The sequence below is a fragment of the Lathamus discolor genome, chromosome 1 (assembly GCF_037157495.1).
Source record: "Lathamus discolor isolate bLatDis1 chromosome 1, bLatDis1.hap1, whole genome shotgun sequence".
In the NCBI taxonomy this organism is placed as follows: Eukaryota; Metazoa; Chordata; class Aves; order Psittaciformes; family Psittacidae; genus Lathamus; species Lathamus discolor.
The window spans coordinates 139,228,626-139,372,804 of NC_088884.1; the positions used below are offsets into that span (position 1 = coordinate 139,228,626).

Below are 144,179 nucleotides of genomic sequence, written 5' to 3' on the forward strand. Positions count from 1 at the left end.
TTTCCTTGCTAAAGTTCTGACAGGTCCCTTGGAGGTGTCTACTCTGTAACAAGTCCATATATATCTTTAAGGGAATCACAAAGTATGCCCCTATTTACTTTTAAAGCTATTTTTGTAAACTGTCAATGCAATGCAAAGACTGACAAGCATAGCAGGTAAACTCTACTTACTGATCCCATAAATCATGCCTGTAAAATCACTTCCCCAAGCAATGTTTAATGTACAAGCGACATACATTTAGACCAAGAAAAAATAATTCTTTCACCTGATGATTTCTGCTGTCTTGGTGAATGCCAGCCTCAGTTTCTTCCTGCAGGTTTTATTTTCTTATTCACTTGAATCTTAAAAATAACGCACCGTATGCACACCTTCTCTGTACATCACACAGGGCAGCAAACACACACTGCTCCCAGCAGTATGGGCTCAGAGACTGGCCATTATGTGCTGGGCTACCCCTGGCTGCGTAGTCACAGGTAGCTACTTTATGCTAGCCATAAAATATTACATTATATGGTTAGAAAAAGTGGATGAGAGAAAGGAGGGAGACTGAGAACACATTTTCATTGCAGTATTCTGTCTGTCTGCTGCAGGAGTTTGTATTAGGTGTGAAAGTGAATGAAAGGATTTCACTGAATGCTCCTTTACTAGTGTTGTCTCCTTCCACCCTTTAATAGAGGGCATAAAGATGTCATTTATAGTTAAGAAAGGAATTATGATCCTTGGCTAATAGGTCAGTCATGCTTCTTGAATAATGGGAAGGTAGAGGCAGAAGAGGATTTTGGGTAAAGAATAAAACATCCCTCATAAATGTCCAAGACTCTTAAGGTTTCAGTCTGTATTCCCTTTAGGACCTAGGGCTCCATGTAGGTAATTCACAGTCTTTGCCTTTCCATTATCACCATGGTGAGAATAGTAGTCCAGTTTTAGAAAAAGAAATGGTTTTCCACATGGATTTCCACTGACTTGGGAAGGCAGAATGACAGAATCACATCACAGAGTCATAGAAATTCTGTTTGGAAGGGACATCAGAGGAGCACATTGTCCAGTCTTTCCCTCAGAGCGTTACTACCCCCGACACTGAGTTATGCCAGCCATGGGTTTGTCTACCCAAGTCTTGAAAACTTCCAAGTGTGTCCGAATCATCCATGGGCAACCTGTGCCAGTGCTGCACCACGTTTCTGGTGAAGTTTCTTTTGATATCCAACCTGAACCTCCCAACCCACAATTCGTGGCTGTTACATTTTGTTGTACCATCTGCCACAGCTAAGGAGAGTCTGGCTCTACAGTTTTGTATCTGTCCTTCAAGAAGCTATAGGCTGCTATTAGGCTGCTCCTTAACCTTCTTTTTGTCAGACTATGCTGCCGCCACCTCTCTTCATGCGAGCTGTGTTGTAGGCCTGTAAATACATGTTCTGTCTTCTAATATCAAGATAATTCTTAACATTTCATTGAGAACATTTTGTTATTGGCAAATCTGTCAATAATGTGACTAATGTAAGCAGCTATGATAAGACATCAGGGCATTTCCAGTATACTGAAATAGCAGAAGAGGTCTAATTTAATGAGTTTAGCCTTACCACATTTTAGTGAACACTTAAAATTTGATTGCCTGCTTTTCTCATGGGACGTGGTCATACAGTACAAAAGATGGCTGTTTGGACAAGAAAAAAAAAGAAAAAAAAAGAAAATAACTATGGCAGATATAGCAAATGTTCAGATAAACTCAAAAGCAAGCCTCTGTCCCAGGAGGACATTACAAGAAGACTTCAGTTTTATCACTTGTAGAGAGCAACATGGAAGCCACTGGGAACATTATAGCTGCTCTACAACTGTTTAATTTAGCAGACAATAAATGAAGTGTTATTTGGTTCCCTTTACAAGTAGAAGGGGGAAAACTTAAAATGAAGCTTGCTACAAAGTATGCTGTTTCTGTAATTTCACAGCAGGACAAACAGAGACCACTTAAACCCACAAAGTTGTGGAAAACCTCAGTGCTACTAAAACACGTATCACTCACTGGGGCCTTATTGTATGGAAGGTAACATAAAAATTTTAATCAGCATATGCTAAGCTTATGCATTGTACCACAAATTCTGTGTTGTGTATTGTCTTCTCTTTCAGAAAACAGCTGTAAGAAGTTCAGCTGTAATCAGCAAAGTATAAAATTCATGCAGATTCCAAAAAATAATGAACCCAATCCAAAATTTACCTGTACTCAAGACAAGGCATCAGCGATCTTTAACATTACAACTGGAACTTTAAGATATAAAACAGACAAATGCTTGATTTTCAACAATGAGAAGTTTGTACATTCAAAACTTATATACTCCAAATTTCCTTGTAATTCTGGTGAGGCTATCTAAGCAACTCTAGTCATAAACAGAAAACTGTTAAAACTTCAATTCTGATTCAGTAACTGTACAAGTATTTTGCACAAAATATACTGGGAGATATCAAGAGACTTCCATGTGATATAATTTCTTATTTTTGCTATGGGAGATGTTGGTCTAATTCAGGTAAGGAAAAGAACTGCTCCTGAGTCTCCCCTCCCATACATCCATTACAGGATTGAGTAAGTATGTGGCATTACTACTTTCATGTTAATACTCTGAGCATGGGTAAGTGACAGGCAGTTTTGGCAGCTAACAACCATCCTGAGTGCTGAATTTGGCTTAGCATAAGTGACTGTATGCTTCTCAGCATTTTGCAATAGATTGTTTAGCTTGTTACCCTTCATGAGCTAATTTATTGTGAGATTAGATGCCTGCCTCTGAATATGGATTCTGCTAAGAACTAAGTACCACACCTATTAAGATTAGTCCACACCTTTCATGTACTCCCTGTCCAGTTTTACGGAAAACATCTCAAGTACCCCCACTTACCATAGAAAAATGTCAGACACACATACGATCAGAGCAATAATGGTTTTGTTTTCCTTCTTCAAGTGGGATCAACAGAAAGCTGCCCAACAAATACCCCTAAACAGCTAGTTAAATGGTGCACTTCTGCTTATATTCCCCTTTTCTTCCTCTTTTGCTTCTCAAGTTTTCCCCTTTACCACCTTAATCCACTCCCAAATAAACATTCTGTCCCTATTTACTCTTCCCTGTTGTCCCTAATTTTGGTAGTTTATACCTCTTCAGTATTTGTGATATGGTTGCACTGGTAATTTCTACCTCCATCAGCAATTCCTTTAAGTTAGTAACCCCCTTTTGTTATCAATTATATTTCTCATTTTTACTACTTCTTATTAATGTAGCTATGCCAGAATTAGATGTCTACAAATGTTACCCCCTGTTTGCTCTCCATAGTGTCTTGTAATTTCTTGTGGTTTTGTTAAAGTAGCAGTGTGTATGCCCTAACAAGAGCTAGGCTTGTCTGAGTAGTGAATCTAGCAGATTTTAGATACAGTCCTTATTGCAGTGGAAGATTAATTCCTATTACACGAACAGAGTTACTATCTCTCGCTGTTGGTTAGCACACCAGGAATATTGCTTCCTTCATTCTTTTAGACATGAGATGATGGCACGCACACCATCAGGAGGTTTCTGATGGAGACAAGAAGGTTATATTATCCCAAGCTGCCATGATACATTGAAATTAAGTTAAAGTTACTTCAAGCTGACATTCCATATTGAGGCAGAGTACTAATTCATATATAGCAGAAGATCATATTCAAAGGCCCATTGACTTTGCCTCTAAATTTCTTCCAGATTTGCCTAAAAAAGCTCTTACATTAGTTTGGGGAGTTAAAAATAATTAGCTGAAAGCTGCGCTTGGCTGTAAGTAATCACTTTCTTGTTTCTTTTGTTTTAAATTTTAATAATAATAGGAAAAGTTTAGTGGCTGTCTCTGTCCTCATTGAACTTTCTCTGTTTGGAAAATTCCTGCAGCTGTCTTTGGCTCATCATAGTTGATGGTATGCTTGCATTCATTCAAATCTTGGGGCTCTGTCACCCTAAAACATGTTCGCTGAATGCTGGATTGCCCTTCAGAAGTCAGTCCTGATACCTAACTTTGTGATGAGGACTGCAACTAAATTGCATGGATCACTGGTAGAATATATATATATATATCTATCATACATATACATATATTTTTCTGTATCAGATAACTAATGTAAATGGCTTGAATTACTCCGTATGAATTCAGCTAATTCAGCACAGATGGTGAATTCTTAAGACTCCTGTCTTCAAGGACAAAGAGCTTCTGAATAGATTGTACATGACAAGGGAAATCAGTTCATGTTCAAAGAATTTCTACTGTTTGTAAAAGAAAAAAATATAAATCATGTCACTTCAGCTTTTTACTGTCCTGCTACAAGCGGGTTGACTGAAAGATCTACCCAGACATTTCAAGCAAGCTCTACAAGGGGCAAAGCTCTCCCGGAGACAGCTTGTACTACCTTGTGTTTTGATCTGTCCCTCTTCCCCCATGGAAAAAAAGTAGATAATTAGACAAATTATGCCTTAGAAGTGTTTTTACAGAATATAAATTAAGGGGCTTAACATCTGATTTGCCGAGTGAGAAGTGGTGTGTTCAACTGGCTGAACAACAGCAGGAAGGTGAGTATTGTCATTTACTGGTCCACTCTCCTGTATAATTTTGTCATGGAGAAAGTGCATAAAATATGTGGTTATGGTATTTGAATACATTGCTTTTTGTAACACAACAAATTCTGTGTTTCCATTCTTTGTATATCGAGTATGCTAAGATACATGTTGCTATTCTAAGGTTGATGAATCTGCTGTGAAAATGTTATGTGAAAAATTTATTAGGGTTTATTAGGCTCATGACTGAGATTCCAAACTGTTCACTCTGACCACTAATATATGTGACTTCAAAGCAACATCTCATACGGACAGCATTCTGCTGAAGTGAAGTTTTCTGTGTCTACATTTTTCATGATGAGTATAAAAATTGTAAGAATAATACCATGAGTAAGTGAATGAGCAGATGAATGAATGGTACTGCTCCAATAAATTGAAAACCTATAGTACCTCTCATTATGTCTACATGCCAGTTTCATGTGTTCTTGAATGACAGCTACTTTTATGGATAAAAATTTAAGCACAGACTTTATCAAAGTGAATAAACCTTGGGGGGGGGGGTGGAGGAAGGGGGAAAGTGAATGCTCTTTTGCTGTATTTGATTGCCTCCAATAGAAATTGATTTTGTTACATCTGACATGATCTGTCTCTTTACTTAAATGTACAATGAGCTTTCCTCTGAAGATGAACTTTTCTCTGGAGAGGAACTTATGACCAAAGATCTTGATTCTGGAATCAGAGCCTAAATACCCTGATTATCTAGGTCTGCTTGTTTTGAGGTGAAGTTTAGCAGATTTATGTTTATTCCGCAGGATCTGCATCATCTTGAGAAACTGGAGCCACTAAAACCAGCATACTTGCCTGAGACCTGTTGAACTATCAATAAACAATAGTAAAAAAAACACCCTCTTTAGATCTTGAAGGGAAGGGAAGGATTCCATTGAGTGACTAGAAAGAGAATGGATGTAACACATACTGTTCTAAGAACTTACCTGAAATAGTCATGCAGTGCATTTAAAAATTAATAGTATAAGTACAGTTCCGTAAACGGTGTATGCATAAAAGTAGAGTTTGACTGATTGTAAATTATGTAGTGCCTGCATTAATGAACGTTCCAATATTATATACTGCATCACTTATAGTAAATAGGAAAAAAAAATCTGACCCTGAGACATCAAGCTACTTTAATTAGAAGTAAATAGAATCACAATTATATATGATATATGATTTCAGTCACTCGAAAGCTCTATCCAACCCTAGCACTACACCATCACTAAGACAAGATATCGAGAGGCATAATCATGACATGCTCTTCTGCAAAGATCTCTTTTACATGCTGGCGCTTCCTGCAGTGTGAGAGCACAGGACAATGAACTTGTGCCCTCTCACTGTAGTACTCTAAATATCAGACTAATTTCCACAGGAATAATTTTACTTCTTAATGCTTTTTATTAAGGGATATATACTTTTATGGTATAACAAGATCCAGCTCTTGGTTATCAAAGAGAAGTAAGTTCAGACAAAGGAAGAATGAAGTGGGTATCACAGTCTATATCTACACTGTGGGATATGGGAACCCTGCCTGGCCTTTGTGCTGTGAGAGATGAGGTCCCAGCTTTCTGACTTCATGCCAGGATGAGACCTGAGCATGTATCTGCTGTATGTGCTCACCTGATTTTTTGCAAGGACTGAACAGGAGGGAGCTGCCAAGTGCCCTGCTGCGTACCTGATCCAAACCATCACGGATCTCAGTGGCACATCAGGGTCATTTGACCTGAAGGCTGAATAGACGTTTCCCTCCCATTGTTGTATTCCCTTCCAGCAAGGAATTTAAGTATACGAATGCCTCCTCCCTATTCTGAAAAGCCTATAAATGTCAAATATCTGTGAACTGATGAACTGGTTTTATGTATAAACATCCCCTAACCCTTCATCAGCTGGGACAATGTAGCATTCCCTCAAAGGGAAGGAAGATATTGACCCATACAGGGGGGAGGAACTAAGGAATGTTACTTGGTTCATCGTGGAAAAATTATAACATGATTTTGATTGGTTTAATTATAAATTGTAAAAATATTTGATTAAATGGCTTGGGTTTCTTGGGTTTTTTATTTAAACAATGTTTGCTTGGTTTTTAGGGGAAATACATGATAAATAATCACCTATTTCTGTAGACAAAAAACTTACCAACACTTCATTATTTTAGGGAAAAGCTGAGAAAAAATCAAGCATAGTATTTACTAAAAATACAATATTTAATAATAATCTTTTAGAGAAAAACAAAACCAAACAATACTGATCACCTCTGCTGAGATGTGAATCCTGGTAAGAAGATGAAGTTCTTTTTTTATAAGCATAATATTGATAATATTTGAACACGGCTCATTTCATAAAAGCAAACATTGAATTCAATCATTAAAACTCAGTCTCTCTTACCAAAACCCATGTCTGGAAAATTATATTGTACTGTAGGATAATTTTGTAGGCAGTATATAATATAAGGAATGTCATTATTGTTACAGTAACTATACAAATATTTTAAAGACAGTTACTTCTGTTGGCAGTTAGTGTTGTCCCCTTTCACTACCTGGTAAAAAGTCAGGTTCAGAAATATAAAAAATGGCATATATATGTAATTTTTCATCTTGAAGTTGCAATAGAAGTTTATACACTTTTGTAGTGGAAATTGATGTAAAGTACATTTAATGTGGATAATTAGATTGATTTGCCATTTTAAAGACTTTGATTTTTTTGATCTTTGCAGTAATCCTATGAAAGACATGACAAGCTGATATAAAAATTAATGCTTAAGGCAGGAACAAGTAAACAATTAAAAGTCAGTTCAAGGACAGAAAATTTGTTTATAAAACATTATGGTTTTTAAATTCAGAATTATTTTGCTATCTATTCTTTCCTCCAGTATAATCTGGGTATTGAATTCCACTCTGCTTCTGTTGCTTTCACAGTTGCTTTTTAATGCAAATACCTATGAAGGCACACGCTTATCTTGCAGGGGATTAACAAAGAATGCAACAAAAGGCAAAAAGCAGCAATTTGTGTAGTCATTTTATTTTGATCAATAGAGCAAAATGGAGTTACTCAAAAATCCCACATAATTTGTGTCATGTATCGCAAGAGTAGTATGTGTCACCATAACTACATAATAGGCAATGCTCTGTTTTTGTGATGTTGTAACTATCAGCTTTTACATAACCCGCGGTTTGTTCAGTGTGTTGCTCCAAGTTGCGATGTCTTGGTGCTAAAAAAATGAACAATTTTTTTTTTTTTTTTATATTAGCAAACCAGAACACAACCCAAAATTGTTTTTTCTTTTCTCTTTTTTTTTTTTTTTTCCTACTGAAGAAATGGGATAGCAGGAACCAATCTAATACTCATGCAGAACAGCATCTATTTTTAGTAAAGCAGTTTTCACTAGATATAATTTGGGAATTCTGAATAGAATATGTGAACCATTGCAATTTTAACTCCTCTGTTTTAGGACATAAAGCTCATACTCAATATGACTAAGGTGATTTTCTAATTTTAGGATATGACCTTGGTTTTGATCTGTTTTTTCAAATTCACAAATTATGAGAGATTCCTGTAAAAGCAAACAAACATGATATTCAGGTATGTATGCTATACAGCAAGAGTGGATATAGATAAATCAAGTGACCCAAGTTAAAGCAAATTAACCCAACTTGTTTTTGTTAGGATAGTCTGGCCCCAAATATCCATGCGTGAAGGAGGCATCCCAGCAAAAGTAAAGATACTTTCATTTTGTATTGTGTGAGTGTTCTATGTGTTTCACATTTGTTTCTTCCAACCCCAAGTATAGTGCAAAAGAAGTGATTTGTATTTGTCCATTGTGAGTTCAGCCTATTAACTTATCTATTTATTTGCCTGTATACACAGATTTTTTCATACGAAGCCTGTGAAAGTAGTATCTAAGCAACAGCCTGAACATTTCTGCTTTGTCCTGAGGATTCTATTCAATATTTAGAATGGAGTATAAATGTAGGCAAGTTGTAATTGCAATGGGGAGTTTATCCACTATATTATCTTACCTTGGTTTGTGCTAAGCAACTGTAAGCAGTGTGTTATTTAACTGGTTACCATCTCCTGCTTGAAACAACACTCTCACTACTGTTACCACTAACGAAACTACCTTAGAGGTGCTAACTTAGAGAAATGTTAGGAGAAAAATGATACTAGAAGCAAAATCACCCAGGGGAAAAAAAAAAAGTAAGAAAAAAAATCAATGCTATACCCTATTATAGTCTCTGCATCTGGTTGCAGGCATAGGTGGGATTTAGCAGGATTTACTTTTCAGATATTCAAAGCAGGCTAATAAGTTTGGAGAACTTATGATGTTACTTGAATCATTATTATTATTATTATTTTTTTCAAAGACCAGCTGTACTTTTTCACTTCTAGGCCAGTGTGTTTCTTGAAAGGCTTCTGTAAGAATTCCTGTTCATTCTTGGCCCTTCCCAACCAAAACCTGAGACAGTGTGGTCCTCAATACCATGGCAGACTTGGTTCTCTCAGCTAGAAGGGTTATGTATGAAGCATGCACTCTTTTGGCTGGCCATACATTGTGAGAAAGTTACATGGAAGACCCATCTTGAATTTTTACCAGTTGTGATAAAAAAATACAGGGATAAGTTTTTGAAGGATAGTGTGAAGAAGAACTACTAATGCTGATGTGTGAAATTGAGATTCCTGTTCTTGGATTCAGTTGTCACTGTTTTTTAAGGGAAGAAAAACTCCACAGCCTCAACTGGGCAAGGAGCAAAATAATTCCCTAGATGTAGATCTCATCTGTTCTTGAAAAGCCATACTGACTATTGCAACTTTGATAGTGCTTCCACAGTTTTTGCTGCAAAATGGGGGGACATCAGATGTGAAATATTTTCAGTTTAGAAGACTGGAATATAATATTAAAAACCTGGCCTTAGGCTAAAGCAAAGATGATGTTTGACAATATTAGAAGTGAGGCCATGAACTTTGGGGCTTAAAGCAAGAATTTCTTCTACAAACAGTGGGCTCTTCCGCTGGAAACAACAGAGCAGTAGAAATACTTGCTTTTCTATTAAATAACTCGTTGCATGCCACCAGATAAGATGCCAATGTATTGCTGCAATGAAAAAGAAATGGAGGACTTATCTATGAGAGGAATCTAAAAAGACTTGGTTTGATGTATTTGCCTGTAATAATGAGCAAATACAATTGTTGTCCTGGGAATTTTCACCTGATGAGTTCCCCATCACTATATGCCTTTGGGACATCAGTGATTCCTTGGATTTTCTGTTTCAGCCCTTGCAATACAAATTTACATATACTGTGAAGTATTTTGTAGTTTTGTGGTGACAGAGCAGCACAGATGTACACATACACTTCAGAACTGAATGTTTATAACACAGTTTTTTGCAAAATTTTCTGAGAGAAAAAGGAAGCTGTTTATGAATGACCAAAATTTTCATGGCCACAATGTCACCCCTGTGTGTGACTACAAAAAATATATTTCAGCAAAGCAAAGAGAACTTAAGGATAGTTAAGAGAAACGAGGCTTGGAGAACTAATCTTGAATATTTTGGCAAAGGCCCATATTTTTACTGTTCCTAATAATGTCTTTGCATACAGTGACAAACCTGGATTAGAGCTATACTCTCCTGTAATAATTAATACTTTTACAGAAGAGATTTGATTCAGAATTATTACCCATCACTGACTGTTCTGTACTTATATTCACAGATTAATAATGAAAACTTTGTTATCATTTCAGATATCCAAAGGTAAGCAAGTTTCTAGTAATTCTCATTTCATTTGAAATACAGATTGTTATCAGTTTTATCCTTGTTCACTCTTTGAGTCCCTCTTATTATTTTTCATCAGTTTGGACAGGAAAATAAATCACATAAAAGACATGGGCTAAAATTGATAATCATACTAGATAGCCAAAGACTGAATGCTATTGAGTTATGAATAAATCACACATGCATAATGAAAGTTGATGCACCATATTAATTAAGTAGTAGTGAGGAGATGCCTCAATAATATAGAAAAATACTGCTTTAGATACCTGGCTAAAAACAACAAAAACAAATTTCTTAGGAAAATACAACGGAATGGAAGAAAAAAAAAAAAGAATGACAAGCTTTTCTTATATTCTTGCCTTTCTGGCAGTTGTGTGCCAACACAGTCATAATGCTATTCAGGATTTAAAAGATAAACATTTCCCCATTTTTTTCACCAATAATTTCCATTTGAAGATTTTTTCTTTTTAGATTTTTGCTAATTTTGCTGCTAATTTTCTGTTCACTTCTTAGTGTCTTATTTATTCTCCTGTACTGTTGCCATATTTCTTTCCTGTCTATTTCATTATTTCCCCTTTTGTCTCTCAGTCTCTTTCCCTCACTCTAATTTTCTTTCTTTTTTTTTTTTTTTCTTTTTTTTGGCTGGTCTCCATAGAAAATACTGCAGTTGTTGTTGGTTTTTTGTTTGTTTGTTTGTTTGTTTTTTAATTTTCCCTACACTATTCTTGCCAGTAAAACACTACCCTTGACAAAGAGAAAAAATAAGCTCCTGCTCTGGAGGTGGCTAGAAAACTGGCATAATACCAGTGAACATAATCCAAACCTGGCATAGGACAGACTAGATGACCTAAAAACTTTTCCTACATTGAACTTCAAGGTTTTTGTAGAAGTAGTAAGGGAAAGGGACAGATTCCAAAAGACTTAAATCTATCATGATGTTTTAATTGTGAAGGGCTTAAGGGACTCTGGAGATACTCTGTCCTAAAACACACATTTCACTCTCAGTGTTCATTTTGCATTTCATCTTGTCTTAAATTAAATAATAATTAGATGCCTACTTTAACTGCTTCAGCTCAACCCTTTACTTTTGCTTAAACAGATGAGAATGGTTCTGTGCCAGTGGCAAAGGCAGACACTCTGAAGCAGTCTTTCCTCTGGAAAAGAGCAGTGTAAAATCTGGATCGGCACTGTAGTGCTGTGCACATGGGTGAGCTTTCTGGCAGTACATGTGAGGTGAAGGAAGGCCAGAATCAAAGATTAAGGCAGAGCTCAGAGAAGTTAAAACCTTGGAGACTGTAGCACATCCATGTATTTCCTTTCCTTCCTTGCTTGCCTGTTGTCAAGCTTAGCTGCATATGCCAAGCACTAACTTCAAGACTCTAGACCTCTGTAGAGGAGTCTGAGGGGTTTCTTCTTGTCTTTGTTTTGTGGATCCATCATTTGTCTAGTCTTCAAGAAAAAAGTACCTATGTATGTTTGGGTGCATGTATCAAATTATTTCAGTTCTTGTTTCCAATATATCGAAACACACACTTCTGAAAGACTGCAGAGATACAGTGTATTTAATAGAAAATTAAATACCTTCTCTCATCCAAGGTCATGCTGTGTCAGTCCCTTAGGAGACATCAAACTCATTTATTTAGCACAAGAGCCAGATAAATACATGATAGAAGCTACCACTGACTCTGGCACATTAAACAGCTTTATGAATGTTCAACAAACCTTGACACAGTAATTTGACATCTTATTTTTTCTTTCTCCTTGATCAGCTATCCATCTCTATGTAACTGAAGTATAAGACAACCATTTGATTAAGAACTCTTATTAATAGAAATTCAAATCTAGAAACTGTACAAAAAATAAAACTAACAGTACTTGAAAAAGTGGAAGATTTATTCCAGATTTGGAGCTAGTTTGTGTTGCCATTTCTAACGCATAGGACTAAGCCTTTTATTTTTGTATCTATCTTGCTGTAAGTCTTCGCCAGCCTGCTTATATTCCCCAAATAGCTTTTGCCTTACTATATTTTCATCTGCACAGAAAAAGCATGGGCATAAACACTGATAAACAGTGAATGAAGCCTTCTCTACCTCCCAGCTAAGGCAGGATACTGGCAGGCCATATTTTTCTTTTCAGAAGTATTATGCCAGGGATTGAGTCTTTTATTGTGATTTAAGAGGGATTTTTACCACGAAGCTGGCAGCATCAAGCATTTTTGCTAGATGTTGAGCTGCTCTATAATATATAGGTGTGTGTCTTTTGGCTGCTGTAACAACCTTCCTCAAAACTAACAAGTACTATTAACTATATCTTCACCATTTAATCTCTGCAGTAAATTAAAGTAGGTTTTCATCTTGCCTTTTTTTTTAGTCTGAATTATCCTCTGCTTAAGAGCAAGATGGAAGATCATCATATATGTGCCCACATAAAGGAGGCAATGTAAGAGCTATACTCCATGCACCAGGAAGATATCATCCAGCTGAAAGTACAAAACAGATTTCATGAGGATGTTATTTCCCATGTTAAATAAGCAACAAACACTTGGAAAGTTAAGGTTTGGGGGAATCCTGGATTCTTTTTGCCTATACCACTACTATACTGGTAACAACTAGTAAAAATTTATCTGAGCCCATTGAACAATTAACGCAGTTATCCACCCATCTACAGCAGAAATCAGTCTCCTAAATTAGCAGAAATTTAGAACAACACAGCTATAAAGTGTGGTTAGGGAATTACAACTCCAAGTAGTAACAATTTGGTACAGAGATTTAAAAATCAGTAGAAAAAGATAAGTCACTGGAAAAAAATACTGCATCTGTACATCTGTTTTCTACGGAGGAAATGTTCAATATGAGATCATTCCAATGAGATACAGGTGTATCACACATTCAGAATCAAGCTGTTCAAAGTGATAAGAATAATAAAGAAATAAGGATTTTCCATATTCTCCATATTGAAATAAATAACATATTGCATTTAGCAAGCGTTAGTGCAAACCATGGGCACATTTATTAATGAAAAAAGGGTACATGTATGTCCTAGAAAATTACAGTTAGATCACTTAGAACAGAAAAATGTTTTCCCATAACTAAATTAATATCATTATAACTAAGCTTGCATAATTCTCATTAATATCAATAGGAAGCTGATGCCTACAAAGAAGATAATAGAACCCCTTATAAGAAGCAGATTTGAAGCTGATTAATAAAAATGATTAAACTTGCTTTTATCCTCTGATCCTACACAACACACTTGCAAATGCATATGCAGTCTGTGCCTTGCATTCTCATAAGTCAGCATCTGCTCTTGAGTCCTGACCCTCTTGTAATGTTGTCTAATAGTTGAAAACTAAGCAGAACAAATAATGTCCTCCATTTAACTGTTTCCCTTTCACTTCCAGGCTGTTCATCAGACCTGCTTGAGTCTGTAGGTGCTCACTCATGGACTGGTGTCCAGACCAGTCCACAAAGAGCCCCCCACAACAAGCAGACAAGGCAACTGCAGGAATGCACTACCAAATGCTATGGGGTTTTCTGCAAGAATGAGAAGATCAGGCATAACTGCAGTTAATGCCATGTTTGAGGAAATTATTTTCTTGGTAACTCTAATGAAGGAACAACACACTGGGAAGTAGACTACAAGAAGGAATTTTATCCTTTAATCATAAATGCATGAATCAGAAAAATACCTAGACTTCAACTCTGATTCTGGATGAAAGGGAAATTGTGGGTGATTGGAGAGGCTAAGAGTGGAGGTTTTAAATTGTCTGAAAGACAGATGCCTAACCTGTTGCTATTGTTTTCCATGAACTTACGATGGAACATGAAGGAGAAGACCATAAGCACTTTAGCCATATTAAGACATATTATTTTAGTTCTGTCCATTTTTCAAAACCATAGTGACTATAAATTCCCTTACCAAAAATCAGTGTGGATCAACCTATCTTTTGAACATGACTTGTAGTTATTAGGGGTATCCAAATCTCATTTAAACAGAGCTCTAGCATCCAAACCTTGCCTTAGCTCGTCTGAACGTGATGTATTTCTGTAGCTGCAAGAAAAAAGTGCATGAAAAGCACATTACAACATGTCACGCAGAGGTTTGGTGGTGTGGACAATGGCACTTTGTGAAGTCCTACAAGACTTCTGTCACATACACACGAATCTTCAGACTGCTGAAGCCAAAGAACTCAGGAGTGATTAAAATGCTTCAAGGGATAAAGGAAGTAGAAATCTCCCCACTCCCTCTGTAAAATTTTGCATGCCTCACTGTTTGGTGAAATGCCAAATTAATCCTAAGTAAGAGCATTAAGAGGTTTCTGTGAAGGTTTTTGACTTCTCAGACTTCCTGCTCAGATATCATAAAGCAGCATTTCACGCGAAGATTTCTTCTCTGAGGCAACTGTCTGTCCTTTCTTGCTTTCTTCTGTGATGCAGGTCCAAAAGAAGGCAGAAAGGCAGATAAAGGATTTACTCTCCTTAAAGATATTTCCTCCAATTCTTGAAGCAAATAAGCAAGGAAAATAGCATTTTCACCTGTTGCTCCTATAGAAGGTCTCCTGACACTTCTGTAGAAAAGTGGGTGATACCTGATACTTGAAGAAGAGGGGCAGATAATAAGCGGAGAGTAACAGGTGCAGAATGGTGCAGAATGGTAGAAAAGTAAGGCAGGAACCAGGGAAAATGCAGAAAGGATCTTCTTGTGCATCTTCCTGTTGGTTACCATCTTTCACCATTCATTCATCACCTGCTAATTGAAAATTCACAGATATACTGAGCATGCATGCAGAATCTGCTCCTTGGACAAAATGCATTCAGTTATTATTATCTTTAAATGCCACATTTGGACTTTAATTGTTTGTCTATTCTCTTTTGTACAGTCCAACATATGTACAATAATTAAACCTATTAAGTGTTTATGGCAACCCTACACTATGAAAATGCTAAAAAACAAACAAAAAATGATGGAAGAAATGGACAGAAAGGGGAAAGATAAAATGGAGTGATCTAATCAGCAAACCTGAAAGACTAAGACCATCCAAAATACTGATTTAACTGTCAGATATTAAGCCCCATGGCAAAATCCTATAATAAAATGTACCTGATTGATATAATTTTCATGATTCTCTGGAAGAAAGGGGCTTGACAGAGTCTGGCCATTTCTGGTAGATAAATAAACATAGTTATTGATGCACACAAAACAACGGAAACCTTTTGCATACTTTTGGAATAGGAGTCCTCCTATTGGAACAACTGATCCATGTTTGTTGGCATCTCACTTGACACTAATTAAATTAACTTTTTATTTTTTTATAATTTTTTTCCTGTACTATCTTTAAATCTCTCAAAATGCAGGAAATTGCACTACAATTGCAAGAATATCTAAATATAGAGAAGACAATTTTTCTTCCTAGTTTATCATAACATTTGTTTTTATAACAAGAATAAGGAAGATGGGCACATATATAGAACTTGACTATCTGATTTTCTAAATGTCCATTTAATGAGATCTGCTAGATAAGTTGGACTGAAAAGGGCTGTTTTTCTGTTTAAGTGTTAAACTTTCAGTTTTGAAGGAAGTCTGTGGATTGGCTTGGTGTTGGTTTTGTTTTTTTTTTTTTTTTTTTGCTTGTTTGGTTTGGTTGGGTTTTTCTTTGTTTTTTGTTTGTTTGTTTGTTTATTTGTTTGTTTCACAAATGGCTCTGTAAGAGGAAATCAGCCAAACTGGGTCAGTTAGAATATTGAAGCCAAATACCCCTGGAAGTGCATCACTTCAGTTTAATTTAGTTGCTCTTTGGATTTATATTACTGCATAGAATATCGACACTGCTTAGTGATAAGATGATTCTGCCGACAGAATTCAGGCCCATGCCTAAATTAATCCTAACCCTACATTTGTAGTTTTGTGTCAGTCTAGGTGGGTTTTGTAATTAGACCCTCCCAGGTAGAACGAATCTAGAGCTTTGGCTCCTTAGTTAGCAGCTGTGCTCCCAGCTGGGTGTGTTTATTATAAATGAAAAAGGCTCTTCAAATTTCCATTCTCGGCATGACCATGTTTGGCTTCAGTCTTCATTTCTGGATGTCACTGAGGATAAACATTAAAGGCAGTCTGAATGCTACCTCATAAAGATTTGGTTTACATAATGTACCATAATGATATATTTCTAATCAGGCTATTTAGCATTATCAAAGAATCTTTCAAAAAATGAATTATGACTTGTCATTTTAATATAAATGTAACCTAACTCAGACAAGTCTTTGTACAATGAGCCTATGCAGTATTAACAGCTGAATATGAAATATTTGCCTAAAGCATGCAGGTGATAAAAAAACAATGCAGCATTGTTGACCCATAGTGAGAGTCTTTCACTGCTCATTTGAAGAAAAAATTACTTGTATTTCAATCTCATTATAAAAACTGGAAAGTGTGCTCTATGGCATTATTCACAGCAGTGCACAGCATTTTATTGTCTCACACCCAATTTAGAAGGTTTAGGTAAGATTTAAGGAGTACACAGGTCCAGTAGTGGTTCTTAAAATGGGAGGATTTCATCATTAATAGCTATAGATCAGATATAAACCTCTATAAAAACAAGACATGGAAAAATGGCATTTAAAATTAGTTTCCCCTACAGTCTCTAGAGTATAATTTTGTAGAGCTGGAGGTTTTTGTTTCAGGTGATATTTTTACTTGTTCAAAAAATTATTCCTTACAACTCTCCCTTCTATTTAATTCTCTAACAGGCAGTCTTGCGCTCTGTACCTCCTAGCACTTTCACTGCTTTTTTGCATGATTCATTGAGCTTTTTGTTTCACATATTTCATCCAAGTGTAACAAATCCCCTCAAGCCAGCATTGGTCTAGAAAAGGCTGAGGATGGGGAAGCAAGCTATTTCATATCAGGGTTAAAGTCTTTAAATTATTGTTCCACATTATATTAACTATGAGTTTGTCTACTTAAGGGTTTGTTTTTTATTTTTTCTTTTTAAATCAGAGTTCTAGTTGAGATACACTCTAGATTCCCCAGGCAAAATCATATCAGGTTAAATGAGTTTTACAGCTGATTTCAGGGAAGCTAGGTTTTCACTCAATTACTTTGCTTTTTAAGTCTCTAAGAGAAAATTTCTCTTCTGCTGTCCTATTCTACTGCATTCTCCTTTTCTGTCTCCACATGGTTATTCTTACAGGTCAGTGGAACACAGAGGTGCCTTCTTCGAAGGTGACTTCCATGCTATCAAAAGCATGAAGGAAAACAGATCTTATATTTATCTAAGGTGGTGGTTCCAACCTTTTTTCATTAGCATCCCCTGCAAGGTTTACATAGTAAACTTCAACCGCACGGTATTAATTCTGCTTTCCTTAGTCACCTTTTGGTGACCAAGAGCTGTCGCAGCACAAGCTGCCAACCACAGGTCTAAAAAGTATTTGCAACACATACAATGAATAAATAAATGAAGTACAAAAAAAAGTCAGTTTGAAGATTTGAATATTTTGTAGGTTTTAGGAATATGATCCTTCAATTTCCAGCAGATGGAAAAATGAGAAACACCTGTCATGTTTCATGATTAATATGAAGCACATTTCATAAAGCTGAAACCAATGTTAAGACAAGGTTTATTAGTCAAATGCAAAATTCATTTGCCATGTTCTTAATTCTGTGTTAATACTTTATGTATATATGTATATGTTAATAACTTTATGTATAGGTGTTTATATAACATTTATTACCTGCTTGAAGCACTAAATACCTTTAGTATGTTCAATAATTGTATTGAAATCTCTTTGTATTTCATAGTACCTCAACCCATTGGATTTTAGTTATCAGTTCCTGAAACACTTTGGTCTGATGTTTAATAGCAGAAGCCTGTTTCACCTCTATTTTTAACTTTTAATCTCAGGTTTATGCTTGATATCCTCTGTACTTACTTCTCTTATTTGTGGGGTTTGACACTCTCAGCACTATTTGTGCTAAAAGTGTTTTGAAACTTACTATGTAGAAAATAGTGACTGAGTTTTATCTCCACATATATACTATCTGCTTCATTTCTTCCACTTGATTCTCTCAAATCTATGTCGAGGTTAAGAAAATCTTCCATTACTCCTACAGCTCTCTTGACCTTTCAATATGCCTTTTCATTTGCTCAGTCATTTCACACTTGAGATGATTTTGAAGAAGGCAAAATATAGCATATTCCTGTAACTAGTTTATTCTCCAAGACCAATTAAAATTCAACCCCGAGTGACACTGCAGCCTTAGGAATGACCAGGTTGCCACTGTTCTTCACTCAAGGAGCAAGGAAATTGATGCCCATACAAACACCTGCAGTGGGAAAGCGTGAAGAAAAAACCCCTTTGACTCCCATCTGTCTTTTCTCATAGCACGGAGTGGACCAGCTGGAAGGAAAACCCAAACATCTCCTCTCCATGTTGAATTTGCTGGTGAATTTAAGCTGGTATTACACTTTGTCTCTTCACCAAGTACTTTGCCCCAGAGCAAAAGGGGATGAAGTAGTCTCACTCCTAAGGGCTGTGTTTGTTAGGAAAGTGCAGGCTTCCCATTCCACAGACTTCCTATTTCACATTTCTGCTGGCTTCATCTAATCTATATCTTTTATTGTTAATAGCCCAGTTAATGTAGTCTTCGAGCCAGATTTAAGTTATGCCCATAATATCCTACTTCAAAGGACTAGGTCTCTCATTCTCCTTCCTACTTTGCTAGACTTCTTTACATTTTTACATAGGCATTTTAATAGCCTTTTATTATGTAACTTTCATTACTGTATATTAATGTCTATAAATTCCCCATTCATCTTTTATATAGCACATTCCAGTCACAAAACCAAAACCAAACATTTTCCTGTTAGCATTTACTCTATCTTTTTGTTTACATCTTCTCCATTTAGAGAGGCTGCATTCGGAAAGATTTGGGCATGCTTGCATAGGTTCAGCTGACTACAAGATACTAACTTATTGATCATAATATGTTCTTCTAACAGAAAAATACCAAAAACCTACTGCATTACTGATGCACCCAGCTAATTTCCAAAAGTCTTTCCTCCCCAGTTCAATATATTAAATCAGAGACGGTCAGCAGGAATCAAAGGAGTAATTCACAGTAGGCAGGACAGTTGGGTGTCTTGATATCTTAAGTATGTGTATATATATATATATATATAAAATACAATTGCCTATTTTGATAGAAAAACCTTGTAACAGTGAAGTGGCTATGCACAAGTCAAGTCATGAATTTTACATTTTACATCACATACTTTAATGTAAAGAATATATATATAAATATACATGCCTGTTACTATGTTCCTTACAAAAAAAGAATTCTGTCAATCACAACACAGAACAGTTATAAGCTATCAATATGACAGTAAGAGAAAATAGCCTCGTAGAGCGTTTAATCCAAAATATGCCTTTTACTGTGTTACATGTTCATTTGTCTGTTATTTTCCATTTTCCCTCACAGCTGTAAAAATCCTGACTTTTTTTTTTTGCTGTTGTTATCTTCTCAGACATGGGAGGCAGCTGTCTCTAAATCCTTTTGGGCAGCCACCACAAAAAATTTTACTTGATTCTTTTTCCTTTATGGCTTTTATTAATACTATTTTGATAGTGACAACAATTTGGCTGGCTGTAAAATCAAATGCACATTGTTATTAGTACTTACTACTGACTTTCACATTCACGTGTTAATTTACTATGCTATTCTTCGTAATCTTGTCACTTTCATAATTTTGCTTTTAAAGCTATCATTAATTTATCATTACAATACTTTTTGCAGCTTTCTTTTGTGAATGCAGCCTCCTGCATGACAAAGAAATTCTATCTTTATAGTCTGATTTGGTTCTTCAATGCAACATCAGGAAGAAAATGCCACATACTCAAAGAAAGAAGAAAAAATATATGGAAGTTACAAACAAATATTCATATTTCACTATGATATTTTTTCTCTTGCTGAATGAACTGAGTAGACATTGAGCTCTAAAGCATTATGAATTATTACTTTATGCTCTATAAAAATATTGTTTCATAGTAAGGAAATATCAGTATAACTGACACAGAAGCAAAGACTATAATCTCTGATCCTGCATTGCATGTGAATATTTTTACATTGATCAGTACTCTCATCATAGCCAATGGGGCTCTTCAAAAGCTGCAAAAGTGTTCATATGTCCAATGCCAATATGGTATCGAAGCACTTACTTCCTGTTTAGGCATTTCACTCATATTAATTTAAGTGAATCAGGACAAGTTCTTGCATAGTCTGTTATGGATCTGACCATGTTTTGCAGAATCAGAGCCATACCCAACATTTTCTTTTTCACAGAGTCAACAGAAATGTTGGCTTACAATATAGCAAGTTAGGACATTACCAGAAACATCACATTTCTTGGTTTTGCACACGTAAAAAATCAAGCATAATCTTCTACTGAGAAATTATTGTGTATTATACTTTCTCTTATATTTTCTCCCTTAATGAAGAAGGAAAAGATCGTTATGATCATCCATTCCAATATTAGATAACCTACAACAAACAGGAAAAATCTATACTGAGTTTAGTGGAGCCATAATTTGTACTACTGTAGGGAGTTCCTGAAATAAACACTGCTGCATTAATTTCTGTGAGCTAGACTGTAGATATATACGCACTCAGACATTAAGTGCCTACTTATCAGAACTCCGAATACCACAAACACAAGCTGAAGCTAAAGGGAGCTGTGATTATGTAGACTCTGTCAGAATACAAGAAAAGCAAAATCTTTATTGACAGAACACTTACAGTCATACTGTAGCTGCTCCAGCAGAAGTATGCACTAATACACCTATGTTCTATCAGTACCTGAGGTTTCTGGATTTGATTCAATTTAGGTTCATAAAGAAGTAGCAGTGAGAGACTGTGAGATTCCCTGCTCTGGTGACAGCAAAAAGGTGCATAATTACATAAAATCTGCTGGCATCACAAGTGTCTATACTATATGCTTTAATATTCAGGAGCCAGGTGTTAGAGAAATATAAGCTAGCCACTATAATGAAACAATATGGTGCCAGATATATATGTTTGTTTTGTTGAGCTGTTCATTTTAGCAGAATATGGAAAACTGCTGCTTGAGAATAAAAAGAAATGCGCAGCTGAGCAGAACATCAGTACGCAGTACTTCTATGCAGATCACATTGATCAACATTTAAAAGATTTTTTTTTTTTGAAGGATAAATGAATGAAGACGATAAAAAATAGTACATTCAAATGCTAAATACAGCCTACACTGAGAAAAAGTGAGAAAAATGTCATTGCCATACTGGAGACACACTTGCATAACTGTTCAGTCTATTAGGCCTAATTAACAGAATGCTAACAGATTCTTACTATGGGGGTGTTTATATGCAGAACATGCTAAATGTAGAGTTTGATACACTGAAGTTAGAACTTAGATTTAGGTTAGTGCAAATTCACATAGAAGACACATCAGCCCTGAAAAGGACCTATGAGCCTCAGTATTTTGGAAATGCTAATTCTAAGCACCAATTTTAATGACGAAAAAGAAATTGTGCATTCTTAATGGAACAAATTCAATAACATAGAATATCATATTATTCTCCTGTATGTTTGGATAAAACAATATAATTGGAATATTTTAATGAAGATAGACTGGCTTGTAATTCCTGGTGTTCTTTGTTTTGGTTTTGCTCTTGTATTATAGCATAATGTAGGAAATACTCCAAACAGCTATAGTACGAAAGAACAGGCTTTATTTTAACTTTCATAAATGACTCTGGACCCAAAGAACTCATCGGATAAAGCTAATGCAGCTGTTGCCATAAATAACTCAAACAAAACATTTCAGCTAGAGTATGATGGAGCTGACTTCACGTGGCAACCTCTGTAAATACTGTCAGAAAATGTATTCATTAGCTATTAGCAGCAGAAACTTCCAGTCTTTGGGAAACAAAACTTGCTAAATTCTTTTTTGATTAACCTGACAAAACTTCTTACCAAACCTTTTTTTTCCTGAGAATACATAATCTTTGAAACCTTAATAACTACTTGCTATGTTTCAAATGCAACTTAGAGCTGTGTATTTCTATGGACTGTGAAAAGAAAGCTCCTACATTCTCAGAATCAAGTGTGCAGACTAATTTCTTCTGCTCTTAGTCCCAGCAGTGCAACTAAATAATCTATAATATTAATCTAAATGTATGCAATGGTGTTAAGGTCCTGAATGTACAAATTTCCACAGCACTAACTTTACACATACGAGTGATTCTGTTTAACTCTGAGAATTAATTACATAAATAAATACATTTCTAAATCCTTGTAGGACAGAGTTCCAATCATTCTGGAACAAAACAATGTTACATAAAAATACCTTTAAAGTTTAAAAAATATGAATGTTGGGACTAGAAGGAAAGTGTGGGATGGAGAACAGCTAATAAGGAACAAATGTAACATATATACTGAGGTGATGACTGTTAGGTAGATGGAAAATTGACAAGCTCAGAGTCTTTAGAGAAGACATTTCTTTGGAAAGATGCTTTGTTGTCATCAGAGAGTAAGATGTAAGGGAACTAGTATGATCTAAGAATTCTTAATAGGAAAATATTAATAACTGGGAAAGTGACAGAAATGACAACCAAAAGGAGTGAATCAAGAAAGTGGCCAAGACTTCTAGGGCTTACTGAGCCAGAGTACAGCAGTGTTAGAAATATGATTCTGCTGGCAGTTTGTCACATTCTTGTCTAGAATTTTAATGTCATTTCTTGGGCTGATGACTTTTTGAAAGACAACATAATCATCTTAAATGCTTATTAGGTGATTTCTGTAATTATTGCAGACCCGCTCATAGTAATCAACTGGAACTTTTTCTGCATGATGAGCTACTCTTCCTGCCCGATCCTGCAATTCAGGACAAAGGAACAATTCCCTTTGACTTCACTGGGATTCTGCCAGAAAAATCTTCACCCTACTAGTTCACCTAATTTATTAACTTGCTAGGATTACGGAATTTTCATAGTTCTCTAAGAACTTCCAATTAAGTGTCTGATTTCAGTGTTTGCTCTTCTCCTACACATTATCCCCTACCTTTTTGTTAATCTTCAATAGACAAATAAGATGTATTTTACAATTCAGTTGGAAAAGTGGTTTTGTATCCTTCCTTTTGTGCTATCCAATGATATTAAAAAATAAGACTGTAACTGCAGGAATCCTCTTGGATTGTATTAGCAAACACTTTTTCTTAATATTGCTGAAGAACACTTCTTTAAAACAAGTCTCTTGTGAAGAAAACTTTCACTTCCACCTCTCTCCTTGTCAGAAACTCCAAATGTTTTATTTAACAGTTTTTACCAAATACAATATCTCAAGACATTACTGAAACTTTTTTAAAATGTAAGAAAGTAACCTTTTGCTGGTGTATCAGTTCAAAACCTGACGGAGCAATAAGCCAAGTAAATGTATTAATTCCTGATATCCTAATTTCCATTCCAGAACTGGACAGTCTCAGTAGCAGTAAATGTGTTTTATCTACACGATTTTTTCATAAGGATGCCCTGGTTGATCTACATGATGTAGTCTGGATGATCTTCCTGACCCTCCTTTCTGTTGTTTCTCCCTCTCTCACCACGATCCTCTCCAATGAGTCTAGAATAATAGAATCATCAAATAGTTTGGGTTGGAAGGGACTATCAAAGGCCATCTGGTCTAACCCACTCCCCCTGCAGTGAGCAGGGACATTTCCATCTAGATCAGGCTGCCCAGAACCATATCCAACCAGGCCTTGAATGTCTCCAGGGATGGCACGTCTACACTTCCCTGGGCAACATGTTCCAGTATTTTACCACCCTCATCATAAAGAAATTTTTCCTCATGTCCAGCCTGAATCTCCCCTCATCCTATCACAACAGGCCCTGCTAAAATGTCTCTCCCCGTGTAGCCTGGTCAAGCCAGCACACTGACTAACTCCAAAGCAGAAAAAACTGCAGTGAAAAGATTTTTGCTGAGAAACACGTCCTGCCTTGTGCCCCTCCAGGCTGCTTTCAAGGGGGTGGTGTTGTTGCCTGCTTTCACCACTCTGCCTACCTAAGGGAATCTCCAAAAGAAATTCTCCCTTACATGAAGTCTTCAGCCCTATCTCAAAACACTCCCACAGATAAGGAGACAAATCATGGCAGATTTTCACCTGCATTTTTTTACTCTGCTTTAAGCATCAGAAACCCTCACATACCTAAACCTTAAGGATATTTACTTATGTACTTGCAGCTTTACTTATTTCCATTGTACTGGCCTTAGACTTCACTCAAATGGCACTGCAGGATGCTGTCACACTATGCGTAATGTAAGTGTGTAGGAAGACATTTCTTACCCCACAGAGCACAAATATGTTCTCTCTGCCCATTCTCATGAAAAAATATTTTTGGAATTTATATGAGCTTTTTTCATCAACTCAAAGACATTGCTGGACCTAGCATATACTTATTTACAGAGGAAACCATGAGCTGACCAAATAATAGGCAGCATACAGAAGCTTAATACAGAAGCGACTGCAAGTGTTTGGTATAAGGATTTTTCCAGTGCTTCAGGCAATGGCTGTTGAACCTAGAAAGAATGAAGCACTGATTCTGCCTTCTTTCCCTGATAATACTGGGAAGAAATTTCTTCATTCCCTGAGTAATATATTAACATTTATTTTATGCATGACTTCTACGCAACCTGCCAAACTTGGGCAATCCTGTGTGGTAAATGATCTTGCTCTAACATTTGTCAATCCTTACATTACATATCCTTACAAACACAAGTCTCTAGAGAGAAGGTTTAAGACATAGTTCTGTTGCGGTCACAGGCTTCTGCACATGAGAAAGAAAGGGAATTGTCCCCTCTCTAGTGGCACTGCACTGGGTATGGCAGTAGCCCACGATGATAATGCGGTGTTACGAGCCATGTAGTGCTCTGGTATGAGTTGCCTTAGATATGGTTAAATTACTATTCCATATTGCACAGAAGAGGGTGGACATGAAATTAGCAAAAAAAAAATATAATCTCAAATGAGCCCTCAGTAAAAACAATATCCCCTACAGGCAAGAACAAAACAATGAAAACTGTCCCCTTGTGTTTTAAGGATTTGAACCTAAAGAAATGCATGACAAAACGGTCAACAAAAAATGATGTCCTTTGTTGTTGCCTAGCAGACTGAGTGGTTTTTCTGACCTTAAGAGCATTTCAGATGAAATAACCAAGGAAAGAGAAAGAATGTTACTTAGTTACTTACAGTCATCCCCCTTTTCAAAACTAATAATCAGTTTCAGTAAATAGGCAAGAAGGGGCACTGCAGAAATCTTTCCTGCACATTTGTTCTCTGCTACAAGCCCTTTCACTCCCACATAATTCTTATGTTTGAACAAAACATATCTAGTTTCTAGGAGTCTTTGCTCAGTCTTTCCAGCACTCCCCGCCCGACGGGTGGGTGGTAGATGTGCTTCCCTTAGCACTAGCCATGTAAAAGCTAGGAGTTCTCTCTCAAAGTAGATTTAGGGGTTGTTTATGGCGAATGGAGGGAGGAAGGTAGCATCAGAGGCTAATTCATCCCACCTTGAAAAAGGTATGTCAGGTGGGATGAGGTGCTGTCAAGACGTCTGTGTTACTGCTTTAAAAGTGGTAAGTCTACACAAGTATTTTAAAGAATGTGACTAAGCTTTGGATGACTGGTTTTCTTGATCACCAAGCACTAGTGAGAAGGAAAAAGCTGCAGCTCTATCTGCCTGCAAACTGATGGCTTTTACCCGAGGCCTGAAGTGACCCTTGTTCAAATGAAACAAAACTAAAACATTCCCATGCATGAACCACCCAGCAAACAGAGTCACACTTAGACCTGGCACTGGTAGTCAGAGAAACACACTCAGATTTAGGCCTCACTTTTTGTTGGCATGAGCAATTGCACACCTCTCATCTGACACGTGAACAAGTCCATGCTCTGAACATTCCAGCAGCGCAGCCTGAAATTACAAGCATCAGAAATCTGGATGTAGGTTAGTTGTGGCTCTGCCTAAAAACAATACAAATTTTAAAAAATTACTGCTTAAACAGAGTATGAATTTAGTTGCTTTATGGCCAAGAATCCATATGCTAATGTGTTCCAAATCACAATCTATGTCTGGCATCTGGATCCTAATGGTAGCTGACTTTTTCTGCTCTGAATCACCCCAATTCCGTCGTCAAACTAGAGTGCATATTAAGCTTCTCTCAAAATCAAGATCCCAGTGTGCTCTGTCCCAGCAAAGCAGTAGGACATCAAATGCAGCATTTGTGTCCCACCAGGGCAAGAGGGTACATTTGTACCATCAGCACAGCACACACGGTTTTCTTTTGTGTCCTCAATTAAATTCCCACCCCTCTCCTTCCCTCATGGTAAAGGTATGCTAATATAAGGAAGATGGTGAAAAATGCTATCATGTGCGTCTAGCAGAACGCTACTTTTGGAAGGACGACCATCGTTCTTCATTCTAGCACCCTGCAAGTGCCAACCGGAGTGACAGTGTAAGGGAGGCAGACGGATCTGGGGGAGGCTGGGAGGTTTTCAGGGGGAAAACAAATAAAAAGCCCAAAGCGAACCAAAAAAGCCACACAGCCGAGGCGGGGGGAGGAGCCGGGCTAGGGGCTTGGCTCTTCCCTGGGCCGGGCCTGTCAGAGCTCCTCCAAACAGCAGCCGGCTCTGGCGGCCGCTCGGCCGGGAGCCCAGCGCGGTTGCGGGTCCCCGCGGCCCCACCGCCAGGCGGAGCGCGGATAGGGGCAGGGGCAGGGGCAGGGGCGAGGCAGGTCGGGTCGGGCCGGGCCGGGCCAGCCCACAGCGCAGCCCAGCCCAGCCCGTCCCGCCGCCGGGGCAGCGAGGGGGCGCAGGGGGGCAGGTGAAGGCTGGCGCCGCGCCGCGGGGCCGTAACGGAGGGCGGCGGGAGCAGCGGCTCCGTCCAGGCGCTTCCGGGCTCAGCGGTGGAAGGAGGAGAAGGAGGAGGGGAAGGAGGGGAGGGAGGAGAGGGGTGGGGTGGGTAGAGGGGAGGGAGGGAGGCCGGCTTTTTTAGGAGGGAGACCCTCCTTCGCGGCCGCCCGCTCGCAGCCATGGCTTTGAAGGAGGCGGGCGGCAGCATCCTGCCCATCAGCGACATGGTGTCGGGGCCGTCGGGCTCGCCGTTCCCCGAGGTGGTGGAGCTGAACGTGGGGGGCCAGGTGTACGTGACGAGGCACTCCACGCTGCTCAGCGTCCCGGACAGCACGCTCGCCACCATGTTCTCCCCGTGCCGGGGCGGCCCGGCGGCAGCCCGCCAGCTGCCCAGGGACAGCCGGGCGCGCTTCTTCATCGACCGCGACGGCTTCCTCTTCAGGTACGTGCTGGATTACCTGCGGGACAAGCAGCTGGCGCTGCCCGAGCACTTCCCCGAGAAGGAGCGGCTCCTGCGGGAGGCCGAGTACTTCCAGCTGGGCGACCTGGTGAAGCTGCTGTCGCCCAAGGTCACCAAGCAGAGCTCGCTCAACGACGAGGGCTGCCAGAGCGACCTGGAGGACAGCAACTCACAGGGCAGCAGCGACCGGCTGCAGCGGGCGGCGCTGGACAAGCGCTCAGGCTTCCTCACCGTGGGCTACCGCGGCTCCTACACCACGGTGCGGGACAACCAGGCGGACGCCAAGTTCCGCCGCGTCGCCCGCATCATGGTGTGCGGCAGGATCGCCCTGGCCAAGGAGGTCTTCGGGGAGACCCTTAACGAGAGCCGCGACCCCGACCGCCCCCCCGAGAAGTACACCTCCCGCTTCTACCTCAAATTCACCTACCTAGAGCAAGCCTTCGACCGGCTCTCCGAGGCGGGCTTCCACATGGTGGCTTGCAACTCCACCGGCACCGCCGCATTCATCAACCAGTACAGGGACGACAAGATCTGGAGCAGCTACACCGAGTACATCTTCTTTAGTAAGTGCCGCCCGCGCCCCGGCCCCGGGGGGGTGCACAGTGCTGTGCAGTTAAAAGTGCATCCGCACCCCTACACTCCGACCCTTGCTGTCCTAAAGCAACATGTAGCCCAAGAGGAACTGGGGCTGCCCCCTCTCCACCCTCATTCGGTGCTGCCACCGCCACAGTTCACGTTTTATTCCATGCGTTGGGGGGCGGGAGGGATAGGGCTGCCTAGTGCCCCATCCGGAGCGCGGCGGGGGGCCAGCTTCTCCCGCACATTGAAGCAGCGGGAGCTGCGCCCACCTTTTGGTGCCGAGTGTGCCAAGGGAAGAACCTTCCCCCTTCACCACCTGGCCGTTCTCGGGGTCTCCGGGGGGTTGTCGCGCCTGTGCCGGGTCGGGGGGCTGCGGCAGCGGCGGGTCCCATTCCTGTGGCCGGGCGCAGTGCTGGCCCCGCGGCGGAGGGTTGCGGCGCTCCCACCCAGCGAGGCGGTGCGGAGATTGGAACTGCGGAGCCCCGAGCATGGAAGGGTTTTAATATTTTATGTCTGCTTTTCCTTTCCGTGTGAGCGCACTGCGCCTGGGCACGGTCTCCGTGAGTGAAGGGGCAGCCAGGGCACGGCCAACTTCACGAGGAGCAAGAAACAGCGGGGGGAGGCGGGGGGGGGACGACGACGACGATGGAAAACAGAAAATAAACCGCTCTGTGGCCGGTACACAGCTCCTAAGCAACTTCGCTAGTTGGCTGTGGGTTAGGCTTTAAGGTTTCAGATCACTTGCAAATAGGAAAATCAAGCAATAACGAATGAGTTTAAATCTGGCAAAGTATGTAGTGCTATGTAGGACACTCGCTGGGCAGTGACTTCGAGTAACGAAACCGCAGCTGGATGGAGAACACCAGCCCCTATCTGAGATTTGTCTTTGAAAGGCACAGGCAGCCTTAAACGTAACAGATGTTTTTGAGAGCCAGCTGAGCCTATGGAAGAGTGAGGTGTTCTCCATTCGCTTCTTTCTTCTGCCTCTGTGTGGTCTCACGCTCCCTGAGCGCAGGACGGATGCTCTGGTAGAGCATCCGCCTGCCGCTGTGGTGAGGTGGGAGATGCAGCCTCTAACTAATTTCATCAGCAGGGCAGCTAAACAGAAGCAACCTGTTTAGTGTCTAAAACTGAACCTAAGCATGGTATTTATTAAAGGATGGAAATGTGAAAGGGTTTCTAGTTGAGGGAGAAATTAATTAAATAATTTACGCTACTGTATATGGTATGGGTGGTGACCACCCTTTGCTGAGCAGACTTAAATACTTAAAAATCGATCTTCACACTATATTAAATGGGTTTTTGAAGATTAATTGCATAACTTATTGTCAATCATATTACATTAGGATATGTAGAAATTGAGTTGTAGAGGAGCTTTACAGTCTACAGGGTGGACTTTTATAAAGTATTTTACATGATTATTAAAATCTCCTTCCTGAGAAAAATAGTCATAATGATTTTCTAAATAGCAGAAGTTCCTTACTGTTCTTATCAAGACTGTGAACACTTGGTTCTGTTTGCTCAGAAATAGATACGTAGGTGCATAATTATTTGTGTGCATTTGTGATGCTCATAATGTTTTAGGTTATATTTTGCATGTGGTTGCTTTATAGAACAGTGCTGTAATTCATATCAGTCTTCCAAATTAATCCCTGGTGTAATACCACTGATTTGTGTGGAATAATGCCAGGGATGAGTTTGATGCTCTACATCATGATTTTTGTTTTGATTTTTCAGTCGTCCAAGTTACAATGTTATGATAAGTAAAACAGTTATTACTTAAATTGATACACTTAATCTTTTTTTTTTTAATTTAATGGTTTTTGGGTGTGTATTTTTTTTTTTTTTACTTCTGAATGCAAAAATGGCTGAGATAAAAGTAGGCTGAAAAGATGGGGAGCATATTTTAATTTTGGCTGCTTGTTATGTGTTTAGCAGTCTTTTTTGTTTAACAATTTTATACATGTTCATATGATTAGATATGTTTTTATGAAATATAGCAATATGGAGACAAATCACCAAAATGGGAAGAGAAACAAGCAAAACACAATGCCTGAAGTAATGCTTTAGTTTTGTTTGCTTGTTTGTTTTTAAACTAAGTGTCCGATTGATGATGACTATTGATAAAACAGAACATTATTATTAAATGCACTGGATGCATTGGGTGCTTGCTGTTGCTTTGCCTGACTGCTGCACAAGAATTCATCAAAGGGAGAGCAAACCTTGGAAGCCTGCACCAGGGGTGAGAAGAGTAGTCAGGGTTACTGGCTGCAGGCTCTCCAACAGTATTAGCCTGCATCGTATTCTTTCCTTGCTCATAAACAGACCTTAATATACAGAGAAAAGCAGTCACTTTTCAATTTGTTCCTTGCCACATGTCCACATGAACCTCAGTTTTGTTTGGGAGGTTGCTGATTTCAAGAGCTGTCATGGGGAATGTCCAACTCTGGACTGTACCTTACAGAGAAAAGTATCAAGACAAAAATCCTTCAGGGAGCTTATTCTAGTTTTGGCCAGCACCTGAGACTTAATTTGGTGCTAGCAGAGAAGAAACCTAGTGTTATGTTCTACTGGAAAAGCTCTAGCTGTGTTTGCATTTGTTATTCACAGCATGAGCATCTGTAACCAGCAACTGTATTAGTTGTTGGTCTGTACCTCTATGGCAATTACGCAAACTTCTCTTTCACCCTTTCTTCTCAGGTTTGTGTTCAACTCTGTAGCAAAGTGTTTGGAAAAATACATTAGGGTATGTATGTTCCACCCATTTCCTTAGGTCCTGAGTAGCTGAGTATGTTTCTCAGAGCTACTAAGGCATATTTGCTGGCCAAAGGTTTAATCTATGGTTTGTGGAACAGATTTCAGGTTGAGGTCTGTTGCTAGCTCTCAAACTTCAGTAGGTATTTTGAGTTGAAATAGTGATATATCACTTAAAAAAAAAATTATTAAACCTTCAGGCAGATTAAAATCATCTTGAGTACTACATATATATTTAATTACTCTATGAGTTCGTTAGTATCGTTAGTAGGGATGGATTAGTTGTTGCAGACTAATTCTGATTGAAGAACCAGAGGTCGTTTGAAACTGCTTACCAGGAAATAATGCTTCAGCCTTTGGCAGCATGTCCTGACAAGTACAGAAACAGACTTTCCTCTTACTATGCATAATTCCTACAAAAAACATTAGGTTCTTTGCCCCCAGTGGTGTGCAGGCTATCATGTATACAGTGACAGCTTCATTTGTCTACACAATTACTACACAGCCAGAATTCAGCCTGCACATAGTATTGGTGGATTAGTTCTGAAAAGTGCTCACAGATCTGTTCCATGTCTCGATTATAAGTCCTGTCTTTTAATAGTTAATAAAAGGAGTAAATTCTTATGTGATAGTGAAAAGGGTCTACTGAGTATACCATAAGCTTTTCCTTATACCCCCCTCACCCTCCCCCCTTGATAGCTTGGCTCCATGATATTGAAGCTGTCACCTTAGTATACATGAGGATGATTTGGGTCAGTTAACAATGACATGTAATGCATATGCAGTTTGGGAAAGAGGCTTAAACTGTTTTGCTGCTTAGTTTCAAGCTGCCATAGAGGACCACTGATTAATTACCTGTTGGTGCGCTGTAGGTGATGGCCTTCACGAAAGTTGCTTCTAGGTAGAGACAGGAGACCGGGAGTCAGGAGACCTTGCTTCACAAGGCTGCAGGCAGTGTAACATACCTTCTGTTAGCTGGTCCCCTTTGTGAGGAAAAAGCGTAATTTACATTTTTAAGCTTGTTTGTTTGTGTTTGTGGTTTTTTTTTTTTGAGGTTCACTGTACCTCTCAGTACTGTTGTGTAATGTAGCGTTGCCTGTGCATGCTATTACTGTTTTTTTCTTCTGTAGAATCTAATTGGTCTTAATGGATTTTACATTTAACATCTGCTATGCGATCTGACTTATGGGTGTTGAGAGCATCGTGCTCAGCTGGAAGCTCTCTGTGCTGAGCTGACATGTTTATTGTAAGAAAAATGCAGTAATATTTCATGCAAAAAATTTTGACATGCGTTCTGTTTTGACATTCCTGTATCACATGTGACAATATCTTTTTCCTTGTCTCTTGCTTCAGTTTTTAACAGGTGACATTTGCATGAATTTATGGTGCTTATTTTCCACTTGAAGTCACAGCAGTCTGAGATTATATGGGTTGCTGTGGAAATTGTCATAAGCAAGTGATAATAACTCTGTAATCAGTGGGGAATAAGCAGTTGGAAGCAATTAACTTTTAGGAAACAATATGGAATTTTGACAAAAAACCCAAACCCACAAAACCACAGCACCAACCCCCCTAAAAAACTCACCCACAACAAAACCTGGGTGACAGTTGAAACATGGGGAACAAATATGTTCGCAAAATACTTTGAAGTGTTAGTTACTCTGTGAATGCTAAATTCAGCTCATCATTCCTGAGGAAAGTGAGGGGTTGGTGGGTCAGCAGATAAACTGCTCTTCTGAAGGCAGAGTGGTATGAAAGCCACCCTGCGTGTGGTTTCTATGACCATGCCAAGTTGCTCTCCATCCATCATGTTGTAGTGCAAGCTGACATAAAGGGTTAAATCAGTATCACAAGCATGACATAGGAAAGTTTCAGATTTCTGACAGTCTCAAGATCTAGGAGTGTTATTTCTTGTAGGACTATGGAGCAAAGCCCTTTAAAGAGAGACTCTGTAGGCAGTTTTGGTCCTGTGACTTTGGAAAACTGACGTAAAAGTTAAGGATTTTCTGCTTTGTGATTCCAGATGAACTTTAATAAAATTTAAAAATAAATAAATAATAGACTACCCTTTATCTTGTATTTTTTTCCAAAGTATATGTCCCTGAATGTAAAGGGATGAATCAAAGTGTACAGTCATAAATTGCTAATAGGAGAATATCTCTCTTATGCCACCACTTGACATCAACATATGCTAATCTAGACTACTGAAACTGGTGTTCTTATTTTAGTCATAATTTCAACCAAGAAACCTCATTTGAGAATGATTTTAATATGTGAGATTAAAAAGAAGTTTCAACAAATTCATCCTTTTAATAAAAAATAAGGAAACCAACCTGCATTCCTCTACAGTGAAAAACTGTGCCAGGAACCTTTGGATTTCTGTTATGCTTCAGTAGAAATACACAAGACTCAATGCAAAGATTTGTGAGCACATTTTAATCACTATATCCAATTCCTGGTCTTATTACAATAAAATAGGTTTTTTCAGTACTTTAGAGCCACTTTGATATTTGGATCTGAGGATTGGAACTGTTGTGCAGTATTTTAAAAGTAAAATTAGAGATTAACTGAGAAAATCAACTATCCCGGATGTTGCCAGGATCAATACTAGATAAGCAATAAGCACCTTGATACAAGCAGCTGATATTTATGATGCTGAGAAATGGAAACATGCTGGGTTTTGATATTATCCTGGACTTGCACTTCTTGTGGATTACATGGGAACAGTGATGGTGTTGAAGAAGCTGACTTTGCTGGATCTGTAATATTTTGCAGGAAAACTGCTTCTTGGTGTCAGATCACTTCATACATTTTCGAGGATTTATGACAGTAGTTGCAAGGAAATGTTTACTTTTCCACAGTAGTATGAACAAATCATATTTTATTTTGTTCTTTATTGTCAACATGAACTTCTAGTTATCTGCTGTTCAAGTGCAGAATTTATGTGTACAAAAGTTTTCTGTATAATATTGTGCCAGGCAGATGATTTAAAATTAAAACATTACTGCTAATAAAATACATTTTTCAATATACTTGATTTTTCAACATGACATGGCTGGTATTTCACTGCTTTTTTGTTTTTTTCCTTTGCAGCAAATACCCCATTTGTTACATTGTGATGAGAATTTGTGTGGTGAACAAAAATTCACTAAGCATTACACCAAGAGGGAGTTCATAGATTCTCACATTATCCTCTTTCTGCCACAGTTCCACATTTAAACATAGGTTTCCAGAAAGGAAAACCTGCTCAGGCAGCTCTTGCAGATGTCAGAAGTAGTATGCTATGAGAAGTGGCCGAAAGAAACGCTCTCTTCTTGGTCCAGATGAGCACCAGTATGGCCTGAATAAAGTGACCGGAAATAACTGGTCATGCTCGAGTGTGTTACCAGTTTAAGGGTGAAATCTTTGGTGAGCCAGATACCTAGATGGGCACAGAAGGTAAGTGTGTAAGGTGGTGTGCAGCCATCTCATGCTTCTGGGATCCTGGGCTACTTGAGACTTGTGTGGTACCCAGTGTAGCTCAGAAACAGCTTAGCATTGCCCTCTATTGTCTCAGCAACTAGGCAAATCCTGGGTGTCACTGCAGGAGAAAGCAATAGCACAGCACAGCTTTACCCTCTGATTTTCCATCTCCAGTTTTAGATTACTTTATTGCCAGAGTCATGCAGGAAGTTTGCACAGAGTTAAGTTGACCAAAGTTATGTCTGCAGGGCTTTTCCATGCCACGGACTGGTTATTTGGGTGGTGCTCGTTTCATAGAATCACAGAATGGTTTGGGTTGGAAGGGACCTTAAGTATCACCTACTTCCAACCGCCCTCCCCCTGCCAAGGGCCAGGACACCTTCCATTAGACCATATTGCTCAGAGCCCTGTTGATTTGGTGTAACTGTTGAAAAAAGCAGGATGCACTATACCAGCTAACATCCTAAAGTGGGATGTTACTTTTATATCCAAGGATGATTTTATTTCATTTTTGCCTACAAGATCCTTATTTCTTAAGGCAGGTAGAATACTAACAACACTCAAATTGTGGCTCTTTTACAAACTGAGCCACTGGTAGTCCAGTGGAAAATCCTTAAAAAAAATACCAGGCAAATTTCACTTTGCTTTAGCAAATTAAATGCTTCATGATGGATTTCCCAGGGAGTCTGCTTACTCCAGCTTGATAAAACTGCATGTTCTTTTTGAGAAAAGGTAATTTATACTCTAGTTAAAACTGTTAGGAGAAAAAAGTACTATGTCTAAAATTAAATTAGCATTCTCAACAGAGTTTAAGTATTATATGATTTTTATTTTTATTCAGGATTATTCAGTTTATTTATTTATTTAGGACCTGAATGGAATTAATTGTATAAACAGTGACAGTGTGTGAAGCTTGCACTCATGTCCCATTCACATCTGTAAGACAGACCTTCACCGAGACTGAAGCAGCAAATGTCTTGGTGTAGTCTTTTATGCAGAAGTGAAATTGAAACTACATAAGTGATTATTTGCTTTCATAACTGTTTCTAGTACAAATAATCTTGGCAGTGGTAAGCAATGATGTTTTTAAATTTTCATGGCACTTTTAGAAACGAAAGACTTTCCATTTTGGTTGCATTTTAGCAAATTGTGGTAACAAAACTTGTCATATTTCTTACATTTTGACAATTTAGCTTCAGAAGACATTTAAATTAAAGAATGCATCTTACTGCAAGGTGTCACCCTATTTATATCATCGCATCTAAATATTTTGAGGACTTCACCACACTTGTAAAAATCAGAGTGGTGGTAATGAGTTTTATGTTTCTAGCAACAAGATGAATACAGTGCTTTAAAAATGTTTATGCAAATATTACTTTCTCTATGGAATGGCTTCTGTTTTGATACTGTCTTCCCCAAAGTTGCTCAAAAAAGGATTGAAAGGTAGGGAACAGTATGTTTACCCATTCTTAGCCCTGTGGGGTCTGCATGGCTGTAAGCTGTGTCAGTACTGCTTTCAGTTACAGGTGGTGCACCAATTCCTTCATCAATGTTTTGGAGATGCGAGTAGTAGGGTCAGAATTCAGTTGTTCCCTTTCTCATTGCACCCCATATGCCTGACCGCTTTGAGCAAAGCTCCAAGCAAAGGAGGTGCTACTGCCTCTGGGGGCTGCCACCGCCTCTGGGCTGTGTGTGCCTCAGGTGCGCTTTGTACTGCTTGTGTCACGAACCCTTGCCTAACTTGTTTTCTGTTCCAGTGACATGCACTTAGCAAATAAAGAAAACTAGAGTGTCTTCTAGAATAATAATTTAAAAAATACTTCTTTTGAAGGGAGTACTACAACATTTTATTTTTTTTTAAATACAGTGACTCAATCCAGATACAGCAACGCAATTACAAGTGCAAGTACACATGGAGATGATAGCTAATACGTTGAAGTAGATACACTGCACATCTCTGTGGGGAGAAGGAGTGGGCTGAGAAACTGAAGAGAGAAATCAACACCATCATTAACTTTTATTAATAAAATCAAATATTCCAGGTATTCACTTAGCATACATTCAGTTGTATTACACTTAATACATACAGGGATGTTCTCTTTGCATTAGCAGAAAGATATGATTCAGAAATTAAATCTGTCAGTATATTTTATTTTTTCTATGAACAAACAACAATAACCTTCAGATGCATTTTTATATTTTCTCTTTCATCCTCACTGGGATTTACCATTTAGTACTATTAACAAATATTCCCAGAGAGAGATGAGTTGGTGTTCAGGGACTTCTGTCACATTTTGTTGTAAACAGCCTCCTGCAACTTAATAGTAAAGGTGTTTTATATTTTATTGAATGTAAATGTTTAGAAGTTCTTGTAAGGATTACAACAATTTCTGTGTATGCTATAGAAGTCATTGAAAGTGTGCTATGATTCCACATGCATTTTATCAGTGAATATTTTATATATGTCTCAGGGACCTATCTATGAAGTTGCTTATATTTGTTTAATAGGAGGGAGAAAGGCCCAGGATTGCATTTATACGTGATTATATATACTTTCATATGTTTCATAACAGTTTAATTGCACCAGATTTTTTTTTATGTCTGTTACTCAAATCCCCATTGAAACCACCATTCCTACAAAGCTGTGAGAATAATGACAAATGTTTATTTTGTGTGTTCAGAAGTATTCTCTAACACTTCTGGTTGTTTATCCAAGGTTCTTTAATTCTTATTGGAACTCACAAATACAAAATAATATGAAAATCAACTACGAAAGTGTTAGAAGACATAAAATAAGTCAGTAAAAGAGTGTGCCAACAATTTAATCAGCGCAATGTGTAGATAATATAGTGGAGAAAGACTAAAACTAAACAGTGTTTTACTAGTTCTTCCTAATAAACACATTTTCTTTCCCTTTCTTCCCACAGTCACTCATTTATGTCCAGTTGCTTCTTGGTATTGTTCTTTCCAGAGAGCTGTTAACTGTTTCTGTTGCTAATGCCTGTTGTGGCTTCTGAGCTGATCTGAAACAAGCAGAGGCATGGCTACTCTTGCCACATAGTTTTGTCGCTTTCCAGTGTTTGGGAATATAAGTATCACTCGTATCATCCTTCTAAAATACCAATATACAGCCTTATAAAAATGTGATCAACATTGCTGAAGCTATGTGAACTTCAGGAAAAGAAACCAAAACCAAAATAATTCAGCTGTTTATGGTACAAGATAGGATGGGACTAATATTCAAGTTGGGTTGTGCCTGGCCTCTCTTACTTCCAAAATTTTGGCATCAAAACCCACATCTGCTTTTCTGAGTGGCATACCCATTCAAAGTACCACTTCTTCAGAGCAGAAACTGTTGGCATCTGTATGGGTAGATAAGCTAAATCAGAGTTACATAAAGAATATAACTAAGACCATTGTAATTTTCAATCCTTCATGGAATTTTTACTTTCCCAGCAGCCATAGACTTTAATTTTATCTGTTAGCAGTCCCTAAGAAAGATGTGCATATTTACCTGTTTTTTGTGTGTCATAGTTTGCAAACATAAATTTCTGATCTTCATGCCATTGGTTTGTCTTTGGGGATGCAAATGAATGTAATGTTAATATAATGCACATAGAAATAAATATAGTGTTTCTAAATGTTGTAGACAGAGATAAACTAAGTCTATGTGTTTTTGCTTCCCAAAAAAACATCTGGAGTAACGGATAGGATATCCTTTGGCTTCAAAATAATCCTGTAATTCTTTAGGACAGAAGGGACAAACTTTTCAGAAATACTTCAGTTAGTGTGTGATAATTTTGAGCACTACTTAAGTTTTTGATGTTCTACCTCATAACCTGCTAACTTTTTCCTATGACTTTTAGTTGCCTAGTAGTCCAGCCTCCAGTCATAACAACACCCACATTTTCATACTTGTCCTTTATTTACTTTTTCCACCTGCAGCTGAAGTATTTTGATGTCTAAACTGGTGGAATTATGCCCCTAAATAATTGCATCTGTGATGACATTTAATTACAGGAAGAAGAATGCGCTCACAGTAGAGATTATGTTAAATGCTCTCTGTCTAATCAGATCCCTGGTGACTGACTTCTGGCAGTGTTTTCTTCCTAAATCCTGTTGCTGTCGATGTGATGCATAAAAGCTGTGCAGCTTATGCAAGTCCATGTCTTCAGAAGATGGGTTTTCCTTTTCTGATTTGTGGGTCTGATATGGACTTAAGAGCAAGGCTGAACACCGTTCACCCCTGCCAAAAACACGTGTGGACCTCATGGTGCTCTTTGTTGGCTTGTGGCTGGTCAGGACAGGGATGTGGGGATCTGGAGGCTGGCTCTGCTGTGGCCTTGGGGCCCTGGGAGGGGAGTAGTGGGGCATGATGCGGCCCTGGGTGGGGTTGAGAGAGACACTGCTACAGCTTGGTAGTGTCCCCTTGGGGCCTGGTGCTGTGGTGGCCATGTCTGTTTTCTGTGAATGCATTTTCTCAAGAGCATGTAGTGATAGGGCAAGGGGGAATGGCTTTTAAGTGAAAGAGGGTAGATTTAGATCAGATATAAGGAAGAAGTTCTTTACTGTGAGGATGCTGAGGCACTGAAGTAGGTTGCCCAAAGAAGTGATAAGTGCTCTATCCCTGGCAGTGTTCAAGGTCAGGTTGGATGGGGCTTTGAACAACCTGGTCTAGTGGAAGGGGATTGGAACTGGATGAGCTTTGAGGTCCCTTCCAACCCAAACCATTCTGTGATTCTGTGAAATAAGTCAAGTGCTACATCATCCAAGGGCCTGTGACCAGTCGCCATCGTCACAGGTCTGCTTCAGGGCCTCAAAACACCAGAGCAATGATTCAGGGTGGGGTTTACTACAATTTCACCAACATTTTATATCATAAAATGCATAAGAAATAACTCCTTTAATTATGTCTATGCAGGAAAAGAAGGCGGTTCTTGGTCAAAGACACCACTAAAGCAAGAGTAGTATCTTAACTATACTCAGTGGCATTACACACTGTTTTTCTGCAACCATACTGCTGAAGCAGCAGAAATTTAATAGTAAACTTCCATACAATTAATCTAAATATTCTTTACATTTGTCTGCAAACTGTGGAATGAAAAAAAGCACCTGTTGTAAGTAATTGCTAAACTGAAGAAAAACATATTGGAAAAAAATTAATTGCTTTTTAGAGTATGCAGAAATATTTTATTTAGATTTAATATTAATAATTTGACCATATGCAAGCCCTTCTGTATTGTCACACTTATGCATAAAATGCACAAAGGAGTTTGGGGGGTTGCTTGGCTGCACTTTTTGAAACAGTAAAAATGCTCTGAAGTTTAAGAAGATGCACTGGGTTTTTAAAAAATATTTTAATACATGTTTCTGGAATCAGGCTTATCCTCTGGCAGTGAGCATACTAGAGTAGTGAGGCTACTAGAAAAAAATAGTTATCCTTTTTAATGAACCATGCAACAAATCATATTTGAGAATAATATGAGTCTAAAATTGACCTGCAAATCAGCGCTAGCAATCTTGAATATATTTGTAGGAAATCCAGCCAAGTTCAGTGAAAATTTCCATCTGCACTTGTGAGTTCTGCGCAAGCAGCAGGGATGGACAAATTTAAATTTAGGCTGCTCATTTGGAAAATTTAGTTCTTACCACCTCTGTAACTGGCAATAAACTGTACTTGTTTCTTCTCTTCCTAATCCTGTGGTTATGTTAGAGGTTTAACAATACAGAAATTGACATTGCACCAAAGTTCACCTTCATTTCTAGCAGTGGTTATCTCTCAGGCATTAATTTGCTCAGTTTATAACAGTGAAAGCAATAGTGGTAAAAGCTATTTACTGTATTATCAAGCGGTCATATAGCAAGAGTATTGCAAGTTACTATATAATTACTGCTGCTTTGGAGTGGGTTGAAATAATTTCTATTCAAGAAGGTATGTGTGTTAGACTGTGGATCAGTAAATTAGGGCTATTAAACATTACATGTGCTAGCTATATAAAACTCTCAGATTTCAAGCTTCTTAATAGATTTATAAGTTCCTTGATAAAAGGAAAAACATTTTCCCCATTAAGGAAGTCAGGTGTTGGGACAGGCTGTGCAGTGATGCTATGCATGTGCATCCTTGGGGGTTTTCAGGGCTCATCTGAATCAAGCCCCGATAGCCTGGTCTGACCTTAAAACTGACCACACTGTTGAGCAGGAGGCTGGACCAGAGACCTAAGTTATCCTATGATTCTCTTCTCTGATGTGATTTAAGTTGGCATTGGCTATTTGAAATCACGTCTCAGGAAAGGAAGAGTAAACTGCTTCCAGTAAATGAAGTAGGTGCTATAGAGCTGTAAATTGTGATTATTCTAAAAATCACAAGCTTTAAAGCCTTAACTTTATGTTACTTTGTTACTTACTTCTCTGTGTCCTACTTGTAGTCAGAATTGGAAGAAATGTTTCAGGAGGAGGTTTCTTAGAGGACTTCCTGGCCCAAATTCAAAATCATAGGATGTTAAATAGTCCCCAGTTAAGAAAGTATCCGAAACAAATGTTCAGAATGAATGTTGGATAGCACTATGATTATTGATCATATGTTGCTTGAAGAAAGAAATCTCAAGAATTTAGCAAATCACCATTGTTTTAGTATCTAACCATTTTTACTTCATTCTTTAGATGGATTCTGGTGCGATCTATCACAAAGGTGACAGACCACCTTGGATTTCGTTGGGGTTTTCTCCATTTTGATATTGTTGAGTTCCTTTTCTGTGACTTTTTTTTTTTTTTTTTGAGTTTTCAGCCTCCATGTTTTCCCTTACCATGGCTTGAATCAATTTACGTAGCAACTGCAAAAATGCCAAATAAGAATTTTTAGGTAGCCTGGAAATATAAAGAAATAAATCATAAAGCAAACATGAACAATGCTGAATTACTTTTCAGCAATACATTGCTGAATGAATGCATAGCGTAATAGCAGGATTGTTAATTATTAGGATACTTAAACAATTTGGTTGGTTTTTTTCTTTCCTGAAATTTTAATGTAAGAATGGAACATGGGGCACTAATAACTAGGATTATACAAAAAACGTTGAATGTTCCTCTTGCCTTTCCCACATTACTGAAAAGATTGCTGAAGTGATGTGTCTGGAAAATTTTTTGCTGTTAAAAATTGCTTATGACAACAAACTAAACCAGAAATATTGCTGGCATTGATTGACACCTCATAGATAAGTATACATATATAGTCATAGAGAAGAAGCACAATAAAAAGATCTTCAGACAGGTCTTATGTCAGTTGTAGGTTGTCAAAACACTTGATGTCAATGCAATCATGTGTTTTCTTCTCTAAAGTCACCCTCCTGGGCAGGGAATGTGTTGTTAAGGTACAAAATATTTTCACTGCATTCGTGGCGATAGAGGGGATTGGGCAGATTGGTGCTGATACCCTTGTTATGAGCTCACCTACATCCACTTAGAGAAGGTTTGGATGTCTTCTTGATGGTGTTAGCTAGTTTGTGTCCACATTAAGTATACAAAACTTATGTGACACTGTATTCAAAACCCTGTGGCTTGGTTGTATTTTGCTTCTGAGAGAGTGGTGGAGAGGGGTTCCTTAGAGAGGGGAGGAAGGGATTCTGAGGAACAGCAGCCATAGGGTTTCAGCACATCCCTTCCCCACCTCCTAAGCGTGTGTGGTGACCTAGAAGCAGTGGCTCATGGAGCGTAGCTGCCCGGGGATTTGCATGAGTGGCTTCAGTACTACTTTCAGGTTCTTCTTTACTGTTTTTTTTTTACTTTAACTGGTTTCTTAAGTGCTTATGTCTTATGTCATGAGCTATAAATTTTCTTCTCAACTTTAAGGACCAGATAATTGTTTTATAAAGTTAAAGCCTGAAATTCACATCTAATCGTGTGTATCAGGAGCGTAGTATTTACTGTGCTATGTTTTCATTATCTTTTCAGTGCCCTCTGTACACCCTCATTTGTAGACTACCATTGGGACTACATTAGTAATTTAGCAACCCAGTATTCCCAGATATTTCTGAAATTTAATGTATCATAATCTTTATGCATCATATGTATCTCGGTATGTGTTAACATTTATCTATGTTTAGTAATCTGTTTAAAGAAAAGGCATTAGCTAGATTGTGACATGCTGGCTCAGTGTTGTAACTGAGTCACATTATGGTGGCTTGAGAGGAACTTAAATACAGTTCTTTATCAAAAGTGTTATTGACAGGCTTTAAATACTTGGCAAGATGCTTTATTTCCTTTCTTTTTTTATAACATACAGGAAATAAATGGTTGTACCAGTACAATTCAGAATATTGACATATCTTATATAATTGTCATTATTCTGTACATTGAAAAAAAAATCTAAAGGAATACTTCAGTGATCCATGGCATTATTAGCATGTTTAGGATGTTGAAATTGTTTGCAGTATGACTTGCAATACAAAATAATTCCTAACTTATTTTAGACAAACTAAGAACTGTTTGTTTCATCTTGGTTCAAAGCTTCTTGAAATATTTGCATTCAGTTTAGTGATTTAATATGTGTATGTAAAGAGCCAGAGTATATACAGTTACCAAAATATAAATATTGATTTAGTAATCATTTTATGCTGTGCCAAATCCTATATCAAATACATAAGAATTGTGTTATCAAGTATAAAATATTGTACTAAAGTAACTCTGCTTTTTTGGTATTCTTCTTTCTGACTTCTGCTTTTTAAATAGGATTTTCCCTCCACATTTTTCTTTTTGAAGACTGTGATGTTCCAGGCCTTAGTGGGTAGGAAAGTAGTCTCACTGCCACATAAAGCTATTTTCTCTTTACTGTCTTGCTCTCCAGATTAGCAGTGTTTCTCCTGCATTGTTAGCAAGACACCCATATTTTTATCAGGATGCAGAATCTTGCTATATGCACTTTGAGAGTCATTGATGCAGTTTGTGTATGATGATGAAGGTGATGTGGAATATCTGCACCAGCCAAATAGTATATAACATTGTCTTCTTATGGTTCTGGAAAGATGTAAACTCTGTTGCTCCTTGAGAACTTAAAAGCCTCAATTAGCTCAGTAGTGATACAGAGATTACAAGAAACTGTAGAAATACTAAATAATATAAAGGTATTTATAATAACTGATTGTTGTGACAGCTGTGCAAGTTTTGTAAAATTACCATGTCTATGCTCTGTTGGCTCATGTCATGTGTACTTAACTTCATCTGTACAAAGCTGGTCCAAGCAAAACAGGTCAGATCCTTTGCATGTTCATTGAACAGTTGTAAGTAATTGCACAGGACACAACCAGAGGAAACTTGGGCTATATGGACAGGAATGTTCTTGGAAGACAAGCGAAAATCTTCAGCTAGTGTAGATGCCGAGGCAAAACTCAGAAGTTCCTCATTTTCTGGTCATGCAGACTATTATGTTGCAATGCTTTCCAGATCATGTGTATTAGAGAGTAAAATCTTGAAATTGTAAATTTGCAACAAAGTATGTGGTAATTCAGAAAAATCTCTTTTCTACCAAATGATTCCTGCCATTATATACTGTAGAATTGTATTTTTAGTTTCACAAAGTTACTCCAAATGAGGCTGCAGGGACTAAGTGCTCTGCTGAGCCTGTCTGACATGACACAGTACAATCAGTACATTGCAGTCCATCACGTCAGGGAGTTTCCTATAAAGGGGGAGCTTATGTGTGCTTTCATAAAGTAGAGTGACTAGTGTTATGAATATGATGTGTAGGCATGTAGAATGTTTGATGGAAGCCGATAGAATTTAATCTGCCATGTTGCAAATAATTTTCTCCTCTGTTATATTGATTTTCTACGCTAGATGGCAGTGCCTTAGCACTAGTGCATGTTAGGGGAATTGATTTAATTTGTCCGGGGGTGGTGGGGGGAAGAAATCCTTCTGTTTCATGTTTTCTTTCACATACATGGCTCAAAGAATTGCAGATGGGAGACTGAATTATCATTAGCCACATATGGATAGGCAAAGGAAGATGCAAATTATTTCCCCTCTTCCTTTGTACAAATGAACCAGGCTTGAATTTGCCCTGGGTGAGATCAAATGGGGCTATCGCTCTGTGCTGTCCCCAAAGAGCTGTGTTCATAGAAACTTCACATGAAATGCTGTACTGAGTTAGAGCTGAGAGTGCATCCAGACTCTGAGCAGATTGCCTCACAGTTTTGAGCCATATGTTGTCTATACTGAGAAGTCAGTGAGAGAAAACACAGCTTCCTTCTCTTTCCAAGAAAACCAGGTGCTGGAGAGGTGGGGATGGAGAGCTGAGAACTGATGGGGTGCATCTGGGTATTGCTGTGTTAAAGCTAGAAGACAGCCAGGGCAGGTACATGCTGGGATGCACTCCTGGGTGGTATGTTATATGAAAGACGGGGAGTTTACTAGGTTGAAGTATTTGAGCTAACTGAAAAGTCTGTGGAACTCTGATGGTGACCACTGAGGGGAGATCAGGATTAGAAACAAGTGGGCTCTGGAAGTGTAAATGTGGCAGTTCGAGGTGAAAGCTGGAAGTTTGGAGCTGAAATTCAACCCAATTTTGAAATTAAGATACAGTGTTCAAAATTTATGGATGAGTTCCTTAAAACTGCAGGCTATTAAAGCAAACAAACAGAAAAACCCTTTGTCTTTTGTTTTGTGTATCTGGTGTTCATATGTTCAATTTTGTGTTCACAGGCTTCGAAGAAATCCTGCACCTGATCCTGTTAAAGAAGGAATTTAAAATTGAAAAGTTCCTGTGAAAACAGGAATTTAAAAACCAGAAAATACCAATAGGCTCTGCAGTTACAGTTGCATAACATGATCAGGAGAAATTAAATAGCGTAAAAGACAAGTAACAGTAAAAAAAAAAAAAAAAAAGGCTTCCCTGACATAGGAATGACTGATTGTATGAGAAACAGCTGAAAGGTACAAAAGAGCCCTAAGAAAAAGATGTCAGGACGTGCAGAACCACAAAAGAAACAACTTTATGTAAAATTCCTGAACAGTCTCTTCATCATGGATTTTGCTCAAAAAATGTTGGAATTGTTTCAAGTTCTAGTCCAGTTTATACTTAACAGGAGGTAAATTTGATGCAGTACCTTTATCTTGCTCACTGGAGTTAAACATTTTAAAATCAGGAAAGCTCTTGCCTGAGGCTGCAAAGAATACTTCCATGAATACATTTACTTAAAGAAAATTTAACTAAACTTAGTATCTCCTGGGACATGGCTGCATGCAGCTTCTGCCTTATTTATTCAGTTTTATTTTATTTTTTGCTGCATCCCTACTGATTGAGCTGGATAAAACCAAATTGAAATACAGGAAAACAAATTTTCTCTCACTGTTTTTTACTGAATCTGCAGCAGTAGCTGAAATTTCATTAATGATGCTGGAAGGCAGGCAGGCCAAAGGAATGTTTGCTTATCTCCTACCACAGCATTCACAGAAACTGAATCTTTTTGCAAAATATGCCACTATTATTTGCTGTCATTTTTTGCATGTCACAGAAAGTGATAGTCCTGCCTATAATTTATTACATAATTCTGCCAGAGCAGAAGACGCAGATGGCTTGCTATAAAAATGCAATGCAAATTATATTTGATAGTACCACTTAGACGATTCCTTATTAGTTAGGGGAAGCAGCAAATGGTGCTGAATTTGTCAGGAATTTGGTGCTAGAGAGTGAGCCTCATTCTTGGGGCAGTTATGTGGGAGGTGGAAGTTTCCAGTTCTTTAAATCAGAGAGAAAAGTGATTGAATATAGACCTCCCACCTCTGAGATGAATTTTCTAATCACCAGGTTAGGTTGTCAAGAGAAATACCTGTTCATTTTAAAACAGTGGTTTTTTCTTTCTGGATTTTAATATAAATATCTTGAATTTGAATATAAATATCTTGCCTTGAAGGCTTTCATAAAACAGAAACTTGTTTTCCAATTAGACTTCTTCACATCAGTAGGAAGTGTGATGCATAGTTGTTTGAGAAAAAAATGAGCATTTACATGAACAGTATTATGCAGAAATTTGAACTTGGTGAGGTTTGTTGTTGAGTTTGGAGGACTTGTGTTAATGTTCTGTCTTGGTTGGGTTCTCTTTCACCTTGTGGTTAGATGACAAACCAGGATTTTCCCTTTGTATAGATCTTTGAGAAGTCTGAGTAAAGAAAGTCATATGGAGAGTAAGTGAATTTCTACCAGAGTTTCAGTATTCCTGAGCACAGTTTCACAGACTGCATGGTGTACAGTATTTGGAGATATAGATATACCTTTAGGTATCCCAGTGCTAGAGTTTTGTTATCACTAACAAAATACCACTTTCAGAGACTCCTCTAACCAATCTGTGTAGTATGCAGATCAAATTCCAGTTAAAAAAGAAGACAGGTAAACTTATAATGTAAGTACCAAAGAAATGTGACATCTATATCTCAACAATAATTCAAATGTCTCATTAAAATCTGATTATCTCATCAGTAATTCTGTAGCCATTTTCACTTTTTTAACAGCCATGACCAGCACTTCACAAAGCAACGGTAACCCTCATCTTTTTGTTCATGCAAGCCAGGAGCAGCTCGCTTTAATAGAAGATGTTTATCTTGCTTGCATGGCAGTTCTGATTAGATCTGAAGAACAAATGAATGACAGGATCCTTCAAACCACCCAACTGACTTGTCTTTACTCATATCCATGATTTAATTGTAAGCATTAGGTTTGCCTTCAAGAGTCAGGCATTGTAAGCATAAGGACTGCCCTTGTTTGTTAAATGTTAACACCCATAATTAAAACTTTATTTCCTTAAAAAGGCAGTGTGCTCTTCCAGACTATTTACTTGAGTTTAATGTGGCTGTGCTTTTGAAAAATAAAAGCAAACAAAATGCCAAGGCTGTCCAGTTTGATAATCTGTCATTCATGAGGAAAACATTCAAGGTGTTGCTTATGGGGTTTGTATTACTGCTTCCCCTCCCCAGTATTTTGCTTGCCTCATTCTGATTCTGAAATGTCAACTCCACCATAGTAACGCAAGAGTTTCTACTCCTGCTAAATTAATGTTAGCATTCCTCATTGCAGCTTTCCTACTGTCCAATCGCTTGTTAGTCAAGTTTTGCACATTGCGCTTGAAGATATCCCTTCTGACTCATTTGACCCGGGAAATGCTTCCTAACATAAATTTCATAAATTCAGTTTTGAACGGGTTTTCTTGTCATAGTTACTCTTGCAAAATATTAATTAAGCACTCCTGTTGTCCTCCTAATTTTTGCATTCCTTACTTGGACCCATACAACTTTATTTCTCCTTTTGCTATCATAGAATGGTTTGGGTTGGAAGGGATCTTAAAGATCATCCAGTTCCAATCACCCTGCCACATGCAGGGACGCCTTCCACTAGATCAGGTTGCTCAAAGCCCCATCCAGCCTGGCCTTGAACACTGCCAGGGATGGGGCATCAGCTTCTCTGGGGAGCCTGTTCCACTGCCTCAGCACCCTCACAGTAAAAAATTTCTTCCTTATAGCTAATCTAAATCTACCCTCTTTCAGTTTAAAGCGATTTTCTCTTGTCCTGTCCCCATATACCCTTGTTAAAAGTCCCTCTCTAGCTTTCTTGTAGGCCCCCTTTAAGTACTGGAATGCTGCTGTAAGGTCTCCCTTTGAGTCTTCTCTTCTCCAGGCTGAACAAACCCACCTCTCTCAGCCTGTCTTCATAGGATAGGTGCTCCAGCCCTGTGGTCATCTTTGTAGACCTCCTCTGGACTTGATTGAGCAGGTCCACATCCCGCTTATGTTGGGGGCCCCAGAGCTAAACACATTGCTCCAGGTAGGGTCTGATAAGAGCAGAGTAGAGAGGGAGCATCACCTTGCTTGACCTGCTGGCCCCACTCTGATATAGACCAGGTTGGCTTCCTGGTCTGCAAACACACATTGACAGGTGATGTTGTTTGGTTTCTTCTTCAGAGGTTTATAAATGAGTTCATTAGCTTTTCCAGTGTGATACGGGTTTTCTTATACCTTTCTTTTCTCTATTTTTGTGTATGTTTGGATTTTTGCTGTTACTGTTAGCGTCCACCAGTGTTTTGTCCTTGGTTTGTTTTTGTTTGTTGGTTTGTTGGTTTTTTTCTCTTTAATAACCTGGAAGGTGTTTGGGTTTTTTTTTTTTCTTTTTTTTTAAGTCTGAAAATTCCTGCTTCTTTGTACAGTTGCTTGAAAATTGAATACATTGTTCTACCGGCACTTGAAGACTATGTACTTATAGTTTTCATAACATGGAGTCTGTACTATCACACTTTATTTCATTTCTAGCAAAGTTAAAACCTTTCAAAGACAGCAGCTTTGGTTGTTTCTTAATTGTCTTTGTTTTCTCATCTCCATCCTGCTAGACATATGGAAAATAGCTGGTTCTCTCCTTTCCATTCCTTAACTATTACTTGCTATGGTCACATGCTGTTCCAAATCAATGCAGGTTCTTTGGGTGGCATAATAGAGATAAGGAATTGTTTTTTCCTTTATAAAATGCAATACTTTTTTTTTCCTTTCAATTCATGTGTTTTAAAATAGGGGCTGAAATACATATTTTCATGTTAATGCTTTCATAATTTACTGCATTCACCAGTAAAATTTTGCAACATACTCAAAATCCTTCACTTCCATTTACTGCTTTTGGTTGCTGCCATAGCTTCAAATCTTCAGTCCAGCTGAAAAGCCAAGCTGGCTGCTAGAGAAAAGGTTCAGATGCAAGTGAAGAAGTGAGAAACTTCTGCTATAGTCTGCAGAACTGCTGTGAATATGTTTGGCCAGTGGATCTACAACAACAACCAAATTAGGATTTTTCTTGCTATCATTTTAACTGCCCTGGATTAATCACAGAGCCAGTACGCTTAGTTGGCAACACGTGCAGATCTCTCTCTTTGTATGTGAGGACAATTCACATGGGATGCAGACTCTTTCCTAAAAAAAATTGAAGAAAGGAGCCCATGGGCAGCAGGACTCCTCAGGATGTTTGAGTTCCCACCAACCCACCTCTCCGTTGAACATTTTCCCAATGTACTGATTGAATCTCGCAGCAGGTCCAGCAAGGCCCTCTGATTTCCAATGCTTCCTGTGGCTATTCCTGTTATCCATATTTAGGTGTCATTTTTTTATCTAGCAAATGCCTATTTCCTTCAGATGGAAAGCAGTTATGTCTCCTTCCTATGCGAGGATCAGGACATAATCTTCAAAGGCTGGTACATATGGTAAATTGTGGCTGCCCTTACAGCAAACAAGTAGTAGAGCTTTAAACGTTTTCATTTCTTAAGACGGGTACAAAAATAAAAAGGCAAAAAGATTAAATAACAGCTAATAAGATTTTAGAGTCTTACGGTTTTGTCTATTTCATTGTTTGTTGCAGCTTTTAAACTTTCTGCCTCGTTTCTGATTCACCATAATGCGTGTGAATGTACTATCTAATAATAGGAACAAAGGTAGTGAGGTAGATTTATGCCGCTGCTAGAGGCAATACCTTGTAAAACTGAAATGCAGTAATTTCTGTGCGAATATTGCTGCATAATTATGTAATGAATTTTCTTATTTTTAAAGAAGTTCCTAAGAAATTTTTGCCCAACTTATAAATTATTTTATTAAAAAAAATCACAAAAAAGGGTATCATAAAAACTACTATCAGCTATTTTTATTCCCCCTCCTGTATTCCGTAGACTTGATTTTCAGTTTTAGGTGTGTAATTATAGCATTGCCTCACTGTCTTTTTAACTTTGTGAAATTTAATATTAAAGTGAGTGTTTATGGAAAATACTGTTCTCTACAAAGATGGCAAGGGAATCATGAAGCATTAAAAATTCAAGAGGAATTGTTTGAAGGGGAAGGGAACATCATATTCAGTCATGCTATTTCTTAAGAAGTCAACAACAAAAGGCACGGGATGTTTCTCTGGAATGATTACAGCATTGTATACAGAGAGGAGGCAAAACCAGAACTGGCATTATATTTAAATATCCAAAATTGCTGGTCCCGAGGAACCCAGTTACCACTGTTATAGTTTTTCTTACTTTGGAAGCTTGTTACTGACAATCTTCGGTTTAGGTTGCTGAGTGTGGTCATCACATACTGTCCATCACATGGATGCTGTGTGTTGCTCATGCCTTGCCACTGCTCGTCCTTTTCTGGTGTTTAGATACAGTGGGTAGATTGCACCAGCACTTTCTCCTGGTTCTGGCATGGGCAAAACCTTTTTAGACACAGAAAGAGCAGATGTAGGAGGCTGAAACAAGAGCAAGGTAAGATGAGAGAAAGCTTTTCCATTTTCTAAGTGTCTAAGGATGACTTAAGTGATCAGCTGGTGGTACAAACCCTAGAACACAATGTATTCACATGTACATTCCTATTGGACTTGGTGGTCATGCCTAGTATCTTATCATTTTGGATCTTAGTGTACTTAGTTTCCTATTTGACATTTAAAGTATCAGTTGAATTAAATCTTGCAAAACAGAACATCCACCCTATAACATTCCATTCCATTATTTTCTCTCCATACCTTTTAGTACTAATCACTATTTATTTTATCAGAGAGACCAACTGAAAATCACTCAAAGCAGCTAGAGATTTTTGTTTGACACAATGAAGAGCCAGAATCCCAATTTCTGCATGTTCTTCCCAAATCACATCACAGTTTTCCCTCCATTTGCAAACCATGTGCCATATATTGTTCCTCCTTTCTGTTTATATTTTTTAAATCATTTGGGTTGGGCATGATGTAAATCTTTATTTGAAGTATTTGCCAAAAATCTGTAGGCAAAGTTTGCTGAATTTGTACTCTTGAGTTTTTAATTCTCCTTTACCCAGCTGCAGGGTGGAACTTGTTTCCAACTGTGATGTTTTTTGGAAAAGGAAATCAGAAATGTTACTTCACTCCTTCCAGCTTACAAAAGATTGTGGATCTTCCTGAAGGACTTGGTTTAATGGTGGACTTGACAGTGGTAGGTTAATGGTTGGACTTGATGATCTTAAAGGTCTCATCTTTTCCAGCCTAAATGATTCTGTGCTTCTATGACTTTAAAATATGATTTTGTAACAGATGAATATGGACTGTCTGAAAAGAAAAAGAGAATTGCGTCTTAGGTTTCCATAGTAACATGAGTAGAATATTTGCAAAAGTTTGATTTTATTACATGGTTCTGTTGTCTTGTTATGAATAGATCAGTTTGGCATCATGAGTTTTGCTTCACGTTTTACTGGGCTCTGACTCCTCATGGCAATAAAAACAGCAATCCGTGTGATGTGCAGATGAAGGCGGTAGTGTTCAGTGGCAGTCTGTGTAGACAGTTTAACTTCTCAGTGTCATTAAACTTTTATTCACCTACTATATTTAGTGAAAGGAGGAGCTTAGTGAAGAAAGCTGCAACCTTTAGCATCGTTACAGACCTGTTATGAAAAACATAGCAGAATATATAAGATTTGAAATCCTGTTTCTTTTTCTTAACTATTGGTATTGCATGTATCAGTGTTTCAAAATTGCCAATATATGTTGCCTCTTTGGTGACATAAGCATACACCTTATTGGCGTTGTGTTCTCTGGGAGTGAAATCTCTGAAAACTAATACCGGTGGGGCTGGTGTAGTTGCTGGAAATACAGCAGTGTGCCCCAAACTTGCACGTTCATAATTGTTTAAGTAGTTATGCCTAGGACAAGTAAGAAGGAATGGATCCATCTGAAGTCTGACAAGGATTCAGTTGCAGTCTGATGCATTTTTTGCATACTTCAAAGCATATGTAAATTAATGGGATACAATAATAATTTTATTTCTGTGAGCTAAAATGCAGTTGGTCACACTCATTATGGTGTGGTCTGCAAAGATTAGAGATTCTCAGCTCTTTCTAGTGCAGCTGTGTGGGAGTGGAATGACAGTGCTTTTATTCTTATCACAAGATCAGTCTTTCTTCCCACAGGGTAGTAGTGAACCTAATTTTTTGTATATAATCCTGCATCTCCTTTTGTAGGAAAGGTAAGATAACCCAGATATTATCCAAATGTTTAATTAAAGAACAAATTATAATTAGTAATCAAACATCACAAAGAATTGGATGACGTGGATTATTTGCTCTCTCAGTCTTCATTTAGGAATACATTCTATATTTTGAGACAAGGGTAAAGATAAAATAATAGGTTTTGTTTAGTGAAGAACTGAGACATTTGTAGCTTTCTGTTCTATTGCTCTCCTTGTGCAACTTCCAGCTGTACTGGTTGGCTTGTAGAAAGTAGGACATAAACATGGGAGTGACATTTCAGATACTAATGATCTATGCCTTTGCCTTAATAAGTAAATGTATATCATCCTGTTACTACAGCTGTATCAATTTAAAAACTATCACTTTGTTCACTGTCACTACTTTTGTTGGTTAGAAACCACTTAAAAATGTCCAGCTTTAGCTATAATCAGAGTCAGTTTATTCTTTTTATTGTGTGCTGATGCTGATACTGCTTCAGTTTAAATAGGTCTTCTTGTTCCATTATAAAGAATGGTCATATTTTTTTCTGTGTATTGGTTTGCTAGGATGAACAAGATATGATTTTGTCATGTACTATTATTTGACAGTGTTGCCATGCTTCTTATCTTTCTAGTAGCTTTATTTTTTGCATCTGATCCTGTTTAACTGTACATTATCTGAAGAAAGATAGAATTGTATAGGGTACATTTGATGAGATTTTATCATTGCTGAGGCATTTACACATTTTAAGATAACATTCATAATTTTTACAAAGCCATATTGTGCAGACATTAGTTTACCCAATTAAGATAGTAATATCGTTGTCTTCTCCAGCTGAGAAATTTCTTGTCATTATCCTAGCGGTGATTTCACTTGGTAGCATTATATTTCACCCCATTAGGTTTCACGCTACTTCTTCTATGATATTCTGATCTTAGCTTATTGACTTGCCTGAGCCCTCTGTTGTCAGGAAGATTTCTTTAGAAAAGAACTTGATTTCTTCTGTTTCTGTTTGTTTTTATGTGGTTTGTTTTTTTTTTTTTCCTTCCTTTTTCTTTTTTGTCTATAAGCTGTTGTGTTTTTTTGCAGCCATGGTACAACCATACTGCATTTCTTACAGCCTAGAAATCCAGGACAGTATGGCCAGAGTAACGCAAAGCTGCTTTTTAAAGAAAAACAGCTTTCTTTCTGTAAAGTATTTCTTCGACACATGGTTCCACTGGTTACTCGAGTGGGGTAGTCCAGATACTTTTTCATATTGCTTTAGATCCAGACTTGTTTGTCATACTGTGCAGATGCTTCAACAGTCAGTCTCCATTGGTTTCTTGGCATTATTTTTATAATATAAACCATATAAACCTACATGGGGATTTTTTGTTTTTGTTTTTTTTTTTTAATATAGGAAATTTATCAGGGAATAGAGGCCTTTAACAATAACTTTTGTACATCACAATAACTTTTGTACATCTTTTATATATATGTATCTATCTGAACTCAACACCTGCTAAAATTACAAAGGGAATTTTTGGAGGAAGATTTCTATAAAAGGCAACAGAAAGTCACTGACAGTGGGGTTTTTTGGTTGTGCAGCAAAACATCAATATGCTACAATACACAGGCTCTTCTACTTTCTGTGGTGTGTTTATTCCAGCAGCAAATAATACTGACAGGCAGGACAGCTGACATTCTGATTAATCTCACTTTATTTTATGTAGAACTAAAAGCAACTGTAGATAAGAGCAGCTGACTGTGGGATTTCTGAAGTTTCTTTTTGACTGTTCTGGTGCATAAATTGCTGTGCACTCTGTAGCTATAAAACCTCCTTGCTCTTTGAAATTGCCGAAGCTACTTTAGAAAAAATGTGAAGGGCACTTTTAAAAAGAATCTAAATACTGTATGCTAAAATTCCGTACAACATGACTATCATAAACACAAGAGAAAAAAAATAGCATTTTTCAAATTTTGAGTGCAATTTTGTTTTTCCTCAGGAAATGTCATTTTCCATTTTTGAGTTTTTCAGTACACTAAACCCCCAACCTTGTATCTCAGGTGTTAACAGAAGGGGAAGAGGAGCCATGGCGAATGCCAAAGTGAATTGTGGGTAAAATTCACCTGAGAATAAAGAACAGCAGAACATTTGGCAGCGTTTATCACAACTTGCTAATTGAAAATTATATTAGATGTGGAAATCTTATGATAAGTAACAGTTTAGTGTTTTTTCAAGAGAATTCATTGGTAATACAATTAGGAAAAACCTGGAAATTGAGCAGAGTTGTTGAGCAGGCCTACTGTGAGTCTGTGTTACAGTTGATTTTCGGTTACCAAATAATGTGCTTTGTCACAAAGAAAACCTCTCATCTTGTGTACTAAAAGGTGCAGAAGGTTATGTTAGGATCAGTAATGTCAGGTATGTTTTTTTTCAATTTTTATATGCTTTCTTGGGAACTGATAATTAAGAATCTTGTGCCATACCATTACCTGTGGCTTGAATACTTTGTAACATTTATGCTTTTCCTGATTTAATATTTGCTGCTCTGTATTGTTTTGTCCTTTAGCTTAATATAAAATTACTTTAGTTATATCTTAAACTCCAGTTGTTCCTCTTGCTTGAAGCTAAAGACACCCATTAGAAAGGAATGCTATGTTTCCAATAAAAATTGAACAACAAATTTGATACCTACTGTGAGTGTTCAGAGAACTGCTCCCAACTGTGACATTAATATTGCATTGTTTATCAGGAAGGTAACTTGCTGAGTTATTTCAAGTTAAAGGCCAGGGTTATTTCCCACTGTGATAATAACAGTATACATCTTTGCACAAAAGTATTGGTCTAATTATGTTTTTAACTGGGCTGCTAACTATGGTAGCCGTACAGCTACATACATTAGGATTAAAATGACATTTTCCATATAGCCCTAAATTTTCCTGTTTTAAAATTATAGTTTTAGATTTTTACACAGTGGCTTGTTGCCTTGTTTTTGAATTTATTGTTGCTGAACTTTAATGTACTGATTTGAGAAAATCAGCTGCATAGAATCCTTAAACATTATTAATGATTTAAGAACAATGATTTAAAAGCAAAGAATATTTCTTTTGTGTGCCAAACAATGGTACCAATATTAGTAACTTTAAGGGGAAGTATTTAGCATATGTTAGCGTGAAAAGCACATTCTGTGTTGTAGTTTGTCAGAACACTACATTTTGCAGGAGTAAATAAAAAGTAACATTAAAACAATATTTAGGCAACTGGGCAATATATTCAGCAGCACTTTTCAGTCATATTTTATGTTTGATAGCTGTTCCCAAAGTTTGTAGTAAAAATGTTTCTAAATTCTTTAACTGAAGCTAAACAGATAGATTGACATCAGAGATTGTTCTCCACCAGAGACAGTGGCAGTATAATATTATGAAGAGGTATAGCAGCAATTAGTCTTCTTTCTCTTGGTAAGTATTAGTAATAATATTTTAAACTTCTGAGGCCCCTCGTACTTGAAGATTTTAGTGTACTTTAAATATATGATTTAGTGCTCACATCATCTCTAGGATATGTGAGAATTACCATTTCCTTTAAATACAGCATAATGCAGTCAGAGAAGAAAATACAAATCTGCAAGGCATTTATAAAGGGTACACTGAGCATGGGAGTAACTGGAAATCATAGTGCTTTGCAAAATTAAAACTAAGGTGAGGAATTACATTAATAAATATAAATGCTTGAAATAGGAAGAAAAGGAGAGTAGAAAGAAAATGCTTTTAGTCAATTCAGTGCAAACTAGGTCTCCGTGCTGAAGTTGCATAAAAAATTGATAACTAACAGTAGCAAAATGGCAGGCTGAAGCAACATTTGTAATATTGGGTGAAAGTTCATTATAAGAAACGTTATCTTAGCCTTTAAATTGAATAAGCAGCTAATGTACTGAAGATCTGAATATTTGAACCCCACTCAGTAAAGAGCATATGGCAAGGGAAAACTTCCTTTGCATATAGCCACAGTTACAGGTGACATGTTTAATAAATGGACTCAGCTCATTCAGATACAGTCAACCCTTGATTATCTGAGTCTCAGGGTTAAGTGTGCACTGGTGCAGAGCCACCAGAGCTGGCTCTGCGTGAGCTGGTTTCATTTCAGGAGGAGATCAGGCATGCTGAGGCAGAGCACACAATATGTTCTTGACTGCTTTCCAGGTGCCAGCTGGGGAATCTCCCTGCTCTACACTCAGCAGCAGCCCTGCCCTTTTCCCACTGAACCCTTGCTGTGTGTTCTTATGGCCAAATGTTATGTGTATCTTGTATTATATGTGGTTTTGGGTTACCCAGGTTATACAACCCCTTTAGAGTCTGAGAGCATATAATCAAGAGTTGATTGTTGCCTGCTGTTTCCTCTTCACATTTTTTATGTACCAATTTGCTAGGAAACTATATTAAAAGCAGGAATAAAATTAAAAATGCTAATTTTAAAGTTATAACTTATATGTGGCTTCAAAATTAGGCTTACTCCTGTGTTTTAGTAATAGGGTTCATTATCTCTTCTAGTGGCAGAAGGACTTTCCTGCTACTAACTTAAACATTTTGCTTGCCTTGGGCTTTTGATGCACAGTGAATGTAAACCATTCCCGCAGTGTAATTCTTCTGCAAAAATTGATAAGATCATCCACTTCAGAACTTTGTGTGGAGTAGATGAACTCTGCAATAAATATGAAGTTGCATAATATTTAAATTTCCCATAGTTTTATTTCAGATCCTCTTCACAATAAATACTAGTTAAGTCCCACATTATGATATTTGTACATCTACATTGAGAATTTTGAAATTCTCATTGATTGTTTTTAATGCTTTGCCATAACATGGCATGTGTTTTGGAGTGGCAATTATGCACATATATTTTATATATTTTATTCTAACAGAAAGCGTCATTGGCACTGCCAGACCAATTGATTGTCAACCACAAAGCCCTATCTGTGTTGTGTGAGTTGGCTTTCTATTTATAGACTAACTTACAGAATCATAGAATCATAGAATAGAATCATAGAATAGTTAGGATTGGAAAGGACCTCAAGATCATCTAGTTCCAACTCCCCTGCCATGGGCAGGGACACCTCACACTAAACCATCCCACCCAAGGCTTCATCCAACCTGGCTTTGAACACTGCCAGGGATGGAGCACTCACAGCCTCCCTGGGCAATGGATTCCAGTGCGTCACCACCCTAACAGGAAAGAATTTCCTCCTTATATCCAATTTAAACTTCCCCTGTTTAAGTTTTAACCCGTTACCCCTTGTCCTGTCACTACAGTCCCTGAGACGCAATCATTTGGGAACAGCGTAATAGAAATCCACTTTTGAGATGTGCTCATGTTGCTTTTAAATGACATTAAATTGTAAATTGTACGACTAATATGTAGTTTCTTAACTACTTTTTTTTACCACATCATTTCAAATGCTTAGCATAACCATTTAGATTTGAGTTATATTCCAGGATGTAAGATCTAATCAAGCTTTCACATAATGTAAAAAGCTTTATGTTTTTTGATTACTTCCATGATAGAAATAAGTGTATCGAAACAGTCTACCCAAGATGACTTCACCTACCAGGGTAAAGCTTTGAAATCTTTTGGATTCTGTCCATGAAAAGTCTATAATTGAATTCTTGGTCAGTCCACAGCATTACCTCTGTAATCATAAGATGTCATTTGTTTCATCAACATTAACTGCCTCACAGAGAAATATGACAGTGTAATATTACAGTCTGTGAAATTACGTGAAGTAGATACCTGAAAGGTTAAAATCTACATTTTCACCATTTCTGCCAGGGACTATCTGAGTAAAGAGAAAAAAAAAAAAGGCATTTTAAGTAGTAATCTTTTCCTCTGGCCTTTAGTTCTACATAACATGCTAAAATGATAGTTGCTTTTTAAATACCCAGCAAATTTTTCTTTGAATGATTTCCAGCTTTTTCATCTAATATATAGTAGGCTCCTGTTGAAATGGAAATAAGCTGGTATCAGTATTTTTTCCCATTAGTCCACCTGTAATTCAACCCACCTGCATATGTCTCTTTGGACTTGGCTATAATGTGCAAGCTGGTCTTTTTGTTACAAGGCCAGGACATTTTCTTATTAATATATGTAACTGTGCTTGTGATATATTTCCAAAGGCTTTGAAGAGCCTTCCTCTGTGTCTTTGAGCCAAATGGTAAATTTAAGACTTCCACAAAAATTTCAAAAGCTTTGATGTTGCTAATAAGACCATAGGTAACATTTGTTTTTGGAACATGTGGCAGTAAAGATAAGAAGGTATTTCACATTTAAATCTTTAGTTTTCAGGATTACTCATTACCAGCCCACAATCACCAGTAAAGTCAGAAAAGTTTCTGCCCTTGCAATTAACTATTTGTCTTCAGTTTCCTATAACTTTCGTTGTCATCCTTAGTAAATTATGGTACGTAAAAGAAGAATGGAGGGAGGATATATATATATATATATACTTATTTCTGTTATGAGAGCACTTCACAAGTAATTCACACTCCTACATCTGTTCAGATTTTATATTTCTGACTCTTCCTCACAGCAGAACGTGCTCTGCTTATTTATTCATGCTACTTTGGGCTGTTGCAGTTGTGACCTATTTTCACACTTGTTTCAAGCAGCTTTTCTGCAAATTATAAGTTCATTTGAGCTGTGTGTTCACAAAGATTGCCTCTTGCTGAGCAGCTCTCAATCATTTAATCACTGTCCTTCTCAACCATAACTAGCTACATTTCATCTATGCCTATTTGTTTAATCTGCCTTTTCTCTTTCATCCCTACTTGTAGCCTGTCAGCATTAGTGACTACTCTTCCAACCTCAGCCTTCCCATGACACTGTTGGTAAAAATAACTATTTTACTACCTTTTGCATCATCCTGTGTCCTTCCCTCCCAGTAAGGTCAATCTACTATCACTGTCCTCAGCAGTACCCATCCAGAGTGTGTATCTCCAACTTCTTTTTTACTGTGTATTGTAGGACTTCCTCTATGATGATTTTAAGAGGGTTTAAGTTGCTTCAGTCTGAAGACAGGAAGATGGGAAATTATCTGTCCATGCAACCCAAGTGCCTACATTTGATCATTATGCAGCTGCTTCAGACCAGGCTGTATGCAGTATGTACTTCAGAGAGTTAGGCATCCATCTCGGGTAGTACCACATCTTTTAGGCTCACCAAAATGTGTTACAGCTAGAAGCCTGTAAAGTGTACACAGAACACACAGAAAAGAGATGCAGCTTTCTCTCTCAGCACTTACGTGGTGAGGGTTGGACTGTGTTCTTACTGATCAGTTTCATCTTGTGGATGTTGCCCCAGTGGATTAGTGAGCTTCACATCATGAAGGTGTCTCCAGAAGCATACAAAGGCATGTCCAAGCTGACAAGAATAGGAGAAGCAGAGTGGAGAAAGAGGAAGGAAAAAGCAGGGGTGGAATAAGAGCCCTGAAGGCCCCAGGACCATGATCCTTACTTTTCTTTTCTCAGGCTTTAGAACCAGTCCAAATAAAATTATTAGGTATGAATCTTATCAAAAGTTTTCATCAGTAACAGGTCTTCCAAACAATATTTTCCATTCCTTCTTTCTTTCACTCACTTTCAATACTTGTATCTTTACCTTTAGCTTCAACTTCTAACTATGAAGATAGGCTGAGGAAGTTGGGGCTGTTCAGCCTGGAGAAGAGAAGGCTGCGTGGAGACCTCATAGCAGCCTTCCAGTACCTGAAGGGGGCCTATAGGGATTCTGGGGAGGGACTCTTCATCAGGGACTATAGTGACAGGACAAGGGGTAATGGGTTAAAACTTAAACAAGGGAAATTTAGATTGGATATAAGGAGGAAATTCTTTCCTGTTAGGGTGGTGAGGCACTGGAATGGGTTGCCCAGGGAGGTTGTGAGTGCTCCATCCCTGGCAGTGTTCAAGGCCAGGTTGGATGAAGCCTTGGGTGGGATGGTTTAGTGTAAGGTGTCCCTGCCCATGACAGGGGAGTTGGAAGTAGATGATCTGGAGGTCCTTTCCAACCCTAGTTATTCTATGATTCTCAAGCCTGCTACAGGGTTCTGCAAAGGTATCTTGATTTTCTGTTAGGTCCGTTGTTTCTGTGTAGTTATTCCTGCAATGATCCTCTGCCTGCCAAAAGCTATTAAAGAGGCTGATACTCAACTCTACTCATCCCTCCTGGCTCTGAAGCTATGTAGGTCTGAAAGGTATGTATCGCTCATCAGTGCCTGTTTGGCAGAGGCCCCTTACTGAGAGAAAAAGTGGGTGGGAGTTGGGAGAGATTGCATTCTCTTTTCACTTGACTCAAGTATTCCTATGCTTAACACCATAAGCACAGAAGAATACAAATCATCCGGGCAGTCTTTGTTTCCTGTACACCAGGTAATTTGAAAGAACTACATGTTTTGGAAACCTGTAGTGTGCATGGTGACGGATTTCCTGCAGTAGTGTGACTAAAACCTCCCCAACACTAGTCTTTCATATCTTAGCCAGGACTTTGGCCATTGATAACAGGAGTGGCTCCACAGCAGATTCACAGAGCTGCTTTATCAGAGCAACATGGTAATTAACCCACATGCAATGAAGCTCAAATATCTGCACAGGTTAATTCCATGCATAGCTAACTCTACACCACCACCGAGAGAGTCAGCAGTTGTACAATTGCTCACAGCATGCAAAACTAAGCATACTTCCCATTTCCTGCCTCTACTGCCTTGTCTATCTAGGAGGTTTCTGGGGCAGTCTGTAAATCCAGTTCTACCTCTTCCATCTGTGCTTTTAATATCTCCCTACATGTTAGGTAAACTTTCATCCTATCCACCGAAATTTTAGTCTCCCTTCTACATAAATATTCCTTCTCCTTATATGAAATGCCCATCTCCAACATGAACATTTCTGCAATGTCTGCCTCCCTGAGATGGGCAAGTTTCTTGGGAGACTGCAGCTCCCCATGTAGCCCAAGCACGGCAGCAATGTGTCTTTCTTGAGTAACAAGAATAAGGGAGTCAGGTTGTGAATCAGTGGAATAAACCCCTGTACATTCAACAGAGGCATAGGTGGTGTTCATGTTATAGCACTGCTGCTCAGGCTGTCCTTGCCCAGCTGTGGACATGACCTGTTATGGGTGAGGGATCTGATGAGCCTGGTTGGCCAGTATGCCTTTGCAAGGCGCTTTATCTCTGCATCATTTATTCAGCCTGATCATTTGATGGTGATAGCTTAAATCAGCAAGGTTTTTGGCAAAGTCCTCAAATTCATTAGAAATGCAGGTCTGTGTTGCTGGATATGACAGAAGCTGGTAACTCATTAGTCACACCTGACAAAGAGCACTACTGCTACAGTAGGTGTTTGTGATCTTGACTCAAAAGTCTTCCGCAGTCTGGGAATCCTTTTTTGAAAAACACAGGGGCATCGACACAGATTTGAAACAACAGCTTCTTTAATGGCATCTTGCATATCATACAGAATAATCTGTCTAGTGATACACTCATTTATCACTTTTTTCAGGATATTCTTGAAACTCAGAAATTTTTGCAACCTGCTGCAATGTGGCTAAGATTGCTCAACAATCTTCTGCAAGAATAGGGATTTGATTTTCCCTTCTGAATATTTTTTCAAGCAGTTTTTCCTCTTAATGTTAAGGGAGAGCATGTTCTAGTAGTGGATATGTGGCAGTCATTTTAGGAACTTGGATGGCGAAGGAGGGAAGTGAATATCCAGACTTGCTACAGGTAGATCTGGCAGACTGTTGCAGTAGTAGCTCACAAGGATGTCAGTGAAGTACTGCACAGGTAAATCACGGACCTTATAACATGTAGTTGAAGGAATGGGCAATATAGAATTCAGTAATTCATTAGAGCTTGGTGGTGGGGCAGCGGTACCGATGACAGTTTACTGAATTTAGGGAACTGAAATATCCAGTCAATGACAGATAACGTAGGCAGAAATGTAACTGATACGATACCATCTTATGCCTTGTTCTTCAGCGCAGCTGGCACAATAAACGCCTATAGTGGCAAAGATGGGGAGTTGAAGAACAGCATGTTTTGGTTTGGGAATAATCTCTTTTGTTTCAAAATTATTATTGAATTCAGAGAATTCTGAGACAAAATCGCATGATGCAGAAGCACTGATATTGAGTCACTTAAAGCATCCCAGATATGCTGATCTAATTTCCAGGCAAGCACACTGTTTCAGAGACTGTGTCAGCCCTTTACATTGTGAGTGCTTGCTGCTTGTCATCAGAAGCACTGCTTCTGGGGAGCAATGCACACTCCTGCTGGTTCTGCCCATTCTTCTGCAGTATTGCACCCTTTCTGGCAAAGCCTCAAATTTGTATTTGTAGAATGTGACGCATCTTGCGGAAGAAGCCAGCAGCAAACACGTGTGACTTTTTCTGGTTAGCAGCATGAACCACGCCAGCTGCACTTTCACACGCAGGAGCTATGTGATATTGTTTCCTCATAGGCCAAACAATATTCTGCATGCACCGCAGTGATATCTCGTCTGGATATTCATACCTCAAGTAATTTAAGTGGCCTTTTATGCATATATAACATTTTCTGCCTCCTGCTTTTATTTCCCTGTCTGTGTAGGAGTCTGCTGTCGTCTTCAGACAGAAAACCACCAAGTCCAACATTACCACTATTGCTATTGCCTCTTTCTTTGCATTTATCAATAACAAGATTTCTCTTCACCTCTCTTTCTTTAGTCCTTGCATCTTTTCAGAAACCCATCAACAGCCTGACGTGGCAAACACATACTTTAATTGTTAAAACATTGTCTCTTTATTGTTCATTTACCTGGTTGCCAGCTAGCAGCCTGTCTGGTTTTGTCCATGTGTCATTTCCTGACTGGCACTGAAAAAGCATAATGTTGGCAATAGATATATTTGCTGCTTACTAACTGCCTTTTGTAATTCTTCGAAATTTGACTTTTTTCTTTTATAAATTAATAACAAAAATATAGTAGTTCTGTGAATATTACTGAAGCAGCTTTTTTTAAATGCTTAGCCAAAGCCACCAGTAAATCATTACTGTAGCTGGGCACATGCTCTGCATTGAAAGTAACACTATCAAATGAAAGAATATGCAAAATATCACCATAGGTATATCACCAACAGTGATCTGTATTGAAGTATGTAGATGTCAAATCTTGCCGCTGGTGTTTGAAAACTACTCGCTGTTCCTAAATAATCAGAAGATATTACACGTTTTGTTGAATTGTTGCTACAGGAAGCAGATTATTCCACCTGGGTATCATGTGGGCATGGTTGTTTGGAAATGCTCTGAACTAAACTCAGTGGATTTTTCCTTTTAGAAGACTAAAGATAACATGGGTGATTTTACTTGTTGACAGTCCTAGTTGGGAATAGCTAATGGTTTCTGTTTCCAAGAAGTATATAATGAATAAAAGGAAAGGTTCTTGTATGAAAATTATGAGATTCTTGGGGAAAGTTGCAAAACATAAAGGCTTAGTAATTTAAGTCCACTTGAGAATTAATTTAATCTGTTGTTTAGAAAGCTGGAATGCCAAGGACATTCAGTTTAGTAGCTTCAGAGACGAGATGTAAGCTTTAGTGACACAATGTCACTAAAGAGCAGTTTACGAAATCATTTCAACAACAGTTTCTGTTTCCTTCATGAGCTACTTTTAGAAAGATTTAGTTTTCATTCTGTTTACTTGAATACTGTATTATTTTTAGCACTGCTAGAGCTGTCTTTTTTACTTGTGACCTTTTTCTTATATCTTTCAATATGTAAGTGTGAATGAGAAGAATAGGGAGAGAAATGGAAAGTACAAAGGAAATAGAAAGTTCAAAGCTTTCACAGAATGTCTCTAGGTTCTTGAAGTCTTTCAAGTAGTAAAGTATCATGAAAATTAATTACTTGCTGATGCTAAAACATTATTAAGAAATAATAATGGATAGCACAATATACAAAATTTAAACAACAGTGATAATATATTAGTAATATCTAAAATATTTATTTAGAAGCAATTTTTCAAACACATCCCAATATTTTGTTCTTTATGTACACAGGTATAATTTTAGTGCTCTGAAATACAGACTTGTAAGTGAGAATTGATGGCTTTGGTGCTTTGATATTGAAGTTGGTGCTATGAACATGTGATTTTTGTTGTGTATGAGATTGTCCATTCCTCACTTTTTGCTACATACTAGCAACTGTATATCTAGCAATGTTCAAAGACATGCTTATGGTTTGAATGTGTTCATGGTGAATCTTCACACTGCAAACTTTAGGATACCTTCAAGTATGTTACCTGAGTAAGGTTCCAAGCATCTGTGTTTAATTCTATATAGTCTATGGAGAGAGGTACCTGTAGACGAACCTGGAAGGATAGAAGTTGCATACCTATTTTAAGATCATGACATTACCTCCTTTAGTGTTAACTTGATTTCAACTGGAAATACCTTTATTTGAGAAATAATTTTGCAAATTGTGTATTTTCCCTAGAATTCACTAACTCTTGTCCAGAAGAAAATGTCTCACCAAGGAAAGGTAGACAATTTTGTTGGCAAATTATAAACTATTTATTTTAAAGCCAACATTAAACTTTACCTACCTAAAATACTTTTGAAGTAACTGTTATTCACAGATCCTTTGTAATATCCTTTTGACTTGTTCATTAAATTTTAAAATATGATAATGTTTTATGTTTAAAGAAGAGAAAACTTTGAGACACCAAAACACATCAATGGTGTCCTGAAAAGAGCTGAGAAAATAATTCATAATTTATTTGCTGGATTTTATTTTTTCCCCCTCTTCTTCCTGAATACTTCACATAGAACACTTTCCTAGTATAAAATTTTCAGGTGTTGAGAAGTGGGTTAAAGTTCAAAGTTTTTAGACTTTTTGTTTTTTTTTTTTTCTAATAGTTACTGAATTTACAAACGCTTGACATGTTTGGATTGATGAGATGTTGTTGTCCGTTGTTGTAACTCTGTACACCACTCTTCTAGTAGAAATGCAAATAAAAAGGATTTATTCTTAGACATTAGCATCTCAGACTTCAGATGTCTCCATGATTTCCTGTCTGGATTTCTGAGGTCCATGACCAATGGTATTGAAATTCTTTCACTGGAGAATGTTCAATAAAAATAGAATATAATATCTTTTCCCCTAAAAATGAGTAGGTGCTATGATGTTTGCAATAGTGAAAAAGATTGTGAAGTGTAGGTGTTTGTAAACTTAGAACAAGTTTGTCGTTGGATAAATGACAACACTAAAAGTAGAAGAAAACAAAAAGAAAACAAAAAACTATAATCAAAGTCTAGAGGCCAGTAATGGGGAACTGCAAATGCTTTTATGGAGTTCAGGAGAAATAGAATTTTTCATCCTCATGTTTTCATCATAGTATGAAAGAGAACCCTTGGTCTGAGATGTTTATTCTCACAGAGCAGTGGTGCTGATTAAAGTCTAGTTGGTTGTAGATAAGCATCTGACCTTGAGAATGATAAGTAGTCTCCTAGTCGTAAATAATATTGCTATGTGCTTGAAAGTTTTAAATGGCAGTAAGATGGTGAAGGATATTAGCACAGTGCAGAAGAAAAAAAGTCACACCCCTTTCTCATTTGATTGTAAAAATATGTAAATATGTAAAAATATTTGTAAGCTCTCTAGCTCTAAATATATAGTTATTTGAATTGTATGTATCTTTTATCAGGCAGCTACTTTTATTTAGAAAACTGGGCACATAGTGTTTGTTCCCACTAGGAGTTTCCACTAGGAGTGTTTCCACTTTACCACCAATCAGAGATTTATTTCATTAATTTGTTTTGTTCCAAGTGCTCAGCGGCAAAGTGGGGAATAATTGTTTCTTTCTTCAGCTACTCAAAAAGCTCTGACTTCAGGGGCAGCCTGTCTGTGCTAGAAGGCTTGTCCAGACAATAATTTGCACTTAATACCTTAATGATGATTACAGCAGCACCAAGGATAGTTTCTAGCATAAATTCACCCTGGTGTTCTTGAATATGTATAATCTTACAATACAAAATACCCCAGATGACTGGTGATCAGAAAAATCAATAACATGCACAGTACTTGTTCTTTTGTCAACTGCTGGGAACTTCTCTGTCCTCTTTATTCTGTACTGAGCCCACTTAGTTTCACAGTTGGTTTAAATAAATAAAGAAATAAAACCTCATGTGATTAAAGGTTACAGGTTTGGAAATGTGTCTGTACTTACTGTAACAGAGTATTACCCAAGCTTCTGTGGCTGTGTAGTTGCCGAACTATTGAAAACTTGATGTCTCTGAGTATTTATATTGAGGTCATATGTAAAAGCCCTACTTATGACTCGAATTATGTTGTGCTTTGCACCACTGCAGCTGTACACTTTGTTTGTTTGCATATGCTACTTTAATATTGTCAAAACAATGCATTTTTTTACCCAAACTTTTTCTTTGATGTAGGTGACAGAGATTATTCCATCATTAAAGAAACATTCAGGGTGGGAAAAACCCCAGTGCTTTATATACCTTGTTTCTGTTTTCAGCTGCTTGTTTTTGTTGCAACTTTGCCTGCTATAGCTAAAAGCATAGCGTTGTCAGCCTAATTATTCCATACACCTCTTTCCATTTTCTGTAATTTTCAAATTAAAGCACATGAAAACTTTCCTTCTGTAGGATTTCATGACACCTCATTTCTTTCCCCTAAAGCCAAATTCACCATTGTGAATAAGCTCATCTGCCAACAGTGAGTTGTCTGCCAGTCTATCTCAGCTATGTTTCCTAGCTTAATTGCTGTGAGTCAGCACTAGGAAATTAGAAACACACTCTATAATGAACGGAAGCTGTCTGTGAATACTGTCTCTTTGAAGTACAGTAAAGACTTTACAAGTAAAAGCTGGGGTTTATGCTTTATTTTTTAGGGCCATGCTTCCATTCATGTTTTTTTCACTGTCAGAACTTAGTGGCTTGCAGGTCATAGCTAGGCAAATGTTGTAACCTGTAAATAATCAGCCAGATGATCTTTTCAAAATCACTGAGATTTGTAAACGTGAGCTGTAGTTCTGAAAATTCTAATTATTCTCCTGTCCAGCTTTTCCTATGTAAAGTATTCTTGTTCAGTTTTCGAAATGTTGCCTTGTCACCTCGTGTGGTCAGAGTGAGTTCGAAGACAAAGTTTGTATTCCAGACATAATGGCAGTGATATATTATATAGTGACACATTGTTTTATATCACAATGATTAAATGTATGACTCAGACATGATCCCAAAGACTTATGTACAGTATAAACATTAAGCATTTGAGTAAATTTAGATTTGCGCATAAATCTTCCCTGGATTAAATAATAAAATTTAGGTGCTGATTGCTAAATATTTACTAAATACCAACAAAGTGTTCTAATTGATAAACCTAATTGAATGATATGCCATCCCTTGATTTTTCCCTTACTTAGGGCAAAGACAAAGAAATGTCACTGAAAGGAAGATGTTGTATTATATTGCTAAGTTAGCAACAACTGTGCTATGGCTGGCTCTTCTAATGAGTTAAAGTTTTACTTTCTCGATGACAAATAAATGATTAATCTAAGCATTACCTTGAAATTATCTTTTTTGCTTTTCCCTTCTCTTTTTATACTTTGCCCTTACTTAATTTGTTTGGTGTCAAAGACGCAGAGTCAAAGCAATTAGAATTTGATGTGTTTTCAGTTTAAGGCCTGAAAGCATTACGTATTCCCAAAGACAATATGAACAAGTATTTATAATTGATTAGGTCTGAAGCTTGCAGCAAATGGTTCTTATCAGGTAGTTATGCTAAGCATTGAAACAAGATTTTCAGGCAAAATATATGAACAAATTGCAAGGTGCTGCGGATAGTATTAGTCTGCATTTTGTGTCCCAGTTTTTCATCTGTTAAGTAGTTGTACTGATTCTGATTACTTTCATGAAGTGTTTTGATACCTGTTTATAAGATGATGACAGTTAGTATTCTATTCTAACATTCATTAATATATACCTTTTTATTAAAAAAATAAATCATGTAACATTTTATCCACCTCAAATTCTTTGGGAAGTCCCAGGATATACCAGGAATCCTCACTCCCCACCCCATCTTGGTCTTCTTCCTCCAAAAATCAAAATCAAGCTCCTGGATTAATCTGATTACTCAGCATTTAAGCTTTTCTATTAGATTTTAAAATGATTACTATTTTTTGTAAGTTAGAAAGAAAAGATTGGCAAGTGCACCCTTCTTACTGTCATGACTTTAAAGCCAATGTTATTATTGCAGACTTCTCTTTTGAATTTGGATGCTTGAACTGATATTATTTATTTAAAATCCTTTGTCTACCCACATTAGTCATTAAGTACCTGACTCCCAAGCACAGTTCACCTTTGTGGACTTATGTTTCATAGACGAGAGAGAACCCTAATGTTCACCTACTGAGTAAGTTTATCTGTTAAAATGTACTAGAATAGCTCTATCATGTATGGATACTCTGGAGAATTGAAATATTCCATGTTTTCATAATCCAAAATGGCCAATCCACTTTGGAAGAACAGTAGTTATTAGGGAGTAGATACACCTTTAGGGAGGAGGACACTTTCAGACTATGAGAACTACTGAGGTATGTGTGTAGCCATGTGTCTCATTCTGTAGAATTGAAAACTCTGGGTTAAATTTCGCTATTGGAAACTTCAAGCAGCCTGCCCAAACTGAAACTGAAAACCCTGCTGTGACATTTTGAAATTCTTACTGAACTGAAGCTTACCTGAAAAGCAACCATATTCATGCAACTTCTGAAACTCAGAGGCTTCAGGAAGACCTGCATGCAGATGGAAACAGAGCTGGATACATAGGCAGAGAAGAATGGTATAAAGAAGAGTTCTTGCAAATGAGATCTAAACCTGAAGAAAATGGCATTCCATAAACCCCACTCAAAATCAAGGCTGTTACACACACCATCCTATAAAAGACCACAGAGGAAACCAAGTCATCACAAACTCCTGTGATGAGTGAAATAGTAAAAACTGCAGGTTCTGAAGTCAAACGAGCGCTTTTCCAAATACAATAAAATTTATTTGAATATTCCATTAATGTCATAGTACTGTTTCATTGCATTCTGGAAACATGCGAAAATAAACCAAAATCTTGAACTGGCACAATACTGAGCCTCACATTTTTACTGAAGTGAAAGGAGCCCAGTCTCCTTTTCTTGGCAACTGTTTAATGCCAGACTCAGTGCTTTATAATGAGGTTTCATTATATGTGCCCTCTTACTCAGGCTGGAGTTCAGATCTAAGTATTTGTTCTTTCACAGTCTGTTCTTCCCGGTGTCAAAATGTGTCCGTTTGGCTCTACTCATCTTAATTGGCTCTCCTGAGCTTCAGTTGCCTGCAAGTGCCGCAAAGATAACTTTTTATGGTCAATATGTGGAAGTTTGAGGTATTAAAAAAAAAAAAAAAAGGCTGGTTTCATTTGCTGGCAATTAAGATAAGGTTATTCATGCATGTAATAGACTGCCTTTTTTTTTTCTTCTTCTAACTAATTATCAAAGGTCAGTTTTAGCATCAAAGTCCTGAGTGTCTCCATAGTCACTGACTTTCTACAAAGTCAGTGAAGTTCACATCCTCACAGGCAGTGATCAGCAGTGCTCAGTGAATGGTCCCAATGCTTTCGTTTAACCTCTCGGAAGGATAAATCTTCCCTGAAAAGGGAATATCCATTCAGGTCCTTTTCTGTGTAGGTTTTTTCTAACTTGAGAATTACTCAGAGTACATCAGAAATGAGTGATGAATACATGAGCAAGACATATATTACTTTGTGAAGTTTTCCAGCCACTAAAACGAATAAAGGCAGCCCTGCTCATGCATTCATCAATTCCATCTGCTATCCACTGATAGGCTTCTGGGATTTGTTTCAGAATAAAATATTAGTGTAATGGACAACACAGACACAGTGCATGTATCTAATGAATTATAAAGAAGCATCGTTTGCTTTATAGAAAAATTATAGCAAAAGGAATTGCTTTATTATCATAAATCAATGTTAATAACAGGAAGTGTAATAAGATTAAATGAGATATTAGAGTTGCCATTCTTAAGTATCAACAAAATGTTTTACTTGTGTTGAAGAATGCTGCAGTAGGGTTCCTGTCAGTGGGACACAATTTGATAGGCATTACTGGCTGGTACTCTTAGATACATTTTTTTCAAAGTTCTTCTTAATGTGTAAGTTTTCTGTCTTTGGAAAAATCCTGCTAGTTGTTGCTAAACTTTGTTCTCCATCTTGCAAACTGAACAAAAATCTGTTTTGGAATGATCCATGTATGGTAAAATGTATGTTTTTTCTTACAGCCTTTTTCTAGTTTATACTTGCAATTTCATAATCTATAGAAATACTACAAAGACCTTGTAACAACCCTAATTGAAAAAGGGGGCGGTTTTGGCCATTTCAGATAGTGTATTCTATGTGGCAAACTAAGGGATCACCTTAAAAGAGATTCCCCATCTGACAAAAAGCTGACCAAGGTACAGCTAAGAATTAAATCTCAAGTATTATGAAAAAGAATTAGCTATAAAATAATGCATACTTTATTTTTTAGAATGTATTGCAAATCTTCATATTTATTTACAAGAAGCAAAAACCAAGCCTGTGTGGGTATACTTTCATGTAAATGTGTTTCTGCAGGTGTTTCTGCATGTATGTGGAGACAATGAGGATGAACCAAGGAACAGAGTTGATTTTGCAGTTTCTTGTTAATATGGCCCACAATAATTTTATGTTTCTTCATGTAGTTAGTTCATTCATCTTTTTCCGATTCCAGTGAATTGAGAATACTTTACTGTAAAATTTCAGCATATCAGGGCATCAGAGGTATTGTAGAAAATCACCATGCTTGAGAAGGGAAGAAGGAGGAAGGCTGGGAAAAGTCCTACGGAATGCTCAGATGCTGGGAAACAGCAGATGATTGAGACACTGTTAAGGGAAGACAGCACACAGGAGATAATTATCGTAGTGTCTTCATAGTCATGTTAGAATGCAAAATTTGTACATGAATAGGAATAACTGAGTCTGCAGCCTGCAGCTATGGTTGGTCACTGTCTCCAGTAGATCATAGGACAGATAAAGAGTTTGTTGCCTGAGCAGTCATGTGTAGAAATGACCACTGTTTTTTCTTCGTGGATGTCCAGATGTCTTATTAGCATCCTGGAATCCAAAAGACTAAACTGATTGATTTGGAAGTGGATGTCAGTCAAAATATATGAACGATTATGCTTTGTTTAAATCAATTTTGGAAGGAGACTAAGTAGTTCTATTAGAGATTCAGGGGAACAATGATAGTTGCTTTTTATAAAGCACACTATGAAAGAAGTATTTCATACATACTCTGGAACATTCTGTAAAAAATTACTGATTAATGAATTACAGGGAAGTTAAAAGAGATTGGCACCAGTATAACTGAGGTCAGAAACTGGTCATAAGATGTTTTAAAACATTGCATTTAATAATCTGTTAGTTTATTCATGTGTTATTTGTACCAGGAGCTATATCTGCTTCTCTCTTTACAGAATACCCAGAAGAGTATGGCCTGAACTGTGGGGTTCAGAGCCATTACTATTCAGTGTCGTAGAGGCCTATTATCAATTTAAGGCTATTTTAGTAGCCGTACAGGCATCATGCCTTCATCACAGGTGACAGAATATCAGTCTAACACTATGTCTGTGCTTCTAACCTCAGAAGTGCTGAGGGCTTTCCTATACCTCGTTAACTGTGAATAATTTAAAGTTGCTGACAGCTATCATCATTTAGAGGGATGAACCCAGTTCACACCAAAGCAAACGCTGTGAGAGTTCAAGGAAGCCTTCACAGATTCTCTGTGAAAGCTTGACTGGATTTAATGTACAGAATGAGAGCCAAAGTTTTATATTTGATATTAGCTTCATGTCTTTCTGTTGCAACTATGCGAAAGCTTTTTTGTATCAAAACATAAATAAGCTTTTAATTATATATATTATGTTATTCAACAAAATGAATCATGCTAGGACTGCAAGATGTTTCATCCATGAAGAAAAAAAAAGCTCTGGAGAGAAAGCTTTGTTGGGTGGGAGAAGAGCATTGTCCATATATACAAGTTGCTTTCATGAATCATTTTTAAGTCTGACTCCTTTTTACTGTGTCCTGCATCTTAGCGAATAGCGTATAATCAAAAATACAAGCTTTTTGATTATAGCTTTTTCCTATGGTAGATGCATCTAGGAAGCTTTTCATACTGAACAGCTGTCCTGGGTTCAGCAGTAGCAGCCATTTTTCTCCTTCTTAGGAGCTAGTACAGTGCTGTGCTTTGATCTTTTGGCCTGGGAAGAGAGCTGATAACGCTGATGTTTTCAGTTGCTGCTTGAATGTTTGGTCTGGCCAAGGACTTTCTGAGCCTCATGCTCTGCCAGGGAGGAGGGGAACCTGGGAGGAAGCAGAGACAGCGCACCTGACCCAAAGTGACCAAAGAGGTATTCCATACCACAGCACGTCATGCCCAGGATGTAATGGGGAGTGACCCGGAAGGGCTGGGAGGACTGCAGGGTTGGAGGAGGTATCGGTCGGTGCTCTGCTGGGGGGAGTGGGGCGAGCTATTGGTCGGCTGGTGTTGAGGTGTTGTATTCTTTCCTCTTGTTATTTCCTTTATCATTATTATTATTGGTGGTAGCAGCAGTGATTTGTGTTATACCTTAGTTACTAAACTGTTCTTATCTCAACCCGCGGGAGTTGCATTCTTTTCGATTCTCCTCTCCGTCCCTCCAGGAGCAGGGGGAGGGCAAGAAGGGGGGGAAGTGAGCAAACGAGGTTTGTGGTTGGGTTTAAACCACGACGACAGCATTGGCCTATTGGACAAACACAGGGACCATGTTCCTGGGCACAGCTTCTCCTGAGACACACCGTTTGGTACTATCTGCTTCCTAGCATGTGTGGGCTCAGTATGGTGGATGAGGAAAGGAAGTAATAAGAAGGAATATAAGTACATATGAGAATATCCTCATCTTTTACTCCCTTGCCTTCATAACTTCAGTCACAGCAGTTTATAACCTGCTTGGATTTACCCTGTAGACCAGATAAATGTTGAGCTGCTACAAGAAAGGAGACATACGCCAAGCGACATGTAAACACCTAAGCAGAGAGGAGAGTATTAATTGGAAACTGTCTGCTACAATGACTGCTTTCAATTGGAATTTAAAACTAGCATTGCTTTGTCCTGGAAAATAAAAAAATAAACCTGACTTTTAGGGATAAAGCCCACAGAAAATATTTAATTTAAATGTCATTAGATAAAGTATGTTAATAGCAGAATTGCACAACAGCATTACATTTTTTAATTCCTCAGGTACAGTTAGGGGAAATACATATGCTTTGGAAGTATTTGAGGCCAAGACAATAAAATCAACTTTAGTTTTAATAATTGATTTGATATTGTTAAGGAAACATTTTTCCCATGCTTTGATCTCCAGTGTAGAATTATATTAAAGGATAAAGAGAGTAGAAATACAAAAATAAAATAGTGATTCTTAGCAGGCAGAAAGGAGAAGATGAGCGAGTTGGGCATTCCCAATTCACTGTATCACTTCTGGCTTACTCTGCAGAAGTACGAATTTTCCTGGTTATAACAGCAGCCATATTGCAGTTACTCAGATTTAGAGCTGCTTTACTGCAACTCTTTCTTAAAATGCATTGGTGCTTTTTAGTTTATCATCTTCTTCAGTCAGCAATGCTGCTATATATTTTTGTTGGTATAGCATTAACCTGCAATATAATTGGCTGTGGAAATCTGTCTGGCACTGTCCTATGAATACACACATACCAAAACAACATGGTAGGGACTCAGCTGCAGGAACTTGCTATCTGGCTGTTCTCGCAAAAGATGTGCAGAATATGAAAGGGCAACATTAACCTTCCCTGTAGTTTTTAATAAGTGACAAATGATTAAAAGGTGCTGTATAGGTAGTTCTGGGATGCACAGAGAATAGTAATATGGTTAGAGATATAAGCAGAGTTTGAAACAACTCCATGAATAAAAGTTAAAGCTATACTGTTGTGATTTCTATGTCAAAAGATTATCCATGATTATGATTACACAGAATCTTTCTAGTTGCATGTGAAAATTCTTGGGATTTAAGAATATTTCTTTTTTATTATTAGTTGCTTCAAATTAATATAAAAATCACATTAGATGTATCTGCATATTATTCACTATACAAGGTCTGTACAGGAAAAAATGCACATCTTAAACTGTAATTTCAGGATGTGTGTATTTTGGCAAGTGCTTCTTGAAAAATGGTTGCATAGTCTCATTCTCTATTTTCTTCTCCTTGGTTTCATTATTGACAAATAATTCCAACAATAATACAAAAAATAAGGAACAAAAGCAGTCCAGGTAGGCTGTTCATGAAGTTTTCCAGCAAAAATAAATTCAGCTAAACTGTCTGAATTGTGAAAAAATTGAACATAGTTTGAAAATGTACACTTACAAATGCTTCATTGTCTTAGAAAGGGCTTACCCGCATTTGTAATGTGTGTATTCTCTAATGAATATTTAGCTCTGTGATTTCAGCCACCCAAAAGTGTCAATCTGCACTGCCCATGAGACTAAAAGCACAAGGTCTCTCTTTTCTCTTGGACTCAGTCAGATGTGGCTGTATTCATAAATGAGCACATTTAGTTTGTTCCTCCTATGATGCAACCTACTATTCTTCTGAGGGTCTGTGGGAGATAATTTTGTACTGTGCTCATTATGAACTATGTTTTTCCTATAGTACAATCTTTCATTCATTCTTCCTTAATGTCTTGTCATAGCTGACAGATACTAATTGTAAGCTTATTCAATAACAAAATTGCCCTCAAATAGCATCCAGCAGTGACTTGCTCTCCCTTTGCTTGCTCTATTGCATATTTTGCTGTGTTTTCTCATTATCTTTAAAGTCTTTCTCTTCATTGTAAAAGTTCATATCATAAATTTTTTTCTGACATGAGAAGGTACAGGTACAAGGGGCCGTACAGAAAAAATGAACATACATTGTTGCTTTTCTTAGAAAAGTTTGAGCATCTGTGGGTTTCCATTGAAGTTCTACTTGAGGAATAAAGCAGCCCTACTGCCAACTCCAGTAACTGTTTGATGGATCTTTTGGGTAGGCAGTTCCAGAGCCTCAGTCCTAAAATTGCAGAACCTGTATTTACTGATTGCCTTGGACGGTTTTCATTGCCAGTCTGAATTGTCTCATTTGCCTTGAGGATAAAGACTATACTAATGTTTGTATCTTATTTAGAAGGACGACTTGTCCTTTCATTCACTTAGTCATGGAACCAAAAATTACCTTTTTCCTTATCATCTTCCCAATTTCCTCCCTCTTTTTTTAGTATAGCTGGAGATGTACTTTTCACCCAGATTTCTTTACACAGGAACATCTGAAAGGGTCAGGTATGTTTACACTAGACTGTTACAAAAAAGTATTTTAACAAACCCAGCATGCAGTTTACTTCCCTTTTGAATCCTTTGGAAAAATCCGTGTCCTTTCAATGACCTCCCAAAGGCACAGCACGCAGATAATGTGCACCTCAAGCAACATCTGTTAAGAGATATCAGAAAATTCACTTACTTCTCCCTTCCCAAGGATCATCTAAGCAGTCCAGAAACTTTTAGAGCAAAAATGCAGAAAGAACAGCTGTGTTACTCAGTATCAGAGCTGCTGTTTTTCCCAGATGGGTGTACAAAAGAAGATACTGAGATTTATCCCTTTCATAGAATCATAGAATCATAGAATGGTTAGGGTTGGAAAGGACCTCAAGATCATCTAGTTCCAACCCAGCTCTGTGCAGCTTCACAGAAGCCAGGCAACATTTGACCCACAATTGCTCTTTGAAATATATAATGTAAATTCCTAAGAAGCTGCCACATATTTATTTGAAATGTGCATGTGTGCTTCCTGAAACATCTAAAAGCAATGTGTGATACAAGTCTGCATTGAAAGAAAAGAAAAACTTATAAACATTAGGATGGTTACATTATCAATTCATGTTTTCCCACAAATATTTTGAATACTTTAAATGACGAGCAAGTAAGGCAGGCAGCTTTGTAATCAGATTGATCATGGTTCTTAAAAAAAAAAAGGAGGAATCTTTCTTATCTATTTATGAAATTATTCATGTGGTTAATGTTTAGTTAAATTTCTTCATGGAACTTCCCATTTTATCTCACTGTAGGTAATAATCATCTTTTCTACTTCAGAGGTAGGGAAAAGATGGTAAAACTGAACAGAGAAGACCTTGCCAGATTCAAAATGCAGAAGACACCCAACAGATGCCTAACTTAAAAAAAAAAATAATTGAGTTTCAGATATTTATTATTTAAATAAGTACTGTTAATAGGGTAGCATGGGAAAGTTGTTTCTTGGGTAGACGTCAGTGTGGTAGCATCACTACAGCTGCACATATATCCATTCAAGAACAACAGGCAATTTATTGTGTTCCATTAAAGCATTTCAGAAGGACTGATAAAACAAAAAATTCCTAAAAGTATAAAGATTGCTCTGAAGTGAGCTAGGTATATGATCTTCCCTGGGTGTTTGTGACAAGTCTTGGCAGGGGCAAAACATGAGCATGAATAAATATATAATGCTTTGGTTCCAAATTAGCTTTATATGAAGAATTAGTGTAGCTTAAAGTGATTTGTTCATTTTCTCTGCTTTATATACTTCTAATAGGGATAGAGAATAATATTTTGCATAAACAGATTAATCATAGTTAGTTTTTCTAATATATCAACATTGAAAGTCCATGGACATCCAATGAAGACTCAGTAATTATTACGCTGCAATCTAACTTTCAGAAATTTTGGATGTTTACATAATTACATAGCAGTTTCTAGATGGGATGAGACATTTATTCACAGTTTTATTTAGAGAATAATTTCAGAGATTCTTTGGAAAATTTTTGGCTCTTAAAGAATTTTTGAAGTAGGTAAAAGGAAATCACAAATGGAAATCAGCTGAATTGCAAGCAAAACCATCACTTCCAAAAGTCCACCATCCTGCCTGGTAGTGTTTGTGAGGGTTTCCTTCCAGGCTAACGGAGCTCTATCTGTTTTTGACCCTTCTCTTGAACAAAGATCTCTTTAAGAACTACAGAAGAGGTAGTCCTTTGTTACTTAAATTGAACTAGTTGCTGATGCTTATGTCATGAAGACTTTATTCAGATTCAGGACTGGTTTTGTCATAGTTTAAAAACCAAACTGATGGATCAAAATATTGCAACTAATATTCAGCTCTAAGAACACAACAATATTAGTACTGTATACAAATACTTTTAAATGTCTATCATAGTTATTTCAAAACAGAGTTCAAACTTACAATTTAAGTAAATTGTATCCTTTTGGGTATATATTAATTTTTTAACTTTCTGTGACTTTTCATATTATTGCAATGTTAGTTTCTAAGCATTATTTTAATGAAAAACTCTTTAAATCCATACATACTGTTTAAAACTTATACTTGTCACATACTATTGTATATATTTGAGATGAAATTATGTTCTTTTTAGTTCACATTTATGTTGCTAGATCTGGAATATAGTTCAGGCATGACATTTTAATCATCTGATAGAACAGAAGATTTATTTTTCATTAAAGTGTTACCCATCAGCAAATTGACTAAATCCTTTATTGACCTTTCTTTCTATCTTTTTTTTTGAGATTTCAGAGGCTTTAATGTGTTGCAGTTCATCATCCCTATCTTCCAAGATCAGATTCATCTGACCTTTACCCTGTGTTTAACATTAATTCTTTGATTCAAAGAATCACATATTGTGAAATACTGCTTTGACTTTTTTTTTTTTTTCCCTGTCAGTTAAAGGTAATATCTGCAAATTATATTGATAAGAAAGTACAGGTCTTTAATTTGTTCATGGTCATAATGTTACTATGTTAAGATGCTCCACTGTGATGGCTCTCTATTCTGCTTCTGCAGAGTGAAATGGGGTTTGGAATAGCTGTCCTGAAATAACCTGAGGCTGAGATCCAAGAGTTGCTCAGTCTTATCTTACATTGGTAAGACAGTCTGATATTAGATTGCTGTTGTTAATTTTTCAAATTACTACACACAGTTAAATTCCTTGATTGCTTTACAGAGGGTAATGAATTCTGTCAGACAGTATTTTGATGGATCTTCAGCTGAAAACTACTACTGGTATAACAGTGAAGTCCATTCAAAGGCGTGCTGTTCACTCTGTAGCTTTTGACAGAAAAAGCAAGTCAGTCTAAATTTTGTATAAGTATTTCCTCTTTCTCCTTCCCCTGTTATCAGTAAAAAAGTTGATAATACAGAATGAACAAAAGGAATTGGGGTGACAAATTACTTTCGTGTTTGTTGTTCTCCATCCTGGTTATAAGGCATTAACTTCACTGCAGTCACCACTTCTACTGTTGTCTGTTGCAATAACTGTGAGTGAATTCACACATAGCGGTAGCTCTGATGAGCCTTTATTTTAGCCAGCAGCCTCTTTGTAGTTAGCATTAGTTTAGTTCTCATTCTCCATTGCAGCACAAAACTCTGGTTCTAGGTCAGGGGAAAAAAAACATCTTTTCAAACTCTTCTCCTCTGACTGGGTATCTATAGCCACTCTTTCAAAGAGTTCTTGCAGAAGAATCACGTTGTTGTTGCTATTATTATTATTACTATTCTGATGATTTTGATGAAATGCAAAACCAGTACTCAGTCCTCTATGGCCACTTGCTCTTTCTCAGGCATTTTCAAGCTGTCACAGCCATATGCTACTTAGCATGGGAAGGGGAAAGCTGGTCTGATGCTGTGTTAAGCCTGGAATACAGCAAATGAAGTCTTTTAGGTTGCTGAAATAAAAGACTGTCCAGATCAGTCTAAACAGGAACTTAGATCAGCCTGGTTCGATTTTGTACATGATGAGAAGCAGTGGATCTGAACTCAGAACAGAGAATTTAGGTATCTTCAGTCACCAATGAGAATTTTTGGGGTGAAGCTTTGTATGGAGATACCTCCACTGTGTTCAAGTCCCATTTTCATGGGATAGGAAAATTCCTGAAGCCAGTCCAGCTCTATCATTAGGCATGTATAAGCAAGCATTAAAATGTTCTACTTGCAAGTCAGAAACAAGCATGGCCAGTCAACAACTCACTAGAACCAGGGAAATGGCAAACAAGGAACATGGTTATTAGGGATTTCCAAGAACATTTGTTACGATTGTCCTTCGAGCTCTCCACACCTGAAGCATCTCTCTGGAATATAGAGAAGCAGTGTCCCTATCTTTGTCCCCAAACATCCTTAAGGTGTACCTTGACATTGCTATTTCTGCAGGTGAGATTAGATCCCCCTCAGCTTCCCTTCTCTTGCAGAAGCTAACTTTCTGCGGTAAAGAAAGTTTATCTAGGTAGTGGCCAGGTGTGATGGTATCCCAAATGAATCTGATTATGGGCTGCCTTCTCTTCATTCCCTTACCACACATATCTGCATCTAGATGTTGTTGACACTACTGTCCGTTTAGCTAAATGTTAAATTGAAAGTGGGAAAGGATTAATTGTGGAAAGTCTTTTCAGTTCACTTGTAAACTTAATGCAACAGCAGTGCTTTTAGAGTATAATGCTTGCAGACAGGGGTTCAAAAATTACTCAAAGGGAAGCCTGGGAATTGCTTAAAAAATAACTAGAAATCATCTGCTTTGTTATAAAAGCAGAGCTTCTGATTTTTTTAATTCTCTGAAATTCAACCTGATGGTTCCAGAATTACTTGCAAATTAATTCCACTGTGGTTTAGCATCATCAGTGGGAAGAGGAGTGTGAAGCTGAGCAAATCTCTTGCCATCTGGAATGTAACCCAAGCACCTGATAGTTGCATTCTGAGTCCCCTCAGGAAGCTTACAATTATATAAAATGTTTAATCAAAGCTGTTATGCCAAGTATAACTGCAAAGCTGACATCAACATAGGAAAAGTTAAATGGCTCCACATGAGCTGTTCTTTTCACTAGAATTTTTAAAAGATGGGAAGAAGATATAATCCCAACTTTGTTTCCTTTATCTGTGAGTTATTAAAATCACTCTTTTAGTAAATAGAGTCCTTTGGCTACTCTGCATCGTTATTGTCACTTATATTCATTACAGAATTAATGCCCATAGATATATGGCTCTGTTTCATGAAGACTGAATGTTTATTCAGTTGCTTACAAGTGTGTTAATTTCTGTACTCTAGCAGTTAATCATGCCAAGTTGACTTAAACTCAGCTGGCTGAAAGTGCATATTTTTATTGTTTCATTTCAATTCTTAAACCAAAAAGACTGAACCATTAGAAGCAGTGATTTAAAAATGAAAACATCTATTGAACAATCTTAATGTAATATGTATTTTTAATAGAAAATTAATACTTGGGTATTACAAACATTTCATCAGACTAGGGGGGGAGAGAAAAAAATCATACTTCTTGAAAAAGTTCTATGTAAAACCTACTTTAAAAGTATTTCTTAAAATGTTTTGTTGGAATCTATGCTCACTTGAGGTGAATTTGCATTTATAAAACTGTTGGAATGTAAGCTTACCATATTTGGGGATAGCATTTTTTTTCATAACAGCGTACAAAAGTATGCAGAAGGAACTGCTTTCTTAATAGATATAGTTGAAAAGATGCTTGCATAAAAAAATCTTTCACTAAAAATCAGTTTAAAATTGTTTACTAGAATTAAATTTAAACTATTTTTTGAAACATCACTTATTTAAAAAAATAATATACTTCTAGATGCCCAAAGCAAACTATGAATTAGTGAATAAAAATATTAGCATGAGATGTGATCTTCTAGATTATTGTTCTTTTTAGATTTGAATTCTGTGAAGCTTGTAACATCACAACACATTAGACACACTTCACGATGTTTAAAAATTACTACTACTTAACTGGAAATGCTTCAAGAAAAGTCTGAATCTTTTAAATACTTGCTAAAATACTTATAAAATACAATAGATATGTCTTCTGCATTTTCCTTATTCTTCTGTTTGCAATGCATGCCACAAAATCTTGTGTTAAAGGCTTGAACCACCAGAACAAGAGACTGAAAATGCTGAAAATAATGTATGTTCAGTAGTATAGATAAATTTCAGTTAGGCTATTCAATAAACCTGTTTTTTATATACCTGTATAAATAATTGTTTTTATGCAAATTTAAAATAGTGGTAAATCTTCATTGTTCCATAAGACAGAGGTGCTATATTGTGAGGTAAAGCTTTCACTGCCATATTATATATAGCAATTGTTAAAACTGAGAATCTGAGAATTGCCAGTTCAGGAAGAAAACTTGTCTGTTACCTTTTGGCATTGTAACACCCTCCAGTATTGACAATGTTTTTAAAAACAGGAGAAACCAATGCAGATCTCATGTTCTCAGCTCACTAAGGGGGCTACAGATTCCTTAAAGCTAAAGATTTAATATGCCAACAAACGAACTTAATAGTTCATTATGACTGTTTGTTACTAGGCTACATCATCTTACTACCATATCTGTCTCTGTGAGCATGAGTTTTGTTCCATCACATGCATACCTAACCATCAAATAACTGTGGGGTCAATCAGTCTCTTATTTACAAGTGTTGGAGGAGATGGCAGGTATTGCTAAAATCCTTTCTCTCCTCACATTAACAGTGAAGGCATAGCACCATGACTTGCTTTTGTAATTTCTTATAGGAAGGCAGAGAAGGAATACGTACAGAATAAGGAGAAGATGCAGCAGTGGCCCTGGTTTTGTAGGATGTCCTTTTTTCCATCAAGAGAAGTTCAGTTGTCCCAGGTGGCAAGGAAATCTTCACCACCATCCAGAGGCAGTTTGGCTCAGAGGGGAGTAAGCATGGTTAGATCCCACCATGTGGTGTACAGAGTGTACCGTCTGTGCTTATTTTAAACAGAAGATTGACTTGAAATTTTCTAAGCCCTTACAGCTCCCTGGGAAATTACATTGGCCTAATTAGAGCTACACTAGAACTTCACCTATCACCATTTCTTTCTACCTACCACCATTTCTTTTTTAATAAGCAGGCTGAAATTTCTGTTAAGCTAGTCTAATAGCATTCTTATCCTGCTGCTTTAAGGATTGCTGGGATTTCAGTCAGCATGATCTCTGAAACAAACTAACAACTTTCAGATCATCTGGAGAAGGTACATTAAGTACATCTGTACTAAAAAAGGAAGTGGGCTGCTTTAACAGGTTTTCAAAGAAACCTATACATACTGAAGGCATTTAGATTATCTGTTGTGAAGCTATATTTGAGAGCTACCACATTAATAGAAACTTTATATAGTTCTCCTGTTTTTACCACCCAGAATTTGAAACATTAAACGTGTTAATTGCAAGAAACAGAACAACAATAACAAAACCCCTCAATGGTGGCTTGTGAAAATTTAGGCAAAAAAAGTGAAAAACCTCAAAGAACTAGAGTGGTTCTTTGTGTTATTTTTCAAAATGTAAGCACCTGATCCCCATGCCAATAAATATCCATTAAATGGTGCAGAAGGTAAATGCTACCATTTCTCTCTTTCATGTCTCTGTGCCCTTTCAGAAACTCTCCAAAGACTTGTGAAGTGGTCCATTCATCTTAATGAGATGCCAGGCAAATGAGAACATCTCAGGGACATGGGTACAGGCAAAAACCATCCCTGGGATGTCTCATGGCTTTATACATTTCAGTGGCTCTTCTCATTTTCCCTACTCTAGTTTCATCTTTTGTCAGCTTGCTGGTAATTAGAGCATAAAGCTTTATATTTAGATAAACTATTTTGCAGCATTTTGATATTTCTTCAGCTGTTCCAATGTTTTATAAGACTGCTGTGTACATGTGCATGAATTGGAGAGAGGAAAAAGAACTCAATTTATTTACCATTAACAGCTCAAATAAAACATCTGAGAAAATGTTCCATATTGCACAAAACTCCTGAAGAAATTAGTGGAAAAAACCAGAATTTAAGCTACTCCATTTTTACTTCCATGATGTCTTCATACAGTATCTTTGTGCTGACACTTCTAAAAGACCATGTGAACTATGTAAGACTCCCTACCTTTTTCATCATTAAGAGAACTTCAACCACTAAAAGAAATAAAAGAACCTCAGATTGTAACTGAAAAATTGTTTGCAGGCTGCCTCATCTTCTTTTCCAAGTCTTTTGATCTTTGAGTTCTTTCAATTCTGTTTTATGCTATTAATATTTTCTGCTAATTGACAATTATTTTTTATTTGTAATATACTAGAAATGTGTTAAGCAATCACAAAAGTGATTTTACATCTATCTCTAACTACTTTCGTTTCCATTGCCCTTTCTTTTACGTAGGATTTTAATCTTTCTCATTTAGCTCTACCAACTGCATTAGGTTCCTTAAATTCCATTCAATTTAATTCATAGTCTTGTCATATTCCTTGACAGTCTTTTGTATAAAATATGCTGTCATTTAAATTATGACTACTTCTACTGCTCCTTTGTAGCATTTACTCTTTTGAGTTTTACAGGGTACACCTTCAGGTAAAATAAATTAAACCTTGTTTAGTGTGATCAAAGAGCAGGCAAGGTTTTAATTGGAATTAGTCTCAGCTTCATCTCTAATGACAACAGCAAGGTTAGACCATCTGGATTTTTCCCTAAAAAAAAAGGTCAAAGAAGTCAACTTCTGAGCCCAGAAATGAAACCTGCTAATTGCTAAAGAGCTGAGGTGATGGCAGCAGTTAGAATGAATTGTTTATTTCATGTATATATATTTATGGAAATAATATCAAACAAACTAATCATCTCTGCCAGGCATTCATTTCCATGTAATCCTATCAATCCATGGTGGTAGGAGTTCACTTTTTTGGGTCCTTAAACTTAATGAAGGCGTTCCCAGCTGAGGAAGCAGCTGATGATCACCACTATTTGGCAGTATAACAGGACTAGAATATTGGAGTTATTTATGAGCATTTTGCAATGATTAACTTCAGACCCTGTTAAGAACTTCGGTTCATCTGAAACTTTCTTGGAGGCTTATGGAAATCCAGAGCCAAAAGGAAGGGACTGAAAAGCTTTAAAATCTTTAGGCCACGATTTTCAAGCAGCTTTATACCTTTTAAAAAAATCATTACACAGTTGTATTCCATTGTGCTAAGGATCAGTTACCTCTCTCAAGCTTACAGCTGGACAGAGAAAGCTTCTGGCCTATTTTATCTTTTGCCTCCATCAGTTAATATGTAGATCTCCCACGGAAAATTGAATTTTCAAGGATGCATCTTGACTTTACTTCATGAATTATTTTGCAATTTTAATACGGCATCACCAAATGGAAAACATGAAAAAGAAATTATACAGGAAATCTTATCTAAAAGGAAATGCAGTTCTAACAAAGGCTATCAGAGGTGGATGTTGTCTTTTTTTTTTTTTTTTTTTTTTTTTAATTCAATGGAGTATTGTTAATCCTGATCTTGTGGAAATGTTTTAAGCAAATATTCTTTCAATTTAACATTGCAGCTGCTAGAAAAGGCATTACATCCTACACTGAACACTGTGAAGGAAAACTTCAGAAGTAGTTGCAAGTCTTTAGGCCAAATACTTTTATAAACTGATTTTTTTTTCCATCTTAAGGATATAGAGATTTTGCACTGCATGAAAGACTTCTTATTTCAGGCCATCTGCCCCTATTGCTTTTTTAGTTTTGATTGAGTGTCTAGACTTATATCTCTCCTCTTGTAATTAGGATTTTAAATTTGATTTGTCTTCTGGTTCCAGTAGATAAAGATGGGATTTATTTGAAAATGATATTGTTTCTTCAAGGGTGCTCATACATCTTCTTATAAAATAAAATGAAACATATTAAGACCTTAGTGAAATAAAACATATGAAGACATAAGGGTTAGCCTCTTGGGCTCCTTCTGTAGCTTTTGCTGGACTTTTTCTTAAGCTTCTATGAAGAAATACTTACATAACTGCTCTGACAGAAGACTCTTTACCAGTATGTATTTTGGTACTGAAAATTGCACAGATAGTATTGCTGATTTTCAGAAATCATTTAAAGGCAGGTGATGATGACTCTGGGGTACTTTGAGATGAGTAAGCTTGAGTTCTCTGGGAGATGCATTAGAGAGCCCCATCTCTTTAATGAGGAGTCTTTAATGCAGGAGTCTCTGCATCTCTACTGCAGATGGTGTCTGTATCAGGATAATTTTCACTCTTAGGCCAAATATGGTAGATTTCTGGCTGATGCAGATGGAACATTACTCAGCATTTAACAGAAATGCACGGTCTTGCAAAAGCTCATTATCATGGACACATGTTCCTCTTACACTGCAGTTTCCCATCTGGTTTTGGCTCAAAACACAGGTGACAAGTGCAGTGCATGTCTGTGTGCCCGTGGGTATCAGTAGGCAATCTGCCAGTCTGCCATTAGTGGTTCTTGATCTTTTACAGGAAGGCTTGACATGAGGAAATTGGCAAAGTCATATAGTGCATTGGAAATCAATCTCTAACACTGTATTTCTATATCTAGCAATTTATGGTGCTTTGTTCTTGATGAAGGCCTGCTTAGTATATGTTGTTTGATTTTAGAAAACACTTGACTAGTAAGATACCAATACCAATAGATTTTTGCCTCCTTTACAGGCAATAAACTCCAGAATCATCCATGTAATATAATTTAAGAGTATAATTATGTCCAAGTTCCACCCTGATACCTGTTTTACGTTGTTGGTTTGGGATTTTTTTTTATTTTTTTGCGCCTTTTCTCCAACAAAATCTTGCCTTGTGCATATATATTGTTCCTTTAAAATGTTTTTACATCTACTGCTACAGCAGAGGATGTGAAACATTTCTTATTCCACTTAAAGTACAAATTATTTTCAGGCAGGCTCTCTAGACTTTCCAGTTTAAACAAAATCATACTTTGTTAGTCTTCCTCCATATGATGAAGTAGCCAAACCCAAAGTATTTGCTGACAGATCCAAAAGGGTTATTATTAAGCTTTATTATAACAGTCCCTGTAACGTTGGGGTTTTTTAACTGTTTAAATAAAAAAAATGAAACTCTTTCCTGAAGTTTGTCACTGAGTTTCTGGTTTTATACTTTCCTTAAACACAGTAATAATAAAATGGTTTACAGAAAGATACAAGTGAAGATACATTATTTGTGTAGTAAAATGACAATTGATTATGTCAATATTGGCTTGGAATTCAGAATTTTTTTTTTATGATGTGAGAATGTATTTGTTGTTTTTTACAGTGGAACTGACGGCACTAAGCATTCACAAAGCTTCTGGTTTATAAAAGAAGTGTGTCAGTGACCTGTTGCGGAAAGACTGACCTGTGTTTGAGGCTGAGGTACAGTGGGGAACAGGAAAAAGGAGTTGAAAGAGAAACCATAGAAACACTGTTTCAAGCTGTCTACCAAATACTTTATTATTTGGGGTTATGAATTATACTTTGTAATTCCTTTATTTTGCATATTATATCGAAAAAAAAAGATCAGTCACCTGCTCTTCAAGACCTGCCAGTCTAAACTAAAACTAATCAAATTTGTTTCTTTTGTAGGATAGTTGATTATGCCACCTGATCTGGGAGGATGCTTATTGCTTGAATAGCAAGAGCCAATTTCAGTAGTACTGAGATGGAGTAGACAAATAACTGTTCTCCCTGAATCAATTCTCAAGAGAAGGGCAGCCTGAAACATTAATGAAAGTGAACTACTATGCTTTTATGGTTTTTATTTACTTAAGATAATTTAAGTGTTCTTGATCTATCAGTTTTCATTCCTAAAATGTAAATCTGTTTTGAATTACTGTGTTTCAATAAGAACATAAAACTTCACATATCTTCCTACCAAACACTTCTCCTAGAAAGTTAAATCTGACAGCTATTTTGCTTCTGAATGTAACATGAGTTGGAATTTACTTGTAAAAGTACCATTTCATAGACCTCAATTGAACTACTCGTTCATTTATCAGCACTATTAATTCAATAGTTGTCTGTTAAGCATCAGAAAGGAGACTAGGAGGAATCTCAGGGCGAATTAATATATTTTTTGTCTCTCAAACTGAAGGTGTTGAGGTGATGATGCTGTAAGAGTTATATGCCTCTTCACTGCTCTAGTAAACTTAACTCCTTCAGTGCTTTCTTGTAGTAATAGGATTTATTTCTTTTACAGTGTTTGCTGTTCTTTGCCCTGACTGTGATACAGGGTTTGTAGCTGTGAGGATCACAGCATTGTTCAAGGAACAGAATAAATTCTTTGGTGTGAGTCTTGGATGAGCTTTGTGCTAATGTAATTAGGTGTCTAACAGACTATGATCTCAGTAGTTTAAAGTTAACTGAACCTAAACCGTATTGGTCACTAACAGTGGCTTTTCCATACCCTTGCAATGTTTAGTATCTGTTTTGTATTACACAGAGTTGCTTGGGTTAGCCTGATAACTCAGTCTGGGTCACACATTAGAATACATCAAGTGGAAAGCTTTTTTTTTTTTTTTTAATCTGATAGATGCATAGCTACAAATACAGCGTGTTCTTGTCTCCTGGCTTCTTAGCTTACCTCCTGCAGGTGGGTGAACTATGGCAGCCGGTGGGATAGTGGGGGTAGGTGGGGTATCTAGGATTAAGCATCTGTTGACTGTGAAAAGCATAAGATTGTTGTGCTTCAGTTGCTGCTCTGGTCTAGCAGGTGACTGATATTCCCCGACTCTTCATTAATGAAGCCTTTTGTGTCTGTGTGCTTTCAAGGACAAATGATGCTTCTTTTTCTTGAAATGGTGGAAAAGCTTCACCTCTGTTTGGATGACATGGTTGTTAGGTAGAAAAAAGGGTGTATTTCAAACAGTCTTATCATACAGAATGAACATCTCATCTGAATGGAAACAGAAAAATATGATTGCCACTGCTGATTACTGGCACAATATAGTGAGAAGCATGAGGTTGATAAGTGTATTTAAGTGAAATCACTTGAACAGGATTTTTAATTTCTCTGTTTTATATCAAAGAGAAGTAATTCTTTCTGAAATATGACATTAGGATATGCTGGTGTTTCTCATGCTGCTGCATTCAGATGTTGTAATAAAGGATTAACATTCTTGCCTTTCAGTTCAATTATATTATTTTGCTATTTTGAGCATCCAGAATCTAACCACAGTAACTGTAAAATTCCTGGTTATTATTACTAGGCACTTTTTTTTCATAGTTAGCATTCACTGTAAAATTCAGTAATTTAGGTTAGCTGGAATTCTCTCTATAAGTTTCTATTATCAGACAGTTTATCAGTTCCTTAGAGGCAAATTAATTATTGGCATTTTTAAGTATTACTTGAAATAATGAAAAAAAAAAAAATTAATGCATCTTTTTGGAGCATCAGTTTATCTTGGTCTCCATTGTGGGGATGGAGATTTCTCATTTCTTCAGAAGTTTTTTAAGCAGACTGCAGCAGAGATCTGAGGACTGCCTGTGCAGTGTGGCCCTGCCCATCACAATTGGGAAGGGTGGCATCTGGCACAGTGAACAATTCTGATTAATTTTCTGTAAATATCTGTAAGCATTCTTTGTGTATGACGTTTTCACTTTCAAAGGCTGGGATGTTTAGAACATAACCTGTATCATTTGTCGATATACTGAAGTATGTAGCTGTTTGAATAGTCAAATGAGTTTATCCACAGCAGAGAAATTCCAGCTCACATTTTTCCATGTAACTGAATTAATAATGAGCCAGTAAGCCTGTCTATGGATAATTAGGAAGAAGGAAATAAACAACTATTTCACCAAAACAGTGCTCATATCATGGTGTTTATTCTGCACCAGTTGTTGATAAAATTTGAATTGGGGTCCTAAAAGTCAGTGTTGATACCCTAGGTGTGTGACTCCTTCAGTCTGTAGTCACAGGCTAAGTTCTGTAAGCTGGAAGATGTTCAGTAAATCACCTTCTTCCTTCAAAAAGGGGCTTTCTAAATATTTATAAATATTTAGAAATTTAAACATTTTGAGTGTCCAAAGAAGGGTAATGAAGCTGGTGAAGGATCTGGAGCACAAGTCTTACAAAAAGCAGTTGATGATACTGGGATTGCTTAGTTGGAGACAAGGAGGCTCAGGGGAGACCTTACCACTTTCTACAACTACCTGAAAGGAGGTTGTAGTGAGGTGAGTGTCGGTCTCTCCTTCTGAGTTGCAAATGGCAGGACGAAAGGAAAAGGCCTCAAGTTGTGTCAGGGGAGGTTTAGACTGGACATTAGGAAAAATGTCTTCACCAAAGGGTTGTCAAGCATTGGAACAGGCTGCCAAGGGATGTGGTTGAATCACTATCCCTGGAGATGTTTAAAAGATGTGTAGATGTGGAGATTAGGGACATGATTTAGTGCTAGACTTGGCAGTGCTGATTTAATGACTAGACTGGATGATACTAAAGGTCTTTTCCAGCCTAAATAATTCTATGAATCTATAAGACTATTTTCTCATTAACTTTGTTACCTCTTTTACTTGTAACTTTCTCTATACAATTCAGTCAATTACATCTAGGAAAATACACCTATCTCTATATATTGAGTTTGTGCATTTGATTACATGATTATTCTTAATGTGTTTTTTTTTATATTTTAAAGGCATGAGAAATCAAGACTTCTGTAAAGTTTGTATTTGATGGACAGATTAAATGAAAATATCCCCGAACGATAATGATTTATCATCAAAGAGTATAGCTATCAACGTTTTTCTCTCGTATATGATTGTATGACTCAAAATGTTTCAAAAATTGAAAGTATAAAAAGCAAACTTGAAAGATTTCAAAATATTACTCTGACCTTGTACATACAACTTTGGAGTTGTGGTCTGCAGCCTACTTCATGTCATCCAGCCTAAAAAACTCCTTCAGGCTTCCTGTACCCTGCCATTTTTTAATAAACATCTCTTCAAGCTTTAAAACCTTAAGAACTTCAGAAAACACTAGCCTTTAGAATTCTTCAGCTTCTTATAGAAAGATCACTACTGGTAAATTGATGCCTCATATCTACAGAAAAAACAGTATTGAGTCACAAATTCCAAACTTTACACCACACATGGATATTAATTTCTCACCATGGAATTGGTCTGGATGCTGATGCTAGTTGGGTAGAACAAATGAATGAATATGTGCCCCAAAGGAAAGGATTTTTCTTTGGAATATTTATAAGTGTTAAAATTAGTTTTATTAGAACATACTCATTGATCGTATTTGAATGAAAAGTTGATGAATAAGATAAATGAACTGTTATGTGTAACGTTCAAAATACTTTGAACAGGCACTGAATTTAGAGTCACTTATTTTCCATTTTCTAAGTAGATGTTTATTGCCTGTGTTCCTCTCTTAGTAAATAAAACACTTCTTTTTACAGTACAGTAGTGATACAATATAAGCAGCAATACAGTGGCACATGGGTACCATAGCAGAAAAAGATACCTAAACCAGGGATACTTTGAACTCTTTTCTGAAGCTCACATTTACAATGAACACATGGAGAGTTAGAGAAAAACATAGTCTTTTAAGAGAACTAATGCTAGGGATGGAGACTCTCCATATGCACACAATGTTACTCATCTTTGTATTTATGAAGGTATGGCTGATAAAAATGGTTAAATATTTTGCCAAAACTGACAGAAGTTTTCCTTCCTTACAACTATTAGTTTTGAGAAATATCAAAGCTTTTTACTTCTTTATCTGAAAGAATAGTGATGCATAGGTGATGAGGAGTATACTAATAGAAGAATAGAAAGTGTTGAAGCAAACACAGTAACTGTGACAATATACTGAGTTGTAAAGTTTCTTGAGAGAAAAAAGGTAACAACCTGTTAAGACACTTCTGTATCTCCTGTCCTTTCTCATGTTGTATACTAGAAAGTGGATACTAGATGTAGCCACATCTATGGGGCCTGTAAGCCTTGCTGGAGTGCAAGGGCTTGCTCATCTTCTTAGGCAGCCTCTGAACAGAAGTTGAGCAGGCTGTGAAGAACAGGATGTTTACTCTGGAGGATGGTCTCTAAGTGTAATAAACATTCAACCTAGTGCTATTGTTGATGTAGCCTACACAAAAGCAGCAGACAAAAGCTGAGGTAATAATTTTTGCTGCCAAATTCAAAATATCAGGCTTGGCAGAGGGGGTGTGTGCAACCTCCTCTCACTGCAAAGCAGCTCTTTGGATTCTTAAGAATTTCAGTAAGTCACGTTCTGGATGGCTTTGGCAGCTCTTGAGTCCCTTCTGGTTTTGCTCATGGTTCTCTCTATAGGGATCCTGTGCAAAACTCTTCATAGAGAAAATGTAATTAGAGGTTATATATTAATTATAAGAAGTTGTTTGCATGATACTTTTAGGTGATTCTGATTCCAGTTCTGAGTGAGAAAAGTATTGCCTCCTTGTGCCTTTGCTGCTGAGTTCAGAGAATCTACAGATTCCTGGCAGTATGATACAGAAATCTGGAAACATGAGTAAAAGCAGTATTGCATGCTTTTCAACCCCTTAGTTTGAAATTAATTGAATCAAACTGCATAAATCTAATGAAAGAGCAGGAATTAATAAAAAAATCTATTAATAAGTATATCTTCATACTTACATCTTAGACACTTTCGGTCTCCCGTGAATGTCCATTGTCACCTCTGATATCAGGAGGTTCAAGAATATCCCCAAGTAGCAAACTTCTTTCATGTATAAATGTCTAGGATACATACTGGACACTGCTGCGCTGCTTAGACCTTGTGAGATACATCTGGAGTGATGTCTCCTGTGGTAGACTCCCCAGTACAAGAAAGACATGGACACATTGGAGAAAGTACAGCCACAAAGATGCTTAAAAGCTTAGAGCATCTGTTACGTAAGAACAGGCAAAGAGAGCTGGGACTGTTTAACCTTGAAAAGTAAAGGCTCAAGGGGATCGTACCCATGAGTATGTGAGAGAGTAAAGATGGAACAAGATCCCTTTGGGCGGTACCCAGTGACAGGATAAGGGCAATGAGCACAACCAGGAATACAGGAATTCTGTTTAAAGATAGCCCCCGTGCACCTTTTTACTCTGGGAATGGTTGAGCAATGGTACAATGCTGATTGCTGAGAGAGGCTGTGGAGTCTCCATCCTGGGAGACAGTAAAAACTTGACTGGACATGGTGCTGGGCAATCTGCTGGAGTTGACTTTGATCTGAGTGGGAATTTGGACTAGGTGATCCCCACAAGGTCCCTTCCAACCTCAGCAATCCTGTAAATTTACTTAACTCTTACTCGGGATTATGAAGATAACCTCTAAGGGTTAGATAAACAGCTCTGGATCATACAGGTACACTTTGCTTTCAGCCTCTAGTTTTCATGGCCTTACTAGCTTTCCTTCCACTACCAGCAAATACTTCAGAGGTACTACTGAAGGTGATTCGGGGGGGGGGGGGGGGGGGGGGGGTATGCTGTTCATTGTCTGAATACAGCCTCAGTTTCAGAAAACACCTAATAAGCTTTCTTTTGGGATAGTTTCTTTGATTATTAAAAGACTCTATATATGCATCAGTAGAAATATCTGAGTGATTTTCGGTAACCATGACCAAAGTGCTTCCTCAGATGGGTTAGTCTATCATGTATTGATCAGGTGTAATGGTGCTGTTTGATTTCGTATTTTTCTTCTATGTAAACGGTTTGAAACAGAATTTAGATGCCAAATTCTTCCTTATATAGTCAATTCTCACTAGACAAATAGTTTGTAATGATTATCAAATTAATGTATAGGATGGTTTGCAAGCTTCAGTTATATTTAATCCTTGTTCTGTAACTTTATCAAGAAAAGTTCAGTGCAAGGTTTTTGTGAGAAGCAAAGTGATTCAGGTGAGTGTTTAATGTCCTTTTATCCCTCAAAGTTCTAAACCCAATTATTTATTTCACAAAATGTGACAGCATTAGTAGAATTTAATAAGACACTTATGGAAACACATCACCAAACCTAAGCTACTGTGCATAATCTTAAACTGAGCAAATATAAATCACTCTATCACAGCAAGGTCAAATCAGCAAATTATTCTCTGCTGAACTGGAATTAGATAATCAAACTAATTAAATCCTCAAGTTAATACCAAAAATATCCTGTCTTTAAGTGAGTCTAAGGAAGTGGCTGCATGTGTGGGTTGCAGATCCTAACTAAAGAATTTTCCCAGAGTTGTTTCACTGAATAATTTGAATAGGTGAGTGCTTTAATACTGCCAGAAGGCTATGCTCTAACATCTAAATTACATTCTTAAAGGTAATAATATTAAAATAAAAAAAAAAAAAAACAAACACATGGACATTTAAACATTTTCCATATATTTATCCATTAGGAAAAAAAGTTTATCAGGAAACCTGTTGAGAAAAAGTTTATCAGACCTTAGTTATCAGAAAGTGCCAGGTGACAAGCTCCAGTCTTCCCAAAACTGTATAGTATGAAAGTAATCATTGAGCAATTTTTCCTCTTCTGTGTGGACTCACTAGTTACTGACATAATAGTAATGCGTATAAAACATAGCAACCATGCAGAGTTTGCATGGGCACACTTCCATTTCTGTAAACTGAAAATATAAATGACATCTCCAAATTATTAAAAACAAAATGGAGAAGAATGAGCTGCTCAAAGCATAGTGGAGCTTGAACAGACTTTCTCTTCCATAGGACAGGTCTACACAGTACAGTGGAGCGCATCTCCATGCAAGTGCTGATGAAGCTTGTCCGATGCCAGAAGCGATAGACTTGATGCATGTTAGTACTGCTCCGGTGCTCAGGTGTAGCACTGAAAATATGCCATAGATAATTCTCACTGTAATGTGTTAGCTGTCAGTATCTTGGGTAGTCTCAAACTGAAGCGTTGCCCAGAGGTAGGGGTCGTTACAATACTGACAGAGTTTTGTACGTAAGCTAAGAAAATAAATCCCTGCTACTGGCTGAAGCACAACTTTTGTTCTTACAGTAGTGTGAGCTACTGTGTTCTTAAAATAGTGTGTTCTTAAAGTAGTGTGACTTAGTGGATCCAGGTGTTTTGGACTTCTGGATTTGAGGTGTGGCATTCTCTATGTGGAGGAATGAAACATATCTGGAAAACCAGAGCATATGCTTTGTAAACCATGGGGTTAACAGTCCAGACCTATACTCAGTTAACAGGATACTCAATCCATGTCTATACTGAACTACTTTTCATCAGTAAATACGGCTTCTCTTGAGAGGTTAGAGTTTTGCAGAAGAAATCACTCTGGTGTCCAACAAAGAGAGACATATGTTTGCAGGAATCATGAAGATCAGCTAATTTTTTTTTTTAAAAGAGTGCAAAATTTCTCTTCCTTAACGAGTTTTATACACCCATCAAGCACAACTATTCCAAAGGCAAATATACAACTTATTTTTACAGCAGCTAAAGAAAGTTAATAGAGACTGCTTATTAACCTTCAATTTAAAATATTTTTGATACATTATGGCAATCTCATACGGAGAGACACAAATTGGAAGTTTACAAGTTTACAAATTAAAAGCTTATTTGCTGCTGCTATTCTCCATTTTTCCCATCTAATCGCTGTTCCATTTAGCATTTTTACCACTGAGCTAATTTCATAGAATATTAATATGCAGTTAAAAAAAAGCAAACTCAGGTAATAGTTAAATCTAAAACCACATATAGAAATTTGCCTCTCAGTTCCTCTCCTTCTGGTAATTTCACAGAGGGCAGATTAGTGCCAGAAGTTTAAAAGAATATAGAATTTTTCCATAAAGCCAAAAAACGCAGAAACTTCTCTTCAACCTCCCCCTCTCACCAGTCCCATCCTATTTGTAATGTGCAGACTCAATGCCCATCTCGGTGCCTGATGAAAACTGTCATAGCATCACTTTTGAATAAATGAAGACTATTGTGCTTTTCATATGACAAGAGTGGGTCTAGCTTGTGGGAAATGTCACTCTGTCATTTTCTCCTATCCTAGTTTCATCAGATGCTATGTAAATAGAGTAGAAATGGCAACTATAGTGATTAGTTTGGAAAAAAAAAAAAATCAGAAAGTGTGTTTTCTTGAATCCTCTTATTCCTATCATGCCTTATCTTCCACCAAGCAGTAACATAAAATCTCCCCTTCTTTTGCTCCCATGTGCTCTGTGTTCCATTTGCCTTTAGTTTATTAAAATGTCATGTACACTTTTTTAGACATCTCTTTAATGAAAAGAGCCATGGAAATATAAAATCTCGTCATTGATCTCAACCTAAAAGTGTAATTTTAATTCAGACAGATGAACTATATTCTATTGACTTTTCGTTCCTCAGAGTTGCTGTAATACAGTAAAAACTGCTTTTATTTTTTCATAGTTCTATCCTCTCTGCCTACTTGGTTTTATGTGTTCATAGAATTGTAGAATGGTTGGGTTTGGAAAGGACTGTAAGATCATCAAGTTCCAACCCCTCTCCCATGAGCAGGGGTGCTTCACAGTAGACTATGTCACCCAAGGCTCTGTCCAACCTGGCCTTGAACACTGCAAGGGATGGAGCATTTACCACTTCTCTGGGCAACCCATTCCAGTGCCTCACCACCCTCACAGTAAAGAACTTCTTCCTTATATCCAATTTAAACTTCCCCTGTTTAAGTTTGAACCCATCACCCCTTGTTCTATCACTACAGTCACCGATGAAGAGTCCCTCCCCAGCATCCTTATGGGCCCCCTTCAGATACTGGGAGGCTGCTCTGAGGTCTCCACACAGCTTCTCTTCTCCAGGCTGAACAACCCAAACTTTCTCAGCCTGTCTTCATACAGGAGGCGCTCCAGTCCCCTGATCATCCTCGTGGCCCTCCTCCAGACTTGCTCCAACAGTTCCATGTCCTTTTTATGTTGAGAACACCAGAACTGCATACAGTACTCCAAGTGAGGTCTCACGAGGTGCAGGATCACCTCCTTTAGCCTGCTGGTCGTGCTTCTTTTGATGCAGCCCAAGTGAGTTGCACTTGCTGCTCTTCTGCCCTCATCCTGGAGATGTGGCTGCCCTTCATTTGCATTTAATTTTCCATTCATGCCCTGTGAACTATAGGTTTTAATCTGGTTGATGGTGTGCACAGAGGCAGCTACATGGAGGGCTGCTGAACACAGGATAAGCGTCCACATGCTGCACACTAATCATTATCAGTTTCCAGAATGGGGCTGTGCAAAAGCAGCCCAGTTTTCCAGTCTAGTGCTTCCCTTCATTCGAATCTTTCTTAATGCTTTTTATGATATCAGTAATGAGATCATAATTAAAACCTGAGCAAATCAACAGTGCATTTAGATTTTCATGTGTAATCTCTTAACCCTTAACTAAAATTAGACATTGGTCTTTTTTTCAAATCCTCTATTTAACATGTCTATACTGGTTCTTAATTTACCCAAAGATTAGCTTTGGTAAACCAATCCATGAGTGTTTCACAGCAGTCAGCCGATTTCCTTTTCAATTTCTCTTTTACATTATTTATTGCTTGCTGAGAGAGCCTAATTAAATCTAATTGACTGCTGGTATACATCTATTGGAATATTGACATTTTATCAGCAATTAGACTGTATTCCTTATCATATTATGGTGTTGGCTGGCTTTATATCACTTTACCTTATAGGAGTAGGAAATGCTTCCTCTGTTTTTCAATATATTTGTTTTCAATTAAGATGTTGAGGTGTTTTATTTGGGAAACAAGTTTTACATGTTAGAAGGTAAGTATACAGGGCATAACTGGAAGGCATAATCATCTTAAATATCCTTTTCTTCTCCTCCACCTGCACTCTCTCTCTTTCCAAAATACATCGCTCAGTCTGATAAGTTAAGCTCCTATATGCAAATCTGCTTTCAAGCTAGAATGTATTTCTTTTTTTCCAGACCATTTTGCAACAAGAAACTTCTAGTGGTTTCAACTGTAATATCTTGCTAAATTGTAATGCCCCCTTGTTTCATTTGGAGATAGAGCTGCAGAAAAGACTGCCCTCTCACTTCTTATCCTGAGAGTCTTGTACCGGTAAGTATCCTTAGACCAGAAGAGTGACTATGTGGCAAGCTGCATCATTAAAAGCATGGGGGCTGCTGTGGAAAGCTTAGTCCAAAGCAAGGGTTGTGGTATATAAGAAAGATATATAATTATGCAACACTGAAGTTGTTTTTTATTAATAGATTTCACATAAATAGATGTTTTTTATTAACAGATTTGAGTATTGGGCTGTGATTTGAGGCAGTGGAGGTACCAGCGCATTTTTTTTTCTTTAGTGTTTCTGGGGGCAATAACCTCTTCTAGAGGTGCACAGAGAAGAAAAGAGAGTTTAAGCTTTAGATCTTTGTCCACCTTCAGCAAGTTCTACCAGAGGATGTGTGTCTTTGCTACTTCTATATATCACTTGAATTCTGCCCCTGTTGATGACCACTTGTGTTGATGTATGCCGGTATCTGCCCTATAAATATACTATAAACATGAGACAAATCGCTTTGGCTTCCAGAGGGACTGGTAAGCCTAAATTTCCCCTCTGGAATCGTAGCACTTGTGGATAAATTTAGGGGTTTCAGGATGAATATGGAAAAAACCTTTAGGGTTCCTCTCTCATGTACAGATATTTAGGGTCCAGTGGCAGCGAATGCTGTATTCTACTCGTTTGGTGCTGAGACCATAAAAGGAGCAAAGTATGTTACATTTTGCCCCAGAAGTGGACACAGTATACTTTTATTTCCAAATAGAGTAACTGAAACCTATTACAGGTAAACTGGGGAAATGTATAGTTTGTTAACATTACCTCAAAAGAGTTGCGTTACTGAATTACAAGAAACATTTTCATATGTGTTTATGATTTTACTTTGTAACCTGCAGCACTAATGACACTGAATTACAATTATTTGGTTTTGTTCTAGACTTAGAGGTGGCTCTCTGTAGACTGCAGTGATGATAGCAATTAAACTGTACGTTAAAAATACCGTAAGAACTTCATAGTTCTTATATAAAGTAGACTGCTTCATAATGTATTATTATTCTCATTATGATTTAACAACTTGTATCACAGATACACTAGATGAAGTAGTAGCAGCAGCAGCAGAGATAGCAGCATAAACATCATGCTCCACTGCCTGCCCTGTGCAAAAGAAATTAGAGTGTGGGAGGAAGAAACATAACATTGCGAATGCTGAGACTGACAGCCATGGAAGTGATGAAGTCTCATGAAATCAACAGTATGTAGGGTACATACTCACCAATTATGATGACAGGGTTTCACTAAAAGGTAGACCCGCTATCATTACACTCAAACAGAGCTGTTTGTTAAGAAAATCTCCAAAAGATCAAAAGCAGGATATATAGTTTTAAATAGATAATAAATGTTGGTTGAATCCAGCAGCTCTTGTAACACAGTCTTATACTGTCTCCTACCACTATGAAGTTTGAACTATGAACTATTTTTTCCATTCTGGTTTGGATTATTATACACATCTGGCTTCAAAATATTTTGTAGCCCCTTCTCGTCGGGGATGGCACACTGTCTGTCCCATACGCTGTATGGGAATGTGGCTGATATCGCCCTGTTTGTAGCAACACACATGTAATATATGTGCTACTGCCAACTGCAGAGCAAATTATCAATCAGGATGACCTGATGGATAGGGGTTGTTTTGTTTGTTTTTCTAAGCAGAATACAGGATCTATAAAAATTGTTTTGTGTATGAATTATGAGCTTCATTGTGAGGTGTGACAGAATGCATGTTGCATTTGCTTGTCCTTAAGCTGGTACACTGTGCTTTTTCAGATAGGCTGGGCAAAGACAGGAAAGACTGCTTCTTCCTGGTGCCCTCACCAGGTGTACAGAGGGTGGAAAGATTTGCAAAGCTGCTAGGTGTGCAATTCCCAGAAAAAAGAAAAAAAAAAAAAAAGGTAGCTTAAGGAAACGGTTTGGTTTTGTTCTTTTCTCCTCTCACTTGTTATAAAAGGCTTTAAGCCTTTAAGAAATATATATAAGGAAATTATCTAGGCAGATCCACCCCAAAGCTGTAGTTTATCTGGGGGCTTATCATAGATGTGGCTGGAAGACAATTCGCAGTTTACTGAATTTGTATTATCAAAAACAACCACACATAATCCTGTTTAGAAACTTCTGAATTCATAATTGGTAAAATCAAGCTCTTTTTGTACCATTGTCATTTCTGTTTGCATTAGTTTTTCTTCTTCTGACCTTTCAAATTAAAAAAAAAAAATAAAATTAAAAAAGGAATAAAAAAATCTAGAAGCATTTTCTTTAGTTTGAAATTGTCTTTCATAAGCATGGGAAGCTATAATTAACACAGTATTCAAGTCAGGTCAGGTGTTACCTTTGCCTTGTAGCACAGTACAGTATTTCCTTCTTGGTGTGCCTTATTTGTCATGTTCTGCAACTTTAATGATTGTATTACTTTGCTCAGAGGAACTGTGGTCAATTAGCACAGCAATTTTTTCCTCTCCTTTTGCTTCCACTCAGATGCTAAGAAGAAATTCTTGTTAATATTATGTCCAAGATGCATTCTTTACCATTACATTTCATGCTGCTTCTACCACTTAGGACTTCAGCATCACTTCATTTCTCTAGTATATCCTGATCTTCCCTCTTCTACCATATTATTCATTAAAGATACACTCATAAAATGAGATGAGATACACTTATTAAATGAGACTCATCTCAAGAATGATTCCTAACAATAAACACTTGTCACTTTTCTCTAGCTCAACAATTGAATTTCCTTCTCCTCCCATTTACTCAAGTCTGTAGCCACCTTTGTATTCTTGTATCAGTCCGCTTCTCGTCTGGCTTTTTGTTGATCATTGCTGCACAAGTTTCACAATACTCCTCAAATGAGTGTGAAGTTGTACTGATGTCTTAGCAAAATATTTATTGCTCAGAATTCATCTTTTCATGCAGCTGTGGATTCTATTCTTATCAAAGTATTTATGGCTCACCCATCACCAAAGTCCAAGAAACCCATGGCAAGCAAAAAAAAAAAATACTTATTTACACAAGGCCCATTCAGAGGACTGCTGTATTTAAGCACTGAACGTTTTTCTTTCACATATATAATTTTGCAAAGGACTTAAGGATTCTTCACACTTAAATGCCCAAGGAAAGTAAGGGATTATTTATATTAATTCTTGTGTAAAACAGTAGGAAAATTGAATTAAATCCTGGAATACCTCAAGTAGCTTTGTTTAATGCATGTTTATACCAAGCCACACATATGAGGTCATACCCATTTTGTGATCACAGTTAAAAGAAGTGAATTCAAAGAACAATTTAATAATAATGTGAACGGAAAACAAAGAGAGTTTAAAGTTCTAGGTCTATCTTGTATTTTTAAGCTCCATGACAAAACTGGTTAGGACCATTTTACAGCACAGAGGATAATGTTACTACTATTTTATGTACAGTCCCAACTGAGAAGCAGCTTTTTCCCCATTTACTTGGTGACATTTCTTTTTGGTTATTAAAAATAGAAAAGGACAGCTGCATACTTAGAATGTGCATTAACTTCATAAATTGTTAATCCTGAAAAGACATGCTGCTCTCAGAGGGCGGTAGTTTAATGCTGCGCACTGTCATTCCGTGACTATCACTGTTTCTTACGTCTGAAATCATGGACATCAGGTAATATTTGCTTCTCTATAAATTGAGCCCATTCTCAGGGTGTCCCTTGATGCAAGCAGGAGTTTCATTTATTTCTGAAAAAAAGCTCAAATGAAAGCAATAGACTTAACTTAACTGAAATGGTTGTCTAGCTTGTGTCCCTGAGCACAGAAGTGTGGAGAGCGGGTTTGCAGCACGTCTTGAAGGTGAGCACCGATCCTCCTCCTTAGAGGGTGTTAGCTCCCAGCTGTTCCCTGAGAGGGTTCTTGCCTTGGGTGACCCTGTCCTGACACCTAGGCTGGGCAAGCATTGGGGCATCCAGCCGTGTATCCAACACACCAGGCAGAATACCTGGCTGCGCTGCCTTCATAGTCAGCAGTGGACCTCTTCGGAAGAAGCAGGCACCTATATGCCTACATGGATGCTTCAAAGCAGGGATGGACAGGCAACACCAAGTTTTTCACCCAGGTAAAGCAGGACTTTGTTGATGGATTTCATTCCATGTTACTTTTATTAGCTTTGTCTCTGATCAGCTACTGCATATACTACCATTTCCAAATCTTTTTCACTCATTCACTTCCTAACCATAAGCTTTGGCTTTTATTTTCATTGGAATGAAACACTGAAAGTGATCATTGAAGTCTTTATCAAAGAAATATGATGGAGAGAAAACCTTGAAATTTTTCATTTCTTACATGACAGGAGAGTAGCTAATATCTCTGAGCAGTGCTTCAGTTAGGGGAAAACTGAAAGCCACATCAAAAAAAGAGGATTTAGGCATATATGGCAGAACTTAGACCCCTAAGTCCAAAATGTCATCCTAAGAAAGCTTGACTATGGGAACACTTGCAATCTCCAGCAAAATTTCCCACTTTCCAGGCTTTTAGCTTTCCATGTGCATAAGCCTGGACTGCCTGCTGAGGTTCCATAAGGCAGAAGACAATCATCTAAAAATGATGAATCTTTTCTTATCAGCTATGTTTTAATAAGCATATCTAACTAGAGAAAAGATTAAAAATATGAACTGCTAGGGTAGCACAATGGTTCCAATACAGAATATAATCCTAACAGTGCTGTTTGATGGTAAGTGTGAAAACATTTCCTAGTTTTTGGAAACTGAGAATTTTTAGAAGGTGCTAAAAAAGAAAAGGAGCTGAGAACATGCAGGTCCAGCTGTAAGGCTGCTGGATATAGGAGTGTGTCTCTCTTGCACTTCTTCAGGTTAATGTACAAGAATAAGAGAGATGAGCTCACTGAATTTACTTAATTACATTTTGTTGTAAGCATGGTGAAAGATCAGAGCAACTCCATCAGCATCGCTGATGTGGTGTAGCTCTGTTCAGAATCTGAGCCACAGTATCAGAAATGTATCCATGTGAATGTGTCAGGATTGAAATTCTACTACTGAGCACAACAATAGCAGTAGGAAGTAAAGGAGATGATGACTGTAAAATAATTGCCTGCCTCCATCTGCTGAGGGAAAAAGTGGCACTTTTTATGTTATATGGATATATTATATAATGTCTTGCCATTAGTAGAAACGTATTTCTACATCTGTATTTTTAGTACTGTATCTGCATTATCCATAGATACTGTGCAATCAGAGATAGTCTTATTCTGATTTCCTTACCATACATGTTATAATTATTCTTGTTTGTTGTCCCTTTCTCCCTTTCATTCTTTCATATAAAGATATTAAATAGCTTCTGACAAATATCATAAAAGTGATCTGTGGAACTATAGGTTCAGTTGTGTCACAGACACAGAGCGGTTTAAAAATGTGGAGGATTTTCAACACTGGTTATGTTCAGAAAAATATGCTGAAGTACTTTTTCATTAAAAAACTCTGGATTTTATCAAAAGCTAAAATATTTTAAGCACGTGGGTTTAAATTATTTTTTTCCTAGAAAAAGTAATTTTAAGAAGAAAAACAGGTGATTTCCAAAATCATTGGAAGCTAATTTAGTAAATTTATTTATTTATTTATTTATTAGTTATAAGAGTAAGTAAAAACTTTCTGTACATTATTTTCCCAATTTTCTTTACATTATTTTATAAAAATACAACGAGCATCCTACTTGCTGAAATGGAAAATCTTGTGTCTTAAAACAAGAGACAAAAATCAAAACCCACCCTGAGCAGGCGAAAAAGCAGTTCTGTTCTGTTATAGACCCTTGCATATTATAAAAACCACAATACCTCCACTATAATTAGATATAACAAATACCTGTGTTTTCTCTTTTTTTTTTATATGAACATCTGCTGAGGAAGATAAATTATAAACAAACAATAGCAGTGACAAAAGATTGAAAAGTAAAATCAAATATGTTGTTAAGTTTACTGTGAAGAATGGTCTTTTGGTTTTTTATACAAGGAAGTGTTTCTGTTATTTGTGTCAGAAAACATTTCATGACTGGTTTAAAGAATCCGGTTTAAAGCCTTTCTCTAAACAAATGGAACATATAGCCAAGATTGTGCCTTTTGCTTCATGTTAGCATAATTATGAAGAACACACTCAACTAGAATAATGAAATAGCAGCCTATTGCAGTCACCATTCCCAGTTTGTGCAGCTCCTAAGCTTAGCTGTGCGGAAATGGAAGGATATATCAGGAGAGCTCTCTGTACGCATTTCCTTTTTTGTTTTGCATTGTTTAAATGCAGTCTCTTTCAAAGGAAATCTCAAAGGTTTTGTTCTGTCAGTAAAAGTCCCTGCCAGTATTCATCTCCTAACTATGACCTTGACTGTAATACAGGCAGCTCTAAAGCTCTGCCATTCATTCATACCAAGGCTAACAGCAAAGCTAAATCATAAGCGTGCAAGTTGCAGTATCTTGTGGGAAGAATGTAGCACAATTCTCTTCCTCTTTTCCACATTTGTTTACACTCGTTAAGGCTAATAAAAAGCAAGTAGGAATGGGTAATTTCATAAACTTTTGACTGCAGAGTGAAAATCAGACAAAGTCAACCAGAAGCAGCCTGAAGAACCAACACTGCGATTACTAGATTTCCATTCATCTTTTCCATTAAAGACTTTGGCTTTCTTTGCTTTCCTAAATCTGTCAAGCCACAGTAATACTGTGGCATACCATTCATTGGCGCAGAAATAGCAGTAAGAATGTTCAAGTGAGACCTCTTCTACAGTCTTATTAGATAAACCTGTTGCCTTGTTTATGGTCTTGACTTTACTTTCTCTTTTCCCATCTGTATTTTGTAACCCCAAAATAAATTTGGAATTTATTTTGCAAGAAATTATCAGGATTTATTCTAGCATATTATTAGCATCCAGTTGTCATATATTGTTTTCAGCAGTAGGTCTTCAAGTTTTTTACAGAAGGGACAACTCACATTTTACAGATGGAGAAATTCAGTCACTTAGACAGAAGTACCCTGACTTTCATATTGACATTCGAAAGCAGAAGAAAATTACATTTTTAGACACAAAACCAATTTGTTCTGGGTAACTGCTTTGTTGTATTTGAAAGTTGAATGTACAGCTGAATAGGAAAGATACACTATCATTGGTAAAGCTTGTGGAAATTAAGCTAGCATATGAGGGAATCATCGTAGTAATAGTAAGAGAAACAAGGATGTAGGAAGGAAAATATTTCATTGCAAGAAACCTTGGACCAATGAACGTAACAATAGCACTGTTTTGATCCTGGGTTCTTTTTTTGGGAATACAAAAAGTGAGAAGAAAGAGCACATATAGCCCTTTCCCTAGTTAATAACTGCGCAGTTTGCACTTGGAAATCTGAGTCACTAAAGTTATCATTGGCCCTTGACAGCCCTTATGCATATAGACTGATCTTTTTTGTCAGCTCTGCATGGTGACAAAGAAGAAGCACCAGCTCAGCTGTCAGCAGAAGAAGGTTTCAGTTTGGGTTGCTGTTGGAAACTTAAAAATGCAGAACTACAACTCTTACTGCAAACTCATGCCCACATTCATAATGCAACAAATGAGTCCTGCATTCTGAAAGAGTAAATATCCCCAAGCCTTATGGCTATTAGAAAAATATGTGTTTTCATACGTACTGCCATTTAGCTTTTTCTAAATTTTTATAATCTGTGTATTTTAGGTTTTTCTATAGCCAACATATGATAGCTCTTACATGAATGCAATGAAAATGCAAATTAATAAAAAATAAGATTATATTCATTATAAATTATCGCTTAATAAAATGCACTGAATGCTGCTTTAATAACACAGTGATTTTTTTTTTTCTTTTTTTTTTTCTGATAACATTCCAAACTAATTAGTCCATCTGCTGGTCATTCCTCTGTTGAGCCAGACAAAAATGGGAAAAGAAAATAAGAGAAAGTAGACTACTTTCGCTCTAATGAAACTAGTAAAACAGCTTTTGTCTGTGCCTTTGATCAAACTGAGGCAGAGCTATTAGTGATAATCAGAATGAGGTTATGTAATGTTTTTACTATAAGGTAGGTTACTATGATAAAATGAAAATTGCTCAGGTTGATTTGGCAAATGAAATTTGATGTAAAAATTTTCAATAGTACTGTTTGTTCACTCTCTCAAGATGCTTTTTAGTGTATTTTTCCTTCCTGCTGTCACTCTTTTTTTTGCTATGCAAAGCTACAAAAGCCGCACAGCTCCTAATTGAAACGTTCTTCAGATAATTTACTGAGATGTAGGATTGTGGTGAGATGTATAAATAAATGTGTATTTCTCCTCTGAAACTCATACTTTTTCTTTAGAGATCCTATGTTTGTTTGTTTGTTTTCTTTGCCTCCATTAGGGCTAAATTAGATATCAACTAATAGTGTCTATATTTCAGTACTGCTAAGGCATATTTTGTGAATCGCTCAAGATTGTGTATATTTTATCTTAAAAATTGCTAAGAATAATATAAGAAAATAAATATTCACTAAAGAATGCTGTCACCCTCTTTAGATAGCCTTCTGTATTTATTTGGTATTCAGTTTGCCGAAGAGTAGAAAACCAGTCCATGTTTTAATATTTAACATTTTTATTATTTAAAACTTTTCAAATGTGGTTAATATTTCAAGAAAGAATGTGGAGTTTAAACAAGCACATTTCAATCTGAGCTGGGCATAATTTATTCGTTGCAAATTGTAGTAAGTGATTAAATAGTTATACATGTTGATTATGTTTCCTGGTAAATATCTGAAACATTTGGAATAAGAGGAGGATTACATCTTCCTACTCTTTCTGATGCTGGTTTCACCTGGGCTGGTAATCAGACTCTTTGTTACTTGGTCAGGGATGGAAATGTGACATGTAAATGCAGCTATTGGATGCAACTAGTTTTCCACCTCTTCCATCCAGACTTTATCTAGCTGTGAGAAATACTACTTTACCTGCTTCCGGAATATCGGCTTTGTGTTGGTAGAAAAAAATATTTTTGCAGTTTATTGCTTTCACCTCTGCCTCTCAGTCCCTACATTAAATATCACATTTTTATGCCAGACGTGGGTTGCTTATCCCCACACTTAAGGACTTTGGTTGTCTGTCCTCACCTAGCCTCTGTCATTTGCTGTTGCAATGGTGACTCTTAGCCCCAGCCAGTCAGTTGTGACTTTACTGCTCACATTCATGTCACCTCTGATGCTACTTTGTACTTGAGGGAGAAGACACCACTAACATCTGCAAAGCTATTGTATTATTATCCTTCAAAATCCTCCTTAAAACTCTCTGGTTTTGTGCTGCTCATTTAAATTTTGAGAAAAGATTAGACATCTGGAGGTCTGAGACAACCAGCCTATTGTGCTGACCAGTACTGCATTTTCTGGTACTTTCCCATCTGTCTGTCTCTTCCCATCTGTTGTTTCTTGTCTTGTTCTTAGATTTTAACCTGTTCAGGGCAAAGGTAATCTATTAATTATTATGCAGCACAACTGCATTATGCACAGTGTAGCCTGTTACTAGAACATACAGTCTGCAAGGGAAATAAAATGAATATTACTAACAACCACCTCAGTCATAGCAGTAGATCCTTTTTTAGACTTTCCTTTTATTACTTTTACAGGATTAAGTAGTGATGAAACATTTAGGTTAGTTCAAGATACATAATATCACTTTTATTTTCAAATATTATCTAAGAAGTGTCTGAAGAAATTTTGCATTTCCAATATTGCTGTTAAGAATCCCTATATGTTTTGAATTTCTAAATGTGACCACTGTATTTCTGTCCCTTAAATGCTGTTGGTTCTGCCTTGCAAAAAAAGTAGTTTGTTCTGCCAATACTCAGGATTTCTTTTAATAACTTCACATTGTATTTACTGTACTGTAGTTGTAATCTGTGTGGTTTCACCGTTTCTCAAGGTGAATTATTTAATGAATTCAACATTCATTTTTGCTATCTGTTTGTGGGTTTGTGTCATGTAGCCATAATATTTTGTTTGTGTGGATATGTTTTTTACATGCAAATTATTTGCAAACTATTTTTTGTGGAGAACAAGATGTGTGCAGAGTGAATTCATTATCCTTCACATATTTAATAATTTTTATTTTACTTAAATATATACCATATAAGTAAATTCTTTTTCTGCATATGTTTTAATATTTTCTGTAGCTGTTTACTTGGGGTGAATGCTTTGAATGTTACACAAGGCAGCTCTAGGAATTTGGATCTAAACATAGTGTGTTATTATTGGCATGTGTTTACATAGTTTGGGATTCAATGCCCCACTAATTTCATATTGTTTTACTTTAGTTTTCATGTACCAAACCTTAATGACCAAATAGATGAATGGCACTGGTATAGTTGAAATGTTATTCTGAAATGTACTTCATGCTGTGTACACAGAAGTGAGAAAGACCTCAATGATGACCATCAGTGTTACTTAGGGAAAGCTTTCAGTGAACATTTCTAGTCTGTTCACAGAACTCTTGCAGATTGAGACTCTTCTATTATCCCAGGGATCCAGAGAGGAAAGGCATGACACTATACAAATATAGTCTGAGGGTATTCTGAATTGCTTCCTTCTTAGTGCTTGAACCCTTAGGATAATTCACTGTGGACTCTTGCCCAGTTCAGATAATTCACTGCTAGATCTCAAACTTGATTCAAGTGTGCATTTCCCATTGTTTTCCACTTGCTTATTGCCTGAAGTGCTGTCATATATATTATGTAAGCCTGCCAAGACTGCTGCTGTCTGAAGTGTTTCTTTAATTTTAGACTTTTTCTAATGCCAAAACCAGTGCACAGTATTTTGACAACTTTCTGCTAGCATATTTTGTACACATTCTGTAAATTCACATTAACATTAATTTATTTTGCATGCCAGTAGGAAAGAAACCTGTAAAATTGAAAGAGATGGAAGGAAGAAATGAAGATGACACATTTTAGCTAAAGCAATTGACAAAGTAATTGACAAACCAAAGTATCATAGAATCATAGAATAGTTAGGGTTGGAAAGGACCTCAAGATCATCTAGTTCCAACCCCCCTGCCACAGGCAGGGACACCTCACGCTAAACCATCCCACACAAGGCTTCATCCAACCTGGCCTTGAACACTGCCAGGGATAGAGCACTCACAACCTCCCTGGGCAACCGATTCCAGTGCCTCACCACCCTAACAGGAAAGAATTTCCTCCTTATATCCAATCTAAACTTCCCCTATTTAAGTTTTAACCTGTTACCCCTTGTAATGTGAGATCATACTAGAAAAACAGAAATAAAAGTTAACAAGGAAAACTATTAGTTAGATATCTAAAACTAAATGGGGAAGAAATCCACAAATGTGGTGGTTGATTCTGTACCTTTTTTGTTGTGGTTTTTTTTTTGGTTGGTTTGGAGGTTTTTTTGCCTGTTACTCCTACTGTAAGAACAAAGTAAGCAAGTCTGAGGCCACTGACAGTCCCTTAAGAGGAGAGTTCTTACAACTAAGTTATGAATGAACTTTTCTTAAAATAAAAATCAGACCAAAGAATCCTGAGATTGCTGTGTGTCCTGGGTTCAGCAGCAGCAGTCATTTTTCTCCTTCTTAGGAGCTAGTGCAGTGCTGTGTTTTGATTTTTTGGCCTGGGAACAGTGTTGATAACGCCGATGTTTTCAGTTGCTGCTCGAATGTTTGGTCTGGCCAAGGACTTTGTGAGCCTCATGCTCTGCCAGGGAGGAGGGGAGGCTGGGAGGAAGCAGAGACAGGACACCTGACCCAAAGTGACCAAAGAGGTATTCCATACCACAGCACGTCATGCCCAGGATGTTACCCGGAAGGGCTAGGGACTGCAGGCTTGGACGAGGTATTGGTCAGTGCTCTGCTGGGGGGAGTGGGGCGAGTTATTGGTCGGCTGGTGTTGAGGTGTTGTATTCTTTCCTCTTGTTATTTCCTTTGTCATTATTATTATTGGTGCTAGCAGTAGTGGTTTTTGTTATACCTTAGTTACTAAACTGTTCTTATCTCAACCCGTGGGAGTTGCATTCTTTTTGGTTCCCCTCTCCGTCCCTCCAGGAGTAGAGGGAGGGAAAGAAGGGGGAGAGTGAGTGGACAAGCTGTGTGGATCGGTTTAAACCACGACACTGTGTTAATCACATTCTCTCTGCTTTAACTCATGTTGGAGCTTCTAAGAGAGAAGCAGTGATTTTGGAACTGATTGAATCCCTGAAGTGCCCCTGAAATACGTTTCTGACTGGTAGATCTTATTTGAGATGTCATTTTTTACATTCCATGTATACGTTTATTGAAAGTAAACTATATTTGATGGAGACATTATTAAGTCAGTATATTTAATGTGTGTATGTCACAAGAAGGCAAATAAGTGCTTCAAGTATGTTTCAAATTGCCGTAAGCCGTCACTGAGGAATGCAGTTCCTTCCTTGAATATTTCCCATTTTCGTTCGTGCACAAGCATTTATGTGGCCACATAGAGAGCCACATCTGACAACTGAGAAGTTAAAAATAATTCAGGAAAAAATAAATATTAGTGGTTCAAAGAAATGCATTGCTTATCTGTGTGGAAAAAGATTCAGCTTCACATTGCCTAAAACTTTGGTTAGGGCTCTGCCAAACACAGACTTTCTGGATAAGAGACTGTTTCACACTTCAGGGGATGCCCAACCAATATTAATATTTGCAAAGCAGGAAGAAGCAGCCAGCAATGTGGTTGACAACAGACTGAAATTCCTAGTTGACTTACAAATAAATATGCTATTAGAATAAAGGGGAAGGGAGTGAGAAAGGAGAATGATAATAACTGGGAACTCCAGAGGGACCCCAAGGATCTGAGGCTATAAGAGGAATAAACAGGATTATAGAAGCCAGTATTCTCCCACAGCCCAACAGCTGTTTTCTCTAAATATGGTCAGAGAACACCAAAGAGGAAATACAACTGAGCCTCTAAACCCATGAGTTAAGCAGTCATTTATAGTTTGTCCTATGAATCATGGGAGGCAGACTCATCTGGGATGTGTTTCTGCAATGCCAAGATGGAGTGACTGTCTTTCTTTTTTTTCACTTCTGCCCTTAACTTTTGTAAGTGTGTTGTTGTCTTTTAATTTGTTTGGGGCTTTTTTGATTCTTCTTGTAACTTAAGCCTGTGTTAGAGGTGATTTCAAGAAAATGGTTAAGAAAAAACAACTTAAGGACATTCATATGATTCTATGATTCTATATCCTTGACACTTAAATTCTCTAGTAGAGCTATTACTCTGCTGTTAATGAGATTAATATAACATATGAAAACTGTGATGACTTATCCAGATCTTGCTTCTGGAAGAATATTCTGTACTGCTTCAGTGAGTCCTATTTCTCCAAATACCGTACATACAAAACATGAAGCATCTGTTTGATTCTGGACATTTGTGTTGCCTGCTATGAACGTGTCAGATAACTTTACAGTATGCATTTAGCTGGGATAGATTTTTTTAAAGTTTTTCTTTAGTAGAAGATCTTGCAATCTGCTGAACATTGGTCTCTTCGAGGGTGATTAGAAGGATTGACAGATTTAGTTGCAGAGTACTGATCTAGCAATATAGTCCTGAAGTTGGTAACATCTGTCATGCGTCATACACCGTGGGTGCATATTGACGGTATTGGTGGTTTCCTGACTTTCAGTCTTAAGACTTCAGTGTACAATTCCCGCTTTGAAATTTTGTGTTGGAATCGAAGCATGTGAAATGCCTCTTGGGCTTGTCAGTAGGGGACAGGAACTCTTATGGGAAAAATTGCATTTCCTGTTAAATTCTGAATGTGGCAAAACATTTCTGAATAATCAAGAAGTATATTTTGCCATCTCTCATAATCACCATGATTTTATTTTTTTTTTACTTTTCTCATAATTTCTTTAGTTTGTCTACAATGGCTCATTGAACATATTATTATAGGTTCTGTATTCTAGTAAAGATGATAATAAAGTCTACGGTGAGCTTTTTGTATGTTCTTGCGAAAATATTTGGGGGCTAAAGTATTATCTGAAAGTAATTTTGCTTGGTTTCATCTAAAGATGAATTTTCCAGGGGTTCCAATAAAATGTTTTCTGAGTAAAGTAGTGAGAAATCATAGAAATCATTCTAACTTCCTTTTTTTTTTCGAGAAGAGAGTACTGGTTCACCCGTTTTGCTTTCACCATTAAGTTGCATTCCTTCTAAGATCTTTTCTTTTCATTCACACTAGAATGAACAGGCTTTACTTTTTAATTATTCTTTTGTAACTTAAGGTCATAGAGTGCATTGACTTTGAGTTGAATGGCGTCGACATTTAAGTATAACCTTTTTTTAAATTACGCAGTTTTGGACCGACACTCACAGCTCACCATCAGCTTGCTCGTGAAGCCAAGCCAATTTACATGCCCTGTAGATACGAATTTGAAGTTTTGCCAGAGCATAGGGCATATTTACAAAACTGCTTTTTTTTTTAAATGTGAGGAGCCTTAGTGCTATATTTCATGTCAGGAAAGCCCTGCTGAGACTCGCAAAACCTCTCTGTGGCAGACTCAACTGCAAGATGACTTGCTTGGCTTTCTTAAATCACATACAATTCAAGTTCTGCTCAAAGTACTGAAGCTGATTATGTCAACAGTGCTGGCCTTCTACCCAAGAGTTCAGGGCTTAGCACATTAATAAATCAAAGCCTCCCAGATGCCAATTCTCTGTTGTGCCTGAGGGAAGTTACCTCACTTCTTCCAAATGAATATGTTACCCTGAAGTAATCAAAGGTGAAAGGAACATTCTTTTCATTTTATTGAAACTATTCTACTTTGCATTGGCTAAAGCTAAGCATCAGTTGGGTCAAACATCAGGAAAGTGTAAGAATTTGGTTATCCATAGTAATTCATCACTCACCTAAAAGGAGGAAGAATATAGGAAATTATGATGTTTAATCCTCCTTTCTGAAAAGTACTTCACTGTTATATACTAAGCATTATTCAGGTCCAAAAAAGTGGTTTGAAATTTTGTACCGAGGCCGAAATTGGGAGCTGATTTTTTTATTTATTTTTTTTGCTTGAAGCAATTTGAAACCACACAGCATAAAACCTCCCACACAAAGTTTCATTCCACTGAAATCTCTACACGGAACTCTTCAATTTTTCCCGTAAGTGCAAGCTGTCAAGAGCAGAGCTTGTCAAAAACACTTAGATATTTCTCACATTATATGCTTAGTCGTTAGTATTGTTTGCTTGGTATGTTCATAATGGATGAAATTGATCCGTAGGCAGAGGGACAGCTAAGGACTGCATGCCACTTAATTCCTGTGTAAACCAGCATATTAGCCTGAAAATAGAAATTAAGTAAGTGGGGCATGGCCTTCTGTCTCCCCGGCTCCCAACAAGCCCAAGTTAGATGTAAATTGCAATAACTAAAATAAGTAGAAAAGTTTCCTTGACAAACTGTATGGAGTTAAAAAAACCCCACATAAACTCTCACTGCTAAATCCAAGCAGTGGATTTAGCTTGATTTTATTGTGCCTTAAAGATGACAGAGTGCAGTGGTCAGGAAGATGCTTGTAAATCTGCCTGCCATAAAGCTAGTTGTAACCTACAACTCCAGTGGTAAGAGGCAAGCTGAATCCCTTTCTGTTTTCAGGGAGTGAATTCATGTATTGAGCTGGGCTCTAAGAACAGTATTTTCTTCTAAACCTGGAAATATCATTAATATACCACAGAAGGGGTATTAATATACCATGTCAGGGGCTTAGAGCTATCCTTTTATATCTCTTAAAAATAATATTAAAAAAAAAAAAAAAAGTAAAATTAGACATGAAAGAAAATCATTTGCCCTTGAAATGTGATATTAAGTACTTAAAAGTCTGGTAGTGAAAAGGTTCCCACAGTAGCCATAACCTGTTATAAGATTTCACAGGTGTCTTCTCTAAGCATTCAGTTTAGTGTAATAGTTTGAATGCTGATGAAAAGTAGTAAGAAACCCTAGATACTGAAGATGGATAAGACCATTATAATGTGATATTTTCTGAGGGTTTTGTATTATTGCATATTAATTTATAGTTAGTTTTGCTTAGATTCTTAAGATTAAATTATAAAACACAGTAGGATTCATCTTATATTCACTCTGAATATAATATGAGATAATAGGTAGAGGAAAAGTTCATTCAGGGGATTTAACATAGCTGATATCAGGTTAAAAATGTTTGTAAAGCCTATAAAATAAGGATTCTTCTGTATGCAAAACAATGTGAAAAAATGTGCATTTCATGCAAAGTCGTGCAAATCACATGCAACCAATATTCTTAAGCATGCAGAAATTATTAATTACACTGAAAATACTATTGTTGGATTAGATAAAAAATCTTATACAAGTACGAATAAAAATAGCCTTTGTTGGGTTTTTTTTTAAAGTATAATTGACAAAACAGGAAATGAAGATAATACCCCAAAGAACTTTGTTTCACTAAAATTATATGATAGAAAACCTCAAGATTTTGGGTTTGTTTGTTTGTTTTGGTTTTGGTTTTTGTTTTCTTTTTTGTTTGTTTGTTTTGCTTTGTTGTTGTTGGGGCTTTTTAATTGGTTTAGTTTTTTATTTAAATCAACAAACAGGCTTCATTTTATAGTATTGGCAAGGAGATTGGCAAAGTCAAATAATTTCACTTTTTTGTGTATGTATGTTTTCTGGAGCAGTAAAATCATCTCTCTAACAGATTCCATTCTTGATTGATGTACTGCCTATTGAACACATTTAAAGTGTTGTTCATGTTTTGTTTCCAAATGACTGTGTTTATATAACTATTCAACTTTTATCTACATCTCTTAGATCCAGCTGTAACTGTTGTACTTCAGAGCTAAGATTTTCTGTTCTTCTTGTCAATACAGTAGCTATTAAAATAGCTAACTGCAGCAATCTGTGCATATGTTCACAACTTCTTTTACATTCTGCAGTAAAAATAAACTGATTCATAAACAAACAAATGATCTTTGAGACACTGCAGAATAAAGAAGCTGTGTGAGGAAGAAACTAATTCTTGAATCTGCCACTGTGCACACAATAAACTGGGAGTTTAACCTACAGAGAAAGAGAGAGGAGAATCGTAGGATCAGTCATAGGATAATAGAATGGTTTGTGTTTGAAGGAATCTTTAAAGGTCAGCCAGTCCAACCCCTTTGCAATGGACAGTGACATCTTCAAGTAGATCAGGTTGCTCAGAGCCGCTTCCAGCCCCTTCCTGACTTTGAATGTTTCCAGGGATGGGGCATCCACAACCTCTCTGGGCAGCATGTGCCAGTGTATCACCGCCCTTATTGCAAAAAATTTCTTCCTTACATGAAGTATAAACATACTTTCTCAATCCCTTTGGCCCCCAGCCTGTATTGATACCAGTGGTTGCCCCAGCCCAGATGCAGGACACTGCACTGGCCTTGTTGAACCTCATGAAGTTCACATGAACCCATTTCTTGACCTTCTAAAAGTCCCACTGTATGACATCCAATCCCTCTGGTGTTGCAACGGCACCACTCAACTTGGTGTCATCTGTAAATGTGTGATATCACACAGTGATGGTCCCAGTATGGGCCCCTGAGGGACACCAATTGTCACAAATCTCCATCTGGACATTGAGCTGTTGACCACTACGCTCTGGATGAGACCATCCAAACAATTCCTCATCCACTGAACTGTCTCCCCATCAAATCCATATCTCTCCAATTTAGAGAGAAGGATGTTGTGGAAGACCATGTCAAAGGCCTTACAGAAGTCCAGAGAGATGACATTTGTGGCTCTTCCCTTGTCCACTGATGTCACTCCATCATAGAAGCCCACTATAGCAGGGGTTGCCCTTGGTGAAGCAAGATAATGGAGCACTCAGGTTAATTGAATTTTTATATTATTTCCTTAACTTTAAGGCTGTTAAGAATGAGTCGGAGAGGTCTGAGATGCAGTGACTCAGTTCCAGCATATAAGTTAGGGAACCAGCAGCAGGTAGGAGATCCTAGAAAGGGCAGGAGTAGGAGGGACAGGTTGTTAAGTCACTGAAGTTTTTTAGTGTTACATGTGGACTTTTCAGTTCCAGGTTAACAGTTAGACTTGATAATCTTGAAGGCTTTTTCCAGCCTAAATGATTCTATCATTGTATGATTCTGTGTGCATGATGATGCAAATACACTTTCTCTGAGTTTTTAAGAACTATTCTGCACTCCTGGAAAATAAGTAGTTTCAAGCAGACTTAGGTATTTGAAAGTCTTTGGTGTTATTCTGGAAGGGCTGAGAAGGTACAGTGGAGACAGCATCCCATCACCCAATCCCAGCCACAGATAAGCATGCCAGCTTGGAGGGCAATAAAGAGATGCTTTCCAAATTAGAGATGGAGCTAAATTTATCTGATAATCCCTGATGTTGAAAATTAAACAAATATCTTTCTTATATATTGGTAAATTCTTTTGGATTTCAGCCAGCAGAAGATATTGTGAGAAGAACCTCCCCTGTAGCAGAACTGGTGCTTCTGTTAATAACACACTGCTGAGAAAAAAAGTGCAGGAGCATGTAAAGAATTCTTTGTGAGGGAGGATTTGTTAATTTTTAAAAGGAGAGGTGTGGGACAAAATGTGTGTCTGGATTAAAGTCATTGTGAATTTAGGTGATTCAATGAAGCATACAGAGCTCAGTGCTGTAAGGTACTGAACCTCAGGGCTGTGATCCAAAAAAGCATTTAAATACCTGCCTATTGTCCGGCTCCTGAACAATCTTGTAGCAGGAAGTGGAATTTTTTATATTCTTGAATGTGTATTTCAGTGCCCTTTTGAAGTAGAGCCTTAGTACATGCAGATTTGAGCCCTTGAGAAGCAAGGAGTACCAAAAGAGGTAAGTATAAGTAGAAATAATGTCTTAATTTATGATATTACAGCAAAAAAATATGCAGGAAAGACAGCTGAAGACTACAGGGTGTTGCTAACAGAAAATTTTAATTTCTTAGTCACAGAGTGTGCTGATACACTTGTAGAAGCTAAGATTGTAAACTAGATTAGATATTGATGTTAATCATGTTACTGAAAATCAGAGTAACAATGCTGAAATCATTAACTGATTAACTACTCGGTTTTATAATTACATGCTGCAAAGCCAGAGTAATTCTGTGACAGCTGACTCTCAATTTAGCATATTCATATAATGGTTTGAGGTATGAAATGAAATGCTTGATACAACAATAGCAGGAAAACATATGCATCTCTTTAAGAAGGTGAGCATACTTCTGGAAGAGAAAGAGGAGGGAAATCACTGCAACCGTGTGTTAAATATTTGGGTTGAATATAATGAAGTAGAAAATTACTTGTCTTTTTCACTCTGAATAATATAAGTACAAGCCCTGATGGATTGTTGCCTCTCCTCTTTGGATCTTGGTTACACATGGGTTTCTCTAGATGGACTACAGAAATGTGACATGGCATCCTGGGATGCTGACTAAAACAAAAGCAAAGCAGGTTGTTGAATGCTTCTGTTGTTAGATTATTATTGATTTGATTCCCCCCCCCCCGCCCCGCCCCACTTTCTTTTGTTTTCTTCTGTGTCTCATAAATAAAATATGAAATACTGCAATCTTCTTAGATTCCTTTGAATCATAGAACTGCACTGTCAAAAAGACACGAGAGTGTTGATATTGCTTCTGCATTCTTTGTAATTATATTGCTAATTTGTAACTCTGAAAAACAGAGTGACTCAAAAAAATCTCTGCTACTCTGCTTCAGTAACTGAAGGCTGAGCTCTCATTATGAGTTTTGGTTCTGGCAAGGGCAGTTAACTGATGCTGGTGGTGTTTGGAGAAACTGTAAGGATAATCTAGATTTTGTAAAATATTTAGATGCCTAAACTGTTTGGATATTTCAAGATTTGTAGCAGGCACAGTTTACATTTTCATTTAGATGTTTAAACATCTTTGAAATTCTTCTTTTCAGTCTGATCCAGTGCCTCTTGAACTCTGTGGACATTTCTGTAAGCCTCAGATAGTGTCCTAAATTAAGATTGTGACGTTTATATGATGTCAGCATAGCGTCATCTCACTTCACAGCTGGAGTTTTGAAATAAAGCTTCAGAAATGAAAACACTTGTACAGATTTAGCGGCTACCACTTAATTTTCACATTTGTATTGTGCTTAAGACTTCAAAGCAAAAGTGGTATCTGGAGAGAGCAACAGCCTACATCCGATTTTCTGCCATGTGAAGTGCTGAGCAATGCCTGCTGATAGGCCATCAGACCGCTTTCCCTGCCATTGCAGAGTGCCTCTTCATCAATAACTTCATAACCTACTTTTCCTTGCCAGCTTGCACAGTAAGAGGAGTACAGCTGAATTCTGAGCTTGCACTGACGCAAGCCAGGGATAGTAACTGACAGAAAGAAGTGTGGTGAAATCACTATAGGATACAAAAAGGAAAAAAAAAAACAAAACCTAAAGACTCTGTCAGTAGTGAGCAATCTCTCTGTTATTCTAGGATTAATGCTCCTTTTTCTGTGCAGGGCTTCTGCGGAGTTGACATCTGCAGAGCATAGTATCAGTAGACTGTTTTGGAAAGGTGGGAACTGCCAAAAAAGGAAACTGAAGCCTTGGAATATTCTTATTTAAGCAAAGAGTTTTTAAATTGTGTGGTAGTATTTTCCTGATACTATAAAATCTAATTTCTCATAAAAACTTCTTGGGGTGTAATAGCAAACTAGCTCATTTAAACTGGCCTGCAGGGATTTCTGGTGCAGATAATCAGTGAGCATTATGCATGTTTCATGACCTGTATTCTTAGGCAGGCAGTGAAGTTATTCTTGCTGTAAACATTTTAGGAGTGAGAATTTGGAAGACTAGATCTTCATCCTGTCTACCAGTCTGGTATAGTTCTTCTGACTACAAGGAAATGCCACCAATTTATGCCAGCCAAGACTCTGAGTCATGTTTTTTTTAAATGGTATCTAATCAGTTTTTGGTGTAAACAAGTGCTCACTTAATACTTTTTCTCTCCTGCCTTGTATTAGGGCCCCCCCAGAGAACTGTTTCCCCCAGACAAGACCATGAAGAAAGGAAACATGACAAAGTCTTGGACAAGGGCAGTGAAAGTGGGACTTCCTGTAACGAGTTGTCCACCTCAAGCTGCGACAGCCACTCAGAAGCGAGCACCCCTCAAGAAAATGCCACCAGCACTCAACCTTCCACAGCCCACCAGCCAAATACTCTGACTTTGGATCGTCCATCTAAGAAGGCACCAGTGCAGTGGATGCCACCACCAGACAAACGCAGGAACAGTGAACTCTTTCAAACTCTCATTAGCAAGTCCAGAGAAACAAATCTTTCCAAAAAGAAGGTATGTGAGAAGCTGAGTGTTGAGGAAGAAATGAGAAAATGTATCCAAGATTTTAAAAAAATCCACATTCCAGATTACTTCCCAGAGCGCAAACGTCCCTGGCAGTCTGAACTCTTACAGAAATATGGGTTATAGTAGCCAGCTCTTTCATGACGTATCTTTGGGGCATTTGATGTTTATTAAGTTGCTACTAACTTACTGATGTCCTCTTTCTGGCCAACTCTGCCACCAGAGCTTTTCCTGCTGCTTATTTCTTTCTGTGAACAGTGGATGTTGGATAGTACATGGTTTCTCTAATAATATATAGAAAAAGATAGAAACTTAAAAAATACAAAAGGAATCTCATCTAAGCCACCTCATAATAGAAAAGAAAAAAGTGCATGGTCAAGAAAGATGGTTTTTGAACTGTGGTCAGTTGATCTTCATTATCGTTTTGGAATTTACCAAATAAAAATCTCAATCATCAGTTAACGCCTCATTTTATGTCACCAATAACAATGACTCAGACTTGCTATGGATGAAGAGAAACAGGGTGTAAAATTTGATTGAACTGGTTTCAGAACTAATTCCCAACCTTCTTTCAATGTTAATGCAATAAAGCAAATACCTATTTTGCATGAGCACAATGTTACAAATAAATCACACAGGAACAAGAGGTTGTCTGTTGCTCGGAGAGTTATTTGTTTGAAACCAAGCCTATAAAAGTAAAACGTCTAAGGGATTAAATTTTCTTTGTTCTGGATCTGTGATTTTTTTGTGTGTACAGTGTTCTGTATGTAAGGATGGTGTAAATATGCCTTATACTGTTTTATTATTGCACCAACAACGTTCATCTATTAGTGCTTGTCAGGATTATTTCTGTGAAATGCAATTTTATGGCAGATTGTGAAAACTGGTTTGATGGTCTGAAAGTTTCTGTTATGTTAGTCGCTAAAACTGGATTAAAATAAAGGAGACTTTAATGTATTTATTAAAAGAACCATCTGGTAGATTTTCTTGGCTGTCGTTATCTCCTCTCTTTTAAAAATAGAATCAAGGAAATTGTTACTTTTTGTTGAATTTTTTCATAAGTACTCTGCTAAAAAAAAACAAACAAAAAACCCAAAAACCTAAATTAAACAAAAAAACCCAACAAACAAAATAAGAGAAAACAAAAACAAATGTTTAAAGAGTGGCTGAAAAATTATCTGGCTAGGGACTTTTAATTGGAACCACCATACAGATAGTCCAAGAAGAAGAGAGTTATGCTATGAAGCAGCAGGGAATGAACTAGAAAACTGAGTAGTTTTACTTACAGAGCTGAAAGGAGCTCCAATTCCATAAGTTCACAAAAATCAGCTTAGAAATGGAAAAGTTAAAATATCACAGCAGTGTGATACATTTACAAATGAAGATTTTTCTATGAATAGTCAACTCTATTTGACAAACCCATTTTCTCAGTCCAGATACTGGGATGGATAAGGACCCTGGAGTTAGCAAGAGAGCTGCTGAGTTCTTACAGACTTGAAAATATTACTGCGTGCACACACGAACATACACATACACATTTAAAGGAGTCCATTCCTTTATGTGTTTTATAGCAGGAGCTATACAGTTCTGTCAGAATAGATGTTTTACATCTGATGGTAATTTTAACTAATTTAGCTAAAGTAAAGAGGAATTCTTGTGTGGTAATTTCCAGGGTTATTCTTAATGTCTGTATTACTTTTCAGTCCTGACAGGCCACTTTAAGAGAAGACTGCATACTTTTGATAGTAGCTCAGCAACTTTATTCACTTTTTTTGTTTGTTTTGTACCTATCTAGAGCTGGTTACTCTTATTCGGTTAATCAGTTGGCTTCAACATTTCATCTTTTGATGACATTTTTATAACTTGAAAGAGTATAAGGTATACTTCTGTTGCAAAGTATAACTGCGTCCGCATAATTCTGATGCAGTCTGGTGTGAAACCAGTTACCTTCTCAGCTCTGCCCTTATATGTTCCTTGCTTGCTTCTTTCTCTGAAGTCCAAGAGACCTATTCCTTCTTTTGAAAGTTTCTTGCTTAGACATGTTTAGAACTTACTTTCTCTCTTTTTTAATCTTTGGCTTCATAGTCTTTACCTGATGGAATTTCCAACTACTTAACTATGACTCACTAACCTCCAGTAGGTACAATTCTGTTTTTATTTAGTCTAGAGTTAGACTATTATTGAGAGCTTTGGAAAATCTCACACTGAGATTTGAGATCTCATTTAGCCTTTTGAATCTGTCCTCATTGCGCTTCTCATTCCTCATGCTGTTTTCTGTCACCTTTCTTTAGGCTATGTTTCCGTCTGGGGTGATACCTTTTAGGTTCAGACAGCATCTTGAACCTCCCATTCAATGTTGCCCTTGAGTCTGGAGTTTTGTTTTGACTTCCTAGTTACTCTCAATACTCCAGGCAGTACCTGATTTTTTTCCCTGTCCATTCATTTTAATTTGTTCATATATAGATGTTTTTATGAGGTTTTATTTTTTTTTCTTTTATCATACTACCTAAAATTTCTTAGAACATTTTTAATTCATTCTTACAAAGAACAGAATATTATCTTAATGCATATCTTAATACACAGGCAGCCTATGATTTATTATAACCTTAGCCGCTTTCCACGAGGCATATGAGTGATGTAGGAAATAAACTACATTGCTGTTACTTAGCAACCACACCAGCATCTGAAGGTGAAATGTTTTGGCTTTGGAATTGCACAGTCGACACTGTCCTCCGTCTTTCAGTGTGAAAAACTGGGGTGTGTTATAGTCAGAGTGGGAGAAAACACCAGCTCCTGTGAGTCCTTTGGTCATATTCTCTAAATCTCGTCACACTTCTCATCTGGTTCACCCAGTTACAGCTCCAACCCTATCTGTATGGTTATTAATCTACAGTTTCCAGACAACAGCCTGTAATTAGGGAGGAAGCAAGCTGAGACCACTGGTGGTATAGAAGATCTAGTGAGCATTTAGATGGCTACAGTTAGGAAATTCCTAGGTGCTACAAGAGAATTGTGTATTAGAAGCACATGGTGGGGGATGATTTCACCCTTTGTCTTCTGTTCTTCTTACTTTTGTATAATGACTGCTTTTTCTTTTTGCATTTCAGTCTTTTTCTCTTCTTTTCAGCTGTTCATTTTGTTATACACAGGAATAGTCTGCCATGGAACTCGTGCCTTTTATCTGACTTCAGTGGAAGTGGTCAGTACATTAAAATTCCACTTTATGTGAGGTTTACGATTTTAACACACATCATTTTTCTAGAAAGGAAAGATGAGCTGACATTTGAAAATCTTAAAAAAGATATGTAAATAATAAAGTTTGTATATTTTTCTTTCAATATATCTGTGAAAATTTTTATATTAACGTCACATTCTATAGGATTATGTTTTACAGCTATGTATATGGAGTATTTATTATAGAATCAGAGGATAGTTTGGGTTGGAAGGGACCTTTAAAGATCATATAGTCGAAATGCCTTTCTGAAATGAGCAGGGACATCTTCAATTAAACCAGGTTCTCAAAGTCCCATGCAACCTGGCCTACAATCACTGCCAGGAATGGGGCATATACAGCTTCTCTGGGCAACCTGTGCCAGTGCCTCACCACTCTCACAGTGAAGAATTTTTTCCTAATATCTAATCTAAATCTACCCTCTCTCAGTTTAAAGCCATTCCTGATTGTCACTACATGCCCTTGTAAAAAGTACCCCTCCAGATTTCTTGTAGCCCCCTTTTGCTACTGAAAGGCTGCAATAAGGTCTCCCCAGAGCCTTCTCTTCTCCAGACTGAAAAACCACAACTCTCTCAGTGTGTCTTCATAGAAGAGGTGCTCCAGACTGATCATTTTTGTGGCCTCCTCTATACCCATTTTGACAGGTCCATATCTTTCCTGCACTGAGGACCCCACAGCTGGATGCAGTATTCCAGGTGGGGTCTCACTAGAGCAGAGCAGAGGGGCAGAATCACCTCCCGCAACCTGCTGGCCTTTTTGATGCAGTCCAGGTTATGTATGGCTTTCTGGGCTGTGAGTGCTCTTCCCTTGTCTGCAGATGTAGTCACTCCACCACAGAAGGCCACAGGCAAGACTTGCCCTTGGTGAAACTTTGCTGGCTGTCTTAATCACCTCCCTGTCCTCCATGTGCCTTAGCGAATTGTCTAGGAGGATCTGTTTCATGATCTTGCCAGACACAGAGGTGAGGCTGGCAGGTGTGTACTTCCCACGGGCCTCCTTTCTACCCTTTTATAAATTTAGTGTCATTAAAGACCAACTAGTTTTTAGTCAGCAGTTGCTATTATAAATCATAAGATGATTAAGGGAGTGGAACATCTCCCTTATGAGGAGAGGCTGAGGGAGCTGGGTCTCTTTAGCTTGCAAAAGAGGAGACTGAGGGGTGACCTCATCAATGTTTACAAATATGTAAAGGGTAGGTGTCAGGATGATGGAGCTAGGCTTTTTTCAGTGATATCCAGTGATAGGACAAGGGGCAATGGGTGTAAACTGGAGCATAGGAAGTTCCACGTTAACATCAGGAAGAACTTCTTTACTGTAAGAGTGACAGAGCACTGGAACAGGTTGCCCAGGGGGGTTGTGGAGTCTCCTACACTGGAGGTATTCAAGGCCCGCCTGGACAAGTTCCTGTGTGATGTACTGTAGGTTACCCTGCTCTTGCAGGGGGGTTGGACTAGATGATCTTTTGAGGTCCCTTCCAACCCTTGGGACTCTGTGATTCTGTGATTCATAATTAATAATTGCTTTGATTAAATATATTTTAAAAATTTTAAAATCCAGATAAAATACAAAATAATATAACACGTAAACAACATATTTCTGGAAAGAAATTAATTCTTATAAAAAAGAAGTATTTATTTTTCAGAATTTTTTTCTGAATCAGCACAATCCATTGAATTATGGTCATATTGGGGATTCAACACGAAATTCATATCCCTGTATGTTTTTCAATTTTTAATTTTAACATGTTCAGCAATATAGAATAATAAAATACATTATTCTATATTATATATATTATATATATATAATATTATATATATTATTCTATATTATGTTTAAAGATTTGGATCTGATAAAAATGAAACAAATCTTCCTTCACCAAGTAGTCTTCCAGTTAAGCTAATATTTCACAAGATTAATGTATCAGAATCTGCTGCAGAAATACTGCTATCATTGGCCATGTTTATTCACTATAAAAATTAATTTTAAGACTTCATAATAGGTTCTATGTGCACCAATTTTTGTATATTTTCCTGTTCTAACTGGGTAGATGGGGAATAGAGATACAGTTTTGTAATACAATGATACACCTTTAAAATGTGTGAACAGAGATCAGAATCACATGGTGGACTAATTAGTCTATTGCTGAAGAAATATTTCTGGACTCTTCTTCTGGTAAGAAAAATTTACAAGTCTTAGAATAATTGAAATTAATTCTGAAATGGAATTTCAGAATTCACTTTGATTCACTTTGAATGAATTAAAAAATGCTAAATTGTATAAAAAATAATTTTGTGGCCTTTTTTTTAAAAAAAAGTGCTTATGTAAAATCATTTGGTTTGCTAATGCTATCTTTGTTCAAGTAACGATATTCAAAAAGATACTTACTACTGGAGGTGGAAACCCCAATTTAGTATACTTGGTAACAAGAGGGCAATGCTGGTTTCCCTTTATGAGTGATTCATGTCCTGAACCAAACTCTTTGGGATGATCAGAAATTCTCAGGAAACCTTTAGCTTTTTGCAGGATCACACCACTGATGTGGCTCCTGATAAAAATAGCATTCACACATTACTTCAGCTTGTATATTGTGGGCCATCAAGTTGTTTCTTTTACTGGATCTGTTATCTAGAAGTAAATTCTCAACCTGTTTTTCAATTGCCACTATTCATACAATCACTTGTATTTAAGAGCTTGTCTTTTCCTTGCTGGAAGATCCATATCCAAATTCAGAAAGGACCACCATAGTCTTCACACTGGAAAATGATGGGGGAAGCTGGGCAATTGGGAATTTTGCTGGCTTGAATAAACTTCAGCACTACTGACAAAAAAAACACATAAGCTGGAAGGCAAAGTCATAAACCCCCCATGCTCTTTTTCAGACTATCCGGCACCAAATCCCTTTAGTGCTGTCCAGTCATACAATGAAGGTATCCACAAAGACATGATTCACCAATAAATAGGCTGCTGATGCTGTCATCATCCAGTTTGCCATCCACACCTGCTGTGTGTTAGTACTGCAGCTAAACTGGTCATCCCAGTTCAGATATGTGATGCTGGGCTGCCCGAGGCTAGTGCAGGTAAGAGCTGTAAGAGCTACTACTTGCGCAGTACCTCTGTTCATGGGGGCATAGTACTTACTGCAGGCTGCTGTACATATACTTGCCTTCATATAGGTACACCCTGCATCACTGTATCTGAACTGGGATTGTTTTATTCACCTGAATCATCACTGTTTGCACAAAAAACAGCTGTCCCGTGAGACCAAATCATAGTATCCCTATGTGTACACAGCAGAAGATGGGAGATCTCTGCTGGTTTACCGCACTGTTCCTTCTATGAAAATGGGCTTGTGACGGTGAAAAGGGGTGCTGAGAAAAAAAGAGTACAAATGGTGCCCAGAAGATAAACTCAGCACCCACTGTGCTCCCATCTGTTTGGAGCTTGGAACCCTGGCAGTCCTCAGTTGCAGGCATTAAGTTGTGTAAGACACACTGGGGGAAAAGCACAAATGGAGTCAGTGCAGTTAGTGATGAACATAAGAGAATAGATATTTGAGAATTTTCTCCTCCCCTGAGGAGTCCTCATGTTCTTGCTGGGCCATCTCTTCAGATAATAAGAAAGGAAAACAGATTGTGATAAAACAATAATAGATTAGATGGAGGTAGTGGGGATTTCTGTGTCTCTGTGTTGCATTGTCTTTTAAAATTCCTATATTTATTCACAATGTTACTTTATGTTCCTTTATGTACAGAAAAATAGAATGTAGAAATAGCTTAATGGGATTAGTTCTGAGATACTAGATTGTTTAATCTTTCATACATACGTTAGATGAATTTCTAGTATTGAGCATGTTAAGTGCTTCAATTACAATGTAGTGTAATTTTTAGCAAGAAATCACTCCAGAACAGATGAGTGACAGTAACAAGAAGTAAATTAAATTAACATAAAGGGAATATCACAAATAAGCAATAATCTTTCCAGATTCAAAAGCAACATTTAGTGCTGAAAAGCTATCACTTTATGTACTATCTGCTTAACATGTATGAAATTCATTAATTTAATATTGATCAATTCATAATGTGCCCAAAGTTCAGATTACACATGATAAAATTCTGAAAGGTTGTTTTCTTCATGAATGCATACTGCACATAATAAATGTAAATTTTGACAGCAGGCAACACCTGATGGAATATTTCTCATCCCTACTAGATTGCTAGTTTGGCCTATGATAAAGTGTGGAAATAGTCCATCAATGACCCCAAAAAGCTGTTTTTTCTCTTTTTCTCTTCCTGTTTAGGTAAATCATGTGTTTTCTGTGGTGTCATTTGTCTGTCAAAGGTAACATTAGATTCAATGCAGCACAAAACAGTCACAGACACCTTGACCCTGAATTGTTCTGATTTATACCTACACTTGATTTAAATTACATTAGTAAGCTTCTGACATCAGCAATTGAGGTGACTACTGAGTGTCACCTCAGTAGTCACCTCAGTCACCACTGTTGAGCAGTGGCCATATAGTCAAGAAATGAAGTTATAGAAGATAGGGTTAAAAATAGTTCTCCATGCCACTGTGGATTTGGAGGCATCTCAAAGGGTTAGAAGCCCCAGCGCCTCCTGATGATATGCAGTGCTTCCGTCTCTGGACAGGGATGGATGGCGAGCCTTTGCATACTCTTCCTGAAGGAAAAGCTTGGTTTCACCATCTTGCAGAACTAAGCCTGGTCTTTGGGAAAAAACAGTTGCTTTTCCACAGGTTCTATGATGCTAGTCCTGAGTGTCCTCACGGAGAAATTAAGTAGCATCTTCCTGGTCCCTGGGGAGAAACTAGGCTTGGCTTCTATTTTTGTGACTAGTTACTAAATTTATGTGAATAATCACCTGAAACTTCCCTGACAAGTGTAGGTCTCTCTTTTAAGACATGTCTTGTGACTCTCCTTGAACTTCTTCCAACTGTTCAATATTCTTTTGACAAAGAGATACCCACAAATGCACATATTGTAGTTTTGGTCAGTAATGAAAAGACAGAGGTAGAAAACAAAGGTTATTCCCTTCCTGCACTTTGATGGTTTGTTTCCATATATAGAATTAATTATTGCATGCTCTTTTTTACTGCCTCCTTATATTGCAAACTTATGTCACTTTACTTGTCTTTCTCCTGATTACTTCATCCCCCTGGACATACACACACAGATTTTCAATTATTTCTAACCAGACCACTTAAAAATTCAGTCATATTTTACCTTTATCTGTGTTTCTAGTTATTCATGAGTCTTTCTTTTCTTTTTTAAGCTGAATTTCATGAACATCCCACTTATTTCATCTTAGATAATTAAAGAAGATGGCAAATATAATCTAAATGAGAGATTTTCAAAAGCACACAGGTGAGAGATTCAGATCTCTAATTCCGTTTAGCATTTACTGAAGCTTGGGCGTGTAACTTTTTCTTTTCTGTCTCTGAAAAACTCATGTTGTCTCTGCTGTGATTCCTATGCCCTTTCCCTCATCTGAATAGGCCCTGTCAATAATCTTTAACCACAGCTTTCCACTTCCACTCCAAGTCAATTTGAATTAATTTTACAAGTAAGGTTTCTTGAAATCAAGAATTATTATACTGTCCCATTCCCTTCATCCACTAATTCTTTAGTGCTTATTGAAAGGAATAATCAAGTTTGTCTGACAAGAGCTATGTTTTAATACTGCTTGTGAGTCTGTCTTACTCTCACACTGTGGTAAACAGCCAGTCTGTGATAGGCATCTCAGCAGGAGGTAAGCAATGGTGCTGCTCTGTGGGGTACAGAAATGAAAAGAACTCTTACGCATACAAGCTTCTAATCAATTAGCTGTACATCAGTGTTTCTGAATACCTACAGAAGTTTTCCAAAGCCTTCTGTGTCCCTCTGTAAGTCTACACACAGTGAAGCTGCCATGGGGCGAAGAGAGGGAAACCAAATCAAGAACAGGACAAAAAACTTCTCCATGGCTTTGAAAGTGATTTGAGTGTTTTTCTCCCATCTCCAAGTACCTGAAGAGCAGTGAGATATTTAGGTACTTTAATCTTCCCCGCATGATTACCTTGATTGTCTGCTGATTGGCTGCCTGTGGTCTGGAGCTCTCAGATTATTCAACAGTTCCTAGCTGATGCTTAGGAGCTGAGATCCTGCTTGACTTCATAGCAGCCATCAAGGGCCTCATCTCCTGAACACCATCAATAACCCCATCTTAGAAAACACAGATGGAATTTCATAGATCATGTCTTAACAGTGGTACAAGTGGAATATACTTCTCCTAGGAATTATGGGTTTGGATGTGTGCCACATCCCATCCTGAGCTTGACTTCAGATGATCTCAGTAAAACTGCTGTATTGTGCAGGACCCATGTTCAGAATTATCATATCTACTTTTTACTGTAAAAATTAAAGGATTATTTTCAGCCAGTAAGATACCAGGGTTTTAAGCCTGTACATGTGCTTATTTGACTATGATTGCTGCTTCCTCCCAGTTCTGAAGATTTGTTACTTTTTTCTTTCCCTCCCTGCTGATGCCTCAGTCACTCAAGGATATTCAGTAAGAATTATTATTGATGCAGTAGGCATGTGCTGATTTACTTAATATTCCAGAATGCCTATTATAATTAATTTTTTAATTTATTTTGCATAACATGCATGGTTAGAGCTTTACACTTAAGTATATAGACTTGTCACCTGCCCCAAGACAATTAAAAATGGCAAAACAAGAACTGCGGATGTTGAAATAAATGTAAGTGCAAAAAACTAGTTGTTCTCTGTAATTTCTATTAGTATTCCTTAGAATGATTCTGTTTAAACTTTATTACAGTGTGGTGTAAGATCACAATCTCTTCATACTCTTTTGGTTTAAATCAATGAAACTCCTTGTGAGTTAAATCAAGTTGTGTCTAGTCCATTTTTTTTCTGCAGCAGATTCTCCTAATTACCCATCTTCCTCCTTAACGCTTTCACATTTTTAAGATTTATCAAATTATTTTGATCTATTGTTTGCTCATCAACTGTGTGATCAACTAACTTAAAAATCATATCATGCAAATGCAAAATAGGGGGGAAAAAGCTTTTACATACAACCTATTCCCATATTGAACATTCTGGTTGGTAGCTAAGTTTTCTTCTGATAGCTGAGAAGTTTCGTCATGTGTCACTAAGCAGGAAAGCTCCTGAATGGATGAGGATGTTTATTTTTCATAGGCGTCAGTGCTGCAAACTAATGTTTAAGCAAGATGTTGGGCAAAGTCTGTTGGTATGCATGGGGTTCTTGCCCCGGGTGTCCAGTTGCAGGATTAATGCCTTCAAATTGAGCCCATAAGCTTCCCATCTGTTCAAGTCCTAGCAGTGCAGAGCAATATTGTGATGCATCTGGTAGCCATGAGATCTTACCTCATGGAAGAATGATAGCTGGAAGGGCATCATCTTTCTCAGAAGGAGTGGTTAAACAAACAAATGAACATGTAGCAGTTTGCAAGCTCAGTTACTTCTAAGAATGGAGGCTCAGACCTCTCCAGAAGGTCAAGGAAAGGTCTATCCAGCTCAGTGCTGCACAACTGAATTCTGTAAGTAACTCCATCTACTTCTACTACAGCAGAAGTACTGGGGTAGATGGATGGAAGGCGTTTTTCTGCTTGCTGACTGCATAGCACATTGCGCCCAAAGCCTCTTAAAACAACCCTGAAAAGGGACTACTCAGCCTCTGTGGAAGGCACCTGTCAGAAGTAATTTGCTGGCCCGTGACTGCCTTTAATTGTTGCAATGTTTAACATATGGAAGTCCACTTATATTACCGAACACAATGCTGAATTGTAAAAAAGGTGAATTTACCTCATTGCAGAATCACCCTTTTTGTACCTTCTATGCTCTGCTGTTTTGTATATAATACAGGTGGGAAAACAAGCTGCTATTTTTAACTTTTTTTTCTTTTTGAAAGAGAGAGCTACTTATTTACGGCAGTGGGAGTATTTTCTGGCAGTGGCATAGTGTATTCTCTGTAAGCTATCAGCAAATTTCTATTTTCTTCCTCCTTTTCAGAGTCTAACTCCTGCATTGCACAGCAGAGCCGTGTAACTAAAAGCATTGCCTCCACCTGGAATTCTCAGTTTATTGGACACCACTGGAGGAGAAACCACTACTGTTACTCTCCCCACCATAAAAGAAAGTAGTCACAGCCTTAACCTCCTTCTCGGTCTCCAATGTCTTATATGTTTGAATGATGCCAACTGCATAGTCTGCAAATTCAGCATGGAATCTGGGTTATTTTGTCTACTGGTTTGTGGTTTTTTTTCCTTCTGTAAGCTTTCTTCCAGAGACACCAGCTGCAAATCCAGGCTGGCAGCCAACTTTGTCTCTCCTTGAATAAAAATAAGACAGAGCTAGTGGGAAGTGCAGAACGGGCAATGAAAGGTCACACAGCAGTTGTATCAACCATGCAAGACTCACCCAAGATGCAGCAAGTTGCTGAGGTGCTGCCCCTGAGAAGGAGTCTTAAACCATGTTTGTGTAGACAGGAGACTGCAGATGTATGGCTCCTTACTAAGCAGAGCACAGGTGGTGGTGATGGCAATAAGCTGATACCAGCTTCTCCTGAATTGGCAGGGTATAGAACCACAGGAGGAAAAGGCTTATGGCCCCCTTCACCAGCAGGATCTGGGCTCTCGTTGCACTGCTGTGACACCAGGTGGGAAAAGTGGCCGCAGAGGGTCCTGAAGGGAGAAAATGAAGGTTCAGTGTGCTCAGAGAACACGCTTTTCCTGGGATGAGGTTGGAATCATCAGCAGATTCACTGGGAGGAAGCCAGCAGCATTTCTGTGCCTTTAGGTGTGAGAGGGAGCTTGAGGCTGGAATCATGGTCTTGAAAATAAGCAGCAACTGCTCAGTAGGTGGATGATGGGGGTAGAATAGGTAACATGGTGGTTTCTTCCCTTGCAAGTGGCAGAGGGTAGAAACATGCCTCCAGAAGGAAATTAGGTTGAATAATAGGGACATTGGGAGAAGCGTTTCTGAGTTCTGCCAACCTTGTCTGTCCCAGAACTGATAATTGCCTCACAGCACAGGCCTTCCCTTCCCCCTCCTTTCCATTTGCTCATGGTGCTTTCTCCACCAACTGCCTTTCGATTGATTGCATTGCTGCAGTTCTGTGCATCAGATATGGATCTGTGATGGGGAACGACTGCTCAGCTCCAGCGTCATGAACTGAGCCACCCCAACAGCACAACGGGTGTGTCCTTCACCTCTTTAAAAGAAAGGCTTTAGGGGAAAACTGGAGCAGCAAAGGAGTTCCAGGATGTGGCACATGTGGCTGTCCAGATGTTCTGCTGGATGAGCTGGAGGCTGTTCCTGGGTACAAGCCCTGGGGTGTAACCATTTGATGTGTGCTCAGGTTGGAGGCATTTGGGCAGCTAGGTGATGCTGGATGGGCAATTAGCTGGGTGTTTAGGTGGCAGATGACTTACAGTTTAACAAATGTCTGACATGTCAGAGTGGTAACCAAAGCTGCCAGTCTGCCTCTTTATGAACCCCTGGCTGCCAGGTTGTGCCCTACTGCTCCCCAGGGCCCTCACAGTCCTTGACAACATATGCATACGGGAGCTGTTCAACTAGATGTGATCTCAGGAAGAAAAGTAAGACTGGAATGCTAAAGTAAAAAAAAGAAATAGCCACAAACATGTAGGAACAGCAACATAGCCGCTGTCATTTTACAATTGTGGTTGATTAAAAGTAATGTCTTTCCTGTAATTTTTCTGTGTTTTTCAGGTCAACGAATAGAAGCTATGCAAATACCTGCCCTGGACAGCTCTGCTTACCACTCATTTCCCCTTCCCTGCATTCAAACCAGCTCATGATAATTTTGTTCAGGACTAAAAAGTTAACGCTTAAACTAATACAGGACAGGAATGAAGCTGTAACTCTGTCTATTGAAAACAATTGCCCACAAAATATAGCTCTTCTTCCTGAACAGAAGAGTCCAGAGGACAATGAAATGTCAACATGCTTCTGGAAATGACTGCTTGTCAGAGAAGTAAACAAACAAATAACCCCATTCTCTGTGGTGTGTCATTCCCCTACCGCCTTTCTATTTATGTAGCTGCTAAGACTGGCTTTTAAAAAACAATGGACCTGGTAGAAGAAAAATAAAGGACTGTAAAAAGTCTTTATCAACAGGGAGAGTTAGGCATGTCTCTAGGGATACCGAGGAAAGATCTCTTCCTCTTGTAATATATGAAGTGTAGCAAACAAAAAATGGTATATACACACATAATGGGTTCTAAATCCTAGAACTAGCATTTGTCATTCATTGTCTATTCGCCTCTCTGCTCACAAAATCTTAGATCTTTGCTAATTTAGATAATGTCAAAATAACTGTCCATTATACCAGTAGAGAGGGGTCTCTAAAACTGGAGACAAACATCTTACACCCCTACTAGGCCTCTTTTACTGTCATTTCCTGTGAAGAGCCTTAGTGCAAATGAGAATCTGGCACATTCCTCTTCATAAACACTGCCATTTATTAGCAGGTTAAGACAGGAGAAGAGTCCTTTTGATGAGTAGCATAGAAGATAATTAATTAGAGTTGTAATTCAGCATAAAAGTGTTAAATTTTCAAAATGACAAAACTTAATGAATTGACCTGGAATGTGCTGAAATTTCTAGCAACTTAATTGCCCTAAATTAAATGACCTAAAATCATGACTGGACATTAAAAAATTGACTTGGTTGATCTGACATGGGATAAAGCAAACTGAGGAGGGATTGATAATAAATATATATACTGAGATGAAGGTAATGCCTCTCTAGGAAAATATAAATAATTTATATAATAATTCCTACCCCATGAAGATTACCATTTTAAATCAGTTTCCATTCATTTCTAGGAAAACCCAAAGGCTTCAGTAGGGGGGCATCAAATAATATTCTGAATGAATGAGTTCCTAATGTAAGCATTTCAAACAGGAGATGCCAAATGGACAGTTTTCTTTCTGCTGCTGCTTTGTGGTGTGAATGCCTGACAAGCAGTTTGTCAGCTGTCACAGATGTTTGAAGACATGGACTGATGAATGTGCTCTATATACAGTATCTGTGCTCCTCAGATTTTAATGTGTTTTTTAGTTATTTAGCAGAATTCCCTAACCCTTATACCACATCTATAAAATTAGCAAAAATAGCAGGGATGTTTAGCTTAATGGGCTATGAAGCTGGTACAGCTGAACCGAGGACACTCGCAGAGGTCTTACACATTGTTCTTAAATAAATAAATAATTAGGTTATTCAAACAGAACCACAAACATAGAGATAAAAATGAGGTTCTGCAGTTTAGCTTTGAAGAGCCCAACTTCACTCTCCATTTAGATGTCTATAAATTCCAACTCAAACTGCTATCCAGCAGAAGAGAATTTTGGCCAGTGTGTAAATACTGTTGCAGACTCAAGCATTCCATATGTTTGTTTAAATTTATCAATTCCTCCCCCAAATATGACTAACACATGATATTCAGGCTTTCCTGGAGAAGAAAATTGCTGCATCCACAGCATTCCCTATGGGTGCCACTCATACTGGATTTAATGCAACAGGCTGATTTAAACACTGTGCTCCCTACACAAGGCGTCTAGTAGCCAGCCTTTACGCATGCTGGGAAGGTTCACAGCCTTTGCCACCTGAAATATCAGAGTATTTTTACCGAAATATTTTCATCAGCTATGTCTGTTTCTTCACACTAATCTAAAGTAAGCTGACTGCTCCAAAAATCATAGAATCATATGTCAGCATTTTCCCTTTTTGTTGCGTTTCTCACTCTGCTGAAATCATGACATGTTCACTGCGGCAGTGGGTACTGCCAAATGGCATAAGATCACTGGTGCTACAGGAATAAAACTATGCAAATCTAAGGAACTGGAAAAGCTACTCAGAGGTGGCTTAATTCAATAAAAGCTAAAGCAAACAGGCCTGCAATACTGCTTAGTAGGGACCTGCGTGCCTCCTAAGGCAGAAATACGGCAAAGATTGTGAGTCAGTGCTGAAGTTCTGGGCAAGTTTCAGTGTTTGTCAGAATCAGAAAGTCATCCCCCTAATTAAGGATTGATTTTAAACTTATACTTTCCCTTCATTATTATGCAGTGCAAGAGCATACTACAAATATTAGTATCCCATTATTGGTTCATAATGTGGTGCCATTATTCTGTCCCAGCTCAAATTACCACTGTAATGGCTACTGTCTTCCAATAACCTACCCCAGTGCTAGCTTCCACAAGGGAGACACAGTTTATGTGGGGCACCACTATAAATGTCTCAGAATATGCATAAAAGACCAAATTGTGCATAAAAAAATGAACATCTTGTGAATGCAAAGCCCCTGTGCTCTCTGAAACAGATGTGTTCTTTCATGCTGCCCAGAAAGGATATATCTTGGGGATTGTTTTCATGCAAATATATATCATTATCTCTATAAACATTTATTGGTGCCACTTGTGGCATCTACTTCCCTTCTACTTTCCTATCAACTTTTCCCTCCTTTTAGTTTAGACTAGATGACCATATGTGAAATAATGTAAGACTCATGCTTTAGAGTGCAAAGACATGCAGGTGTCGTCTTCTATGGAGCCGCTCCCCACTCTCCTGTCACATGCTGTTGATCTGATTTCAATGATTTCAGTTACCTCTACTGCAATTAAATTTGGTTCCCATTGCCCACAGCTCTTGTCCATCTCACTGCCACATATTTGAGTTCCCTCCTGTTCAATGCTCACACATCAGTCCTTACAACAGATGTGCTCTGCTAAATAAACACCACACAGATGCCATTCCCCATCCCACCCCTCTAAGGTTATCGTTATTTTGAACTTTGCTTTTTTCTTTTTTTTCTCCAAATACGTTAATTATAATTCTGTGTTCCGATTTTCTCTATTTAGAGCTGCCATCATGCATTAACTAAACTTTGATTGAATTATCTTTGAAATATATCCTTGAGAATAAGCAATATTTTGAGACAGAAGATAACATGTCATTCTCACAGGGACATGCAATTCAGACTATCACTTCTTTTCACACACGATTTATTTATGTGTATATAACATGTAGACAACTACCCAATCTATAACAGAAAACTCTCCATACGATTTTTCTTTCATCTCTCTGTGATCTGCATCTCTCAGTCAATAACTCTTTCCCTCCCACATTGTATGTCCTGTCAGCTTTCTTTTATATGATTTTAAATGAAAAATGCAGACTTTTTTAAAAATCCATGTGTGATTTGTCATATTTGTTGATGCAAGCACCCATAGCATTTTTTATTTTACTTTTTAGAAAACTAGCTGTCTCTCATTAAACATCCACTTTGTTGCTATGCATATTAAGAAAACTTGCATACTTCATAGCATTAAGTAATACCTTTTCCATTCACAGTAACCAGCAGTCAGAAGTTCTCTCTCTACTTTTTCTTGCTTATTCCTAAGTGAGAAATGATTGAAATGTGTGCTATGAAAAAAATCTGATAAGAATTGGGGACCATTCCCACTAAATTTACTGATAAGAAAGTTCTAATCTTTGATTTAAGTTAGACTATGTATAGTGAATGAAGAAGTGTAGAGAGCCTACTAATGCAAATTGTGTTGTCTGTTTCTTGAATGAAGGGTTAAGAGTTTCTTCTGAGCCAATCCTGGCACACTGAAGTTAGCAAGTATTTTGACAATGAGTTTTCTCGAGTTTTCATTACCATGGTAACTCTAATAGATAGATGGATACTTAAGATATTTGCATAAAAGTTGTTTCCCTCTTCTGTATCAATAATATCTGAATTTGGTGATGCTATAATTTGCCAATTTTGCCATTATTAAGATTATTATCAAAATGTCCTTATTTCTTTTAGAGATTTCTAATAATGTGATATGAAACACTGCTATGAAGTAAAGACTTTATGTTATTGCATTCAGGAAGTGCTGGGGAAAGGAAGCTGCCTATTTCCATCAAGTAATTAAAAGGTTTTAATGTTCTGATGCATGGGGCAAGTAGACTCTCTGACTGAAATAACAATTTGTGTTTCAGTGAAAAATCATTTAGCTTGTACCATATTAAAATCAGAAGAAAAGAAATGGAATATGAATATAGCAGAAACAAACCATTTATTGTAGTAAAATCATGTTATTGTTTTATAAGAACTTTAATCTCAAATACTATATTAGAATTAAATTATATTCCTGATGAGATGGAACATATTTATGTTAGAAATGATCTAACTTTCAAAAGGCTGAAAAGGGGTCTCTGGAAGGAAACAAAATGGTTGAGGGGCTACATTTGTTTATTCTTGCTTTGTAATAAACAGTCATTAACGACTTAAAATCAGTCTGATTAATGTGGCAGTGTCTTTGCCAATTTGTTTTCTGTACTGTAAGGAGAAGATCTAGAATAACTGTGAGGAAGGTTACTAAACTTTAATAATGAGACTAGGCAAACTCTGTATCACTTCTACTGGAACAAATTAACAGTGAACAAAACAAGAAAAAAAAAAAGGTCTTTGTAAAGACAATATGCCAAAAGCAAGCAGTAGAATGCAGTTTTTAAACTAAGAACTTTAGGAGTGAAATCTGACCTCAAGCCATCATATGTGACCCAGAGATCCCAAGATTAATGTTCTGTCCCTTTCAAATAAATTTAGCCAAATACTTTCTAAATTAAATATCTTGCAGCCAGTTGAAATCAGTGGGGACATGCACAGTAACTTTAATAAGTTTTAGATCAGGTATTTTTCTTCTAATGAGACTTGGCTGATTTAGGTAACAGCTACTGGGGAAACAACAACAGCTTTAGATTTGAAAGCCCCAGTTTATATTTTGGCAATAACTTGCAACACAAAGGTAGCTGTTTTTCTCTTTATTAATTCTCTTCATATTAAGGCTGATAGAAATTAGTGTCCTGATTTGATGTGACAGTATTAGAGCTCTTATTTTCACTGCAGGACTCACACCTGCAAGCATACTCTGAAAACAAAATAAGGGAATCATTAGTACAGTGGATCTGCTTTGGTACTGGTAGCTCCAGTTAGCTAGGAAATTAGCTTGGTCTTCACAGGTAAGACTGCAACCACACCTCCATTAGCTCTATTGATATCCATCTACTCACAATATGAAAAGTCGGTTACTGAAACTCGGCATCTTCAAGAATCGAGGCCTCTTTGCTTTATCTTTTTGAAATTCTTCATCTTCTGTCCAAGTCTTCTCTTCCTCCTGTCCTAGAACAAAGCTTATTTCATAAGAAGCATTTCTCAGAGGTGCACAAGAACAGATTTCTTTAACCTCTGCTGGCTCTTCTAAATATTATCTGAAATTTTCCATCTGCCATTATATAAGGAAAACGTAACTTTAAGTGTCCTACTACATATGATGAGCTTGGGGGTGCTGGTCTATGAGAAAATGAACATGAGCCGGCAGTGTGCGCTCGCAGCCCAGAAAGCCAACCGTATCCTGGGCTGCATCAAAAGGAGCGTGATCAACAGGTCGAAAGAGGTGATCCTGCCCCTCTGCTCTGCTCTTGTGAGACCTCACCTGGAGTATTGTGTGCAGTTCTGGTGTCCTCAACATAAAAAGGACATGGAACTGTTGGAACAAGTCCAGAGGAGGGCCACGAGGATGATCAGGGGACTGGAGCACCTCCCGTATGAAGACAGGCTGAGAAAGTTGGGGCTGTTCAGCCTGGAGAAGAGAAGGCTGCGTGGAGACCTCATAGCAGCCTTCCAGTATCTGAAGGGGGCCTATAGGGATGCTGGGGAGGGACTCTTCGTCAGAGACTATAGTGACAGGACAAGGGGTAACCGGTTCAAACTTAAACAGGGGAAGTTTAGATTGGGTATAAGGAGGAAATTCTTTCCTGTAAGGATGGTGAGACACTGGAATGGGTTGCCCAGGGAGGTTGTGAGTGCTCCATCCCTGGCGGTGTTCAAGGCCAGGTTGGATGAAGCCTTGTGTGGGATGGTTTAGTGTGAGGTGTCCCTGCCCATGGCAGGGGGGTTGGAACTAGATGATCTTGAGGTCCTTTCCAACCCTAACTATTCTATGATTCTATGATTCTATCTGCTCTGTCAGCTATTTCCAACATCAGATACTTAAATATATTTATATTTAAGAAATGGTAATTTTCTTGATTGTAAACATTTGCAAAGGCTACAAAGTGTTGTCTTCTTTAGATACTGGAAAAGACTTAAACTGAAAATAAAAAAAATGTAAAGTAATGATTTTAAATCAGCATAAATTATTTTCATTAAACAATTCAGCAACAAACAAGCAAGAATTTTGTAGACAACAATTACAGGCATGCATGTTCTGTGTTTTGCCATGAGTTTCTTTCCCCACCTTCCATAAATCATTTGCTTAGGATGTCAGGAAGGTGCTTAGCTTGCATCACTGAACACTTAAAACTCAAACATTTTTGCAGACCTTAAGAATCTTTTGTATTCTTTTTATTGTTCTATTTCTTTTTCCTTGGGAGACACCTTATGTAATATTAAAATGAAATCCTTACTTATCCAGAGCCTAGAATGCAGCATGAAAATTCAGCTTAAGAAGGTTCTGCAGGCAAAAGCTTTGCTATAATTAACCTGAATGAAATTATCACAGATGAGCATTACAGTAAAACAGAGGAAAAATACCCAAACCAACCAACCAAAATATAACCAAAGCAAAACACAACAGATACGTAATGCTTAATGCTTCAAACTTTTGTTGATGTCAAACTTCCATGCTTGGGAGCCAAAATTAGAAACTGCCTATGTTTCTGTTTTTATGGGATCAAGATACAATGGTTTCATAATGGATACATTAGCAAAATTAGTTGATTATGGGCCTACAGGAAAAAAGTTTCTCTTTCATGATCTGTCAGTGGAAGAAACAAACTCCACGTCTTCAAGTTTAAAACCTCAGAAAATAATTCAAAACAATATATTTTAAGTAACCCTGTTAAGGTAAAGAAAAATAGCATGAAGACACTAAAATTAAAACAGATAAAACGAGATGTAACTTCTTTGTGTCTAGGTATAGGGCTGATTTAATTTTAGATTATTTTGTCTGTAATATTCTATTATATTGTTCCATTATTAGTTTTATTATTATTATTGAGAGCTTTCCAGTTTCAACAGCTGGTGACCAATTTCTTAATATGTATTTCGTTCAATTTTTTTTTCAAATATGGACTATTTTCCTAATATGTACACTGTATTTAAGCATAAAAAGGATTTCTCTGTGAAAGGCCTCCTATGAAGCTTTTCATTATATATTTTGCTGGCATAATAATTCTTTGGTCTATATAATATTATACTTTTACCTGAAGAAGTAGAAAGTAAGTAAGAAATGCAACAATGATATTGGAAGAAGATTGAGATAGTGGTTTGTGTTAAAAATACACTTTCTTGTCAATTCATTTGAGACCTCTGGGTGTAACCTTTAGTAAAAGCATGGTAAATAAATAATAACAAATAAAAATATAAGTTTAAAATTCTGTTCCAGAAGCCTATTAAGGACATGCCACGGAACTCACCTACTACATTGTCCATCAAAAGTGGTTATACTGGAAGAATGTTGGTAAAAGTTTCTGAATGTTGCTTACAAAGTCCGTGTCAGTTACAAGTAGTATTTAAAAAAAATACAGACATCTTTGATAGTCTTACCTGGATGCATACTGTTTTTATTAGGAGTAGTGTCACATTCAATAAATGTGTCGCTAAATAAAGAAATCCTCATTTTTTAAGCGAATGTTTATTATGCCTGAATTTTAGAAATTTTGAAATGAAAGTCTGTTTTAGAGGGGTGCTTTTTTGCTCCTGAGCTGGAACTGTAGCTCCCAGATACAATACCTGTCTTTTTTCCATGCTCCCCACTCCCCCCATCATGCACACATATACTCACTCACAGGGCAGCAGCAGTGAACCCTCTGACACTATCTTTGGTTTCTTATACCTTCTGGAAAAATGATGGAAATGCACTATATATAAGTCTCTGAATGCTTTTCATCACCTCCTGCTGTTCCTTTTTGCTGTGTCTTTATTTTTTATTTTTAATGTCTTCAGAAGGAGTAACAGAAGCTAAGTCACTTCCAAGAGCCTGAGTTTCCTGCTGAAGAATTTAATGTACTGGTAAAATATTGTTTTAAAGCAAATGCTTTGACCACAGAACATTCAGGGAAAAAGGACTGTAACCATCCAAAAATAAGACTCATGAAGAGCCTAATAGGCTGAGCTGGAGGACATGAGAAGTTCTGAAGAAATAAAAGCATTTCCAAGGCCTAAAGTTATTCAGGGACTGCTAGGGGCCAAGTCCACAAGGTATGTGCTAAAACACCAAAGAAGCTGCTCTCAGTTCCCAAGTGACAGGTGATTTTTCATGGGAAATGCTATAGTAACCTGCAGGAAGGACTGGACACTGCCAGTTTGCAGGCATCCCATAGAGCGCAGCTCATTACTACTCAGATTGGAGATCCTGGACTGCTTGAATCAGAAGTGCTTCCACCTGACAGGACTGCTCTAGGCATGTGGTTCAGTGAACAAATGACATTCTGGTAGGGATGCAGAATGTTACTGGCAAGCTACCAGGAACCTTTATGCTCTAATCAGGTGAACAACAATGAGCAAGCCGTGCTTTCTCAAAGTTGTCCAAACAGAGGAAGGGACAAAGGGAGCATGCTCACCCATTTTCTGAATGCTCACCACCTCTGAACTGAGAGAAAAAGCTTTTTTGTTATATTTGTAGAAGCTGACATGCAGAAATGATACTCTGTTATTCTTCTCCTCCTATGCACGTAACTAAAAAATCAGTATCAGTGCAAAGGCTGGCAGAGATGTACACGGACACCAGCATTTCAGCAGAGGGATGTTCTCTTGCAAAATGAACTACTACTTCAGGTCTTTCCTAGGAAATCTAGGGGCAGGAAAGAAGAGGAAACGTTCATGTATGGTGATCTGCTTGAGTCAAGAGCTCTTGGAGGCAACAATGTGCTATTTTGAACCTAATGGACCCTAGGAGGGCAGAAGATAGTCTAGGAATAAATTCTCATGTTATTATTGGCCTCTCCCTACCATGAGTGAGAGAAAAAGGTCTTTCAGAGAGAATTCTGTCAAGGCATTCTTTGAAAGATAGTTTTGAGCTTTGCCAGCTTCACAGACTCTCATGCTATTAGTGGACCTTTTCAGGACATTGCTTTGTCGTCCAAGGAGACATTTGAATACCCCCTTGCAAAGAGTATGGTGCTGCTTTTTCAAATTTTCTGGGAGAGAACCTTGCAAATCCTGCTTTAGAAGTGGTCCATGGAAGATATGGGAGAATAAATTTGAATTAGAAATATATGCATGTATATAAAATATTTCCTTCTGTTTTGGTCAGTCACATGGCTCAGTCATTCACAGGGACTCTTTTTCTCAGTCTTTTTGTGCCATTCTCCCCTAGGATGACTACCATGTGCCTACCTATGTGCTTGGACCTCCTCCCTCCCTTGCCCTCACCCCCTTGCTGAAAGGGCAAAGATCTGTTTGGGAGCTGGAAGAGAGATTCTGTCAGCCAGGTGGTGAAACCTTATTTAACCATGTTTCTTGCAGGCAGGTAAAGGGTTCGTACAGCCCTGTTACTTCCTGTGTCTGCCCTGCCAAAGGTGATTTAGAAATCTTCCTGAGGTGGACTCTCCACCATGTAGGTTTTTGAAAAATGAAGCAGGTATTTTGTGAATCTAGGTATTTCCATTTGGTTTACTAGCCTGAACAAATCTAACAGTCTTGGACTCAAGAGTTGAACTATCAACAGAACAGTCCCTGATCACTATGCTTACAACATATTTATTTAAAAAACAGTGGCCTAGCATTTGTGAACAGCGACATACACAGCTACCGGGAATACCCTCGTTTTCTGAAATGGCTCTGACATTATAACAACAGTAATCTGGTGTGAATTGTGGCCATTAAAATGTCAAGAAACTAACTGCCTTTGGAGGGTTGTGAGGGTAGATTTACTTTATCAGTTCTTCACCCAACAGATCAGAGAAAACAAAAATCCACCAGCTCTAGGAAGATTCATGGGACAAAAGCGGCTCAGCATATTTGCAGAATTCCTAATATTGTCAAAAAGAATTCAAAGCCACTGTTTAAAGTATATTTTCTTCTCCTTGGTTGTTTTTTTTCTGTGGTGGTTTGTTTGTTTGTTTGTTTGTTGTTTGTTTTGGGGGTTTTTTGTTTGTTTTTTGTCCTTACTTGTAAATCCTGAATATCAACACTTCATGTCTGAATATTTTCACAATTAAAATCTGTGGAAATCCACACTCACATAGATGCATATGTTTAACTTCAATTGCCATCATTGTAGATTTGTGATACAGCTAATTCAGCTTTTTAATATACAGGTCATTGAGATAGAAAAGATTATATTGAAAGGTAAAAGATATTAAATCCAAAGAAACTTCGTTATCTAAAAAAAATCATTGCTACTAATTGTGCTTTTTTTCAGGATAGTATTCATGACAAAAATTAATATCCTCGGTGCTGACTATCTGCCTTTTAGACATATATGATTACTCATTCTAATTTATTCTGGCATCCTCAGTATCTTAAGTGAAGATATATCTTAGTATAAACATCTAAATTATGCATGATCAACCTTATAGGATTACAACAAAAGCCATCCAGTCCTATGCCCTGTACTGGAAAGTGATTAGCAATAGGTGTCTCAGGAAACAGTGTAGGAAACACCACATTCTTACCCTCACACCCCCTTCCACAACTGAAAGTTGTCGGCTGGGGGATTTCCTGAACCAAGTGAAGGATCATTATATTTAGTAGGCACTCATGCATCTGTTCTCTAAGACTGTCCATTAGCACACTTACACTTCTAATTCCTCAATATCCTATAGCAACACACCTAGAAACAGCATCCAAGACCCTGATTTAGGGACCTTGGCTTCCTTTTGCAAAATACAAAGAATGTTTAGGGGATCAGCCTTTTTTTGGACCCCGGCTTTCTGTGTCCCTCTTCACCTTCTGTCAAATGGGGAGGTTACAACTCCTCTCTCAAGTGCTGAGGTGCTAGGCAAACAGGAAGAGAGAGACACCTAAACACCTTAGGCTAGGAGGTGGCTGAGATCAATTCAGGCTTGTGAGACTAGGAGTTTCTTGACAATTTTGTTACAATACCCAACAGTTCTGTTACAATATCCTAAAACCAAACCACTGGCATCTGGAAGAAGCAGAGGGAGAAAGAATATTCCTGTGAATAAAGGGTTATTCTATCACCATAAAAACCAAAACACCATGCTGTATGGGAAGGGCAAAGCTATGTGATACAGATTCAAATATTTGGAACAGCATGCCAGTTGGGGGATAGTGTCAATATTAAGGGGATGTAAGCATTTACCTAGGCTAATCAGCAGGGCAGGAAAGAGGTGTACCCTGTCAGAGGCAACATTCACATGCTCTAGAAGGGCAGGAAAATCTGGCAGATTCTCAGACAACAGAGTCTATGCATAGATGTTTCCCTGCCTAAAAACAAAGAAAGGTTGGCTCATTACCTCTTATTTCTTATAAATTCAAAGAATTGGATTAATGAGGAATCTGACCACAAATGCCGATGGATGAGGTGCACAACTTAAATTATATTGTATTCAAAATGTCTGTGTGCAAGCTGTTTTATGTAATCTGAATAGGAGAATAGTAAAGGCAGAATTAGGTAGGTGAGGTAAGGTATGTGTAAAAGTGGAATAGGCAGTGTGATAGTTAGATGTGTAGCACTGAGTTAGTGAAAAAGTGAACAAATTATGCAAAGCCTGAAAAGCTTAATTGATTTAGTAAATACACTAGAATACACTGGAGGAAAAGGGTGCTGGGGTTTTTTGGTTGGGTCAGGGTCTTTTTGGGTTGTTTGGGTTGTATGGGGTTTTTAAAAAAGTTGAGAGGTATATTTTAGTCCATGACTTGCTTCGAAATTTGTATTTAAGGAAGCCCTTTCAGTTCTGTTTGCTTCACTGTATTGAACCTATAATTGTAATTGGACATGCAGTAAGATAGGCTATGACATAAATTAATGTAAAAGGTGTGAAGGAATACACTAAAAAGAGTTAGTCATCTAAAATAAAAGGTAGCTTCAAT

General features: G+C 37.5%; 1 protein-coding gene across 1 annotated transcript; it reads left to right on the forward strand.

Moving 5' to 3' along the window:
- Positions 1 to 27,478: 27,478 nt before the first annotated feature.
- On the forward strand, positions 27,479 to 119,786 carry KCTD8 (potassium channel tetramerization domain containing 8). Its single transcript, XM_065698053.1, has 2 exons — positions 27,479 to 28,322; positions 118,495 to 119,786. Exons 1-2 carry the CDS (start codon positions 27,479 to 27,481, stop codon positions 118,953 to 118,955), a joined length of 1,305 nt encoding a protein of 434 aa, XP_065554125.1. The 3' UTR covers positions 118,956 to 119,786.
- Positions 119,787 to 144,179: the final 24,393 nt, after the last annotated feature.

Excerpts from the sequence above, each read along its gene's own strand:
- KCTD8 (XM_065698053.1), top strand. The coding sequence starts at position 27,479 with ATGGCTTTGAAGGAGGCGGGCGGCAGCATCCTGCCCATCAGCGACATG. Across the intron at positions 28,323-118,494 it reads CACCGAGTACATCTTCTTTA|GGCCCCCCCAGAGAACTGTT; the intron begins GTAAGTGCCGCC and ends GCCTTGTATTAG.